This window comes from Mesoplodon bidens (assembly GCF_964165515.1).
Source record: "Mesoplodon bidens genome assembly, contig: HAP1_SCAFFOLD_183, whole genome shotgun sequence".
NCBI lineage: Eukaryota > Metazoa > Chordata > Mammalia > Artiodactyla > Ziphiidae > Mesoplodon > Mesoplodon bidens.
Window position 1 is genome coordinate 144,566 of NW_027672278.1, and position 144,179 is coordinate 288,744.

General features: G+C 44.3%; 2 protein-coding genes across 2 annotated transcripts; one reads left to right on the forward strand and one right to left on the reverse strand.

Moving 5' to 3' along the window:
- Positions 1-27,564: 27,564 nt before the first annotated feature.
- On the forward strand, positions 27,565-95,402 carry LOC308610394 (E3 ubiquitin ligase RNF157-like; the record flags this gene model as incomplete). Its single annotated transcript, XM_081259545.1, is given in 23 exon segments — positions 27,565-27,574; positions 37,606-37,675; positions 37,677-37,710; positions 68,935-69,023; positions 71,648-71,765; positions 72,222-72,288; positions 72,591-72,634; positions 73,250-73,297; positions 75,200-75,271; positions 75,767-75,919; positions 75,923-75,926; positions 76,060-76,172; positions 78,434-78,672; positions 79,384-79,492; positions 81,650-81,761; positions 82,237-82,409; positions 82,696-82,767; positions 83,658-83,706; positions 85,813-86,031; positions 90,302-90,385; positions 91,660-91,750; positions 93,769-93,824; positions 95,269-95,402. Coding segments are annotated over 23 exon segments (2,160 nt in total).
- Positions 95,403-108,260: 12,858 nt separating this feature from the next.
- LOC308610395 (leucine-rich repeat-containing protein 37A3-like) lies at positions 108,261-110,163 on the reverse strand (the record flags this gene model as incomplete). Its single annotated transcript, XM_081259546.1, has 3 exons — positions 108,261-108,451; positions 108,871-109,466; positions 110,094-110,163. The coding sequence occupies 3 exons, from the start codon at positions 110,161-110,163 to the stop codon at positions 108,305-108,307; spliced, it is 813 nt and encodes a 270-aa protein (XP_081115672.1). The 3' UTR covers positions 108,261-108,304.
- Between the last annotated feature and the right edge of the window lie 34,016 nt (positions 110,164-144,179).

Genomic DNA, 144,179 nt, shown 5'->3' on the forward strand with positions numbered 1-144,179 from the left:
ATAAAATATAAATAAAAATAAATACATTTAAAAGGAAAACCTATACATTTCCCTTTCTGCAAATGTAGGTTTTCGAGGCAAGAGTAGAGCCTCAGAAAGAATGTCTGCAAACAGAACAATCACTAGTTCACTAAGTACAAAATGTAGGATCCTTTTGGAGAATCCCATCACAGCTAGATAATTGGTCCAGGACCAAAAGTAAATACTGGAAGAAAAATGAAATCAACAGTGTACCACAGAGGTGGTAGGCACACTGGCCTGGACTAAGACATGTTCAGTCATAGATAATAAGGGTGGTGATTTTTAAGCATCATTCTCGTCCCACTGTGGACTTCCTTCTGCAGCAGTATAAGGATACCACCAGCTCATCTTGAAATCAAGTCATGAAATGTACTTTTATATTTTTAAAAATCAATTCTTGTCCTTAAATTAACTTTTCTTATTAATTTAGTCATGGTGCTCTTTTACTTCTAAAACATTAAATCTTATTTGATTAGAGACAGACTTCAAAAAATAAAAATAAACTCTGATCAAATAGCAGGAACAAACAGTAGTAACTAAAATTTCTTCAATCTAAACTGGAGATGATTTCTGTATCTCTGTCTTTTACATTTGTCTCCATTAGGGGAAAAAATATGTACCTCATAATTAACTTGGCTGGAATGAATCAGACTGCATTTGTAAAAGTTTCAGAAGACCAATGAGCTGTGCTAAACAGTACCACTATGCACCTGAGCAGAAATTACTATCCTTAAGTTTCCATACATAACTAACAAAACAAAAATTTAAACAAAAGAAGAACTACTAGAAACAAATTAGAGATTCATGTTTTTAAGTCAGTAATTTGCCTTTAGTCAGTAATTTGCCTCATACATTATGATTTTCCCTGTGGAAACCCAATTATTATCCTGAAAACAAGACCACTTTAGAAAGCAAATGCATTGTGACAAAAGAAAGAAAAGGCAGATTGATGCATTATTAAAATAACTCACACGCCATACCCTGAGGAGTAAGGAAGCCATGGCAGAGCAGGCCCCCTTCTCCTCAATGGACAGCACAGCTGTGGGGAAGACACTGCAGCTAGCAGAAGCGTGTCACACTTCCTCAGGGAGGAAGCAAGTTACAGACAACTCTACAGAGGGCACCCATAAACTGACGGCCACGCTCATTACCCAACGTCCAGGCCACCCACAGGCTGACTGCAGCCCAACTTTCCCACCATTCCCACACAGGCCCCAGGAACCGTCAGGCCTCTGAGGCTCTGCCAATGCCCTTCCCTCCACCCAAATATCCTTTCCCTCCTCTCTCTGGACCTCAATCCTGCCCAGCTCTAAATGAGCACTGCAAGGCCTATTTCCCTAAGAATGCCTCTCTCAAAACCAAAATTACTTCCTCGAGAATGATCTGCCTCTTACTCATCCATCATTATCTTGGATTAAATACATCATGTAAGATGACTTATCTAACCAACACAACTATTGTAGAAATAAGAGTCATGTTTTAGACCATCTATGACATGACATGACAACCATTCAGCTCACGAAAACCATTCAATAAATACTCTAATTGAATTGCCCAAAGAGTTGACCTAACATAACCTAAATGCCAAGCATTCCAAGAACCGTCCTGAACCAAATTCACTTCTCATTCGAATGCCAATGTCACAGACAGGGATGCTGTACTGTCCTTAAATGTACTTGCCTTTATCCAAAACTAGAATCTCTGATGAATCTATGGGACACATATGTAAAATATTCTGCAAAGTAAAAAGGCTTTATTTAGTGTACTGTGCTTAATGTTCAGCCAGACCTGCATTTTTCTCTAAACCTTATACAATTACTGAGTATACAAGAAGCATTAGAAGAGAGACTAAGTCTATTGAGAAGAATACTGGAAGCGAAGGTCATCAATCATTTTCTACTTTCAATAATCTCTTTCATAAAGAGGTAAATGCTCCTAAATTCCAGAATGAATGGAATTCAATACAGCAAAGTAAAATGCTTTAAATACATAAAATAAATATCTTGGTGGACCTTCCACCATCTGTTTTAGTAACTTAAATTATAAAAAACACCCTAAATTTAAGAAAAGTTATATCAACAGCTAAAATTGAGATTTTTTTCCATCTATTACTTTGATTTTCCTGACCCATTTTTGAGAATTGTCAGCATTCTGGATCAATAATGCCAAACTATTTGTTGAAGACAGTGAGATTCCTCCCAAGTCATCTAACATGCTCACTAATCCATAAAGATAAGAACAAACAAGAAAGCCATATTTATGAAGCAAGCAAATTATATTAAAAGACTGACTTTGAGAAAAGGTTGCTGCTTGCCAAGAAAATTTTATTATTATAAAACTTTTTCTGTCATTTGTATTACTTCATTTTCCCTTCCAGATTATCTGTGTAGCCTTGTAAACACATCATAATCCAAAGCAGTTGAGATTTACCAATAAAATGTAAATCAACACAATAGAGCCAACTGCATAATTAAAACAAAAGTGTACCGCGCTTCCCTGGTGGAGCAGTGGTTGAGAGCCTGCCTGCCAATGCAGGGGACACGGGTTCGTGACTCGGTCCGGGAAGATCCCACATGCCGCGGAGCGGCTAGGCCCGTGAGCCATGGCCACTGAGCATGCGGGTTGGGAGCCTGTGCTCCGTAACGGGAGACTCCACAACAGGGAGCGGCCCACGTACTGAAAAAAAAAAACAAACATTCCACCATCAACCCAAGCAGATTACAAAATAGCAAGCAGATTTTAAAATAATAGTCTACAAGCCTGCTTTTTTAAATATATAACTAAATGCATTGAATACCTTATATAAAAAGCCAAGAGATAGAGTTGAAACCGAATATTAAAAGTAAACATCTCTTCCCCAAAACCCTAACTCCACTCCAGTCATGAGGAGAACATCACACAAAGCCAAGTTGAAGGACAGTCTATGAAATATGTGAACCAGGACTCTTCAAAATTGTCATTAAGAAAAGGAAAGTCTGGGACTTTCCTGGTGGTGCACTAGTTAAGAATCCGTCTGCCAATGCAGGGGACACGGGTTCCAGCCCTGGTCCGGGAAGATCCCACGTGCCGCAGAGCAAGTAAGCCCGTACATCACAACTACTGAGCCTGCGCTCTAGAGCCCGCCAGCCACAACAACTGAGGCCACACGCTGCGCTGCAACTAATGAAGCCCGTGCACTCTAGGGCCTGTGTGCCGCAAATACTGAGCCCAGGTGCTGCAATTACTGAAGCCCGCACTCTTAGAGCCCACGCTCCGCAACAAGAGAAGCCACCACAATGAGAAGTCCGCGCACCACAACAAAGAGTAGCCCCCACTTGCCACAACTAGAGAAAGCCTGCGCGCAGCAACAAAGACTCAACTCAGCCAAATATAAACAGTAATAAAAAATAAATAAAGGCATCATCACATAAACACAAATGAGAAAATATTTTTTTTTAAAAAAAGAGTAACGGGCGGGGCAGTGGTTAAGAATCCGCCTGCCAGTGCAGGGGACACGGATTTGAGCCCTGGTCCGGGAAGATCCCACATGCTGCAGTGCAACTAAGCCCGTGAGCCACAACTACTGAGCCTGTGCTTCTGGAGCCTGTGCTCCGCAACAAGAGGCGCCACGGCAGTGAGAGGCCCACGAACCACGATGAGGAGTGGCCCCTGCTCGCCGCAACTAGAGAAGGCCCTCGCACAGACACGAAGACCCAACAGAGCCAAAAATAAATAAAATATAAATAAAAATAAATACATTTAAAAGGAAAACCTATACATTTCCCTTTCTGCAAATGTAGGTTTTCGAGGCAAGAGTAGAGCCTCAGAAAGAATGTCTGCAAACAGAACAATCACTAGTTCACTAAGTACAAAATGTAGGATACTTTTGGAGAATCCCATCACAGCTAGATAATTGGTCCAGGACCAAAAGTAAATACTGGAAGAAAAATGAAATCAACAGTGTACCACAGAGGTGGTAGGCACACTGGCCTGGACTAAGACATGTTCAGTCATAGGTAATAAGGGTGGTGATTTTTAAGCATCATTCTCGTCCCACTGTGGACTTCCTTCTGCAGCAGTATAAGGATACCACCAGATCATCTTGAAATCAAGTCATGAAATGTACTTTTATATTTTTAAAAATCAATTCTTGTCCTTAAATTAACTTTTCTTATTAATTTAGTCATGGTGCTCTTTTACTTCTAAAACATTAAATCTTATTTGATTAGAGACAGACTTCAAAAAATAAAAATAAACTCTGATCAAATAGCAGGAACAAACAGTAGTAACTAAAATTTCTTCAATCTAAACGGGAGATGATTTCTGTATCTCTGTCTTTTACATTTGTCTCCATTAGGGGAAAAAATATGTACCTCATAATAACTTGGCTGGAATGAATCAGACTGCATTTGTAAAAGTTTCAGAAGACCAATGAGCTGTGCTAAACAGTACCACTATCCACCTGAGCAGAAATTACTATCCTTAAGTTTCCATACATAACTAACAAAACAAAAATTTAAACAAAAGAAGAACTACTAGAAACAAATTAGAGATTCATGTTTTTAAGTCAGTAATTTGCCTTTAGTCAGTAATTTGCCTCATACATTATGATTTTCCCTGTGGAAACCCAATTATTATCCTGAAAACAAGACCACTTTAGAAAGCAAATGCATTGTGACAAAAGAAAGAAAAGGCAGATTGATACATTATTAAAATAACTCACACGCCATACCCTGAAGAGTAAGGAATCCATGGCAGAGCAGGCCCCCTTCTCCTCAATGGACAGCACAGCTGTGGGGAAGACACTGCAGCTAGCAGAAGCGTGTCACACTTCCTCAGGGAGGAAGCAAGTTACAGACAACTCTACAGAGGGCACCCATAAACTGACGGCCACGCTCATTACCCAACGTCCAGGCCACCCACAGGCTGACTGCAGCCCAACTTTCCCACCATTCCCACACAGGCCCCAGGAACCGTCAGGCCTCTGAGGCTCTGCCAATGCCCTTCCCTCCACCCAAATATCCTTTCCCTCCTCTCTCTGGACCTCAATCCTGCCCAGCTCTAAATGAGCACTGCAAGGCCTATTTCCCTAAGAATGCCTCTCTCAAAACCAAAATTACTTCCTCGAGAATGATCTGCCTCTTACTCATCCATCATTATCTTGGATTAAATACATCATGTAAGATGACTTATCTGACCAACACAACTATTGTAGAAATAAGAGTCATGTTTTAGACCATCTATGACATGACATGACAACCATTCAGCTCACGAAAACCATTCAATAAATACTCTAATTGAATTGCCCAAAGAGTTGACCTAAAATAACCTAAATGCCAAGCATTCCAAGAACCGTCCTGAATCAAATTCACTTCTCATTCGAATGCCAATGTCATAGACAGGGATGTTGTATTGTCCTTAAATGTACTTGCCTTTATCCAAAACTAGAATCTCTGATGAATCTATGGGACACACATGTAAAATATTCTGCAAAGTAAAAAAGCTTTATTTAGTGTACGGTGCTTAATGTTCAGCCAGACCTGCATTTTTCTCTAAACCTTATACAATTATTGAGTATACAAGAAGCATTAGAAGAGAGACTAAGTCTATTGAGAAGAATACTGGAAGCGAAGGTCATCAATCATTTTCTACTTTCAATAATCTCTTTCATAAAGAGGTAAATGCTCCTAAATTCCAGAATGAATGGAATTCAATACAGCAAAGTAAAATGCTTTAAAAACATAAAATAAATATCTTGGTGGACCTTCCACCATCTGTTTTGGTAACTTCAATTTTAAAATACACCCTAAATTTAAGAAAAGTTGTATCAACAGCTAAAATTGAGATTTTTTTCCATCTATTACTTTGATTTTCCTGACCCATTTTTGAGAATTGTCAGCATTCTGGATCAATAATGCCAAATTATTTGTTGAAGACAGTGAGATTCCTCCCAAGTCATCTAACATGCTCACTAATCCATAAAGATAAGAACAAACAAGAAAGCCATATTTATGAAGCAAGCAAATTATATTAAAAGACTGACTTTGAGAAAAGGTTGCTGCTTGCCAAGAAAATTTTATTATTATAAAACTTTTTCTGTCATTTGTATTACTTCATTTTCCCTTCCAGATTATCTGTGTAGCCTTGTAAACACATCATAATCCAAAGCAGTTGAGATTTACCAATAAAATGTAAATCAACACAATAGAGCCAACTGCATAATTAAAACAAAAGTGTACCGGGCTTCCCTGGTGGAACAGTGGTTGAGAGCCTGCCTGCCAATGCAGGGGACACGGGTTCGTGACTCGGTCCGGGAAGATCCCACATGCCGCGGAGCGGCTAGGCCCGTGAGCCATGGCCACTGAGCATGCGGGTTGGGAGCCTGTGCTCCGTAACGGGAGACTCCACAACAGGGAGCGGCCCACGTACTGAAAAAAAAAAAAAAACATTCCACCATCAACCCAAGCAGATTACAAAATAGCAAGCAGATTTTAAAATAATAGTCTACAAGCCTGCTTTTTTAAATATATAACTAAATGCATTGAATACCTTATATAAAAAGCCAAGAGATAGAGTTGAAACCGAATATTAAAAGTAAACATCTCCTTCCCCAAAACCCTAACTCCACTCCAGTCATGAGGAGAACATCACACAAAGCCAAGTTGAAGGACAGTCTATGAAATATGTGAACCAGGACTCTTCAAAATTGTCATTAAGAAAAGGAAAGTCTGGGACTTTCCTGGTGGTGCACTAGTTAAGAATCCGTCTGCCAATGCAGGGGACACGGGTTCCAGCCCTGGTCCGGGAAGATCCCACGTGCCGCAGAGCAAGTAAGCCCGTACATCACAACTACTGAGCCTGCGCTCTAGAGCCCGCCAGCCACAACAACTGAGGCCACACACTGCAACTAATGAAGCCTGCGCACTCTAGGGCCTGTGTGCCGCAAATACTGAGCCCAGGTGCTGCAATTACTGAAGCCCGCACTCTTAGAGCCCACGCTCCGCAACAAGAGAAGCCACCACAATGAGAAGTCCGCGCACCACAACAAAGAGTAGCCCCCACTTGCCACAACTAGAGAAAGCCTGCGCGCAGCAACAAAGACTCAACTCAGCCAAATATAAACAGTAATAAAAAATAAATAAAGGCATCATCACATAAACACAAATGAGGAAATATTTTTTTAAAAAAAGAATAACGGGCGGGGCAGCGGTTAAGAATCCGCCTGCCAGTGCAGGGGACACGGATTTGAGCCCTGGTCCGGGAAGATCCCACATGCTGCAGTGCAACTAAGCCCGTGAGCCACAACTACTGAGCCTGCGCTTCTGGAGCCTGTGCTCCGCAACAAGAGGCGCCACGGCAGTGAGAGGCCCACGAACCACGATGAGGAGTGGCCCCTGCTCGCCGCAACTAGAGAAGGCCCTCGCACAGACACGAAGACCCAACACAGCCAAAAATAAATAAAATGTAAATAAAAATAAATACATTTAAAAGGAAAACCTATACATTTCCCTTTCTGCAAATGTAGGTTTTCGAGGCAAGAGTAGAGCCTCAGAAAGAATGTCTGCAAACAGAACAATCACTAGTTCACTAAGTACAAAATGTAGGATACTTTTGGAGAATCCCATCACAGCTTGATAATTGGTCCAGGACCAAAAGTAAATACTGGAAGAAAAATGAAATCAACAGTGTACCACAGAGGTGGTAGGCACACTGGCCTGGACTAAGACATGTTCAGTCATAGATAATAAGGGTGGTGATTTTTAAGCATCATTCTCGTCCCACTGTGGACTTCCTTCTGCAGCAGTATAAGGATACCACCAGATCATCTTGAAATCAAGTCATGAAATGTACTTTTATATTTTTAAAAATCAATTCTTGTCCTTAAATTAACTTTTCTTATTAATTTAGTCATGGTGCTCTTTTACTTCTAAAACATTAAATCTTATTTGATTAGAGACAGACTTCAAAAAATAAAAATAAACTCTGATCAAATAGCAGGAACAAACAGTAGTAACTAAAATTTCTTCAATCTAAACTGGAGATGATTTCTGTATCTCTGTCTTTTACATTTGTCTCCATTAGGGGAAAAAAATATGTACCTCATAATTAACTTGGCTGGAATGAATCAGACTGCATTTGTAAAAGTTTCAGAAGACCAATGAGCTGTGCTAAACAGTACCACTATCCACCTGAGCAGAAATTACTATCCTTAAGTTTCCATACATAACTAACAAAACAAAAATTTAAACAAAAGAAGAACTACTAGAAACAAATTAGAGATTCATGTTTTTAAGTCAGTAATTTGCCTTTAGTCAGTAATTTGCCTCATACATTATGATTTTCCCTGTGGAAACCCAATTATTATCCTGAAAACAAGACCACTTTAGAAAGCAAATGCATTGTGACAAAAGAAAGAAAAGGCAGATTGATACATTATTAAAATAACTCACACGCCATACCCTGAAGAGTAAGGAATCCATGGCAGAGCAGGCCCCCTTCTCCTCAATGGACAGCACAGCTGTGGGGAAGACACTGCAGCTAGCAGAAGCGTGTCACACTTCCTCAGGGAGGAAGCAAGTTACAGACAACTCTACAGAGGCCACCCATAAATTGACGGCCACGCTCATTACCCAACGTCCAGGCCACCCACAGGCTGACTGCAGCCCAACTTTCCCACCATTCCCACACAGGCCCCAGGAACCATCAGGCCTCTGAGGTTCTGCCAATGCCCTTCACTCCACCCAAATATCCTTTCCCTCCTCTCTCTGGACCTCAATCCTGCCCAGCTCTAAATGAGCACTGCAAGGCCTATTTCCCTAAGAATGCCTCTCTCAAAACCAAAATTACTTCCTCGAGAATGATCTGCCTCTTACTCATCCATCATTATCTTGGATTAAATACATCATGTAAGATGCCTTATCTGACCAACACAACTATTGTAGAAATAAGAGTCATGTTTTAGACCATCTATGACATGACATGACAACCATTCAGCTCACGAAAACCATTCAATAAATACTCTAATTGAATTGCCCAAAGAGTTGACCTAAAATAACCTAAATGCCAAGCATTCCAAGAACCGTCCTGAACCAAATTCACTTCTCATTCGAAAGCCAATGTCACAGACAGGGATGTTGTATTGTCCTTAAATGTACTTGCCTTTATCCAAAACTAGAATCTCTGATGAATCTATGGGACACACATGTAAAATATTCTGCAAAGTAAAAAAGCTTTATTTAGTGTACTGTGCTTAATATTCAGCCAGACCTGCATTTTTCTCTAAACCTTATACAATTACTGAGTATGCAAGAAGCATTAGAAGAGAGACTAAGTCTATTGAGAAGAATACTGGAAGCGAAGGTCATCAATCATTTTCTACTTTCAATAATCTCTTTCATAAAGAGGTAAATTCTCCTAAATTCCAGAATGAATGGAATTCAATACAGCAAAGTAAAATGCTTTAAATACATAAAATAAATATCTTGGTGGACCATCCACCATCTGTTTTAGTAACTTAAATTATAAAAAAACACCCTAAATTTAAGAAAAGTTATATCAACAGCTAAAACTGAGATTTTTTTCCATCTATTACTTTGATTTTCCTGACCCATTTTTCAGAATTGTCAGCATTCTGGATCAATATTTCCAAATTATTTCTTGAAGACAGTGAGATTCCTCCCAATTCATCTAACATGCTCACTAATCAATAAAGATAAGAACAAACAAGAAAGCCATATTTATGAAGCAAGCAAATTATATTAAAAGACTGACTTTGAGAAAAGGTTGCTGCTTGCCAAGAAAATTTTATTATTATAAAATATTTTCTGTCATTTGTATTACTTCATTTTCCCTTCCAGATTATCTGTGTAGCCTTGTAAACACATCATAATCCAAAGCAGTTGAGCTTTACCAATAAAATGTAAATCAACACAGTAGAGCCAACTGCATAATTAAAACAAAAGTGTACCGGACTTCCCTGGTGGCACAGTGGTTGAGAGTCTGCCTGCCGATGCAGGGGCCCTGGGTTCGTGCCTCGGTCCGGGAAGATCCCACATGCCGCGGAGCGGCTAGGCCCGTGAGCCATGGCCACTGAGCCTGCGGGTCGGGAGCCTGTGCTCCGTAACGGGAGAGGCCACAACAGTGAGAGGACCACGTACTGAAAAAAAAAAAAAAAACATACCACCTTCAACCCAAGCAGATTACAAAATAGCAAGCAGATTTTAAAATAATAGTCTACAAGCCTGCTTTTTTAAATATATAACTAAATGCATTGAATATCTTATATAAAAAGCCAAAAGATAGAGTTGAAACCGAATATTAAAAGTAAACATCTCCTTCCCCAAAACCCTAACTCCCTTCCAGTCACGAGGAGAACATCACACAAACCCAAGGTGAGGGACAGTCTATGAAATACGTGAACCAGGACTCTTCAAAATTGTCATTAAGAAAAGGAAAGTCTGGGACTTTCCTGGTGGTGCACTAGTTAAGAATCCGTCTGCCAATGCAGGGGACACCGGTTCCAGCCCTGGTCTGGGAAGATCCCACATGCCGCAGAGCAAGTAAGCCCGTACATCACAACTACTGAGCCTACGCTGTAGAGCCCGCGAGCCACAACAACTGAGGCCACATGCCGCAACTACTGAAGCCCGTGCACTCTAGGGCCTGTGTGCTGCAACTACTGAGCACAGGTGCTGCAATTACTGAAGCTCGCACCCTTAGAGCCCGTGCTCTGCAACAAGAGAAGCCACCACAATGAGATGTCTGCGCACCACAATAAAGAGTAGCCCCCAGTGCTTCCCTGGTGGCGCACTGGTTGAGAGTCCGCCTGCCGATGCAGGGGACGCCGGTTCGTGCCCCGGTCCGGGGGGGTCCCACATGCCACGGAGCGGCTGGGCCCGTGTGCCATGGCCGCTGAGCCTGCGTGTTCGGAGCCTGTGCTCCGCAACGGGAAGGCCACAACAGTGAGAGGCCCGCGTACAGCAAAAAAAAAAAAAAAAAAAAAAAAAGAGTAGCCCCCACTTGCCACAACTCGTGAAAGCCCACGCGCAGCATCAAAGACCGAACACAGCCAAACATAAACAATAATAAGAATAAATAAATAAAGGCATCATCACATAAAAACAAATGAGGAAATAATTTTTTTTAAAAAAATAATCACTGTTGCAGCAGTGTTTAAGAATCTGCCTGCCAGTTCAGGGGAAACGGGTTTGAGCCCTGGTCCGGGAAGATCCCATATGCTGCAGAGCAACTAAGCCTGTGCGCCACAACAGCTGAAGCCCGCATGCCTAGAGCCCGTGCTCCACAACAAGGGAAGCCACCACAGTGAGAAGCACATGTACCGCAATGAAGAGTAGCTCCTGCTCGCCGCAACTAGAAAAAGCCCGCATACAGCAACGAAGACCCAATGCATCCAAAAATAAATAAATTAAATTAATTAATTTAAAAACAAAGAAACTAAAGAGTCAAAAACAAACTAATGAAATAAAATACATTTTGGGAAGAAAGAGGAAAAATTATACATGTACTTGATATCTGATAGTATAACTATTAGTATTACTAAATTATTTTCTTAGGTGTGATAATGGTATTATGTTTATGAAGAACTATGTGCACATTCTTAGGAGACACAAGATGAAGTATGAACGAAATGCCATCTAAGATGTCTGGCACTTACTTTTAGCTGGCTCAGGAAAAAACTTTCTATCTATTTGACAGAGAAAGAGAGACAAGGCAAATTATGACATAACGCTAACAATTGGGTATTGATTATACTATTCTTACAACTTTGCTGTAGGCGTATAGGTTTTCATAATATAAATTAAACTAACAGTTTTCTTTAACTTAAAAAAGATTCAAAACCCAAACTAATCCAGAAGTTATAATCTTCTCGTAAATATAAAATATATTTTATTTTTTGCTGCTTAACTCATCTCCTCCAAATTAAAAAAAATTGAAAAGGGATGACTTATTTTACAGAGTAAGGAATTATAGCTAACATCCAGGAGTAATATTTAGGTTTCCTTCAAATTGATATTCAATACAGTCTTTTTAATCATCTGAGCAGTTTATACTGATCTTGGGCTCATTAATTGCTAACTTACCTACTTTTTTTAAAAATAAGAATGTTTATTTGAATACAATTACCTTATCCCTTAAAGAAGCTGGAAAGAATATTAAATAACCCAGAAGACACAGTTGGAAACTGTAAAGAAGTATAAGAAAGAGAGTCACTGGCAGAAGAGAAGAGCAGATCTCTTGCAAAGCTGCATTCCATGTACCCTGCCTGGGTCAGACATAGTTCATCTTGAGCCGAAGATCCAGTAGAGACCCGTCTGCCCAAAATGCCTTTCTCCAAATGAGAAAGAAGTGAAAATGCTAAGACATATGAGAACATTCGCTGCTGTCTACAGCTAATTGAATCAGAAATCTTTAATACCATTTCAGGTCCTGAAATTCTATTATTCTACATAAAACACCTTTAAAAACAAGTATATATTATCATTTCACACCCATTAGGATGGCTACTATCAAAAAAATAAAAAATAACTGTTTGCGAGGGTGTGGAGAAATTGGAACCCTTTTACATTTCTGGTGGACATAAAATGGTGCTACTGCTATGGAATACAATATGGGGATTCCTCAAAAAATTAAACACGGAATTACCATATGATCTAACAATTCCACTTCTGGGTATTTCCCGAAAGAACTGAAAGTAGGGACCTGAACAGATATGTATACACCCAAGTTCACAGCAACATTATTCACAACAGCCAAAAGGTGGAAGCAACCTGAGTGTCTATCAAAAACTGGATGGATTTTAAAAAATGTGGTATTTATGTACAATGGCATAGCATTTAGCCTTAAAAAGGAAGAAAATGCTGCCACATGCTACAATATGGATGAACCTTGAAGACATGCTAAGTGAAATTAGCCAGTCACAAAAAGACAAATATTGTATCAGTGCACTTATATGAGGTACCTATGGTATGAATGGACCCTATTCAAATTCTTAGAAACAGAAAGTAGAATGATGTTTGCCAGGTGCTTGAGGGAGAGGGGGATGGAGGGTTAGTGTTTAATGAGTACAGACTTCAATTTGGGAAGATGATGAAGTTCTGGAGATGGATGGTGGTGATGGTTGTACAACAATGTGAATGCACTTAATGACACTGAACATTGTATGCTAAAATGATTAAAATGGTAAATTTTATGTTATGTATATTTTAACAATATTCAAAAAAAACCCCACAGGTATGCAAGCCATAATACCCTCCTAACCCTCCTTAAAAGGAATGAGGCCCTTGTCCTAATCCTGATGCAAACTTAAGGAATGCTCACTGCCCATTTCCCCATCTTCCCTGCCCAGGAAGGAGAACCACGAGCTGGCAGGGCAGAGCCAGAGCCAGGGGCGGGAAATTGGTCCTGACGTTAGTCCCACTGAAGAAACTCAGAAGAGCCACAACAAACGGTAAGGCCCAAGAAGAAGGACAGAGGCAGGCTAGGGAAGAGAAGGCAAAGGCAGAAGGAAGGAAATCCCTGAGAACATGGGCAGCTGATGACACTGGGAAGGGACACCACAGCTGTGAGGAAAAGGAGGATCAGACAACAGGGGAAATCAGAGAAGGGAAGTGCCCCAAGGTAAGGAAAGAGAGGAGTAGGAGAAAAAAGAAGAATTGTAAGCAAGAAGGAGATTCATCCAAGAAGAGACTCTTCCCAAGTACCAGCAGGAAAATGACTTCGTTCCACTGAGGTGGCCATTTGTATCTAAAGAAACCAAGAAAGTTGGTGAAGCCTATAAAATGTAGGAAGAAAAATTCTTTTCTGTGTAAGAATACTAATATATGCCCATCCACAGAGAACTGTGTACTGCCATTGTTTTCCTTTGTTTTTGTCTTTTTTTCTCCCACAAGAAGAGAACACTTACTTGTTTAGGAATAATTTCAATCAGGGCCTACCTTTTTTATTTGTACCAAACACTAGTACGCCATGAATGAGCTAAAGCGTTTTAATGGCACAGGGGTAAGAGTATAGGCTTGAAGCCAGCTCTGCCTGAAACTGAATCCTGGCATTGTGACCTGAGGCAATCTGCTTAAAAATCTGCTTTGATTTCCAAATTTGCAAAATGGGAATAATAACAGTGCTACACTTCAAGGCATTACTGCAAGAATTAAATAGGCTAAAATATGAAAGCCCTCAGAACAGTGTCTAGCCCACACTAATCACTATTAAGGTATTAACTTCCTATTATACTCCAGACCTAGAACATGAGTTCCAGGAGAGCTGAGATTTTGTCTGTTTTGTTCCCTGTTATTCTTTGTTGAGTAATAACAATGTATTGAATGCCAGCAACACAGAAGCCCAAAGGAATAGCACTACCTTTCTGTTATTACCAACAACTAAAATCTGCATAACACTCTTCAGGCTCACAGTTCACAGAGCGTTTTCTACACATCTCAGGTGATTCTGTGACGCTGCCATTATTACTTCCATCTCACAGACAAACGAAGGCTCAGAAGACGTAAGTGATTTGCCCAGGAATCCTGGCAATTAATGCTACTTCTGTTCACTCTAGACCCCCACCCAGAAAGCTCAGAACATACCCTACTGAACTCTTCAATTCTCCTTAACTACAGATACACAGAGTTCAAGTTCACCAAAACAGTTTATCTGATTTGCTTCAGTAGAATTGATGGAGAGGGAGGAAACAGATGAAACAACATTACTAACTATTAAAGTTGAACAATGGGTACAGTGGGATTGATTATACCCTTTCCACTTCTATACATCTGAAATTTTCCATAATAAAAATGTAATTGAAAAATAAGCTCTTCACTCCCAACATAAGCTCTGCCACTTCCAACTTCCTTTCTTTTTTTTTTTTTTTCTATCAAAATAAAATGTTTTATTTTGACTTAAGTTCAGACAGAAAAATTACAAGAACAGTACAAAGAGCTCCTGAATATCTTTCACTCAGATTCACCAGTTGTTAGCACATTACTAAATTTGCTCCCTCCCCCCCATGTGTGTGTGTGTCTATAGTATGTAATTTTTTTCTGAACCATTTAAGAATAAGTTACATTATGACATTTTTACCTCTAAATACCTCGGTGTAGTGGTTTTCCTAAAATCAAAGAAATTGACATTATTATGATACTATTATCTAATCTACAGACATTCAGATTTCACCATTTGTCCTAAAAATGTCCTTTAAATCAGAGGAAAATCCAAGATGAATTTGCGCATTCAATCGTCATGGCTCTTTATCATCCTTTAGTCTGGCACAGACTGTTCCACAGTCTGGGAACAGATGTATATGTATGACTGATTCACTTTGTTATAAAGCAGAAACTAATTTAAAAAATTAAAAAAAAAATGTCAATGTCATTTACTGCAAATAAGGACTGAGAAACTGTGCCAACTTCCTATTGAGCACACCTAGGTGCGAGGAAAACACCACAGCAGAGAAGTTTCTCAGTCTGAGGCACTGAAGAAAGTGCTGCACTGGGAATCAGGAAGATTCAGTCTTCACTCTGCTTTATCTAACTGTGAGACCTCACTGGTCCCTCAAGCTCCTCTGGGCCCCGAACTTCCTCATCTGTTCCTTCCAGGGTTAAGATTCTGATTTCACCTTTCTACTAGTTCCTTAAACTCAACACACAAAACCAAAATCATCTTTTCTCTATTCTAAACCCCTAAGACCTGCTCTTCCTCCTGACTTCTGTATTCCTGCTGTCCCATTCTGCCAGCCATCCAACCACAAATACCTCAGCATCATCTCTGACTTAAGACACAGAACTGACTGTTCCTTACCCTCCTACCTAATCAGTCACCACATCTCTGTTCAACCTCCAAAGTATCTCTTGACTCCACCACCTCCTTTCATTCCCAAGCACACTAACTCAGGCACTCATCATCCCTCACCTGGAGTAGTGCCATGAACTCGACTGAAAACCCTGTCTCTAGTTTCTCCTCACTCACAATCCATCATATTCATTCTCCAAAACCCAGTCATGACCTCTCAACAGCCTCACTGTCCACTATGTTCCTTCATGTAACCCAGGGTCTGGGTAATTTGGATACTCAGTTTCCGGACATCCACCTCATTTCCAACAGCACCCCTCAGCCTTTGCTCAAGCTACCCTTCCCTCCAGAATGCCCTCTTCTTGCCCTGGCGCCTCAATTTCACAGTGGTGCAATTTAAATGCCACCTCCTCAGTTGAAGTGTTCCCTTACATCCCCAAGGGGGCAGTATCACTCCTTCCACTGAACCCCTAAGCACCTTGTCTGAACCCCTCTTACAGCGCCCTTCAAATTCCTATTAGTCCTTTCTTGTTTTGGTGCCCCTACTCTCTCTACTAGATGATTCGCTCCTTGTCAGAGGAAATGATGCTTTATTCATCTTTGTATCCTTCAGAACAGAGCTTCTCAAAGACTGTGCCGTGGCACTGTGGTATGCCATGAATGAGCTAAAGAGGTTCTAGTCAGTCATCCCCTCAGCCCTCCACAAAGAGACTTCAGCAGCCAAAGTCCCACAAGTCAAGCCTCAAGCAGCCTCAGGCAGCCTCCTCCTTCAGCCAAGTATACGCCACGATGACTTGAAGAGCACTAAGAGGACGCAACACGTGGTACACAATGGATGCGCACTAAACATGTGCTGAGCTGAACCTTGGAATAACTCACCCGTTCCCCTTCAACCACTATGTTCTCAAGAAAACTTACCATCCAGACTAGACTCTCTCTGAACATTCTCCCCGAACATGTTCTGATCATCATTTTAATAATCACCTGTTTATTAGCTGGTTATACTTGTCGTACCATCCAAAGCCCACATCGATAGTTTACTGATTAAAATAGCAAAGGATATGAACAAACAATTCACCATGAAGAGACTCAAAGAGAAAAATTCAACATTATAGAACAAAGAAGTACAAATGCCACTTTACACTATTAAATAAGCAAAAACTTTTAAGGAAACAATGTATTTATATCCAGTTATGGCGAAACAGGTACATCTGTATATCTGTTAGTAGTACAAACTGGTATAACATTCTTGAAAAACAGTATGGCGATATATATCAAAAGCCATAAAAACATTGATACCATTTAACACAATAATGCATTCAAAAATTTATCCTAGAGATATAATTAGCCAGAAAAAAATACAATAATATCTACAATAACGTAGATTAAATATTAACTGAAAACCAGCCAGCAACATAAATATCTAATATAAAAAGATTTAAGTAAATTATTGACGGCATGACTTGATGACATATTTTGCAGCCTCTCAAAGTGTAATCATGTCAATTAAAATTGTGACATCTATAACATGGAAATGTTTCATAATCTAATAAGTAGAAAAAATTCAAATTATATGCATTATAATTAAAAATGAGTACAATAATATATGTGTGTGTATGTGTATATATATATATGTATATATATATGTGTATATATATATATGTGTGTGTATATATATATATATATATATATATATATATATATATATATATATATATTTAACAGAATGCCAAAAAGAAAATCAACTGTTTTTTGGGTAGTAACCCAAATATTTAACAATTTACTTAATAGCAATGCTTAAATTATTTTATAATTTAAGAAAGAAAGTTCTACCATACTGAGGAAACTTAGGGGTCCCAGGATGCAAACTCAATATAGTCTCAGGAAGAGGTCCACACCTCTCTTTTACTGCTCACTTTGGCCTTAACTGAGAACGCTCATGTACTTCTTATCACAATGACCTATGACAACCCAGATCCCAGTTTTCCAAGGACTAAGAAACCAGCTCAACTAGCCTTCTGATCATCCCCAAGAACCTGTGGGGGATGAATCGTGCAAACTTCCCTAACTCAAGAAACAAAGAACCCCTACAACCATGTTTTACTTTAGCAATCAATAAGTAGCCAAGCATAAGTTTAATTATAAACCCTAAAAGTATATAGCATTGTCTCATTATAGTCTCCGGGACTAGCATTAAAAATACATCAAAAAATAATTTTAGCACTGATGCCCCACAAGGACAATATTAAAACTCTCTTCTAATTGTTTTCTCTGTAGTACTACAATTTTCTTAGTTTAATACTGAATGGCCAAGATACTATAATGGACCAAGAAGATTAATTACTGTGAAATAATAAATACTCAAGACTAAAATGTCATTCTTAGGGCATTTCAGCAATATACAAATAATCTAAAGGACTAATACAACCATTAGGAAAAACGTTTAACCTTCTGTTTCCATTGATATGTTCCTGGTATCCAGATCCTCAAAAATATGGATATATAGTCATTCATGACAATACACACATAGTACATAACAGGAAAACAAACAATTTAATACTTAACCTGTTCATCAGAGCACTGGGTGATCAACACTCAAGAATGTTGACACAGAAACTGAAGGACCTCTGAAGATCCAATCATATGCAGATAGGTTGAATCCCTGTGCAGTTACTCATTCAAAACAGAAGTGGAAGATTAACCTACCCTCACTTCTCTTCAAACAAACTGACAAAGCATCAGGCAGTCTGTTTGGAGTAGCTTCACCATCATCCAGTCGGCTCCAGAAGTAACCAATTCAGCCAGGTCACCACTGCTGCACCAGGGCCCTACTTCCTCCACCTTGTCCCACCTCATCTTGCTGACCAGACACCCTCCTCTAGGTTAAGTCCCTTTTGTCTTTTCCTCAGGCATTACCAAGTCCTTGCTTTGTAAAGAAGGCTCTCCCAGACCTTACTCACCTGCAGTTCACTGCACTGGCTATCACCCAAAGAGCCCATCAGAGCTCTTTATAATTTCTGAAAGAGAGAGAAGGAACCTTTTAATACATACTAGAAAACACCACTGCTGATGTATCAGTTCTGAAGCATTTGTATCCAGTGGTCACAGCATATGGTCCTTTGGTCCACAGTACTGCAGTAAAATGTAGCATAACCAGCCAGGACCAAGAGTCCTGAGATAAGGGTCCAGAGATAAAAGATTGCTTTAATGTTGCTACTAATCAGCTGTGTGACCTTGGGAAAGTCACTTGACTTCTCCAGGCCTCAACTTCCTCATCTGGAAAATAAGACAGACTAGATAGAAGCTATAGTAAGTATACTGTGTATCTCATCATAAAATTCCACAGATGATAATTACCAACATTACTCCCAGCCCTAAGGTTACGTGAATTCAATTTCCAAATATTTATTTCCTTACAAGATCAACAAATCAAAACTTTACCAACCTGACAATGCAATTAACTGTTTGAGTGGTTCACTAACAATTCAATTACAGTTATCTTAAACTAATGGAAGTTTAAGATTATCAATATTAATTAACATCACAGGAAATAAGGGTGGAATACCTGCCTAACATCTAAACGGGTTCAGTGGCCATGCCTTCCATGACTTCTCCCTCTGCTTTCACTAGTGCCCGCGCACCTAGGCAACAGAGGTCTTCTAAACACCAAGTAACACCAACTGCTTTCTACGGTCAGATTAGGGGGACATGGCTAACGATGGAGGAAGGAGAGCAGAGGCTTTTTATCTTTTTTCCTATATACACTTAGCACTGCTTGGATTTGTTTTCCATAGCATGCATCAGTTTTACATAAAAATAAATAGTTTTTTAAACTATATTAGTTACACATATTGCCTACTGAAAGGAAGCTCGCCTCAAAGGAATATTTTCACCACTAGGAGAATATCGACAGAAGAAAGTAAAAAGGCAAATTCAGATGTTCTGAGAACACCTAAAATATGGCACAGAAATAACAAAAATCACAAACATTCACACGTCACAATGGTTTACTCAAAAAAATGTGCCTGCATTCTTTGAAGAACCTAATGATGAATCAGGGTTTCTGGGGGTCAAAACAAGTTGAACACACAAATTCTGGCTTTACCAGACAACCTCCTGCCCTTGGAGAAACTGACCCCGTACAATTTACACCAGTAAACAAGTTGGTATGACTCCCTAGTAGTATGCTGAGAAACGTTCAATTTGCTTTAGACAATTGGTAGCTTTTAAAATAAAGATAGATGCGTATATAAATATATATGCACACACACACATATAGACATATAAATTAAAAATCTCCATGTTATGTCTACTATTTCTTCTTGAACGAGGAATATGAACCTTATTGAATTCAGGAAGGCTCAGAAGCATAATCCCAGCCACCGGTGAAGTGACAGACCACTACGCTTTACGCGGCTCCGAGCCAGGGCCACCGACGTCACCCTGACTCCAGCCAGCAATCCGAATGGACTACAAGCTGCTGCGGCCACACCCTCCACACACATCATACTTCTCTCCTAGAAAACAACTCAAACTATTATTTAGAAATCAAATTATATTGGCACGTATACTTATCTAAGTTGATGGAAATAAACGGCCATAACACTTCGTTTATAATTTTTAAGTAGCTCCTCCCCATCTCTCGTTTATCGACAAGTTGATAAACTTGGCCCCAAATCTACTATGCATTTAAAACTGTTAAGCATTTAAAACAACAGGCAAAGGACCTTACTTCTTGTGCTGGGCCTGTATTTAGAATCTTAGGGCTTCCCTGGTGGCACAGTGGTTGAGAGTCTCCATGCCGATGCAGGGGACACAGATTCGTGCCTCGGTCCGGAAAGACCCCACATGCCGCGGAGCGGCTGGGCCCGTGAGCCATGGCCGCTGAGCTTGTGCGGTCGGAGCCTGTGCTCCGCAACGGGAGGGGCCACAACAGTGAGAGGCCCGTGTACCGCAAAAAAAAAAAAAAATAGAAACTTAAATTTAGTCTGACAGATAATTATAGACTAATTTGCATTTAATATCAATACCATGCCTACTTCTTAAACAGAGGACAAAATTGCATGTGTAACATCTCGTCTACTTATTTGTAGGTCCCGCTGCAATATTCTTAGCCTTTCACGAATATGCTCTATATTTTTAAACTACACAAGGTGCTTTGCAACCAGGAATGATTTCCCCTGTTATTTTGGCATCACTCCCTTCTCCAGTAAAATTCTGGACTGTGCATAAATGTATACAGACTTTAAAACAATGTAGATTGAATACTTATGGTATTAGAAATGAAACTTCTTGCTAACAACTGCAAAAATCAAGCACACCAGCTGATAGAGAGACACTTACTGACTCCCCAAAACTCCCACCTTACCTAAAAATAGTGTCCCAGCTTCCCAGCTGAAAGGACAGACTAAAAAAGCTATGTCTTCAAAGACACAGACCCTCGCTTCACCACAAACTTCAGTACTATGGCATTTCCCATTTTAGAATGCTTCGTGTGACAACCTGTTCGGTGGCCAACCACCAACTTCACTTTGAAGTCAATACTAACACTTCACATGGTCTACACGTGTGAAAATTGTGGAAAATGTCTTGACACAGCTCAGGCCAAACAACACTAGCCACACAAGATGACCTATTTCTAAATATTCCCTTTTGGATTATAAACAAACATCTCCATAGGCCCTAAAGTAGATCATTGGTTCTTTCCACAAAGTAATATGTATTTAAAAAAAAAGATAAAAGGTACAGATTGGGAGGCCTAAGGCATGAATATGCCTCCATCTGTAAGCTGAAAATAAATAAATTTTACAATCCATATTTGCTCTGCTAAGAATAAAAATAAAAATATATGTAATACACACAAGCACTTCTGAGTTTCAAACACAAGCAAATGTGGTGTGTGCACTTACAAAAAGATCTTGGTTTATGTCCACCTTCCTCTCCCAAGTTTTTTTTTAAGGCAAAAATGTCAATTGTATGCCTCAATCTGGAATAAAATAAAGCACAGCTTACTCTTCTTAAACAGATGTGTGATAGAGATGAAAACTTTGTGAGTGAATTTCAAAATTCAAAGGCTACTCAGATGTGTTAAAGGAAAAATAAACAAAACCCTGCAGTAACCAATCTACCATAACAACTTACATTTTCTCAATAAACCATAGTAAAATATTTTACAGACACACACACTCACACACACTGTAGTATAGTACATCTACAATGACTAAAATAAAAAAAAATTAAAAGATATATTTTTAAAGTTGAGAAAATTGCTTGTGAAGAATGTAAAATTAGCAACACTGTCCTTCTCACCAGTACAGAATACTGACTGTTCGTTGACCCTGTATTCATAATGTTCTATAAATCCAAAGCCTTATGAGTTAGATTAAATAAAGCAACACTCTGAATTCACACACTACATGTGACCAGAAGATAATGACAAGCCAGTCTTATCCCTAATAACCTAACCAAAATGCAACACTATCATTTTTATTTCCAAATAATTATGAGAGAGCCAAGCACTGTTCCATTTTTCAGAAAATAAAAGCAGGATTTGCCTGAAATCATTCTTTCCAATGCAAAGGGTGTACTTTACACGAGTCCCACAAACTGTAGACACACAAAATCCGCATACACAATCACTAACACTCAATGCAGACTAAGTGATGGACACCAAAGCACAGATAAAATTAAGACATTCAATTAAAGTTACACAAGGGAATTTAAATAGGCAAACTATAATTACCCCTGGTGAAGATACTAATCAAGGATGGCTGCAAATAACATTTGGCTCTGGATAAGCTCCAGTAGCTGAAAAGTTTGGTGTACTTGACACAGTTGTCCTTTCCAAATCTAGCCCTGCCTCTACTCCCATTTGACTGAGTGAGTGATTTGGAAATAAAGATGGCCCCATCAAGTTACTTAGTTGCAGTCTCACCCTCATGACTTGATTAAAATAAAGAAGGAAAAAAGGTAAATCATTTTTAACTGCAGTCTCACCTTACACATCTCACCAGCACTGTAGTTCTTTAGTCATCAATGACTTCATCCAATTCCTGAGATAAACAGAAAAGCAAAATGTGTCTAGACAACACCAGTAAGAGACATGTAGCAAACATTCTATCAGCCTGAAGTGAAAGGGCATATAAATTTCAAATGGAAAAAGTTACCAAAATGGTACAGTATGCAGCTTTGTAAATGAGTCTGTTTGCTTTACTTTAAAACAAAAACATTTCCTCTCTGTGTGAGAAAAGAATAATTATAAAGTGTTCTTAAAATCCAAACATAAAAATGTCATATCTGACTGAGCTTACTTTCAAAAAATCAAATGAAAAAGAAGGAGAAAAAAGAAGAGATGATGGAGAAGAAATCCATTCATACGAGTTTAAGAGAGGGCAGAATTAAGAACAAACTAGCCAAGACGACGCCTTTCTCCCCCCTCCCCCCGCCCAACTCTAGGCATCCACTGTCTCTGGAGTTACACATCTATAAACAATTTGCCTGAAAAGCGTTAAGTGGTGAGGGTGAAGGAACAACAATTTTGAGTTTCAAACACAACCTGAGGGTCTCAATTCAAGAAGAATCCTAAGACCCTGATTCCCAACCCTGGCTGGACGATCCTCAGCAATGGGGAAGGTGTAGGAGGCTCAAATAATTTGGGGGGAGAGCAATCAAAGTTCCTTAGATAAAGCTGCGGTCCCTTAGCTCAAGAAAAGAGAAGTCTTGAAGGAATCTCCAGGAAAGGATCCTCTGTTTTTGTTTTTGTTGATGTGCTTGTGGCCCAATGAGAATTTCCGTGGAGGGGGCGGAGAAAGGGGGTAAAGAAAGTGAAGCTCAGGCAACAGCCCTCGGCGGGGGAGGGAGGGGTGCACCCCTGACATACTTTTCCCCGCGCTCACCCTCCGGCCCCGCCCCACCCCTCGTGGAAGTCCGAGCCCAGAGCGGGCAATCGAGCGGGGCGTGGGAGGCCTGCACGCTCCCCACACCCAGCCGCGACCCAGAGGAGGGGAGCGTGCAAGGCGGCTTGACTTCCCCTCCCGGCGTGCTGTGGGCTGGACAAACCTCCCGCACGCTCGCGGCTGGGGTCTGCGAGGCCCCCTCCACGGCCTGGGCCGAGGGCTCCGCGGCCCCCAGCGGAGGGGAAGGGGGCCAGGGAGGGAAAGAAGCTGTAAACAGCCCCAGCGTCTGGGCCTCGCCTCGAAGAGCCCCGCTTCCCAGGCCCCGCCGCGGGCCGTCTGGGCCTCAGGCCGGCCCCGGGGCCGACCCTCTTGGGACTTGGAGGACCGGAGGGGAGTCCGGTTCTCTCTCCGGAGCTCTCCAGCAGCTCGCGGAGCGATCCCAGCAGCAGAGAAGGGGGAATTCAGAACTTACCTCTCATTACTTTCTACGCCATCTTGGATCCACTATGGCAACGCCCCCACAAAGCATTATGGGTAAGAAAGAGCATTTAAAGTGACCGCCCCCCCTCCCTCAGCCTCGGACTCCCGCCTCCTGCCGCCGGCGCCGCCCCTCGGGCCGCACCTCCCACCTGGAAATTTGCCCCGGGTGGCTTGGAGGCCAAGAGGCCCGCAGCCCTGTCCCCACCTCCCCCGTACTGTTTTCCTTTAAAACCGCCCCCCATGTTTAAAAACGTGGCTTTGGGTCTTTCCCGTCGCTCCTGCCCCGGCCTCCCTTCCCCCCACCCTTCGCCTCCACGCCGGTTCCCTGTACCCCACCGCCCTCCTGTCCTGGCAGACACCCCGCGTCTGCATTTAATCAGCCCGAGGTTTCTCTGCTGCTGGCAGCAAAGAGCCGCTCATTGATTGATTTATCCGTCTGTTATTGCTCTAGATCTTCGTTGCCCGGAGGCGGGCTTCGTTGCCCGGAGAGGGGTCGCCCTCGGGGCCCTGGAGCCTGGCAGCCCTGCAGGCCAACCGGCGCTCTGACTGCAGCATCCGCGTATGGAAAGATGCTTGTGTCCTGCCAAACCGTTCCGGGGCCGACGGGCTCCGGAACCTGGGCGGACACCGTGTCCCCGAGCCTACAGGCATCGCAGCGCTTTAGGGAGGGGGAGGGGGAGTAGTAAGCGAAAAGCAAATTTTACCCCTGTTGACTCTCCCTTCCGCTGTCTCCTCCCCTCGGCCGGTAATGCGATCTGCGACCCTCTAGATGGGGACCCCACCCCTCCTCTAGGAATGTGGTTTTGGGCTCTGCCGAATCCACCCTTTTACAGTGCGGGCTGCCTGCGAACTGGGACTTCCCGAGGCAGGTAACACGGGGGCGCAGATAGCGAGCTCTGGCCGGCGAGCAGAGGCACGCAAGGGCTCGAGGGAGGGTCTGGGACAGGGGCCGGGGCTGGAAGGAGGGTGCACATGCCACAGTCCACCTGCCGGGTCCCAGCCGGGCGGCGAGCGCCGGCGCCCAGGCGAGCGGAGGACTGCGGGCAGAACTCTGGCCCAAGGCTGGTTGGGGGCCGCTCAGGTCGCCTGGCTGCGATGGGGCGCGCTGGAAGTAGGGGCGCCTAGATGCCAGCTGGGGAACCCGGCGAGCGACCCCGCAGCCCACGCCCGCCGCCTGGGCCTCTGCTCCTGCCCGAGGGCTCGCTGCAGGGGAGCTGAGCGCTCTCGCGATACTCGCCGCCCGCTTTCGGTTGCGCAGGCGAGTAGAGCTTCGGCCCGCGCCCTCGCGCGGTGGTCCCCTTGCCTCAGGGCCCGTTGGTCAGTCTGCCGCACTCTCGCCTCCCATTGCCACTGGTCTCTGCTTTGCAGACTTTGGGGGCCTACTCTGGTTGCTTTTTGGTTTCCCCCAAGCAAATTTTGACCAAGAGGTGTCCAAGGGAAAATTCCTCCAGGACACCAAGACTTGCGAAATTGTATTCGGTATAAAATGCTATTGAAAGGCTCTGAAATTAGAAGACTGCACAGGCATTAAAGCCCTCCTTCGGTGCACGGGGAGGGCCTGGGGCCTTCGGGTCCACCCAAGGGTTTTACGATCCACCAGACCCTAGGAGAAGCCTCTCTCGAGGAACCTGGACGGTTGCTGACAGAAGCCCTGCCCCCGGGGAGCTAAAAACTCCACCAGGCAATTGTCCCGGCCAAGTGAGAAGAGTGGGGTGTAGACTCCTTAAGGGATTGGCCCGGGGTCAGCGGTGAGGGAGGGAGCGAAGTGGTGAATCACTGCAGGCCGGCTGAGAACGCTGCGTGCTGGGAGGGCCCTCGCCTGAGTCACTGCTTCTGTGAGCTCCCGAGTGAGTTGGGAAACTGGAGCCCGGAGCCAAGTTCTTGGACAATCCAGGCCCCGCCGCCACGCGGGGCCGTGGGCTGGGGGTGGGGAGGCAGAGCTGCTCGAGACCCTCTGCCGCTGCCCGCAGGAAAATGAGCCGCCCTGCCCGTCTGGAGAAGGCTCCAAACTCTCTCCTTTACGCGGTAGCCAGTTACTGTTTCCAGTCCCCCTTCTGCACCTAGTCAACCCCTCCTATGCACTGACTTATTGGTTGCTTTGTGTTTACCCGGCACCTTAATATGTGTGGCCTGAGTTTCCTGTAATTCAGCATTCAGTAAGCTGAGGGCAAGGACTGTACCTCGACCATGTTTCTTTAGGAGGTGCTTTTCTTGGCCTTGCATGGGCCTGGACCCAGAGAAGAGCTTGATATATGTATGACTGCCTGACCCCCCCCCCCGTTCGTTCAAGACAACGTGCATCCTGGCCCATCCTAGTGCAAGATGCCACCTGTGGCCTCAGCTAGAAAACCCTCCTAACTCCTTTCGCTGCCTCCACTCTGCCCCCTACTCTCTGCTCTCCATCTGACCAACCCAGTGAGGTCTGTGAAATGTTGTCACGTGAGTCCTCTGCTTAAACCCATGGGAGGTGTCCTCGTCACACTTAGAATAAAACCAAATTCCTAACCATAGCCTACAAGGTCCCATGTGAGGGGGCTCCTCACCATGATCAGCACACTGGCCTTCAACATTCCCTTGCAGCACTACAAGCCTCCCTCCAGCCAGATCCTTGACCCCCAGATCTGATGGCCATAATCTTTTTAGCGCTCAGGTCTCAGCTCGGATGTCCCCTCCTGGAAGAGAATTTTCATGATCCCCTTCACCAAATCAGGGCATTCTCTATTCTTTTATCCTGGATTAGGAATGTTCCTGTTTGTCTATTTGTTGATTTTTTATTTTCTACCCCAGCCCCCTTATGGAGTATAAGCTCCAGAAGGGCACAGGCCTTGTCTAGCTTGTTCACTCAGGGCCTGGCACATATATAGGCATTCAGTAAAGATTTGTTGAATGAATGACCAAACCTTTATGAGAGCGAGGGGTGGTGGTGAAAGAGTGCAGAAGCATGGAATGAGCAGCTGACGGCCCTGCCCATCATCAGACCACTGGGCTTGTACACAGCTAGAAGCAGGCAGGTTGGAGTGGAGTTGGGGGGAAACAGACCCCTTGGTCACCATTAATGGTGCTCCATTCTGATTCTGATCGGATGAACCTCAGCCCCAAATAATTCCCCACTCACGCCCGCTTCCTTCCCTCACTTTTTTTCTCCCCAACCCAGCAATGGCCACATCTTATTCTGTCCAGACCTAAGGCTCAGCCCTTGGGTCTCTCTTTTTCAACTACACTGCCTGCCCTTCTCTTTCGGTCTCAAGGCTTTGAGTAGCGCCTTTACCCTGAGAAAGGACTCTAAACCTGTAGCTCAAGCCCAGGGCTTTCTCCTGAGCTTCAGACCCTAGTCCAGCAGCTTTTTAGCGTCTCCACATGAAACTCGCATGGACGTAGCAAGCTCAACATGTCCAGAGGTGAGTTCTTGAGTTCCCCCCACAAACGTGCTCCACCATGGTCTTCCCTAGCTCCATGTCTTAATTGCTCAGGCCACAGTCACTCCTGTCTTTCTCTCAAACTCCGTCTTCAATCCATCTACAAATCCTGCTTTGCCTTCAAATTGTATCTAGCAATCTACATCTCTCATCACCTCCATTGTTGCCACTCTGGTCCCATGCACTTTTATCTCCTTCCCTTTGCCCCCAATCAGTGTATTCCCAATGTAGCCACCACACTGGTCTCAATAAAGTGCAGATCGAATCCTAGCTCTCCTCTGCTCACACCCATCTGATTTCTTCTCATCTCATTCAGAGGATAAATCTAGAGTCCCACACGATTTGCCTCTGATTTGTTTGAGCTCATCTCCTGCCTCTCTCCGCTGGCTCTGTTTCAGCCATAATGGGCTCCTTTTTGAGTGTTCCCTCTTCCAGTCACACCGTCTCCCCTATATTCACATGGCTCACACCTCTGCTTCCTTCAAGTTTTGCTCAGCCCCGTGAGTCCATCTCTCGCCAGTCTATTTAAATTTTCAATACTCCCCCCTCCCAGACACTCTATTTCTTTCCTGCATTTTTCCCATAGCATTTATCACCTCCTAAAGTAATAAAAAATTTCTTATTCAGCTTCTGGTCTGTATCTTTCCATGTGAAGAATCAAAGTCTTTGGTCACCAAAGACTTGTGTTTGTTACTGGGAACTACATTTCCCAGCCATGCCCTTGCCTTTGGGGCCATGTGACTAGTTCTTGCCAATAGACGTGAAGCAGAAGTGTGACTCTGAATGAGCAGGGCAGATCTGCATGACCAAAAATACATGTAAGGACTCTCAGCTGAGCAGACAACAGACCTTTATTATGTTAACCTGCTGAGAAGTTGTGATCTATTTGTTACAGCATTTAGCACCTCAATCACTCTACCTTGGGTACAGTGGCCCACTAGAACAGAAGCTCAGTAAGGGCAAGGGCTTGTGTAGGTTTTGTTCATTTGTTTCTCCTCAGTGCCCAGAACAGAGCTTGGCATATAGTGGGTACCTAATAAATATTTGTTGAGTGAATGAATTAGTTTCCTTTTTCCACGACCAGTCATGAAAATAAGTGAATGGTTGGCAAGGAAAGGACAAAGTGAAAGGAATTTTTTGTTTGTTTGATTGTTAAACAAGTAGTAACTCTGGATTTCTACAGAAGCACTGGCTACATGTCTTGGTCAAACTAAATGGAGCTTCCTTTAATTCTGTTTTCCCCGCTTCATCTTTCTCTTTTCTTCTTCCCACTTTTCTGCCTTCTCCATCTCTATCCCTCTAGGTCCTCCTTCTCTCTCCCTTTCTTCTTCCACTCCTTTTTCTTCCATGGATTTTCTTCTCTTTTTATTCCCACTTAATCTAAAAAAAAATCACTGCCTGTTAATGTGAGCTACTGCGAGTACTCAGCCAGGATATCTACTCCAGGTTACTTAAAATAGAGACTTGGGAAATAACGTTGTTTAAAAAATAAATAAATATTAAATCCATGGACTCCTACTCTCCTTCTACCTTTAAGGCCCACTTCATTTCTTTTTGAAATACAGAAAAGAAGTGATGGTGGTCCAGATAATTCGGACTAACCCTCGCACTAAGGACTACTAAAACAAAATAGACAATGTATTCCTCAAAACATCTGCTTGGAAACATCTGGTGGGTTAATAAGAGTGAAAACTATCAGGGGTAGACAGAACAGGGAGGTGATTCTAAGGTTTGGGGTCCTTGTGCCCTAAGTTCCTTTGCTTTTGACAGCAACTTAAGTCCAGAGTAAGTATCACCTCGCACACATTAAGACAACTGTTATCAAAACAAAAACAAAAAACAGAAAATAACAAGTGTTGGCAAAGATGTAGTGAAATTAAAATACTTGTGCATTGCTGGTAGGAATGTAAAATGGTGCGACCACCATGGAAAACATTATGGCAGTTTCTCAAAAAATTAAACAATGACCATATGACCCAGCACTTCCACTTCTGGGTATATAACCAAAAGAATTGAAAGCAAGGACTCAAAACAGATATTAAACACTCATGTTCATAGCAGCATTATTCACAATCACAAAAAGGTGGGAGCAACCCAAGCGTCCATCAAGAGATGAACAGATTTTTTTTAATGTGGCATATACACACCATGGAATATTACTCAGCCTTAAAAAGGGAGGAAATGCTACACATGCTACAACATGGATGAACCTTGACAACATTGTGCTATGTGGAATAAACCAGCAGCAAGAAACAAACAACTGTCTGATTGTATTTGTACGAGGGCATCTAGCGTAGACAAATTCTTAGAGAGTAGGAAGGGTGATTACCAAGCAGGGGGTGGGGAGGAAGGATGGGGAATTGTTACCTGGATACACATATAGCGTCTTCAGTGTGGTAAGATGAAAAGACTTCTGGAGATTAATTGCAGAACAATGTAAATGTACTTTACTGTACACTTTAAAATGACTAAAATGGTAAACTTCATGTTAACAGAGTTTTTACCACAATTTTTAAAACTTTTAATGGTTAAGACAGTAAATTGTGCATTGCACCACAATTTTTGAAAGAAGAACAAAAATTTAAAAAGACAAACCATGCAAAAACTACCAAAAGAAAGTAGGCATTATGGCAAAAAAGCATGACTGGAAGTAAAGAGGGATGCTTCATAATGATGGTATGCTTCATTCACCAAGAAGACATAACAGTTCTGAATTTGTGTGTGCCTAATACACATAGCCTCAAAATATAGAAAGCAAAACCATGGACAGAATTGCAAGAAGGTAGAGACAAATCTACAAATACAGTGGAAGATGCATATATCAGTAACTGTTAAAACAAGCAGATGGAGAGCTAGTAAGAAAGAGATCTGAACAACTGGATAAGCAGACCTTACCTAATAGATATATAGAGAATACTGCACCCACAACTGCAGATCACAAATTCTTCTCCAGTCTACATGGAATGTTTATGAAAATGCTGGGCCATATAACAAGTCTCAACAAATTCAAATGCTCTAAATCATACAGAGTACATTCTCAGACAGTGATGCAATTAAGATAGAAAACAAGAAAAAAAGTAAGAAAATATCTACATATTTCAAAATTCCTTTTTTTTTTTTTTTTTTTTTTTGCGGTATGCCGGCCTCTCACTGTTGGGGTCTCTCCCGTGGTGGAGCACAGGCTCCGGACGCGCAGGCTCAGCGGCCATGACTCACGGGCCCAGCCACTCCGCAGCATGTGGGATCTTCCCGGACCGGGGCACAAAGCCGTGTCCCCTGCATCGGCAGGCGGACATTCAACCACTGCGCCATCAGGGAAGCCCAAGAGGTGGTTATTATGTAGTCATTAAGAACAATGAGTTTGGGAAGTCCCTGGCGGTCCAGTGGTTAGAACTCTGGCGCTTTCACTGCTGAGGCCCGGGTTCAGCCCCTGGTTGGTGAAATAAGATCCTGCAAGCTGCTCACAGCGGGCCAAAAAAAAAAAAAACAATGAGGCAATGAGGTCAATCCATTAAGTACAGACATGGAAAGATGCCTACAGTACATTAGGGAAAAAAGCAACATGCAGATCAAGAAGAGTAATATCCCAGTTAGGTAAAATATCAAAATAAAGCAAATCAGAAACCCTGAATGTGTTTATATATGTATAGGAAAATCTGGAAGGCTGCAAACTGATTGTTAATAATGGAGTTACCTTTCATAGTGTTGGACTATCACTTTTTTTTTCTCGTGGTACGCGGTCCTCTCACTGTTGTGGCCTCTCCCGTTGCAGAGCACAGTCTCCAGATGTGCAGGCTCAGCGGCCATGACTCACGGGCCCAGCCGCTCTGTGGCACGTGGGATCTTCCCAGACCGGGGCACGAACCCATGTCCCCTGCATTGGCAAGCAGACTCTCAACCACTGCGCCACCAGAGAAGCCCAGATTATCACTTTTCAAATTACGTACTTCTTTGTATTTTTTTTTGGCAAAGACATGTATTACTTATATAATTTTTAAATTTTGTTTATTTATTTATTTTTTGCTGTGTTGGGTCTTCACTGCTGGGCGCGGGCTTTCTCTAGTTGCAGCAAGCGGGAGCTACTCTTTGTTGTGGTGCGTGAACTTCTCATGGCGGTGGCTTCTCTTGTTGTGGAGCACGGGCTCTAGGCACGTAGGCTTCAGTCGTTGTGGCACGTGGGCTCAGTAGTTGTGGCACACGGGCTTAGTTGCTCTGCAGCATGCGGGATCTTCCCGGACTAGAGCTCGAACACGTGTCCCCTGAATTGGCAGGTGGATTCTTGACCATTGCACCACCAGGGAAGTCCGTATAATATTTTTAAATAGGTAAAAACATGAATAACAAAAGCAGCACTGTAGCATTAGAATTGACTTGAGCAGTTAGAGGTGCTTAAATACAATTTTGTTACTTTCCTTTTATTTTTGTGACCTTAAGCTTAAAGTATGTTATTGAAATGCCATGTAGATGAAGATTTTTCAAATATATGAAAACGTAATAGGATTTCCATAGCCAGTTTTTCCATATTTTAATTTTTTCTTTTTATTTCCTTTTCTTTTTATTTATTTTTAAATTTTTCCCCATATTTTAATTTTCTATGAAGTTATTTTTAAGTACAATTCCATTTTCTACAATAATCAAGGATATAACTCCATTGGTCCAAAAGTAGATAGGTGAAGATTAGTATTTTTCACTTATAGGCAGGATATCTAATTTATTTTACCATGACCTCAATTTTTAAAAAAAATACAAAAAGGAGGGAAGATTGATTAGAGATCTTGCAATAAAAGCTCCCAATTAGGGCTTCCCTGGTGGCACAGTGGTTGAGAGTCCGCCTGCCGATGGAGGGGACACGGGTTCATGCCCCAGTCCAGGAAGATCCCACATGCCGTGGAGTGGCTGGGCCCGTGAGCCATGGCCTCTGAGCCTGTGCGTCCAGAGCCTGTGGTCCGCAACGGGAGAGGTCACAACAGTGAGAGGCCCGCGTACCGCAAAACAGAACAAAACAAAAACAACCTCCCAATTAGCATGAGATAGTGACTCAAATCCAAAATATATTTTGCTTCATCTTTTACTCTATACAAATTATCACAATTTTATTGCTTACTCAGCGTCTTTGAATTTTGTTAGTTTTATAAAATATAAAGTTTCAAAAACCTTAAAACCTTTTATTTGGAATCATGCCATGACAATAAATAAATTGCTATTACCTAGAGGCCTAAACAGTTGAGTTTTTCCCCCTAACCCTTTTTCTGTAGACCAACATATTTCAGTAATATCATAGATTTGGAAAGAAAAGTTATTTTAAATTAGAGTAAAATTAGAGTTTCTGTTTGTTAACATTTAGGGTACCCTTTAAATACAGAATTGTAGAAAGACAGGAAGGATGTTTAACTGCCCTTTATTGCGTGATGTGATAATACATAGTGGTTTGGTGGCAAATGTCAGAATATCTCACTGGGACAGACATAAATTCTGGAATTCACTCAGCAACAGTGAATTTCATTGTGATGTTAGGAATATGCCCTAATATCTTAATTCACTGGGTAAATTATTTAAGTTAGTGAATTCTAAGATTTTTCTCTTTGTTCTCTTGCTGAGTAGCAAATAGTTGTATTTTTCTTCATGGATAGTTGAAAAAAGAATGTGAATAGCTCCTTAAAAGTTTTTATATTGATTACCTATTGAAATAATATTTTGGATATATTGGGATATTGGGATATCCAACATTGGGATAAATAAAATATATTCAAATTAATTTTGCTTATTTTTACTTTTAAAAAATGTGGCTATTAGATAATTTAAAATTACATATGTGGCTTGCATTTACGGCTCATGGTATACATATATATTTTTTTGCCCACGCCACGTGGCATATGGGATCTTAGTTCCGGGACCAGGGATTGAACCCATTCCCCCTACAGTGGAAGCATGGAGTCTTAACTACTGGACCTCCAGGGAAGTCCCGTGTTAGCGTATTTTTGTTCAGTGCTGATCTGGAAGAACAGTACTAGTGTAATTTTCTTCCCTTGTAAGTAATTTGATTTTTGTTTGTCTGGATACCTTTTTTTTCTTTAATACTTTTTTTAAAAAACACTGAAAAATATGGTATTAGCACTGGTCATTCTGGGCCACACCTTATGGTTGTTTTTTTTTTCTTGATATTTATTTTTATTGTGGTAAAAATACATAACATTAAACTTACCATCTTAACCATTTTCAAATGTACAGTTCATTAGTGTTAAAATCTCTAGAACTTTTTCTTCTTGCAAAACAAACTCTGTACCCATTAAACACGAATTCCCCTTTTCCCCTCCCACTCATACCTTATGTTTTAAATATAATTTGGTTAAGAAATTATAGCCAACTAATAACGGAAAGCTTGCAGGTTATCTACTAGTCATATGTTTTTTCCTGTTAGCAAACAGGCAAATAAGTGTTTTAGTGCAGTTCTTTTTTCCCTGCCATTTCTGATTTTAGAGCGCAGTTCACACTAAGAAGCAAAAAATGTGTGCAAATTGTCCAGAAGGCATTTTTTTCAAGGATTGTTACTGTGTTTGGTGTTCCCATCTGCTGATGTGGCTGCTCTAGGTCAGTGTGCCCTGATCCACACCTCTGGGCAGCCTGGGCACACAGGCAGGATGCTTTAGCTAGGCTGCAGATAGCAAGTTTGCTCTCCCTCTAGTCTAACTGGGGTTATTAGTGAGGTGCATTTCAAAGAGAGGAAAAAACAAAATTTCAGTTGTCTTAAGTTTAATTTTCCTTTTACCTGATGAGGCATTTCTATTTTAAGTGCACCAAGGAAGATCAGCTTTTCCCAGGAACGTGGCATTGATGCCTCTCCTGAAATGAAAACTCCCCTTCTCATTTGCGGATTATTGACCTTAAGTTTAGGTCTTTGTATATGTGTGCTCTTGATTTCTAATGCTACAGTTAGCTCTGCACTGCTTTCCGGATGATTCCTTTTAATGTCACAGCTCCCCCCAGAATGGCATTTCCAATAGAACACTGTCATCTTTAACACTTTAACCCTGAGGCCATTAGTGCTCTTCTCTTGCTAGGATCAAATCTCCGTGGATTTCATTGTCCCCACATCCCCCACCTGACTGCTCCCAGGTACCGGAAACTCAGCGTGTCCCACATTGAGCTCAACCTGTACCACTCCAGACACCAAACCTGCTTCTCCTGGTTCTTTATTCATGATTTGGGCAAGCCATCCATCCATCAATGTGAACATCTTTCCCTTTTCTAATTTCACCTAATGTATAATAAATGTATAATGTCTAGTGTATAAAAAATATATTTTACTAAGGTTCAACAGTAAATGACAAATTCTTTGAGATGGCTGCATCTGCTTATGGCAACTAGGCACCTCCCCTCTCTATAAATTATGCACGTGGAAAATAGGGCTAGTAAGTGCTAGACATAAATAATTGATAATTAAGCTTTCCTAAATGATGAATCGCACTGTTGTATCACTGCAGATGGCTGCCGTGTGTGTTTTCGTTTTGATGGGTAACTTTCAAGGGGTCCTCAGTGATTGCTTTGGTTTTGGCTGCTGTTACTCTCAAATAATGTTTTCCTGCTTGTTATTTAATTAAAGAATTGCCTCACTTTGTGGCGAGTGATTTTATCCACGTTGTTTTGTTTAATACATGTTTCTAGACTAAAGCAGCTCCATGTGTAGAAAATCCAAAAAATGAACATTTGGTTCCATTTTTCTGTTAGAACTTTCTTCTCTGTCTTCCTTGCTGTGGCTTCTTCACAGGCTGAAATTGCTGAATCTCATTTTTTTAAGAGTTTGCTGTATACCTTAAACATTGAAACATTTACCTGAGCCGATAACACATAAAGAAGACTTTTGCCGATTCATAAGTTCTTTGTATTAATCTAAGAACTTGGGTATATGAGAGCATCAATAAAGTATGTTATGGTAGGAGTCGTTCACTTTGAACAGCTTGCCTTTGTGGGAGAATTAGATTATAGAAATGTGGCTTAAGAAGCATTTTTTTTTTTTTTGCTGGAAGGGGTGTGGTGAAAAGGGAACCCTCCTGCACTGTTGGTAGGAATGTAAATTGGTACAGCCACTATGGAGAACAGTATGGAGGTTCCTTATAAAACTAAAAATAGAACTACCATATGACCCATCAACCCCACTACTGGGCATATACCCAGAGAAGACCGTAATTCAGAAAGAGACATGTACCGCAATGTTCATTGCAGCACTATTTACAATAGCCAGGACATGGAACCAAACTAAATGTCCATCAACAGATGAATGGATAAAGAAGATGTGGCACATATATACAATGGAATATTACTCAGCCATAAAAATAAATGAAATTGAGTGATTTGTAGTGACGTGGATAGACCTAGGGTATGTCATACAGAGTGAAGTAAGTCAGAAAGAAAAAAAAATACTGTATGCTAACGCATATATATGGAATCTAAAATAAATGGTACTGATGAACCTAGTTGCAGGGCAGGAATAAAGAGATAGGCATAGAGAATGGACTTGCGGACTTGGGGTGAGAGTAGCATTGACGTATATACACTACTGAATGTAAAATAGTTGGCTGGTGGGAAGCAGCAGCATAGCACAGGGAGATCAGCTCGGTGCCTTGTGATGACCTAGAGGGGTGGGATAGGGAGGGTGGGAGGGAGGCTCAAGAGGGAGGGGATATGGGGAAATGTATGCGTATGTCTGATTCGCATTGTTGTGCAACAGAAACTAACAGTATTGTGAAGCAATTATACTCCAATAAAGATCTATTTTTTTTAAAAAAGCATTTTTTTAATTGAAGTATAGTTCATTTACAAAGTGTTCATTTCTGCTGTACAGCAAAGTGACTCAGTTATACATATACATACATTCTTTTTTCTATTCTTTTCCACTATGGTTTATCACAGGATATTGAATATAGTCCCCTTTGCTATGCAGTAGGCCCTTGTTGTTTATCCATTCTATGAGAAGCGTTCGTTTAATCATCAGATTTGGAAAGTGTTCCCACATGGAATGTGCAGTGTTACCCAAGCCTCCCTTGGTGACTTAGTGCCATCACGTCCTGGCACGGTTCTTCCTTCTATCTGGATAAGGCAGATGGGGATTCTGACCCTGACTGCTGATTGCATCTGGTTAGTGTAGAGTTGAAAATATCCCTGCCTCCTGGCTGGTCAAGGTGGGGCAAAGAGAGCCTGTGTGACTGATGTCCCTGTAACCTTGGCCATTAGCACTGCTAATGAATTTGAGACTAGGGTTTGTGTATGTGTCTATATCTTTCATAGCACTAAACCTGTCCAATTAAACTACATAATCTATGTGGTAGTTGGTAGGTAAAGCCTGGGGCAGTATTATTTAAATTTGTATTTTCCTATTAAACAATCATTTTGAAACAAATATGAAAAACAAAGAGCCTTCATTGTAGAGGGTTATGGAGGTATACACATAGGTAGGTAGGTGCTGAGACTTCTGTGTATAGGTATGAGCTGGCTTATGAAAAATCTAGGTAAAGAAACATATGTGTGTATGCATGCTGATACCTGCATATAAGATTCCTGAATAGGTGGAGAACAAAGAATAACAGCTTCCAGTGTAAGGAAAAAAATCAGGAACAAAACACATATATATATATGTTCATTAACATCTATCTATCTATCTATCTATCTATCTATATATATATAACATAGATATGTTCATACATTATATGTTCAGGTGCATTGTTGGGCCTTCTGGTCTTTTGCTTCATGGTATCATAGGCAGATCATGGTAAAGATTCAATTAAGAATGTCACAAGGAATATGGTGATCTATTTTATATTTGGTATCTTGGGTTCTCGCTGCTATGATTTTGCTTATTTTGTGCCATTATCCCCAATCAAGAGAAGAAAATTTTCCTAGGGTTAGAAATTGCTCTAATTGTTTGTTGAAGGGTTAACTTTTTTTTTTTCCGCATCAGCTTTTTCACTTGGCTTAGTTTGACTGGTTTCTGTTTGATTTTTCTGTCTCTCGCCCTCTAGGAAGCTATTTTGCCAGCCACTTCATTATGGGAGGAGAGAAGTTTGATTCAATTCATCCTGAAGGCTACCTGCGATCTGAAATTTCTGGGAAACAGACGAGTTGCAGTATGATTGTAATCCATTTACATCCACGCGGGGCTAAGTGGCCCAAGTCAAATGGTCTTGTCAAAATAAGTTTGTAATTGCTGGTTCAGCAGTGTTTGTAGTTTGGTCTGAGTTGAGAGGGGCCTTGGGAGCCAGACTGCAGCCTCTTTGATGGATCAGGGTCTCCTGGCACTAGAGGCCGCCCCGTGGAAAAGTACAGAGTCTGCCTGAGGGCGAGGACAGCTCACAAAACCCAGCTCTCCTAGGGATCTGAAGCTCTGCCTAAATGCCACCTCTGCAGACTGCCCTTGCCCAGCCCCTATCTGGCCCTCACCTCGCTTTTCGTTCCTCTTCATGGCACTTCATACCATATAAGCGTTTATTTCTCTGTCTCCTCCTGTTTATTATCTGCCTTCCCCATCAGAAGGTACATTTCACAGGGCAAGGGCTGTCCTACTGCTGCATCCCAGCACCCAGGACAAAACCTGGGACATTATGATAAGCCCTTAATAAAGATCTGTTGAATGAATGACTCAAAAAGTTCCCCTTGATATCTGATCTGCTATCAGACTGTCTCTCTCTCCATTCATTCAACTCATTCCATAAATGTTTATGGAGCATTTTCTCTGCACCCAGCCTGAGGCTTTGTAATAATAGCTTGCATATGGCAATTGAGTGGCTGCTGTGTGCTAAGGAAGGCCCTAGAGACTTCTCAGGCATTATTCCTAATCTTCACAAAGACCCACCTGACAGAGGATTTATTATCAATCCCATTTTGTAAGTGAGAGAAGTGAGGTTGCAAGAAAACTGAGTTTCCGAGAGGTGAACAGCGGTAATAGCCTTATATGAAGTGCATACTATGTTCTGGGCCCTGTTCGAAGTGCTTTACAGAAAGTTTTCCCAAAGTCACATAACTAGATCTGCCTAGCCAGAGATCCATAATCTTTCCACTGCTTCTCATGCTTCAAAATATCCTGCCTTTCTCCAGAAACTCCTAGTTTAGTGGGGCAGACAAAACATAGGAACAGGAAATGTTTCAGTAGCACACAAGGCCCGAAGGGATGGGATTCTGTAGGAATAGGGAGTGTGGGAGGGGAGTGGCAAGGGCAGATGCTTCGGTGCTGGTGTGGAGAACAAGGCCTTGGAGGATGGCTGGGTGTTCACGAGGCGGGTGGGAAAGGGGCTTCCTGGGAGTGAGGTGCAGAGCACAGGCCTGAAAGCATTCACGTTTCTGTTGAATCAGCTACCATTTACTGAGAAACTACCGTGGACCAGGTACCGTGATAGGCACTGGGGATACAAAGCTGAAATGAGCATGGTTTGTTCCTCCCCTGGAACAAATGAGGAAGCCAGTCTGGCGGGAGTGGACCTTTCCTGATGTCGAAACAAGATTGGAAAGGTAGGTGGGGACTCCATTACCTCGAGATGTTTTCCACTCTCTCCTGTAGGCTCTGGGGAATACTGAAAGTTTTTAGACAGATATGTGCCCTGGAGAAATTATCTGTTTGTTTGTTTGTTTGTTTTTTAGGAAGGTTAATCTGGTGACTCTTCCATCTGGAGTTTTAATTAAAAAACGTTGTTGTTGTTGTTGTTGGTTTTCATTGTTTTCTTCCTTTCTATCTGGGGTGACAATCCTCCCCTTCAACACCTTCTAATTCTGAGTCCAATAGTACTTTAGAAAATACCAAGTCCTTTCTGCTTCAGATTCACTTATGACAGCTCACCCTTATCAAATGTCTGTTCTCTGATTTTGCTGCTACTACCATAGCCATTAGAGTGGAAAGATTTTTTTTTTCTGATTGAGCCTGATAAGTACTCTTCCTCATTCACCGAGAGTCAGCTTATGCCTGGAAAATGCCCTTTCTTCTCACATGGACTTGCTGTTTGCGTCCATTTCTTCCTCCCTTTTTTCTTTCCTCTGGTGTCAGAATAGATTATGTACTTTAAAAAAGTGTAGTTGTTTTTTATTTTACCTTTTCAGGCCATAAAGATTATTTTATTTATTTATTTTTGGCTGCTTTGGGTCTTTGTTGCTGTGCGTGGCTTTCTCTAGTTGCGGTGAGCAGGGGCTGCTCTTCGTTGTGGTGCGTGGGCTTCTCATTGCGGTGGCTTCTCTTGTTGCAGAGCACGGGCTCTAGGCACGTGGGCTTCAGTAGTTGTGGCTCGTGGGCTCTAGAGTGCAGGCTCAGTAGTTGTGGTGCACAGGCTTAGCTGCTCTGCAGCATGTGGGATCTTCCCGGACCAGGGCTCGAACCCGTGTCCCCTGCATTGGCAGGCGGATTCTTAACCACTGCGCCACCAGAGACGTCCCAAAGATGATTTTAAAACAATGGAACACTCATTTAGGTTCATTTTGAGGTTTATGCCAGCTAACAAACCTTCGCAAAGTTTAACCGCCTTGTTTACACTTCTCTGTGAGCCTGTGAATGACTGAGCTCTTCCAGGAGCACCGGAGAGCAGACTTGACCTTCACTTGCAGGCTGTCTCCCAAAGGAGCATCAACACTGGCCATTTTGTTGTTGTTTTTATGAAGTAGTCATTAACTGTGCTTCATGTTGTACAGAGCAAATGTTTTCAAAGAGCATCATGATTTCATGTTAAGAAAGCAAATCAGGGTCACTTCAAAGAGGGAGGTAGAAGCAGAGAAAACAGAAGAAATGTAGCACATTTCCCTTTGCTTTCCCCCTTTCTTAGTTAATAATAATAATAGCTAACATTTATTGAACACTTACTGTTTGCCAGGCCTGGTTGTTCTAAGCTCTCCGTACATGTTCTCTCTCTGTGTTCTCACCCTAACGAGTAGGGTCCTGATTTGACAGATGAAGAACAAAGAGACACAAAGAATTAAAACAAAGATCGCAAAGCCTGGAAGTGACTAAATCGGGATTTGATCCCAGCAGTCCAGCTCCAGAGCCTGGGGTCCTCTGCCCTTTCCTGCTGGTCAGGTCAGGTGCACTCAGGACCCCTGCGCATGTCCTGTCTGTGAAGCTGTCTAAGTAGATCATCAAGTGAGGTTTGTGAGATATGGAGAGACAACCATCCCAAAGTAGCCAGCATGGCCATGACATGTTCTCCTGAGTGTCTCTTGACAGAGTCCATATCTGGTGTGTAATTCCACCTGCCGACCTGACCTGGGGAGTCCGCCGTTACCACACGTCAGCTTGTTTAGGGGAAGGCCCATCGATTGAAGGTTGACTGGTCGCTTGAGTTCTGCAGAGCTGACCTCTACTCTCTAGTAACGTATCTCGGTGTTGGTAAATGGGCGTCAGGTTGCAGAGGAAAGTGAACAGCCTTATAAAGCCATCCAGCAGCTTCAGGCAGGAACAGCACCTCTTTCCAGAGAGATGGGGACAAAATATGTTGAAATAAATTATTAGATTAAATTATAAATGCCATAGACTTCCTGGCTTCTGGGTCTTGTTTTTCCTGTCATTTCTGAATGATCAGACCAAGATGAGTACCATTCAGTTCTCGCTCAGCCTGTAGTTTTTACTGGAGTTGATCTCCCACTTAGGAAAATCCATCAAAGTCAAATGTATTATCAAGTCTTCAGGTCAGATTTAAAGAACCAGATATATATAGAAGGATGTACATATAGAAGGATGGTTGAAGAGAGGTTGGAATCAAGATTGGAAGTTTTATATACCTTAAACTCTTTGCAACCTTGGCAAGTCTATCACTCAGGCTCTCAAATTACCCACTTGTAAAGTGGAGGCAGTTCTGACTTTATAGGAATGTCATGCTTGAAAAATGCATTTCAACTGCTGGATGCAATGAAGTATGGAGCAAGGTTAGCTGCACTCACTAGGCTTTCAGGTTGGTTATTTCTGCAGTTACTGATGGTTCTGGGTGGAGAGAATACCCACTGTTTTTTAAGCAACTGTCTTAAGTAGTGAACAGGGCTTCTGAAGGGCTTTCTGCCCTGGTCCCTATATAGAGGAGATAAGATGGTTGTGTTTGTACATCACAGTTGAGTAAAGGCCATTCGTCCTCTTCTTAGGTGGCAGAAGAGCTGGTGCTGATTTTTTTGGTTCTTTATTGCATTAGATCTTATTTTGTTGAGGTAAATTACTGCTAAAACTCTAAATTATTTGGAGGCTTAGTGACCTTAGGATTGTCAGATATCAAGTGTTCTCTTGACTCTCCCAGAGTTCAGATCTCTCCTGTCATCTGAGAGGAAGCAGCTGAGTTTTCGTTGGGCCCCTAATACTCCACATCCTCTTGGGTGTTTTGTCGCTTCTTCCTCACGCTCCCTACAGCCAGGCTGCACAGCTAGTGTTGAGAACCAAGGCACACACAGGTGGGCTTTCCTTCTTCCTCTCATAGAGATGTACCCCCAAGTTGTGCTTAAATCCAGTTGCCATAAACTGAACGCTTTTATTCACATATGGGCAGGGAGAGCAAGTTAGTTAAAGGAACTTGGCAATATATCCATTTATGAAGCATGATTTTACACATATAGAGCTTTGTGTAAGCCATGGTGCCGTTTATTCATTCAGTAAATACCTGTGAGTCATATATTGTGCTCGCAACTGGGAATGCAAAGGTGAGAAGGATTTGGCTCCTTCCCCGAGGAGCTCTGACAGAGTGGGGTGGGCAGATTGCCCCTGACTGTGAGGGATCGTGGTAAGTTCTCCGAGAGAGACAGGGCCAGAGTAACCTGAAAGCGCAGGGGAGTGGGGATGCCCTCCTCCCAGGGAACTGGCTCTGAGAGGAGTCCTGGAACCTGGAGGGATGAGCAGGACTTCCCAGGTGGAGACTGGGAAGGTCATTAAGGCAGAATTCACAAGCACTGCGAGAAAGCACAAAGATGCAGAAGGGCACATCGGGCTTCCAGAATGGCAAGAAGTCTGTAAGGACTGGATCGTGAGGGATGTTGGTGGGAGATGAGGTTGGAAATACAAACTGGGCCCGTGTTCGAAGGGCTGTGAATATTGTACTGAGAAGCTTATACTCTTCTATGGCAGTAGAGAAGGTCATAGTCATGAGTGGCTTTGCCATTGACTAGCTTTGTGGTGTAGGTTAAGGTATTGGCCATCACTGAGCTTCTGTTTCCCCATCTATAAAAATACCCATCTTGGGGCTTCCCTGGTGGTGCAGTGGTTGAGAGTCCGCCTGCCAATGCAGGGGACACGGGTTCATGCCCCAGTCCAGGAAGATCCCACATGCCGTGGAGCAGCTAGGCCCGTGAGCCATGGCCGCTGAGCCTGTGTGTCCGGAGCCTGTGCTCCACAATGGGAGAGGCCACAACAGTGAGAGGCCCATATACCGAAAAAAAAAAAAAGAAATGTTGGGAATTCCCCGGTGGTGCTGTTGTTAGGACTCCATGCTCTCACTGCTGCAGGCCTGGGTTCAATCCCTGGTCAGGGAACTAAGATCCCATAAGCCACACGGTGCAGCCAAAAAATTTAAAATTTAAAAAAAAAGAATGTTAAAAAATATCCATCTTGCTGGAATATTTTCAGAATTCAAATAATGACAACTATTGTGATTTGATTTCCATTTTAGAAAGTTAGCTCTTTAAATCAACTCACAGTGTAGAGTGAATCAGAAAGGAAGGAGATTAAGGAGACCAGTTAAGAGGTCGTAGTTTTAGTTAAGAATGAAAACTACCTGAACTAGGATAGCAGCATTAAAAAATAAGGATGGTGCAGATTCAAAAGTTGTGGGCAGTGTGAGTTGAGGGAAGGGGAGAAGTTAGGGCAGAGGACACGGAGGAGCAGCCCCTAGGGTCAGCTACCACTTAAATGGGATCCTCTGCACGGGTTTTGTCTGCAGGTTGGTTTGTGCCCAGGCCCCAGTGTAACCAGACCGGTTGGTCACAAGTACCCCAGTATCTACTGCCTTGGAGCCTGTATTCATCTGCCCAGGCTGCCGTAACAAAATACCACAGGCTGGGTGGCTTAAACAACACATACTCACTTCTCACAATTCCGGAGGCTAAGAACTCCAAGATCAAGGTGCCGGCAGACTGGGTTGCTGGTGAAGGCCCTCTTCCTGGCTTGCAATGACTGCCTTCTTACTGTGTCCTCACATGGCAGAAAGAGACTGGGAGTTCCCTGGTTGCCTAGTGGTTAGGATTCCCGGATTTCACTACCATGGCCCGGGTTCAGCCCCTGGTTGGGGAACTGAAATCCTGCAAGCCTCACTGTGTGGCCAAAAAGAAAAAAAAAGAGAGAGACTGATATCTCTACTTCTGTTCTTATAAAGCCACTAATCCCATCTGGAGGGGCCCACCCTTATGACCTTATCTAACCCTAATTATCTCTCAAAAGCCCCATCTCCAAATATAGTCACATTGGAAGTTGGGCTTCAACGTATGAATGGGGGAGGGGGACATGAGTCCATAGCACAATGTAAAGTCCATGGAAGGAGTGGGCCTCTTTTCCGAGTGAGTGTGTGTGTGTGTGTGTATGTATTAGATTGGATTTTTTGCCTTTTGTCTGCTATCTTCTTTCCTTCTTCCTTCCTTTATAATTGTACTACACCTGATTTTGTTTTGGGCATTCAGTTTGGCAATATTTAGTAAATTTTCAGCTGTGGCCCAGCTATTTCACTTCTCTGAGTGTCCATGTAAAGGAAAAACATACTCCTGTGTGTTTCCTCTGCTCTCAGTATTCTACTACAATGCTGATTCAATTTTTAAAAATTAATTAATTAATTAATTAATTTTTATTTATTTTAGTTTTGGCTGCGTTGGGTCTTTGTTAGCTCTGTGCCGGCTTTCTCTAGTTGTGGCGAGCAGGGGTTACTCTTCATTGTGGTGCACAGACTTCTCCTTGCAGTGGCTTCTCTTGTTGTGGAGCATGGGCTCTAGGTGTGCAGGCTTCAGTCATTGTGGCATGTGGGCTCAGTAGTTGTGGTGCACTGGCTTAGTTGCTCCATGGCATGTGGGATCTTCCCAAACCAGGGCTCAAACCCGTGTCCCCTACATTGGCAGGTAGTTTTTTATTTTTTAAAATTTATATTTATTTATTTATTTATTTATTTACTTTCTGCGGTACGCAGGCTTCTCACTGTTGTGGCCTCTCCCATCACGGAGCACAGGCTCTGGACACGCAGGCTCAGCGGCCATGGCTCACGGGCCCAGCCACTCCGCGGCATGGGGGATCTTCCCGGACCTGGGCAGGAACCCGTGTCCCCTGCATTGGCAGGTGGACTCCCAACCACTGCACCACCAGGGAAGCCCTTGCAGGCAGTTTTTAACCACTGTGCCACCAGGGAAGTCCCCTGATTCACTTTTTTTTTCCCAATTTACTTTTAATTTATTTATTTATTTATTTATTTATTTTTGGCTGCATTGGGTCTTTGTTGCTGCATGCAGTTCTCTCTAGTTTTGGTGAGCAGGGGCTACTCTTCATTGCAGTGCACAGGCTTCTCACTGTGGTCGCTTCTCTTGTTGCAGAGCACAGGCTCTAGGCACACGGGCTTCAGTAGTTGTGGCACACTGGCTCAGTAGTTGTGGCTTACTGGCTCTAGAGCACAGGCTCAGTATTTGTGGCACAAGGGCTTAGTTGCTCCACGGCATGTGGGATCTTCCCAGACCAGGTTTCAAACTCATGTCCCCTGCATTGGCAGGCAGATTCTCAACCACTGGGCCACCAGGGAAGTCCCTCCTGATTCACTTTTGACACTGGATGTGTGTGGGTTTTCCTCACATCAGGCAGGAATTGTTAAATAAATTATAGTGTATCTATACTATGAACTGGTATTCAGCCAAAAATAAAGTACAGCTGTATCCACTGAGGTGCAAATATATCTATGACCACATCGTTTACCAAAAATAAAAGCAAGTTCCTATATATAATGTAGAGTCTGGATTCATTTCTTTATTTTATTTTTTTAATATTTCTTTATTTATTTGGTTGCACTGGGTCTTAGTTTCTGCCGGCAGGCTCCTTAGTTATGGCTCACTGGCTCCTTAGCTGTGGCATGTGAACTCTTAGTTGCGGCATGCACGTGGGAGATAATTCCATGACCAGGGATCGAACCCGGGCCCCTTGCATTGGGAGCTCAAAATCTTAACCACCGCACCACCAGGGAAGTCCCTGGTTTCATTTCTGATAAAAATAACAGTGTATAAAAATATATGTATACATTTATGTTGATATTTACAGGTGCATAAAAATACATGAGCACAATGCATTTTAACCTGTGATGGGGTAACTCTTGGGGGTGCATCTGTGAGGGGAGGTACTTCCTTCATATTCTTCTATGTTGTTTGAATTTTCCCCATTGAACATGTTTTCACTTTTCAATTAAAAGCATTTAATTTTTTTCTAAAAATAGAGAAGGGATTACTGCTGAGCACAGGAAGGAAATAAAATATATAGAGGAGAATATATAGAGGTAGGAAAAGTAAGGAAATTCATAGAATAATGGTTTTATTTTTTTTTAATGAACTGCAAGAAGGGTGTGTTCTGCTGAGTGGTTACAGGCTTGTGGAAAATGAGAAAAACATCAGAATAAACATGGAGAGGGATGGAGTGTCAGGCTTTGGGTGTCAGGCTGTGATGGTTCAGCTTTAGAAAAGTCAGATTAGGTGTGGATGTGACCTGCTTTTAACAAGCTGAGAGTAAAAGAAAACACAGATTATAAAAGAACTAAACTAGGGAATAAATATTCATACTTTTAATTTTTTTATTTTATTTATTTATTTATTTTTGGCTGTGTTGGGTCTTCGTTGCTGTGTGCAGGCTTTCTGTAGTTGATACGAGCGGGGGCTATTCTTCATTGCAGTGCAGGTTCTTCTCCTTGCGGTGGCTTCTCTTGTTGAGGAGCATGAGCTCTAGGCACACGGGCTTCAATAGTTGTGGCACTCGAGGTCCAGAATACAGGCTCAGTAGTTGTGGTGCACAGGCTTAGTTGCTCTGCCGCATGTGGGATCTCCCTGGACCAGGGCTCAAACCCGTGTTCCCTGCATTGGCAGGCAGATTCTTAACCACTGTGCCACCAGGGAAACCCGAATATGCATACTGTTTAAATGCTTTAAGGTTTTACAGACAGCTTTACGTAAGGATTTTTTAAAACAGCATTTTTATAATACATGTCTTCCTACTTCTGGGCTCTCCCCAGAGGTGACCACGCTGCTCATTTCAATAAGTGATCTTCTCGATCTTTTACTTTCAGTTTTTTAAAAAAATTGTGACAAAATACACATAACATAAATGGTATCATCTTAACCGTTTTAAGTATGTAGTTCAGTACATTGACATTGTTTTACACGCAGTCTCCAGAACTCTTTTCATCTTGCAAAACTGAAACTCTGTCCCCATTAAATACTAACTCCTCCTTTTCCTCTCCCCCTAGCCCCTGGCAACCACCATTCTACTTTCTGTCTCTAGGAATTTGACTACTCCAGTACCTCATCTAAGTGGGTTCTTACAGTATTTGTCTTTTTGTGACTGGTTTATTTCACTGAGCATAATGACTTCAGGGTTCATCCATGTTGTAGCCTGTGTCAGAATTTCCTTCCTTTTGAAGGCTGAATAATATTCTATTGTATGGCTAGAGCACATTTTGTTTTTCCATTTATCTGTCCGTGGACACTTGGGTTGCTTCCACTTCTTGGCTGTTATGAATAATGCTGCTACGAACATGAGTATTACATTCAGTTTTTAAGGCACACGTGCACACCAGTATTGGCCTAGGGAAGAAATGACCATTCAGTTTTAGGAACTTATTTTAATGAAGTTATTGTAGGTCTTCAATTTTGTAATTTAACTTGTTTTTATATACTCCCCCCCCCAAGAAAATATCCTTCTATCTATGTTAACTTTTAGTTCTTAATAAAGATGAAGAAATCATTTCAAATACCTTCTTCTAGGGAAAGTTGCTTCCTGACACTTAGTGAATAAATATCAAATACATAAACCAAGACTATTTTGCAGTGTACAGATAACGTCCTAGTCATTTTCCCAAATACCGAGAGAATATAACCAAATTGTAGATTTTATTCAAGAGTTAGTTTCAACTGTCTCTTGACTCCAGAGATAACATGAGAAACAGGAGAAAGCTGGTTACTTTTACATGCAGAGTAGGATAGATTATTTTTTAGGTAAATGAAAGCATAAAATATGAGACTTAACAGTATGTGTAACGTTAGCGCCACCTTTGGATAGTAAGTTATAACATAAAAGAGACAACTTTGGAAGCTAGTTGGTTGGGCCCAAGCGTTTGCTACTTGGCACTAAGAAAAGGATTTTTAGTGGCTTCTGTCTTAGTTTTCCACCCTGAAAATTCTGTTTTATGGAGATGGGTTTCTGTAGTAGATGGATCATGGGATGGACAGGGGTCCCATTGGTATGACAGAGACCAGCGAGTCACACTATCCAGGGCAGCTACACTTCATGCTGAGGTCCCAGTGATGAGAGGGTGTGCCCCCAAAGAAGTCAAATCAGCTGATAGGACTGCTCCTGCCATATGTTCCTTTTTTTTTTTTTTGCGGTACGCGGGCCTCTCACTGTCGTGGCCTCTCCCATTGCGGAGCACAGGCTCCGGATGCGCAGGCTCAGCGGCCATGGCTCACGGGCCCAGCCGCTCCACATGTGGGATCCTCCTGGACCGGGGCACGAACCCGCCTCCCCTGCATTGGCAGGCGGACTCTCAACCACTGCGCCACCAGGGAAGACCCCCCCCTTTTTTTTAAATTACCTTTTCTGGAAACAAAACCCAACTGCTTTTAATTTACTTTCTATCGTTGTTTTTTTTTTCTTTTCACTTTTGTCTTGTAAATTGTGAAATATTTATATGGAAGTATAGAAAGCACATATCTACAGGTAAAGAAACTGCAAACAAACACCCTTGGACTCGCCACCCAGATCAAGAAATGGAATATCGCCAGCACCTTAGAAGTTCACCCTATGCCTGACCCTGGTCACATCTGCATTGCTTTGTTAAATAAAAGCTTTATTGAGATATAATTCACCATTTGTTTCTCCATGGTAGAGTTACCATCTTTCCCTTTGTAGTTGATAAGTACCTTTGGGAGGATAGTTTGAAACTGCTGCCTAGATTTCTTTTTTTTTTAAATGCTCACTGTATTCTTTTTTTGTTTGTTTTAATATTTATTTATTTTATTTATTTATTTGGCTGTGCTGCGTCTTAGTTGTGACATGCGAACTCTTAGCTGTGGCATGCATGTGGGATCTAGTTCCTGGACCAGGGATCGAACCTGGGCCCCCTACATTGGGAGCATGGAGTCTTAACCACTGTGCCACCAGGGAAGTCCCAGATTTCTTTTTTTTTTAATTGCTCCTTTCTTAACTAACAGGATGCTGCATATTAGATCTACTGCATTGCTTAGGGATATAAGACAGGGATCATGGTTCTGTCTGTCTGGTGTGTAGGCTTCAGGGTATAGTTTTATGGATTAGAGCTATAGAAAGGGGTTGTAATGTAGCCTGAAATTATGAGAGTAAGCAAAAAAAATTATCTGGAGAAGAAACTTTGCTGGAGATGATGAGGAATAAGAACAGTGTTTAGTAGTTGTTGACCTAGTGGGTTACCTTCCCTATATAAGAATTTCAAAATCAATTTGGATTATAAAATTATGCACTGGGAGAAGAAAGGAGAGGAGGAGAAGGAAACAGTTTCTTCTCCGTTCTTATCATAATTTGGTTTCTGTCCTAGTTGAGAAGATAGTTTTCTTCGGTAATCATGAGGCCATGCCCACGTTGATCTCCCCCCCATTACACAAATCGTTGATTGATTGACTCATTCAGTCATTCTTCATATGGGTTCATTTGACTGAACCCCTATCATCCTCCAGGCTCATGTTCAACACTAGAGATACAAAGATAAAATGAAACCCCTGCCTGAAGGAACATACTTTATAACCAGGACATACGCACGAGTTGGAGGAGGGTCCGAAGAGCAAAGGCACAGAAGCATCTAACCAAGTTCACAGCTCTGAACTACAGATGATTCAATAAAATTAAAGTGTAGGGTCCAGAGGGTGCAGGGGAGACACAGCAAGAGATAAGGCTGTGGATCCCGGCCTAGACCAAGGGGCCTTGTGTGCCTTCCTGCAAACTTTGGACGTTTATCCTATAGGCATGGGGAACCATTCATGTGGTATAAACTGGGAGTCATTTAATATACATTTTGAAAGATCACTCCGATGACAATGTAGAAAATCAATTAAGAGATGATTATTTTTACTGTGGGAACATAAAGCAGAGCCCGTTGTCCAGATGAGATCTGATGAGATGTGATCTCAGGTTGCAGTCAGAATAAAGAAGTGGGCCCTGATCCGTGAGGCAGAATCAGTGTTTGTGACCAACATTGGAGGCAGAGTCTAGGCTTTGGTACTCAGAGTGTATCTCCCGGGCCCTCCCAAAGGATACAGCCAGCTCATGGGTTTCCCTGCTTTATGTGGCAGACCCATTCTAGTGTGCCGGCTCCTCTAAACCTTTTGGTCTTTGCTTCTAAAGACTTCTGTGCCAGTTCTGGAATCGCTTAGTGTGGGCCATTGCTCGTCCAAGCTCCTAAGAGGCCCCCTCCCCCAGCAGCTGTGAGACCCAGGCCTTCGCCAGCGTGTTAATTTTGAGTCATGAGAGGATGTCCTCGTATCAGCAGCTCCTCCTCATTCTGCTTTATAGGCCACACCCATGACCAGCACCCTCAGGACCCACACATCCTTCCAGCTCCTGCCAACACGTGTGTCAGCCCGGTCCCCTGGGATGTTTGCAATAATACCCCCTCCTCTCTTAGCCGGCCCAGCTGGCCCCAAGTGAGTGATGCAGCCAGGAGGAAGATGGGGGCAGTCCATTGTAGGGCAAGCGGTGTCCTGTAAGAGGCTTGTCTTGTTCGAGACTGCTGCCATGGTCTTCAAGCAAGGGGGATTCCTCTGTTTTCCAAGGAGAGGGAGTTGGCCACTTTGAGGGCCCAGAGAATCTGGGGTTCACAGTTCTCAAGTAAATAGATACAGACATCCCATCTCAGGCCTTAGAGTTCACCCTTTCCATCAGGGCCCTGACTTTGACATAGGAGACTTGCCTGGACTGAGTTCAGCCTTCTTAGAGCTGCCACCCCTAAACATCAGGTCCTGAGCCTGAGGGAGGTAAGTGTCTTTAGGCTGGCTGACTGTCATACTCAGCTTCAAGTTGCTGGTTGTTGTATCCGAGGCTGTCTTTTTCTGTTTTCACTGGGCAGACGGCTCTTAACAACAGCCACCCAGTTCCACAGTCCTTCTCGTGACCATTTCTTCTGCACCTCCTGTACCAGAGAAGTTAAACCAGTCAGCACATCCCCAGCCACAGGTCGCACTACTACAACACTCCAGGGGCCGTCACCCCACTGATGAGTCCATGTTGCCATCTGGCTGGTAAGCGACCCACCCTCAGAATTCCACTTGCTGAGTCCACTTCCATAGGCAACTTCTGATGCCACCTGGTCTAAGGCAGACTCTGGAAGCAAACCTGTGCTAGAGACTTTTGTGAAAACTCTTTACTGAAGAAGTGCTCTTTGGAGAAGGGGCATAACGGAAGCCAGATGGGGCAGGGGAGCAAAACTAGGCAGCAGTGTGGTCTTGGCACAGACTTGTTCCAGCCTGGTCCTTTGGGAAAGCTCTGGAGTACAGCTTGCACCACAGAATCCCCCCATCTCGAGGACAGGGGGCTGGCCTTTTGTACTCCTCACTGTGCTGTCGTGAATATTCCATTGGGTTGGCCAAAAAGCTCGTTCGGTTTTAAGTGAAACGAGACAGTTTTCATTTCACGAAGGACTTTATTGATCAACGAACGTACTCACTACCCAAGCAAACGCAGCATTCTGTGTATTTTGTTCAGCATGTGTATGCATATTCCTAGGAGTACGCCCGCAGCTGGCATTGCTGGGCACACAGTATACTGGACAAGATACTGCCAAATGGTTTTCCAAAGCAACTATACCAATTTTACTCCTGTCAGGAGTGTTTGGAGTCCCCAGCACCTAGTATTTTCCATCTTTTTCATCATAGCCATTCTGGTGGGAGTGCAGAATTAACTTCCATTTTCCTGATGACCCATGAGGTTGATCACCTTGACATATATTTACTGGCGATTTGGATCCCTCCTTTGCGAAGTGTCACTTCAAATCTCTTCTCTTAGCTGAGCTGCTTTTCCTTTATTAGTAAGGAAATAATAAGAAAAACATGAGCCCTTTCTCAGATAAATATATTGCAAATATCTTCTCCTAGTCTCTGCTTGCTTTTCACTCTCTCTTTTTATTTTGTTTTTATTTTTGTATTCAGTATGTCGGTTTGCTTGTTTTTGCTTAAAACAAACTTTTGGTAAATCTTGGCCAGAGGTAAAAATGTGAGAAGTTCTATTTAACAACCGTAATTTATTAGTTTTCAAATGCTGCTCTAACAAATTGTTATAAACTTAGTAGCTTAAAAGAACATGAATTTATTTTCTTATAGTTCTAGAGGTCTAAAATTAAGGTGTTGGCAGGACCTTCTGGAGGCTTTAGAAGAGAATCCATTTCCTTTAATTTTCCTTTCCTAGAGATTTCCTGCATTCCTTGACACATGGTCCCTTCCTCTGTCTTCAAAGTACATCACTCTAGCCTCAGGTACCATCTTCACAACTCCTTTTTACTCTCTCTTTTTAAAAATAATTTATTTATGGAGTTCCCTGACGGATCAGTGGTTAGGACTCAGTGCTTTCACTGCCGTGGCCAAGGTTCAATCCCTGGTTGGGGAGCTGAGATCCCACAAGCCACACAGTGTAGCCAAAAATAAAAAATAAATAAGAATTAATTTATTTTTATTGAGATATAATTGACATAGAACATTGTGTTAGTGTGAGGTGTACAATGTGTTGATTTGATAGATTTATATATTGCAATATGATTACCACCAATGTGTTAGCTAACACCAGCATCAGGGCCCGTAATTATTATTTCTTTTTGTGGTGAGAACATTTAAGATCTAGTCTCTTAGCAACTTTGAAGCTTATGCCTTTTCACTCTCTTCCCAGTATCTTTAGTTGAACAGAAGTTCTAAATGTAATATAGTCCAATTTATCTGTTTTTTGCTTATATGGTAGCACTTTTTGTATCCTATTTAAGAAATCTTTCAAATACCCAAATCATGAAGATGCTCTGGTTTTCCTCTAATAGCTTTGTTTAACCTTTCACACTTAGGCTTGTCCTCCATCTGGAATTGATTTTGGGGTGTGCTGTGAAGTAGGGGCCAAGGTTCTTTTCCTCCTTTTCCTTTTGTTTAAATTGACCCAGCACCGACCGTGGAAAAGACCATCCATCCTTTCTCATGGCACTGCAGGATCGCCTTTGTCATAAATCAAGTGACAGTAACTAGTTTCTCCAGTGAAGAATCCACTCATGTCCAACCTGGGGGTGGGGGACAGAGGGGAAAGGGTTGAAAGTCTGACGGCCAGGTTCCAGGAGATGAGCGGGGAAGGGGCTGTGTGGTCTCAGCAAGCCTCCGTGTGGAGACCTTGAGTTAGCCCTGTGTTTTCAAAGAGCTCCCTTGCCCTTGGCTGTGCCCTGTGTCCCTGGGATTGTCAAATCCTCTGATTGGTAAACGTCTTCTCTTAGAGAGAGGACAGGTGGCCTCCTGGCCACGTGGCATCTGGGAAAAGATCTCAGAGTCGAAATGCTCTTCATTCAGACCTTCCCAGTCTCCTCTTTCAAACCTCAGTGTACCCCACTTTTAGGACGACCTGTTGCCTCCAATTCCTAAGCCTTTCTGGGACTCTGGGCATAAATATGTTTCTGCCATTTCGAATTTCAGCCTTTTTCTGTTCTCCTAAATCAGTTTCTACTTGTCTGTGTGTGATACAGCTTCCAATTGTTTATTTCCTCTCCTATTCTCTCTGTTCTTGTGGTTTTACACTTTTTTTCTTCTTTTTCAAGCCCTTTGCTGTCATTTCAGTGGGAATTCAGAAGGGAACAGAAGTCAGTACAAGTACTGAATCTGTTGTGGGCACTGGGAGGCCTATCCTAAACTTTTGCCTTCATTTCTTCAAATTTTCAAATCTGTGCTGATGGGAGCTGGGAAGCACTGTTTGACTTTAAATTCCCTAACATTTCTTCAAACTACATCTCAAAATTTTTTATAAATTTATTTATTTTTTATTTTTGTTTTTGGCTGCATTGGATCTTTATTGCTGCATGCGGGCTTTCTCTAATTACAGCGAGAGGGAGCTACTCTTTGTTGCAGTGTGTAGGCTTCTCATGGCGATGGCTTCTCTTGTTGCAGAGCAAGGGCTCTAGGCGCACGGGCTTCAGTTGTTGTGGCATGCGGGCTCAGTAGTTGTGGCGCTCGAGCTCTAGAGCACAGGCTCAGTAGTTGTGGCGCACGGGCTTAGTTGCTCCACGGCATGTTGTATCTTCCCGGGCCAGGGCTTGAACCTGCGTCCCCTGCATTGGCAGGTGATTCTTAACCACTGCGCCACGAGGGAAGCCCCATACATCTCAAAATTTGATAGATAACCCCTTATATATCTAATATGAAATATAAGATATAATATAAAATTATTTATTACATAGAGTAGAAAGGGAATGTGTAAACAATATAATTGGGGCTTTGAAATTACAGGGCAAGGATTTTCTATGTAAAAATTTTAAATTAAAAAAAAGCTGTAATGTGACCTTGTGTTGTGCTAGAAGGTAATTTGCAATTTCCCTCAGTCTCGATTTGCCAGGGAGCTCGTCATTGTCCCTTGTTTTGCATTTATACGTTCTTTGTACTCTGCTTCATGTTAGCCTGAAGTTGCGTAGGAAGCTCTTGAGTGATTCTTAAAGAATTCAGTAAAAGTTCAGTATTTTGCTAGGCACAAAATAACTCACTGTGTGGTCAAGCCAAATCTGATAGGCTGGAAGAACATTCTACTGGAACTCAAGCTTTTTAGCTTAACAGAATTTTCTTATTAATGTATATTCTATTTCAGCTACAGTAATTTTTGTTTTCTTTTAATACCAAAAGCTCAACCAAACCAGAAGGAAATCTGGTTGTGTCTTGTACCATATGACCATGGAAGAAGGAACCCGGATATTTCATAGAGAGGCACTTTAAAATAAGAGGTCTTTGTCTTTGGATGGAGAAGAGCTGCTTCCCAGCTCACGAGGACACGTCCTGCTCCCTGTAGAGCTTGTGATGTCATCCATGCCACAGTGAATGGTGCTGCCCTTCGCACACACCAGCCCCTGTGTTCTCCCCTCCAGATGTACACGAGAGGCTCCTAGGGCAGCTGAACATATGGTGATCTGTGCAGAGTTCAGTGAGGCCTTTGGCTATTTTATTTAAGCATGTAAAGAATGTGTCTTGTCATTCTGGAAAGGACAAAACTGTGGGGATGGGAAACAGATGAATGGTTGCTAAGCACTGGGGGTGCAGGGCAGGGTTGGCTGCAGAAGGGAATGAAGGAACACTGTGGGGGAATGGAGTGTGCTGTACCTTGATTACAATGGTGGTTACAGAGCTGTATGCATTTGTCAAAATTCATAGAACTGTACACTAAAATGGGTGAATTTTGCTGGATGTAAAATACACCTCGATAAACCTGACTTAAAAAAAAAGGAATGTCTTGGAAAGAAGGAGTGGTTCACAGACATGCCAGTGCTCTCTGTGGCCTGGTGTCCATGTGGCCCAGGGAGCCCCTGCTTATGGCCATGTACCAACAAGAGGCAGTGGACGTGTGCCCAAGATGCCATGTGTGCACGTAGCAGTGGGGTGGGGCAGGGGGCGGGTCAGCATTGCTTCTGCATCAGCAGCCCTCAGCCAGAGGGGTTAATCCTAGTACCCCAGCAGCAGGGAAAAACTATAATGGAAAAGAATATTAAAAAATGATTGTCTATTTGCGTAAAACGGAGTCACTTTGCTGTACAGAGATTGGCACAGCATTGTAAATCAACTACACTTCAATAAAAAGGTAAGAAAATAAAAACCAAAAAACACATGGCGATCTGTTTTTTAGTTATTTTGTGAGAATTAATTGTGCCAACCTGCCATTTAGGGCAAATATCCACAATCCAGATGGTCACCATGGGCACATGCTGTGCTCTTCTGAAGACCTTATTCATATATTCATTCTACACATACCTATTTTTATCTTTTATGTGTGCTGGTCTAATCACTCTGGGTGATACAAAGATATCTCTAACCTAGACTTTGCCCTCAAGTTTATAATCTCGCAGGAAGCTCAGACACTATATACACACAAGGAGGGAAGTGATAAATGAAGTGTAGACAGAACTTCCAGAAGCTCTGACAAAGGAACCTTGCTTTGTGACATAAGTTTTGCTGACTTGGAAAGTGCCACTAAATGCTTGAACTTTTGGTTTGTTGTTTAAGGCTGTGTTTCTTAACAAACCAGAGCACAAGAATTGCTGCAGTTTTCAACAGTGAAACGAAAACATCTGTGTTGTAGGAAGTCCCTCGACATTTCTTTGAAACCTACTGAAACTAAGTGTGCACACTCTCACCTCTGTTTCCTGTTGTCAAGGTCCACCCCAGCTTATGGGAAACTATATGTATTGGAGTTGCATTTCAAAGAAAAATTTGGTTAACTTTTTTCAGCTTTTAAAGAGATGCATAATGGCCTTAAATTGTAATGAAAGTGTTTTTACAAAAGTCTATAAAAGTCAAAGACGTCTGGGTCAAATAGCCTGGTTACATGTAAATAGCATCCCTGAGCAACACACATATTCCACTCAACTAAAATAGTAGCCCTGACTATTACAGAAATGAATCAGACATATGCTTTATCTTTAGAAGACAGCTCTGACAAAGCAAGCTTTGTGGTAAAGCTTGCTATAATTATAGAATAGAATGTAGTCCCATATTTTCCATTTATTAAAATTTTAAATGCTTTTAACACCAAAGGTGCATATCCTCTGTTAATCCATACTGTTAGATATTTTTAAAAGAAAGAAGGGGAGAGGACTTCCCTGGGGGTCCAGTGGGTAAGACTCCGTGCCTCCACTGCAGAGGTCATGGGTTCGACCCCCTGGTCCGGGAACTAAGATCCCCGCAAGATGCGTGGCGTGGCAAAAAAAAAAAGAGGGAGAGTTATCTCAGGCACTTAATGGAAGTAATGAAATTAATAAGTACTAGTGGGTAACATTTACAGTCTACAAAGCTGCTTCATAGTTCACAGTTCAGCTGTTGTCTCCCAGCCCCAAACCACCCTCTAACCTGGGCTGGGTAATTCTGGGGCAGGGACTCTTCGGCCAGGTTTCTCCACTTCCAGGCTCTGCCGATGGAGGGCGCCAGAGGGTCTGCAGGGCTGGAGGAAGAGAAAGGGTGGTACCCAGAGACCAGAGTCCCACCCCCAGGGGCCTCTAGGCTGATAGCCCCCACCTCTCCCCTTGATTCCCTCAGCCCCAGGGGTTGTAGCCCCTTCCTGAGGTGACACTGTGTCAGCTCAGTGTCCCCTTTTTGTGTTTTGGTTCTCTGGTGCCTGTTTAACCAGTTCGATTAAATTCTCTGTTAAAATACCTGGGGTGGTTTGTTTTCCTGACTGGACTAATACAACCTTTATTTTTATTTATTTATTGTCTTCATTGGGTCTTCGTTGCAGTGCGGGCTTTCTCTAGTTGTGGCGAGCAGGGGCTACTCTTCATTGTGGTGTGCGGGCTTCTCACTGCGGTGGCTTCTCTTTGTTGCGGAGCATGGGCTCTAGGCCTCCGGGCTTCAGTAGTTGTGCCGGGAGGGCTCAGAGGTTGTGGCTTGAGGGCTTAGTTGCTCCGTGGCATGTGGGATCTTCCCGGACCAGGGCTTGAACCCGTTTCCCCTTGCAGGCAGATTCTTAACCACTTTGCCACCAGGGAAGTCCCTAATACAACCTTTAATCTCACAAATTATAAGGTAGCTATTATCAAGCACATTTTACTGGTGAGGAAATAGAGACTTAGTAGGGTACAGCAATTTGTGTAAAATTGCACAACCACTAATACAAGGGCCAAGACCTACACCTTCCACTTTGGGATCCTTTGCTCTTCATTTCCTCTCAGCACTTCTCTTGCTGAACTTTTTTTTTAATACTTTACAGAAGAATTGCAAAGGTAGTAGGGAATTCCCGTATGCCCTCCACCCAGCTATCTCTGATGTTAACGTCTTACACAACCATGGAGCATTTATCCAAACTAAAAGTTAGCATAGGTACATTACTATTTTTCAAAACTACAGATTTTATTAGTACTACACCGGTGTTTCCACTAATGTCTTTTTTTCATCCCGGTTACCTTTGGTTGTCATGTCTCCTTCATTTCTTCCAATCTTTAACAGTTTCTCAGTTTTTCCTTGTTTTTCATGACCGTGACAGTTTTGAGATGTACTAGTTAGATATTTTGTAGAACTCTCATCAATTTGGGTTTTCTGATGTTTTCTTGTGATTAGACTAAGGTTATGGATTTGCAGAAAGAATACCACAGAGGTTAAGTGCACTTATTACATCATATCAGAGGCATATAACAGTTCATGACATACTCCCAGTGATGGCAACCTTGATCACTTAGTGAAGGTGGTGTCTGTCAGGTTTACCCACTACGAATCTTTCCTTTTCCATAATTTATTTGTTTAGAAGCCAGTCACTAAATCCTCTTGCTGAACTTTTGACTTCCCACTTAATCCTGGGGCTGTGCTTTCTTGGTGGGTTATTAAGTAGTGCTTAAAGAATCTTTGAATTGGCCAGACTGAGCATTATAAACCCAGGAGCAAGACTGTGTTAGGAGATATGACCATGTATTGCTCCTTGGGAAATTATTATCTGTTGTGCCATCTTTGTTTTGCACTACGTTTAAACTTGGAACTTGGCTCTTTTTAGTCTCAGAAAGCTTATGGTTAAGGCTAGGACACCTGCTTTTTTCTTGATGAACTGGAATCACTTCTGACAAGCCTGGAAAGATGATCAGAAGCCCAGGGTCTTAATAGCATGCAGGAAATCAGTAAAAAGAGGAAGAGCCATAAAGAAGTGTTTGCTGAGAATAGGAAAATTGGAGGTGTTGAAGGATGTGGTTAAAGGAGTGAAGATTTATGAGGATGGACTGAGAGGTGATAGGTGATTGGTGGAGGGACACAGAGATGTCAGGTAGGAGGTCAAGAAAGGGATGAGGATGGAACACAGGATGCGAGAGAAGCCAGTGACGTGAATCAGCCTTGGGATTGGACTCTGTGCATGATATATTGTAAATAATTATATTTTGTCTCTGAGATTCACCATCTAGAACATCAGAGTTATACTTCTAGCTCTAGATTTCATTACAGACAGACTTTAAGTGAGCTTAGACTTTAATATATTTAATATATATTTAATATGTGAGCCTAAGAAATTAGTTCAGTTGGTTTATATAACCTTGGCTACTCACTGCTGTTTTTTAAATTTATTTTGGCTGCGTTGGGTCTTTGTTGCTGCACGTGGGCTTCCTCTAGTTGCGGCGAGCGGGGCCTACTCTTCATTGCGGTGCACAGGCTTCTCATTGCTGTGGCTTCTATTGTTGCAGAGCACAGGCTCTAGGCATGCAGGCTTCAGCAGTTGTGGCGTGCGGGCTCAGTAGTTGTGGCTCACGGGTTCTAGAGTGCAGGCTCAGTAGTTGTGGCACAGAGGCTTAGCTCTTCCCTGACATGTGGGATCTTCCCAGACCAGGGCTCAAACCTGTGTGCCCCGTACAGGCAGGCGGATTCTTGACCAGTCCTACGCACTGCTATTAAGGAGTGAGTGAAAAATAATCAGAGCTCTCAAGACTTTTGGAAGCTTAGCAGGGCAAAGTGAAACAGATTGTTACCTTGTTAAATTAGCTGCAAATTACAGATTTTTTTAAATTAAATATTTATTTATTTATTTTTGGCTGTGTTGGGTCTTAGTTGTGGCATGCAGAATCTTTCATTGAGGCATGTGGGCTTCTCTCTAGTTGTGGCGCATTGGCTCTGGAGTTGTGGTGTGCTGGCTTAGTTGCCCTGCAGCATGTGGAATCCTAGTTCCCTGACCAGGGATCGAACACCCGTCCCCTGAAATGGAAGGCAGGCTCTTAACCACTGGACCACCAGGGAAGACCCTACAGAGCTTAATATTAACAATTTAGAAATTAAAACTATCATACATATGCTGTAGGGTTTTTTTTGGTTTATAAACAGGAGTAATTTTTTTATTTTTATTTTCTTTTTATATATTTATTTTTTGACTGTGTTGAGTCTTTTTTTTTACATCTTTATTGGAGTATAATTGCTTAACAATGGTGTGTTAGGGCTTCCCTGGTGGCACAGTGGTTGAGAGTCCGCCTGCCGATGCAGGGGACACGGGTTCGTGCCCCAGTCTGGGAAGATCCCACATGCGGCGGAGCGGCTGGACCTGTGAGCCATGGCCGCTGAGCCTGCGTATCCGGAGCCTGTGCTCCACAAAGGGAGTGGCCACAACAGTGAGAGGCCTGCATACCGCAAAAAAAAATACAATGGTGTGTTAGTTTCTGCTGTATAACTTATAGGTTTTTATTTTACGCTATTTTGTTCCAATTATATGGGGTTTCCATATCTCATGATGAGCTAAGCAAAATAAAATCTCATTAGGGTGTTTGAATTACTAATGGCCTTCTTTCTGGGCCTAGGGCTGTATCTGAAAATAGGTAGCTTAGCCAAAGAAACTGACCTTACCTGGGCTTAGAATTCTGTATTTGATTGGCTTATAAACTTAACTGTTTCTGTATTTCATACTATTCTTTTTCTGAAGCTGAGGTTCCTAACATAGCAGACTTCAGAGCATATTTTTTAAGATTTATTAATTATTTATTTATTTTATTTATTTTTGGCTGCATTGAGTCTCAGCTGCGGCACACGGGATCTTCGTTGAGGCGTGTGGGCTCTTCATTCTGGCACGTGGGCTTCTCTCTATTTGTGGTGTGCGGGTTTTCCCCTTCATTAGTTGTGGTGCATGGGTTCCAGAGCACGTGGGCTCTGTAGTTTGCGGCACGTGGGCTCTAGTTGAGGCACGTGAGCTCAGTAGTTGTGACGCATGGGCTTAATTGCCCCGTGGCATGTGGGATCTTAGTTCCCTGACCAGGGATCGAACACCCGTCCCCTGCATTGTAATGTGGATTCTTTACCGCTGGACCACCAGGGAAGTCCCTCAGAGCATATTTCCTTCCAGAAATATGAGACATGGAGACTTGAAACTCTTGTAATTGATCTTGGCTCTTACAGAGATCGTTTTAGGGTCAGTATATTTCAGGAGGGGCACAGGTGGGCAGCTTGGAGGTTTTCAACTTGAAGACCAGCTTACAGTTTTTAGTTTTTAAAATACAGACTGGGGAAGACTTCGGTCCACTTGCTCTTCTTAATAACTGGCCTACTAAAAACACCTCTGTTAAATAAAATGACTGGAAAACTAATACTTGGTGGCATTAGAACATTCATATGCTTCTTTGGAAAAAATGTATATGTTGTGTATTTTATTTTTTTAATTATTTTTTAATTTTTTAACATGTTTATTGGAGTATAATTGCTTTACAATGGTGTGTTAGTTTCTGCTTTATTTCTGTGTATTTTAAAATACCTGTTTTGGCTGATACTGGTGCTTTGGGCATATTCTTTACCTACAGTATTAAGCATCTCAAAATCTCTTACTTAAAACTGGATTCTTATTTGTGAGCTGGGTTACCAGTCTCCTGACCAGATGAAATCTGGAAGTCAGGCGTCTAGAATGGGGTGCTGGTCTGAAAGGAGTCGTTTCTCTGACCCTTAGTCATTATTTACCAACTTGCTGGAGGGAAAAGGTGACAGTGTCTGCTTTACTAAAAGCACTTTTTTCCCTTTTAACTCTCCTTAAAATTAGCTGGTGTTAGGCAGAACCCTCTGTATCTAAAAGCAGCTCATCTTCAGAAAGATACTTTTATTGTAGAAGCACAGGATGATTGGGTAGTGTTTTATCCCGATGGGAGGGGCTTTCAATCAGGGGAACCGGAAGTTGAGTAGGTTTCACTTGTCATCAAATCCGCACACACAGCCCTGGAGGTACATTTGATGTCAGAGTGTGAGCAACCTGTTGCCCGGTCTGAGTACTCCTGAACAATATGAGTCAAGACCCAAACCATAAGTAGAGGGAGAAAATGGGTCTGTGATGGTTGTCAACAAAGACCAGGGCGATTTTGTGATGGGTGCTTTTCTCTGCAGTGGATCTTTCATGCTCTTGTTATCAAAGAGAACTGGTTAAGTGGGCACACTCGTAGTAGGGTTTAAATATTTTGGAAAGATCAACCTTAGAGGTGATGTCATATAGCCAGGACATTGGTCCCATGTGCACCCTGCCAGGGGACCCAGCGGAGGAGTTAACAGACTATAAATAGACTGCCATCTTGGATGGATTCCTTTGGTAACCAAACCTGGACACAGAGCATCTTTGAGTTAAGGTCATCATGTGACGCCCTCGTGGTATCTCCCTCACGTCTTTGATTTGAGTGAAAAAAATGTCTTTTCACATCTTGTCAGCTTTGTGGTCACCAGTCTTTCTACATGGGTGATTGACTCCCCATGAGGATTGGATGGAAAATTAGTGAAAAGGAGTTTGACTGCTGTAAATATAGCTCATTGATGTTTTGGTGGACAGCAGGCACAATACAGTCTGTCCCAGGGCTACAGCTGGTTAAATAGGCAAATTTGTATTCATTTCACATCATTCAACCAGGGTAAACTGTTCTCCCTGATGTGGATCTAAGAAAAGGTTATAAAGTATCACAAGTCTAAATATATCCACTGGTAAGTCTTGGACACACTACATAGCTGAGAAGAGGAGAAGTAGAGAAAGCTGAGAAAATAACCAGGCATCAAATAAAAAAGGAACTGAATTTTAAATATAAAACCCCTAAAATCTATAAAAGCAAGAGCTTATGTAAATGAGTGCTGTAAATGAGCTCTTCATATGATCCCAGATGTTGATTTCCATATTAACTATTATTTATTTCTCTGACACAAATATTACATGTCTATGTGTAAAATTAGTACTTTTCTCTTTTAGTCATAAATTGCCTAGAAATAATTTCCTTTCTCTTCAGAGGCAGATTTTTGGCATTTGGGGCTTTTTTCTTCTTAAGTAAAGACTGCATTAGGTCATATTCATTTGTTTTTCTTTTACATCACCCCCCCTCCTTTTTCCTATTAAGTTTCCTTTCAGGGAATGTTTATTGCATCATTGTTTGTAATATTGAAAACTGGAAGCAGAACAAGTGTTCATTGGTAAAAGATTAGTGAATACATGATGGTCTGAGGTAGACGTCTCTAAAAAGGAACCAGGGATCCTTGGAGACATGATCAGTTTCAGGGAGGGGACAGAAAAACACAGCATGAACTTGGAATATCTTGTGGTGCCAGAAAGTAAGGAGGAAGTGCTCAGAAAAGTGATGGGGCAAATCAAAAGGACACAGGAGCCAACTGAGGGAGTTCCCAGTGGCCAAATCCAGGATGCGATGTGTGTATATGATCAGGCCTGAATTTAATAGCAAATGTTAGCAAATTATGTACCTTAAAAAAACTTTTTGTTGAAATTAATTATTTATTTTTATGAATGGATTATAGTCCCTTTTACAGACTACTGGGAATTACCCAATAATTTACAATTGAAGTAAGATCCTTTAATCTCGTATGCACTGGGACCATATTTTCTACAGCAAAAATGTGAGTGCAGACATGGGGGTAGTTTAACAAAATACTTAAAATTAGAATGGTTAGAAAATCTAGGATACATAGTTGATATATACATACATATATGTGTGTATATGAATATATACGTATGTGTACCCCTACACACACACACACACACACACACACACACACACACCCATACCCATATCCGGTCTATCTAAACCGGCAGTTCCACATTTGGCCGCCAAGTGGCGCTTTGCTTGTGTAAGGAAAACGAACAAGGAACCTGATGAGCACCAGGATAAATGGTCAAAGAGGCACTTGCTCTGTATTCATATGAGCCTTGATCGCCAACCCCCTGGGGCCCATTGAGAGAGTTTCTCTGGCCGAGTGGGTACTATACTCCCATCCTGGGCTTGAGGTGTTTGGGATTTAAATTATTCTGAGATTTAGGCTTATTTTGGCGTGGACACAAGCAGGCCGGTCCTGGGCGGGGGCGCGGCGGTGGGGGGGGGGTAGTGCGCTGCTGGTACCTGAGTGCAGGGCGCCAGATGCACGCTCTGTTGTGGGCCCCTTACAGGTGGAACTAAGAGAGGCGTGCCTGGTCCATCCCCGAATCCAGGCTAGCATAGCGCTCAGGGCATAGTGAACGTGTTGAATGAATTGGTAGATGTCTTTGTTCTTTGAAAATAATTTAGAGGAGAAACCACCGTGCTTTAGGAATATCTATCAGTAACACATATTGGAGCATCTTGGGCAGAAGGTAAACAGCGATGAACATCTCCCCTGCTTCTGCTGGCAGTGTTCTCTGATGTCACACCCTGAATATACCTTTGTGTCTTCTACAGGTGCTGTTAGCTCTTACAGACAAAAGGAATTTGTCATGCAGTGCTCCAAGAAAGCTTTCTTCTGAGAAGACCTTAGATACTCCTGTTAAAATTTAAAAGGAGTGTGGCATTAGGTATGCTTTTGTATGTACTGCTGCCTAAGCATAAGGGTGTAATCCAGAGAGTTTCGACCAGCCTCTAGAACCTGAACAGGATTCGGTACCTTTTGCAGTGATCATTTAACGTTCAGACTCTCTCCACACTCAACTCAGGTACCTGGAACACTCCTGGCATCAGAACATGTAGCCTTGCCCTGCTGTAGCCAAGGCAGCTGCAGGACAAACAGTGTGGCTTTTGGATTCAGATCCTGGTTCTGCTACTCATTAGCCCTGAGACCTTGAATAATTACATGAATCTTTTGAGTCTCAGTTTCTTTATCTGCAAAGTGGGGGTGTTAAAACTGATATTCTTCATTTATCCAGTCAACCAACATATTTCTCTTCAGACTCTCCTCCAAGAGCTTACAGTCTGGTGGGCATGGCCCACATGTCTATTAGTGTCTAGAATATTAAGTAAGAATGTATCTACACCAGAACTCCACGGGAGTCATGACAGCACAGGACATGTGAATGCATTTGCTGCCGCTGGACTGTGTGCTTAAAACTGGTGAAGGTGATACATTTCATGTTATGTATATTTTATAAATTAAATAAAGTAAAATGAAAAAAAATCTAAAGAACCCAGCATGATGCCCGGCCCATAGTACGTACTCAGTAAACGTTTCCCTATGTTCTCTTTTTTCATGGATGGGCGTTGGCAAGCTGTCGTTGCAACAGTTACCCAAATTTTACCCCATTAAGAGGGCTTTCTTCTGGCAGCATTTCTACTTAGATGAATAGAGTAGAGGGACCTGAGCCTTAATTCTCTGTCAACACATTACTGACCCGGCAGGTTTGGGCCACAAGTCCCTGAGCAGACCCGATTTCATTCTTTGCACACTAGTCTTTATAAGCCTGTCTTCATTATGAAAAGTGAAAGAGAATCCTGGAAGCTGTTTTTAAGGTCCTTCATAAGGTGCTGAGAGTTTATTTACTCCAGGATGTTGTCTGAGAAACAGGAAGACGTCTCCTAAGCCCATACTGAGCTTGAGGCAAGAAGTGAGGATACGGCTTGCAGAAGGCCTGTGGGTCCCCCTCCATCTGTGCGCCTGGTGGCATGTTGTGTGCAAGACAGAAAAGGCCACTTCTTCCCGTTTACTGACCTAGTTGTGCCAGGGCGCTTGCATCTGAGAAAAATAAATTCTGTCTGATCTTTCTTTTCATCACTCACTCCCTAATGAGGTACAACTGGGGCTGAGAAAATTACAGTTCCAAGGTCATAAGAATGCAAGTGGAAACTGGATGTGAACTGAGAAATGGTTATTGATGCTGTTCTGAGCACAGTGAATGACCGGTGAGCGGCTCCTTCAGGGCAGTGCGTGGACCGGAGTCCATCCTGACCTTCATCTCCTTCGGTCCCAAGAAGATGTTACTTTGCTTTCATGTCACACATATCTGTTAGCATAGGAGTGAAATCTCTGGCCTTGAATTGAACTAAGATACTTTTTTTTTGCTCTAAATATAATACAGTAATGGTGCGTGTGTTAAAGAGGTACTGTAGGCAAACAAAAAAGTTCATCAGTGCCTTGCTAAGAAAAAAGAATGAACAAAGACATAGGTTAGTGTTTTCAGAGCTTTTAATAACTAGTACTTCAATCCCTTCGTCATCTCTAGGTTAAGCAGCTGTATCCAGGAGCATCTTAGAGAAAGATGGAGGTGGAATGTGTTCAAACTCCAACTCTTCTCCTTAAAACTTGTGGAACTTTGGAAGGTGTTACTGAACCTGTTGCTATGTCAATGTCCTTATCTGCAAAAAGGGAACAACCATCTCTCCCTCCCAGGATTGTTCCAAGGATCACTAAGATAATGTATGTAAAGAGCTTAGCATAGTGCCTGGCACCTAGTAAGTGCTCAATAAATGATCGTTTTAAAAGCGAAGATCACAAAGACGCTTAGAGTCACGGTGGGCTAACCTGGCCTAGAGAGTTAGGGGAGCCGACTCTAAGAGCAGAATATTTTCTTTAGTTTGCCTCTGTTCCTGCTGTTTCCTCTGTCTTCCCTGTCATCTCTGAATTTACAAATTACCTTTATCCTTCAAGATCCCAGATCAAATACCACCTCCTCCATGAAGCCTTCCAGATTACCTCAGCCAGAAGTGATCACTCCCTGTATCGTTACCCTTTCTGTGGCATTTCTGTTTAGTGTCACAGTTATTTGTGTAACTGTATCATCTTCCTTATAATGCTGCTTCTGAAAGAGCAGGACCTTATCTTTTCCACTTTAAGTCTCTCTTTACACCCAGCACTGAGTGTTGCCGGTAGACTCTGGTTGGGTACATGAACGGCCACTAAGGCTGAAGCTTTGGTAGGTAAGAGCCTACAAACAGGATTAGTTTCTCCTAAACAGATTTTCAATGGTTTTCTTTTGGCGAGGCAGAGGGTAAAGAGCTAAAAATGTAAGTGTGGATTTATTATACTATAAGGATAGTTTATATATGTAAACAATTGATCCCACGATGCCTTTCCCTGAGCAGTGAATAACTTGTGTTCCATTCCAGTTATCATCAAATGTAATATTCTAAATGGAAGGTGAAGAACACTAACTCCCCCCACCTTCCTTTTGTTTTTCTTTTCCTTTTTGCGGGGGTGGGGAGGATCTAGAGGGGAAAGGGCAAAGAGTGAAGGGAAAGCCTCTATTTTTTTTTTGGACTCAGGCAGGAGTTAAGGATAACTCCCAAGTACCTGTGCAAATGAATATGATTAAATTCGCTACTCCAGAAAAAAATTTTAATCCCAAAGTCATTTATTTTGGCTTTAGAATAGACAAGCATTTGTGTTGGGTTTTCCTGCCTAATTACTTTTTGATTAAGCTTATTTAAAAATTGTTTAAAATTCCTTTAGTGTGACAGCCCAGCAAAGGGGGTGGGGGGTGTGTGGAGAAATGGGCCACAGATGGGATCTGAACTAGGATTTCAGCTTTCCTGTATAAAAGCCTCCTGATACACTGCAAGCAGGAGAGCAAAGTTGGAATCAGCTTTCCGGAGAACAATTTGGCAAAATAGTTTTAAAAGTCTTAAAAATATGCTTACTCTTTGATCCAGTAATTCCACTTCTAGGAATGTCTTAAGGAAATAATCAAAGAGGCACGCAGAAATGTAGGGACAAAGCATTCACCACGACATTTATATCAGGAAAAAAAAGTAAAACCAACTGAAAACACTGAATAATGTGGAATTGATTAAAGTAGGCCCCAGTCTCTAATGTGTGTAGTTATATTGTCAAATTATAGGCTTTAAAACATTTGCCACATCTTTCTAAGTGAAAGAGAGACAATAAAATAGAAGGTACAGTTTGAAACAGTGCAGAGAAATAGAGGGGGGGGAGGGAGGGAGGAGGTGGGTGGGTGGGTGGGTGGATGGATGCCTATCCAAAAAGACACATTCTGCAAATGTTAACTTTGGTATCACTGAGTGGTGAAATTATGGCTGACTTTGTACTTTTTTGTGTTTTTCAAGTTTTCTGCTTGAACGTGTATTGCTTTGTAATCAGAAAAACCACCTATCATATATTTTAAAAGAATATATGTTTAAGGTGAGAATTCCCTGGCAGTCCAGTGGTTAGGACTCCACACTTCCACTGCAGAGGGCCCGGGTTCGATCCCTGGTCGGGGAACTAAGATCCTGCAAGATGCTCCACATGGCCAAAAAAAAAAAAAAAAAGAAGAATATATGTTTAAGGTATCAATGAAAAAATAAAATATTGCTAGACAATACCCACAAAGCGATCATCTGAATGCACAGCTGATAGTTTGGATTAAATGTATTTTCTTAAGGGTCACATTCATACACATGAAGTATCAGGGATCACACTGAATACACAAAATCAAACATACCATAGGTTCAATTATGTTTCCCAAGTAAAACAGCAAAAATCTGTGAAGACACAGTTTCATGTGGACGTCCTGTTTTCTGAGACCAGCATGAGGAGGTAGACTCTTCAGAGCTAGGAGGACCATGGTTTTGCAAAGCTCCAAATACTAGTGGGTCTTCTGGGAATCACATGTAAAAAATATTTACTGCCCAAATGACATTAGAAGAATAGTGGGAACATTTTAAATCACTCTTAATCTTCTCAAAGCAGTTCCCAATGAAATGTTTTACTGTGTCCCCTTTCTTATCTCCTCGTTGTCATCAACTCACTACTCCAAACCCACATGTTTAAACAGGGAAAGAGAGTGAAAGCATAAGGTAAATGATGGACAACCACAAACCTTTGACGACCCCAAAAGAGCTCTTTGGCTCACTTTTTTTTTTAACTCTGCTTTATATGATCAACTGCAGAGGAAATTTGTTCTTCACTGTTTGCAGGCCTCCACCTGTACACATGATGGGGTTCTCTTGTGTTTGCAGTTCCTAAATTCTTCAGACACCATGTGGCTTCACTGAAGGAAAATCCTTGCAGGTCCGACTCCCCATTGTGTAAGGTCAGGTGGAAAAGCCTTTTGTGATTAACTCGGCCACTGTGTGTCCCTTGGTATTTGGAACTTCAGTGGGAGTTTTTATTAGGTGTCCGCATTTTGAATGCTGACTCACATAAGCTTCATCTACTGGGAAAAGCAGATAAATGTAGCGCTTTGGACACCAAGTCGAATCCCAGCTCTCCCACTAGCTGGGACCTCGAGCAGGTCCACTTACTATGGTTATCCGTCTTTCTAAACACAGTCTTCTCCCACTTTGTTTCCGACACAGTTTCCTTACGCTGCCCCTCCTCCCCAAGAACCAGTGAAGACTCTGAGAAGCCTGATCAACATCCGAAAGGATACACTAAGACTCGTCAAGTAAGTTCAAGTTCCCAGCCAGCAGGGGCCATGTTCCAGGGGCCCTTCTTCGTGAAGGGACAGCCAACTCCCCAGGGGACCCACAGAACAGTTTCTGCCAGACCCAGAGCCCAGCATCTAGGCCTCCGGGCCGTGGGCTGCTTGCATGAAGGGTCTCCGCACCTAGATTCTTCAGAACTTTCTCTGAGAGTCAGTGTTTGGGAAGAACTTTCACTCTCCTGGAAGCTGTCATGATTACCCCGGTATGGTGAACCTTCCAGAAAAAGAACAGTTGGAGGAGAAAGTGAATTCTGCAGATACCTCGACAAGCCTGTGTGAAGATGGGATGTTTGAACTTGGTGCAGGAAATCCTTATTTTATTGCCTATATTTCCTTTTTAATTTATTCTTAATCTCATGTTCCCTTCCTCTGGTGCACTGGGTTTGTTGTTTAATCACCACTGTCAGTACTAATTATCATCAACGTTTGCCTTCTTTGTGCTGTCCCTGAGATAGCACGATTTTTTTTTTTTTGACTGCCTGGCGAGGCTTGTGAGATCTTAGTTTCCTGACTGGGGATTGAACCCGGGCCCCCTGCAGTGGAAGCACAGAGTTCTAACCCTGGATCACCAGGGAAGTCCCAGAGATAATGTGATTTTTAAACAGATGCTGCTCTCCAGAGAGCAAGTCTGTCTACTAAGACTCACTGGTTCCCTGGGGAGACAGATTTGGTTAGGGCAAACCAGAGGTCCCACATTTTTCTCAATTGACAAAGGAAGATGACTCAGAGACCATTTTATGCTTGTATAGATCAGGGAGTTTATTTCTCTCTGATCATCTTTTTAAAATATAACCACTTCAGGGACTTCCCTGGCGGTCCAGTGATTAAGACTTCACCTTCCAATGCAGGGGGTGTGGGTTCGATCTCTGCTCGGGGAGCTAAGATCCCACGTGCCTCGAGGCCAAAAAACCAAAACATAAAACAGAAGCAATATGGTAACAAATTCAATAAAGACTTTAAAAATGGTCCACATCAAAAAAATCTTAAAAAATAAATTTTTAGGAATAAAATATAACCACTTCATTGAGATATAGTTCATATACCATACAGTTCATTCATTTAAAGTGTACAATTCAGTGATTTTTTTAAGTATTTATTTTTTATTTGGTTGCACTGGGTCTTAGTTGCGGCAGGCAGGCTCCTTAGTTGTGGCATGCAAACTCTTAATTGCAGCATGTGAAGTCTTAGTTGCGACATGCATGTGGAATCTACTTCCCTGAGTGGGGATCAAACCCGGGTCCCCTACATTGGGATCGCGGACTCTTATACGCTGTGCCACCAGGGAGGTCCCCCGATTCAGTGATTTTTAGTTATTCACAGAGTTGTGCAACCATCACTACTATCTAATTTTAGAACATTTTCATCACCTCGAAAAGAAACCCGATACTTATTATTACCCGATACTCATTATTAATCATCCCCCATTTCCCCCGGAAACCCCTCTTCCTGGCCTAAGCAGCCACTAATCTGTTTTGTCTCAGTTTTTTAAGATTTTATTTGTCCCTGAGGTTTTCAACTGCCTCCCCAGCCACTCGCACCCCCGGGGTCAACCCTGGGGATGGCACAGCCAAGGGGAAACTCTTAGCTGCAGAAGAGTCTGCAGCCGGGAGTCACCTCTCCACCGGGGAGTTCCTGATGCAGCAGGATAGATGGAGGCTACTGAGGCCTCGGGAGCCTGCCAGCTGTCAGCTGCTCCGGCCACTTGTTTCTCTCATCACATATGGTCTGCTCGCGTATTTGATGGAGATGGATTCAAGGGTCTGAGGCCCCTTGAGGTCCTGGCCTCGGACGTGGCAGCCTGGCTGCAGCTCTAGAATAAAATGAGGCAACTGCTCTGAGCTTCTGGTTCTCACCTGTAAAATAGTGAACCAACCTTACCTTTCATGGCTGTTGTCAAAATTAAAGGGGATAATGAAAGGGAAAGCACCTGGTGATCAATACATGTTAAGGGCTTCCCTGGTGGTGCAGTGGTTGAGAGTCCGCCCACCGACGCAGGAGACATGGGTTCGTGCCCCAGTCCGGGAGGATCCCATGTGCCGTGGAGCGGCTGGGCCCGTGAGCCATGGCCGCTGAGCCTGCGTGTCCGGAACCTGTGCTCCAAAACGGGAGAGGCCACAACAGTGAGAGGCCTGCATACCACACACACAAAAGAATAAAATAAAAGTTATCTATTCAGCCCACATATCCACAGAAAGGTAGCTTAATAGATTTTTTTTTTTTTGCGTTACGCGGGCCTCTCACTGTTGTGGCCTCTCCCGTTGAGGAGCTCAGGCTCCGGATGCACAGGCTCAGCAGCCATGGCTCACGGGCCCAGCCGCTCCATGGCATGTGGGATCCTCCCGGACCAGGGCAAGAACCCGTGTCCCCTGCATCAGCGGGCGGACTCTCAACCACTGCGCCACCAGGGAAGCCCTGAAGAGATAACTTTAATAGCATTACCAAGCAAGGGCAAAGGAAAGAGATTATAAAGATCTTTTCTTCTCTTTTCTCTTCCAGTCTATACTGAGAACCTGTTGAGAACAGGCATGAGACAGAGGAAACTGTCAGATAGTAACCTTTGCTTTGCTTCCCACTTTGGCCAACAGCTACATCCCCAAGGACAACAGCCTGCAGTCAGAGACGGTGCACTACAAGCGTGGGGTGTGCCAGCAGTTCTGCCTGCCCTCCCACACCGTGGATCCCTCCGAGTGGGCTGAAGAGGAGGTGAGCTGCCGGCTGGCGGAGGGGACCGGCCGCTGGGAGGAAGTGCAGGGCAGGTTCTGCCCACAGACCCGCAGGGCGTGGGAGCTACTCAGGACCCTGGCCAGCAGCAAAGGATAGGCCCGGGTACTCGAAGGCCATGCTCCCCTTCAGCCTTGTAACGTCTTCATGCCCTGGGAAGGGTACATCTAACTTTTCTGTCCCAAAGTAGCCCATTAACCCAGGATATTTTGAGAAAGCCATGCCCAAAGGCAAGACCTGCAGGTTAGAAGCCTTTACATCTATGAGATTTTTTACAAAGAGGCTGGTGGCCTTCAATTCCACGGACTTAGGTAGTTAACCAGGTTGATGGATGAAGAGCAGAGATGAGGTTCAGGCTTCCTGATGAGACCTCCCTTTCTGACAGATTACTGTGCCCTTTAAATGTGTTAAGCCCTTTTTTTTTCCCTTTTCTTTCAGCTTGGCTTTGACCTGGATAGAGAGGTTTACCCGTTAGTGGTCCATGCTGTGGTGGATGAAGGAGATGGTACGGGTGCTTCCTGTCTTCTTTGGCTGCACACGTGCCCGTATGTATCGTGCAGGCCTGGCAGCGCCTGCAGCCTCAGAAAAACACGCCTCCCCCGTGGGTATCAGGCAGTTCCCACATCCCCACACACTCTTGCTCCCACGCTCCTCGGGGGAGAGTCCTATTGGGTGACGTAACCTGCCCCTTCCTGTGACAGCCAGAGGGTTCATTTTGCCAGACTGTGGGACCCGGAGAAGGTGAGTGGAATCGACGTGTGTTGTTGGCTTTCTTCTTCTTCATCCTTGTGCCTTTATTTGTTTCAGAGTATTTTGGCCATTGCCACGTCCTGCTGGGCACTTTTGAAAAGGTCAGTGGGTAATGTTATAGGGCCTCACTTTGGTACATGTTGCTCTGTCTTTCCTGTGAGGACACGTGGAGCCCTGTTCGCTGGCTGCCTGGGCTCAGCAGAGTGGGTCCGGCTCGCAGGCTGCGCAGGGAGCTGGGGGAAGCACCACACCGGGGGCTACGCCACCAACTTGCTGCATGACCTTCAACTCCTTAGGCCCCGTTTCCTCTTCTTCTTTTTTTAAAATATTTATTTATTTATGTATTGGCTGCGTCAGGTCTTATTTATGGCACTCAGGATCTTCTTTGTGCTGCCAGGGCTTCTCTCTAGTTGTAGTGCATGGGCTCAGTAGTTGCGGTGCTCGGGCTTAGTTGTCCCACAGCATGTGGGATCTTAGTTCTCTGACCGATTCTTAGCCACTAAACCACCAGGGAAGTCCATCATTTCCTCTTCTTAAAGCAGAAGGGCTAGATTATGTGCTTGAAAACCCTTCCTGTATTAGGAGTCTGTCATTCCACACTGGCAGGGTGTGGGGCCTTGGGTGGGGTGCCTCCAGGAGGTGTGTAATTGAGAGAAGTAACAAAAGATCAGCTGATCCTCATTGCCTTCCTTCATAACTGTGTATTTTCGCTCCAGCACACAGATGGGACTTTCTGTGTCAAGCCCCTCAAGCAGAAACAAGTAGTAAGTATTAGAGGGCCAGGGATGGGTGGTGTACCCCCTTCTCTCTCTCCACTCCTTTGCTAAAGCACTCTTCTTTCCCTTCCACCCCCCCCCCTTTTTTTAAATCAAAGAACAAAAGCAAGCAGGGAATGCTTTTCTGTGTTGGAAACTACTTGGGTGTCCTGAAAGGAATACTGATTTTTGGTATCTCTGTTGTTCCAGAATTGTTGGTGGTGAGGCAGCCATTATCTGAGCAGAGGACTTTAGAAAATGAAAGGGCAAGATTTATCTCCTGACTTTAGTTTTAAGAAGAATGTTGTTATTTAAAATGCCAGGGTGAGAAACATTTCCAGCTAAAGGATCAAAGTATTGGGGTCCAGTTCAAGGCCAATTGGAGCTCTTGGATTAATTTATCCCAACACTCCTTTTCTCACATTCCAAGTTTGCTGGCTATCTGCCCCCTTCCAGAATGATCAGACAAGTTAAGCATATGTGTGCTGGAAGTCCTAAGCCCCACTGTGTGCCAACACTTTCCTTCCACACTTGCAGAGGCAGGAGCAGGGTCATGGAAGACAAGGAGGTGTGTCATTGCCAAGGGAAGGTGTGTCATCACACGGAGGGTGTGGAGCAGTCGGGTGGGGGGCAGGGTAGGCCTCGGGTTGAGATGAAAAGAAAGGCGCCCCCCGCAGATGGATGACAGATATCTTAAATTCTACATCATTCATTCTTTCAGTTATCAAGTGCCATCCACCCTTAATGAGGTCAATAGTAGTCAGTAATACTTTAGTATAAATTTGTTGATAATGTCCTTTCCAACATAATCACTGTGTTAAAGCAAGTTTTAAGAGAGGCAGAGGAGATAACAGATCCTGAGCCCAGGGTACAGCCTGGAAAGGCCTGGCCTCCGTGAGTTGCCTCTTGGGAAGGCCTGGTTCCCCAGGACTCCTGGATGGGATGGAAAGGCTAGGGTAGCTCAAGGGAAATGGTTTATCTCTTCTTCTGTTGCTAGATTGGCATCAGCAACAGCCTTTGTCAGACTGGAGAGTGGGATGTGAAATCGGTGACAGGGTGGGCCTTAGGGACGGGGATCACTGGGACAGGGTGGGGGGCAGGGGAGAGGAGTGGGCAGGCATAAAGAAACAAGGGAGGGGCCAGCTTTGGCACCAACATGGCCCAAGCTAGTGGGAGTCAAACTGGGCATTGAAGTTGAGGTTCTAATGTTTTTTGGGTTTTTTGGTGGGGGGTGTTGTCTCTGCCTTGGGGCTTGCGGGATCTTAGTTCCCTGACCAGGTATTGAACCCAGGCCCCCTGGTGGTGAGAACGCTGAGTCCTAACCACTGGACCTCCAGGCAGTTCCCAAGTTGAGGTTTTAAGGAGCAGGGCCAAGAGAGTTCACATTTTCCGCGTGTTGGAGACGGGGTGGCTCCGTGGCCAGGGAGGGGGCGCAATCGGACCCCCCTTCAAGGTCCTGCTCTCTCTTTGCTTCTGCATTTTCCCTTCCCCTCTTTTCCTTGCCCATTTCTTCTCTTTCTTTCCCATTTCCATTGCTTCCCGTTTATAATGTCTAAACTTAGCTTTTATTACATAGCCAATGCTTCTGACACATGGTCTTCCATCCTTTTCCTAGTTTCTGCCTTCCTTGACTGTCGTTATAGCAACCTGCAGTAGGAGTGTTACTGTTGTATTTGCGCACGTTCCCTGTTGGGGATAAGGGCGGGTGAATTAAGCATTTGATTTTCGTTCCCCTCCCAAAGAGAACACATAAGTAAATAAGAGCCTCCTTTACTCTCCTAGGCCTTTGATTTTTTTTCATTGTGAATCAGTAGTCCTTGGTTACCGAAGGAGGTAGGGGGGTGGGGGGTGAGTTCCCACTCATCTCTCGGAGAACCAGCCTGCCCTTGAACTTTTCCATTTGCTCTTCAGGTGGATGGGGTCAGCTACCTCCTTCAGGAGATCTATGGAATTGAAAACAAGTACAACACGCAAGAGTCTAAGGCAATTTCCATCCACCGTTCTGAATGCACTCTTCCCAGGAGGCAGAGTGAGAACTTCTCTGATCCAGCCAGGATCTAGGAACTTAGCATGCCAGACTCTGGAATCCATTTGGTCCTAGAAGGGTATTTCTTCTTCCTCGTTTCAGATGACTATACTTATATAACTTTGGAAATGAGAACATAGGCTGGTTTGGATCGGTTCTTTGGCAGGGCTCTGCTCACTCAGTTCATTGCTCCCCACTTCCCTGGGTGGCCTCCTGGGCCTCTTCAGCTCTGACTTTCAGACAGGACCAGATCTCAACCTCAGAGGATGGGCTTGAGACAAACAGTTGCCCGAAGAAGTGAAACTCAGTGTGCCAATGCACTTGGTAAACTTCCAAGTTCAATGTAGTTTACCAAGTGCATTGTCTCAGCTCTGAAGGCAGGCCGCCTTCTAAAGAAAGTATGTGACGTGAGGGTCTTTGTGACACTGGCTAAATTTCTGTCCCCCGGCCAGGTGGCTGAGGATGAAGTGAGTGATAACAGTGCCAAATGTGTGGTGTGTCTCTCAGACGTGCGGGACACCTTGATTCTGCCATGTCATCACCTCTGCCTGTGTAACACGTGCGCCGACACCCTGCGCTACCAGGCCAACACCTGCCCCATCTGCTGACTGCATAAGCCCCGGAGGCCCTGCTGGGTCGCCGAGGTCAGCCCTCGGGGGAGAAGGGGTCGTGGCTTCTGTGCGTGCCCTTGTCCATCTTGACTCCTGCATCACCGTGTCCTGATGGCCTGTTTTCTTCTTCACAGCTTTCCGGGCACAGCTTCAGATAAGAGCCATGAGGAAGAAACTGGGCCCTCTGTCCCCAACCAGCTTTAACCCCATCCTCTCATCCCAGACATCCGACTCAGAAGAGCATTCAGTAAGTTGGGCTTTTTTCACCTTTTGTCCTTCTTCACGTGACTTTGTGGCAAGTAATAAAACCTTGGCATTCTCAAGTACTGAGTAAGCTGGCAGAGATCATGTTGTGTTAAACACCAGCCAATAGTACAGTGGAAAATGAGGTTCTGATCATTAAAACCTCCACTTTCCACCTTGGGGGCTCAGCGTCCAGTTAACATTTACCATCCCTAGAGCTGTCAGCTTGCTGTTTCACTCCAGTGTCTGAGCAGATGGGGGTGGGGATGGGGTCCTGCTCTGGAACGTCCCCAAGCAGAAACAAGGGGATGATTGTTTGGGATTTAGATACAATTTACCATTTTTTAATCTGAATCCTCTGAGAAGGTAACTGTTTTTCTTTGTCTTATTTTGTGGCTTCAGGGACTGGGAGCCACGTAGATGATATAATTCACCTCTGTCTCGTGGTGTAAGTGATGGTGTCAAGACTCCACGCTTTGTAGTTGTAGACCAGAAGGTCTTGTCTTTAGGTTAACATGCTAGTGGAAGAGATTAATTATCAATTATTCAGTAAATGGTATTGGAACGATGAGGTAGTGCTTTAGGGAGGAACAATCAGTTTAGCACTTCACTCCTTACCAGATAACAAATTCCAGGCAGGGTAACTAGTTAACTGCACTAAAAACAGAGCAAGCCAAACATTAAAAACCTAGAATAAATTATAGATGATTCTTTAGTTGACTATGGATGGGAGAGGGCTCTCTAAGCTTGAAAACAATGGAATGCTACCAAAAAAAGAAACTGTAGATTTTTTTTTTTTGGCCACGCCGCATGGCATGTGGGATCTTAGTTCCCCAACCAGAAATCAAACGCTCACCCGCTGCAGTGGAAGTGCGGAGTCTTAACCGCTGGACTGCCAGTGAAGTCCCGAACATGTAGATTTTTTTTAATGTTTTTTTTTGTTTGTGTGTTTGTTTGTTTTTTTTGCAATACGCGGGCCTCTCACTGTTGTGTCCTCTTCCATTGCAGAACACAGGCTCCGGACACACAGGCTCAGTGGCCATGGCTCATGGGCCCAGCCGCTCCGTGGCATGTGGGATCCTCCCGGACCGGGGGGGTCACGAACCCGTGTCCCCTACATCAGCAGGCGGACTCTCAACCACTGTGCCACCAGGGAAGCACCCCGAACATGTAGATTTTATCGCATAAAAATGTTTAAACTTTAGATGTGTAAAAGATTACCAAAGTTAAAAACAAACAGCAAATCATCTAAAGAAAAAAAAATGTACTCACAACGTTTGCATCAGAGGAAAGGCTAGTATCTTTATCATAACCCACTTGAATGAAATAGTAGATAAATGGGGCAAAGGATATAAAAAATTTCTCAGAAGAGGAAACATAGCTGGTCAACTGTCATTTTTTAAAAAGTCAACCACGTGAAAAATCAACAACATGCAAATTAAGGTGAGAGACCATTTTTCACCTTTCACATTTAAAAACTTCCTTTTTTAAAATACTCCATGCTGGCCAAGAAGCAATTAAAACAGGTAATCTGTACTGCTTGTAAGGGTGTAACTAGAAAGATCACTGAAAATAAACAAAACAAAACAGCTGTATATATTAAGAGCCTTAAAAACATTTGTACTTGGTAATCTAAGGTCTTAGAATTTAATACCCAGAAAATGATCTGAAAAAAAGAGATTTATGCCCAATAGATGAACAGATGTTCATCAAAGTGTTGTTTACAGTAGGAAATGGACACAACTAAATAGCCAGCACCAATGGAAGAGTAAGGAAATGTATGGTATCTATGAAAAGGGATGCATGTGAAGGAAAATATTTATGTTCTGTGAGGTAAGCGGGGTATAAAATTATCATTAACACATTGATCACAACTGTGTAAACAGTACAGAGGAAAAAACATTGGAAGAAAATAACACTAGAATGCTAACAACAGTTATCACTTTGGGTGATTTGATGGTTAATGACTTTTTTCCTTCTTTACACCTTTATGTATTTTCCAAATTTCCTGTAATGAACATATATTTCTACTATAATCGGAAAAAATCAACAGTATTAAGAAGAAGTCCATCGGTAAGCAGAGTCAAGGAACATGTGGTTCTCTGTTATTTTATCTTTCTTCCGCTTCTGATACAGCTTTCCTTTCCCAGAGTCCCAGACTAGATATAAAAGACAGTGTTTTTCCAACGTAGAGGAAGAAACACGCTCGTACCATAAAACGAAGAGTATTTAATTAATTTCCCAACCTGTCTCTGATTCCCCTAGTCCTCGGAGAACATTCCACCGGGTTATGAAGTGGTGTCTCTTCTGGAGGCCCTCAACGGGCCCCTTACCCCATCCCCGGCAGTCCCCGCACTCCACGTGCTTGGAGACAGACACCTGTTGGGAATGCTGCCTTCCTACAGCAGTGACGGCCACCTGCCTCCTGTCCGGATGCTCTCCCCCCTCGACCGCCTGTCCGACTGCAGCAGCCCAGGACTCAAGCTCAGAAATAGTCTCTCCAAGTGAGTAGTCTGCATGCAATAGCGTTGGCCCTGGGGTCCTTGATGAGATGCTCTCAATCCATCTTTCACCTCCTCGGTGCTGGCTTGAGTCCCAAGTCCCAGGGCAGTGTAGACCCTCTGGGCTGCTCCCAGAGCTGCTCATTCCACTTATGACCTGGGCTAGCACCCATCCCTTGGGAGAGGAAAATAAGATGGTACATGGGTACTTAGGAGGATCCAGACGGACGAACCTCTCACGTATTCTGTTGTGGGAGGAGAGTATGGGGTATAGGGATGATGACATCATTAGGGTCATTCAGGCCCCTGGGAGCATCACTTAGTCTGAGGACCGAAGGAACCTTGTGATCTGTGTTTCTTAGGCGTTTACATCCAACTAGGAGCAAGTCATAATAAGTTTCCACGGCAGAGGAAAGGAGGATAATTTTACAGATGAAAATATTGAAACCCTCAAAATGTCAGTGGATTTCCCCCAGTTCAGACACAATTGTTTGAAAGAGCTAAAGGTAAAACTCCGATTTTCCCATGCCCAGAAGAGGCCTCAGACCCTCTGGTGCCCTTTCTCACGTCCCCACTCCTTCCTAAGATTTAGGTTCCCTCCGGTTCCCCTCAGGGCCCTCTTCTCCCTGTGACATCTGGTTAATGGGAGTGCAGGCGAGTTCTGTTCTTTAAGGGGCATTGGCTGCAGCTGCTTCTCCCTCCGGGCTTATGCAGGTCCATCTCCCAGAATTCTTCTGTGCTGCACGAAGAGGAAGATGAGCGTTCATGCAGCGAATCTGAGACGCCCCTGTCTCAGAGACCGTCAGCCCAACATCTCAGAGAGGTAATGTGCATTGTCCTTCCTTGTTTGGTTTTGGACTCCAGGTGCTCTCTTTCCTGCCTGCTGGCCTCTGCCGGCCCGTCTGGTCTCATTCATTCATCAAATGCCTTTTGAGCACTCTCTGAGACAGCAGCAAGGGCGTCACCAGACTCAGTCTTTTCTCAGTGTACGGGGCCTGCGTTACTGACCAGGCATGATCTTTTATGCTGAGAACAGCAGCAGTGGGGAGACACAAAAGTCCTGCCCTCCTGGCGCTTACAGTCTTCGTGATTGGGGTGGGGGTGTACACAAAAGACAGTCAGTACAAAACAATTGTGTCAGGTGTTACCGGGGATCCGTGTGTCACGTAAGGGTGGGGAGGCTTGCTTTAAAAAGTGGTCCATGGACAAGGGGACTCCCCTGGCTGTCCAGTGGTTAGGACTCCGTGCTTCCACTGCAAGGGCTGTGGGTTCAATCCCTGGTTGGGGAACTAAGATCCCACATGCCACACAGTTGCAGGCAAAAAAAAAAAGTGGTCCATGGACAGAGGAGGTGAGACGAACTGGGCAGATGTCTGAGGAGGGCAAGTTCTGGATGCAGGCTCAGCTGGTGGAAAAGCCGGGCAGCTGAGTGGAAGATGGGATCCTCTACCCTGTGCACCCTCACAGGCTTTATGTAACAGAGGTCAGCGGGCTGTCGAGCCCACCCCTGGCAAGGCGGTGGGCAGGGTGCAGTGGAGCATAGGAAGGTGTAAAGTGGTTCCTGTCCTGAGGAGCTCATGGTCCAGTAGGAGACAGGACATGTACATGAATAACAACACCACATCTGGCACATAGGTGTTAGTAAGTGTTTGTTGAATGAGTAAATAAATTTTAACCAGAGAAAGGAAGGGCTCCCAAAACAGAGACACTGACGTGCTGTGGAGGATCACGTCAAGTGAAGGGAACCAGAAGCAGTGATGGCGGACCAGCGTTTGAGCTGAATATCAAAATTTCTTAGACACGAAGAGATAGGTGAGAGAAACATTCCTGGTGGCAGGGACAGTACACGTGAAGCACGGAGCAGAAGTGGGGGCCCTGAGCAGGCCAGTGGTACGGTGGGAACGTGGCTTCACGAGGGCCCACATGGCGGAGGTGTGCAGACTGGATTACGCAGGAGACAGACCAAGCCAGGCAGGAGGGTTGCCTGAACCAAGGTTTTTTTTTTAAATTTATTTATTTTATTTATTTATTTTTTTGGCTGCGCTGGGTCTCCGTTGCTGCGCACAGGCTTTCTCTAGTTGTGGCGGGTGGGGGCTACTCTTCATCGTGGAGCGTGGGCTTCTCATTGCGGCGGCTTCCCTTGTGGCAGAGCACGGGCTCTGGGCACGCGGGCTTCAGTAGTTGTGGCATGCGGGCTCAGTAGTTGTGGCACACGGGCTCAGTAGTTGTGGCTCATGGGCCTAGTTTCTCTGTGGCATGTGGGATTTTCCCAGACCAGAGCTTGAACCCGTATCCGCTGCATTGGTAGGCGGATCCTTAACGACTGCTGCACCAGGGAAGCCCATGATCCAAGGTTTTAAGAAAAGAAGACCTGGAAGAGAGAACACAGGCTGTAGAAAGAGAATCAGTAGGCCTTTGCATCTGCCCTGGGGTGCACCGAGGTTGCGAGCCCAGGTGACTGATGGGGGTGCCGGGCGTGGGCTGAGGGACAGGCGGTGTTTGTATTAGATCCATCAAGCTGGAACTAACCCTCCATCCCAGAGGAGAAGCCCAGCAGGTACCGGGGCCTCCGCTGGTTCTGTGTTCTCTCCCTTCAGAAGAAGAGCTGTTTGTCCACGTACCACAAAAAAACAAAAAAACAAAACAAAACAAAAAAAAGGAGAGCTGTTAGTAATCCTGGGGAAACCTGGGGTGTTCCCGTGTCACAGCTGCTGGGTGACCAGTGTCACCTGAGCTGCGGTCTTTGTGTGGCTCCAGCAGCTGCTGGGCCTCGGGCAGGATGTGCTGGCACCTCCCCTCGGGAGACAGCCAGTCCGGGTCAGGGGTGCACAGGAGTGATGAGAGGAGAGACCAGCCCTCCCTCTGCATGTCGCCTCCTGCCGCCCTTCCCAGATCCCCTTTCCTCCTCCTCGCACGGGTGCCCTGCCCTGTCTCCTCCCCTCTAACATGTTTGACTGGCGCTTACTTCTTTCCCACCCAGGAATGTGGCATCACCCCAGAAAGTGAGAACCTGACCTTGTCACCGAAAGGAGCTATTGACCAGTCGTCCTGCACAGGGACGCCTCTCTCCTCCACAATTTCCTCCCCAGAAGGTACATGATGGTGGATGGGAACAACTGCAGGTCCTTCCCCGTCAGCCGAGTCCATAGTGCTGCTAATATTTCCTCCCGGATGGACTAGGGAGCAGCAAACTAATACCTAAGTGGCAGACAAAATAGGCCCCAGCTTGAGAGGAAGTGAGACTCGCTCCCTTGCAATGAGAGGGTGGTCTAGCGGCTGAGCTGGGGGAGAAGCTGGTATCTCACTCCCAGTCCTGCTGTCATAAGGGTTTCTTTAACATTATGACAGGGAAAAGCAAATCCCTCATCCTTGAGGTTGAGTTTGGAGCTCTAAAACATAAAGGAGCCAAACCTTGGAAAACCTTCCATCTAAACCCTATTTGGTGAGGGCAAGGCTAGGCCGCTGGTGTCCTCACTGCCCGGGTGCAGCGAGAGAGCTCTGCTCCCAGTGCACTCACAGCAGCCGGGCCTGACCTCCATGTCCTTCCTCCAACTCCTGTCTCCAAAGACCCTGCCAGCAGCAGTCTGGCCCAGTCGGTCATGTCCATGGTGTCCTCCCAGATCAGCACCGACACCGCCTACTACATGTCCGGTTCCTACATTGCCCCTGGCACGGAAGAGGACGGGGAGGCTCTCCCCTGGCCCCGGGCTGCCAGCAGGATACCCTCAGAAGAAGCAGAGGTAAGAGAGGAGCATGGGATCGCCCTCGCTGCTCTGCTATGCTCTGTACTCGAGTCCCAAGGAGCTCACTCCAGGGCCTGCAAGGGAGATTGGCAAAGCCCCCCAGTGCTCGACAGGGGAGCCCTGAAAAACAGGGTAACTTGTCTTTGAATCCAAGAATCCCTCAGATGTGATCTTTCGTGTGGCACCACTTCGGGCCTGAGGACTTGGTTTGGGTTTGCTGCCAGGCGAGCTGGGTAGGAGAGCCAGTGGCATCTGCACCTTGACTTTTGTTGCTCCTTTGCAGGTGACACCAGTGGCGTCTCCGGACTGCAACTTTGCAGGCCTCGCCACCGCCGCCAAAGAGCAGGATGCAGAGGTAAGAGCAAGATGGACGCTGGTGCCCCCTCCGCGGTCAGAGGGACTGCTGGCGCTGGCAGAGGATGCAAATAGGATGGGGGTTGTTCTGGAAGAAGCCTTCCAAGGTGGTGCACTTGGATCTGTTAGAGGAAGGGTGCAGAGCAGAGGGACTGTCCGATTAGCAGAGGGCGCTGGTCTCAGCGTAATAGGCGTGGAGTGAGTTCGAGAGGGAAGTCTTCCAGGCCAGAACCTTGAGAGGATGTTTGTCCTCCAATTCACTGAGTATTTACCTGGCACAGGCATCTCACATCTTCCTGGCACTGGGGGACACAAAGACAGAGTGACATGGCTTTTGTCTGCCCACGCCCCCAATCCACCCATCCCACCCATCCCGGAGCTCCATCTGATGGAGGAATCAGAGTTATAACTCAGCGTGAGAAGTGCTCTGACGGAGATGTGACCGAAGTATATGGAATGCCCAGCTCCCAGTGGGGACTCTACAACTTCCTTTTGAGCCAGATATTCTCAAAGGAGTATCTGGATGGGGGTGGGGATCGTAAAGGGTTTCTGAAAGTTTTATGATCTCACGGTTTGCTTTCTCATTTGACAACTTTTATTTCCACCTGAGAGAAACAGTGTGAGCTAAACTATTACCAAGGCTATTCCTGACAGTCCCACGGTCCCTCTGTAAGGTGCCTCAGACCTGGTCCCTCTGTAACGTGCATCAGACCTGGTCCCTACGGGCCGATCCTGCCTCGCCAAGCAAAATCTGCCTCTGCTGGGCCTCCCAGCCATCTCACACGGACTGGAAACGTATGGTTACCATGAGGGTGATTAGTTCTGTCTTCTGACAATCAGTAGACTCATTTCACTGCATTATGGACTGACAGTGCCTTCCTTCTGTCCTAGGGAAATGATGTTCTAGAAGAAGAGGACGGATCACCCACACAAGAAGATCGTAAAAGACCTGGTCTTTTGCTCCCTTTTATTATATTTCTTTCACGGGTATTCTCTAAAGGGTACAGAAAGGGGCACTGGTGTGACTTGGTGGCACTGCTCAAGGGTGTGGCTTTGGGGAAAGGTTGTCTTCTTGATGGAATATCAAAGCAAGCAGGGTATCTGAGGACCTCAGCAGCCTTCCTGGCTCTTTCTGGGCCTCTGAGCCAAGGCTGCAGAAGATACATGGAGTTCTCCGTCTACGTTGAGTAGATCCTGAAGCTTCTTGGGCAACTGCCATCACCTTCCTTCCTGCTTCAGCTTCTCAGCTGAGTCTCACAGAACTGCTCTAGCAGCCCCAAAGTTCATCTGCAGCAGGAGAACAGCTTCCTCCCCTTGGGGGAACCGACTGTTAGGCAGTAGGTTTTCCTGCTTTAGTGAAGAAAACGGCTGATGTTACAGTAGCAGAAGGATCACAGCCCTGGCGGCACAGCAAAGGTGAGGTGAAGAGACGTTAGCAGCTCAGCGTGCACTAGTGTTTGTAGGCTATTGGAACGAGTCTCTTTACCATCGTTCAGGCCTCAAGTAGATTTTTTTTTTAATTGGAAGAGTTGGTTTACAATGTTGTGTTAGTTTCTGCTGTACAGCCACGTGAATCAATTATACATATACATATATCCACTCTTTTTTTAGATTCTTTTCCCATATAGGCCATTACAGGGTACTGAGTAGAGTCCCCTGTGCTCTACAGCAGGTCCTTATTAGTTATCTATTTTAGATATAGTAGTGTGTATATGTCAATCCCAATCTCCCAATTTATCCCTCCCCTCCCATCCCCCACGCCGTAACCATAAGTTGGTTTTCTACATCTGTGACTCTACTCCTATTTTGTAAATAAGGTCAATTATATCTTCAGTCGGAAGAGTTTTGTTTCTAGTAAGCCAAGAAGCAAAGGAACGACCTACATATAGAGCAAGGAAGCAGGTGGGGGGGAAGGCGAGCTTGGAATCCCACCTGGGAGTGTAGGACCAGGCATCCCAGGAACCGGTGTCTCTTCCCTCTGCTCCTCTGAGGTGCCTCCACAGAAGGGCAACCTTCAGATCAAACCTGGATCCCAGCCTGGATGCAGATGTCATGCTAGTCACTTCTGCTTTGGCCATGGCAGTTGCTTGGGGGGCGGTGTGGTGTGCAGGGGGTGCGCATGTGCACTTGACCACTCTCTCCTGGCCAAGTAGTGCCGGAGGATGGGTGGTCGCCCAGGCTGTGCCTCTGCCGCACGCACACACCAACCAAGCTGGGGTTGGGCGCTACCTCCCTTCGGTTGATGTCTTCAGGGCGCAAGACTCCGAGTTCTCCATTGTGATTGTCGTCCCCAGTAGAATATTTGCTTCTAAAAGGCACAGGGCCATACGTGGTTTCCGCCTGACATTCCATATGTGGTTTCCACCTGACATGCTGTACACAGTAGATGTATGTTTCTTCCTCTCCCTTTCACCAAGGAAAAAACAACCGGGTGGGGGGCTTGAAAAAATAACATCTAAAACTGTGCCCTTCCCATCTTACACGACTGTAGGTTTCTGGTCAGCCCCTTAAAACATACTCAGAATAGCAAATTAACTCTCAAAGAAAATAAATCATAATTTTGTGAATGAAGCGATTCTTTGATTTGAGGTTCAAAATTACGGGACTGAAGAGCTTTAATTGCCATTTTATATATTAGACATTTCGTAGAGCCTTGTGGTCATAAACACATACCACGTGCACTGACAGACAAAGGCCGCAGCCCGGGGTCACTTCCCCCGTGGCTCTCCTAGCTCTTCCAGCCTGGCTTAGCTCTGCTCTGGGCCCAGGTCTGCGTGTCCAAATCCCACAGACCTCCCCAGTTTCTGATTTCCCAGGAACAAAGGCTGGAAAGGGGCCAGTTAAGGAAACAGAGCAGAACAGAGCGAGAACACAAACGTACCCACACAGTTTCCTTTATTGTCCACTCTCCCCACTTAATTATTGTCTTTTTTTTAACATATGATTTGATGTTTTTTGTCTCCATCCTTAACATTTTTATTTTAAGGACAGCAAAGCAGAGAAAAACACAGCCAGGTCCTCTCTAACTGCCTTAACTCCATTACAGGCCAGAGGACATTCGCATTTCTAGGTATGGAGTGTGACAATAACAATGACTTTGACATCGCCAGCATGAAAGCACTGGACAATAAGCTGTGCTCTGCGGTCTGCTTACCCGGTGAGTGGCAGTCTGCTGAACATGATCTTGGTGGGAGACGCTCCCGTGCTCACACCCCTGCTCTCACCCTGGGACACCCATCTCCTGCCCTGCAGTTCCTGCAAGAAGGCATGGGCTTTGCTAAGGTGCTGGGAGCCAGTTGCTGAAAGGAAGTGAGGCGGCCTCGGGAGAGTCCTTCGGCAAAGAGCGACTCTGCTCTAAGCGAAACTATTTGGGCATGGAGAAAGGCGCAAAAATACCTCCAAAGCCTTTCGATTTGGCCTGACCTTTCCGCCTCCATCATGATCTTGCAGATCCCATGGCAGGGGGCCTGGTCTTGTTTCCATCAACAGGCAGTTTAAGGCAGACACGGCCTCTGTGATAAGGTCTTGGAAAGAGAGCCTGAGCCCTTGAAAAGGGAACCTGTAGCCCCTCAGAGGAGAGTGGTTAGTTAGGATCAGAGAGGAATTTCAAAGCCAGCATTTTATAGACTAGCTCTGTGACCCAGTGAGCCCTGGGCTACCACCAGTTGCCTTGTGCTCCCTAGATTTGGATCCCAAAGGAACGATCAGGGGTCGAGGGTGACTCTTCTCCCTGGAGCCCTAACTCTATAAATTCAATCAGGGCCATCAACATGCCCCTTATTCCTTCTCATGACACTAAACTGAATCCGGGATGAGTTCTCAGGAGGAACCCACCTGTCAGTCACACTCTGGGCACTGATGTCCCTCTGCTCCGTGCTCACCAAGGGCTTCACCAACCATGGCTCTAAAGCCACGTCTTGCCCGGTGGACTAGGTCGATATTGCCCCTCCTGGGTTCACGGCAGAGACTGCCTTCATGTTGCATGGTTTGTAAACTCTTAAACATGCCCTGGATATGTTTAAGCTTCAGGACAGCCACGTCCCGTCATAGGTCCAGTGCTTTACTCTCTTGGTGATGTGGCTACCGGTGCTGCAGAGACACAAACTCCTGTGGTTGCCACTCTCCATCAGATTGCAAAAGACCCGGGTCCTAACCCCTCTGGCCCCATGCAGGCTTGTGGTGGAAGAAGCCATAATCCCCAGAGACTACTACCACGGCCTTCCCAGGGGCTCTCCGGTCCCTTCCCACTTAGCATTGACCCAGCCAGGCCTGGGCCAGAGCAGCTGAGGTCCAGGGTACACTTCACTTCCTGCCTTCCCACTCTTTACCTGGCTTCTGTCTGTCCATTTGTTTCTCATGTCTTTTTGCCAAATGTACGTCTGTCTGTCCAGTTTGTTTATTTTGAAACTCATTTAGGTTATCCAGACTTCGTGTGAAAGTTCATGTTCACCCACACCCAACCCCAAGCTTGCTGGGCACTCGCACATCCGAGGGGCCCTCGCTGAGGCTTCCATTCCTAACTGGCAAGAGCCTGTATTAAATATGCTGAGATTTTCCAGGAAAAAACATATTTGTGAGACTAGATTAATCCCTGTTCACAAAAGCGGGGATGCTTCTGTGGCAAAGGTTACAGGCAGGATTTGTTTTGGTCACTAGTTGGGGAAGATAACATCTCTGCCCTCACTCCGCCCTGAGTCTGTGGCAGCTGTGCCGGCCAGCCGCTCACTGGGTTTCAAGAGAGGAATCTAGGCTCCTGCCTCCCCACAGTGGCTCCCCAGCAACCCCCGTGTTTGGCAGAGAGAGCTCCTGGGAATTGTTTCAGCCACCCATGCTGGTGGAAACTGACCCCAGGCTTTCTGCTTCCTCCTCTCCCTAACTCCTTCGGGCCAACCTGCTGGTGGATGTTTATTCCACTCTGGGATTGCGGCAGGGGAGCGAGACCTGGAAGGAAAACAATGCCTGGGCTTCTTTACGGTGATCTCGGGAGCCAGCCATTCTCAGATTAAACTGGCTTCACGGTTCAGGCCAGACATGAAACCGAATGACAGTGGCGGCTGCCGGAGGAGGGAGTTGAGGGTCGCATCGTAGCCTCACCCCGAGGTCTCAAGGGCTCTTACAGGAGAAGGAAAGTGCATCTGCTCTCTTGGTAAAATGTTTCTCAGGTTCTGCTGTTAGCGTCACACTGGTAGTAAAGAGCTGGGGAACTCTCCGGAAGCATCTGTCGGGTTAATGTCAGGTTAATGACAGGAGCATCCACTGTGGTAGGTCCCGTGGAATCAACAGGCCTCAGCACGCTCAGCTGTAAGTTCAAAGTTCCATCCTATGACTGAGGTGCCTCAGGCTGGCTTGGCCATCAGGACAGCTACTCAGGCACTTGGTCCCCCTCTCCACGCTGTTTCCCTCCCCACACGGATGCCACTCCCCTCATGGTGCACCCACAAAGAGGGAGCCCGGGGAGCATCCCATGGTCCACCCTCCCCAGGCCCACAGGTGCTCTGCCAGGAGCCCCAGCTGCTGGCAAGGATGGCTCAGGTTCCCATCCTCGCTGCTCTCATCACCCTTGTGGGAGTGATGCTGAGAAAGTACCTGTGTCATTCCAGCACCTCTTCCCTTAAGAAGCCTCTGGGTCTTCTTTGGCCCCAAGACCAAGGGGTGGGGGAGGTGGTATGTTCTGAGATTGTTCTGCAAGGTTCTCAAAGGGAGGAAATCTGAGTTGACCATTGTAGGTGATGAGCCTATTAGAATCGCGAGGCCGTGCTAGGTGAAGGGGCTCCAAGGAATCTGATGGAGTATCACACAGGTGGCAGGATAGTGGTCAGGGGACCAGTGACAATTCTGTGAAAAGGCTCTGGGGAGTGTGATGGGAAAGAGCAAAGGAAATTTGAGTTTATTAGTGGAAATACAATTTTTTTTTTTTTGTGGTACGCGGGCCTCTCACTGTTGTGGCCTCTCCCGTTGCGGAGCACAGGCTCCGGACACGCAGGCTCAGCGGCCATGGCTCACGGGCCCAGCTGCTCCGTGGCATTTGGGATTTTCCCAGACCGGGGCATGAACCCGTGTCCCCTGCATCGTCAGACAGACTCTCAACCACTGTGCCATCAGGCAAGCCCAATACAGATGTTTTTAAATGATGACATTGGACAGGAGTGGGCATACTGATGAAATCTAAAAGTACTTATGGAGGGAATTCCCTGGCAGTCCAGTGGTTAGGACTCAGCACTTTCACTGCAGTGGCCTGGTTCAATCCCTGGTCGGAGAACTAAGATCCTCCAAGCCACTGCACAGCCAAAAACAAAAGTACCTATGGAGATCTGAAATAACCCAAGACGTAGACGCCACTAGGAAGGGCTATGCTTCTCAGATACTAAGCAAAAATCTGATTTAATTTTCTCTTTTCCTGGAGAGAAACTCTAGAAGATGGTGGAACTGTTACAGACCTTAAATTTAATTAGTGGCTGGGTAGAGGCAGGAAGGAGGTGTCTGGAATCCCCCTAGATGTGCTCCCCAAATCTGCCTCTAGAGGTCTCTTCACTCCCCCGTTTCTGAGCCTGAGGATGGAATTAAGTGGAAACCACCTTCTCTACCTCCTGTGAAGGATTTTGAATCTCCAGGCTCCCTTTTCTGGCTGAGGGCTGGACAGAATGGTAGCACTCGCTCAGGAAGTCCTCCTGCGCCTTCCAGGCTTACCTTCTGCATCCAGGATGCACGGAGCAGCAGGGTTTCACCGAGGGTCTGGCAGAGCATTTTTAGAGAAAAGAGCACCACCGACTGTACCAAGAAGCCGGGGAGAACAGAGACTTCAGGTCTGAGTCTTGAGGCTGTTTCAGAAGGAGCCAGTTTTCAGCCATGTCTCAGAATCTGGACCAGTGGTGTTTGTAGCAAGGGCTCAAGAATTTAGAGCCTGGCAGCCTGGCAGCCAGTGGTGGTGGCAGCGAGGCTGCGGCAGTGTTTTGATTTGACTTTGTGTGTGTGTGTGCATGCGTGTGTGTGTGTGTGTGTGTGTCTCTTCTCTCCCGTTTACCAGTTGCTTTTGGTCTTTCCTACCAAACAGCCGCAGTTCCGGAGTCCTGCCCCATAAACACAGAGGAATAAGTATGAGATCTACCAAATTATATAAAATGAAGGAACAACTTATTTCATCTGGGGGTTCCTAACTTAAAAGGGCAATCTTGCCTGCTCTTCATCCTGTCACCCTTAGAGGGGAAAAGCACTGTGGACCCATGTGCCAGATTCCAGTTACCCCAGGGAGTACAGATCCCCGCATTCCGTCTGGCTGTGAGAGATACCTAAACATTTCCTGTCCCACTCACTCCCCTTCCTCTGGGGTCCACCTCCACAAGATTATTATTAGAGCCTTAGGGCGGATTAACACACCAGGACATATATGGGTATACACAGTTTATACCTGCTTAATCCTAGTGTTTCTGCAATTAAAGGGTTTCGTGTCTTTGTTGGCCTAACCTGAAGCTGACCCCAGACATTTGTGAGTGGCCTCCCTCAAACGTGACACAGTGAGCCTCATGCCCACCCTCCAGGGTCAGCCGGCTCCATCCACGAACTGAGCACTCTGATGGGCATGGCTCTCAGCTCTGCCCTGAAGGAGATCACCGTGTGCTGGAGTATCCAGCAATTTCCACACAGCACGAGAAATGGGGAGGTGGTACGGGCCAGTGGGGGAGCACTTCGGAGCACGCTGGACCCCATCTGGCTTCAGGGGGTCCTTCTGGGGGCAGGTGCTGGAAGAGGCAGCTCAGCAGTCCACGGCCAGAGAATGGAAGGCTTTCCCCAAACTCAGGGGGTTAGGGCTTCATCCTCTCCCTTCAGAAGGGGCATCTCGCTTCACTGGGGGGAATGAATCAGATGGAGCCAGTCTGTGGGATGGGAGGACGACTTGGGGGAGATGAGTGTAGCCCAAACAAGGCCTGGGGGGCGGCTGGTTGTCGCACACATTCTGTGAGTCAGGCGCCCTGCTCACCACTCTCCCATGTCGCCTCGCTTAGCCTCACAGCATCCCTGGGGGGTAAGTAATCGTCTCCCATTTGATGGATGGGAAAACCAGGGCTCCAAGTACAGTGACCTGCCCAAGGTCACACAGTCAGTACGTTAGAAGCTGGGGCTGTACCCCGGTTTTCTGACTACACATTTAGACCTTACTAGAGCTTGAACAAGCAGGAGGTCATGATGGATTGGATACAGAGCACAAAGGAGAGAGAAGCACCAAGAGTGGGTTTCCAGCATGGGCAGCGGGTGCTTCTTGTGCAGGAACTGCAGTACAAGGGGGAAGTTGATGAGTTTCGTGGATGGTACCCGGGGAACCCCAAGGCTCTGGAGTAATGTCTCCTGGGGTTGGTGGCACCAGCTGATAGCAAATCTCGGTGGGCTGCTCGGGCGCCTAAGGAGAGGAAGAGCCGTCACTCTGTTCTCTGCCATGCCATTTAGTCCCTGGCACCCTGCTGGGCAGCCAGTCCCTTCCTGCCCCACCCTGGCCCCCACAGCAAACACTAACTCTGAGCCCTAATTAACACACTCTTCTCCCTCCCCTTCACCTCCTCCTGCTCTCATGAAAGTCTCAGCCAGACTCAGTTTCTTTTCCTGGTCCACTGTAACACTTAGGCAAACTTCAAGACCAAATAAAGATACAAAGGTGGAGCCTACGGCAAGCTCACAAAACAAGGACCATCCTGCATGTCCCTCCATCAGTGGGCCACAGTGGCCAAGACTGTCCCTATCCCAGTGGGTGCCACTGCTCCCAAGTTTCACGTGCTGTGGTTTGTACCCTGTGGGAGTTCCAGGTAATGCACATCTTGCCAGTTTTCATGCGAAACTCCCGGACTGTCCTGCCAGAGACACCATCTGCACCAAACCAAAGGTCCGGTAACCTTCTTCTTCTCAGGTGCCTGGCAGCCTGACGACAACGTGGTCAGTCGTCGGAACACGCAGCGCCGACGCTTATCTTCTGGCAGCCTGGAGGACCCCGAGAACAGGCACTGCGTGTGGGGTCCCTTGGTCATCTGAGAGCCTTAGCCCCTGTACGAGGGCTCTCCTCCCTTTCTCACATCCCATCCTGGCCTCATGGCACCACTGACCTCCTGGGCATCCTCAGCAAGACAAACGGAGACTTTTTAGACCCACGTGAAAGCTGGATGCTGAGGGCACCTGACCCTTATCCCAGATTCATCTTCTTCTGCAACCGTGATCCTTCCCCTCTCAGAAGGGACTGGAAACCTCTTTCTCCTTGTGGGCTAAAGCCACTCGAACTGCAGCTCGTGAGACCCTTTGCAGAGTCTCTGGAATGTTTCCACTCTATCTTGATCTTCAGGTGGAGCTGTGGTCTACAGATTGGTTATTTCTTGTGCATCTTTTCTTTTCTCCTTAGGAGGTAGACCAAGAAGACTCAAGAGTTTGGGTGACTTCATTACAAACACCCATGTGGCATTTTCTAGTCTCTGGGACATCATAACCAATCTGAAACCTGCAGTTTGGGGTGGCGTTGGGGGATGACCCCTGTGAGAAGGGAAAGCCATATTGCACTGCAAGTGGGGTTTCCCTCAAAATGCATTAGGAGCTCCTTTCTCAAGGACAAGAAGCAGCAGCAACCACCAGAAGGTTGGTTGGGAAAACAGTTCTTGCTTCTGGTAGCAGAGGCTATGCCTCGTGTGTCTGCTTAGGAAGGAGGCCTTGAATCTTGAGAACCCCTCAGTTAAATGATGACGTACCGGGGAGTTATTTATGATCAGGTGCACTCAGGAAGGCCTGGGGCTACAACCTAAGGTGACACTGCAAAGGCATTTTTGACCCCCTCTATGTACCAGGCACTTGTTAGGGACTGTCATATATTATCACGTTTCATCACTACCGCCCTGTCAGGTGGCATTCTTATCCCTGCTGCCCCCGTCTCCACCCCGCTTTTCTGAAATAGTTCAATAGGCTGAGAGAGGGGTGGACCGGTGGTTCTCATTTGGTGCCCAGGAACCCCAAAGGAGGTTGGGGGAAGGGCTGAGCTGGTGTCAGTGGTGGTCTGGGAGGCTCCCCACCCCACCGGTTTTCCTCCCCTGTCCTCCAGATCAGCTGAGCCTGATGGGGGGAGGGGGAGGTACTGCCTTCCATAGGCTCATCAGAGATTTAGAGATATTGTTCAAATCACATGTCCACCCCACGTCAGTCCAGTGTAGGTCATATAAATAACAGCCAGAAACAGCAAGACCGTAAGCTGTTGGCTGTTCGTCTCTCAACACTAGTGTTATCAATGGATTCCTCATAGCTCTCTGTTAGATGCATTGTCTGCTGGCTTTTGGAAGAGGTGGTTGTTTAGTGGAGCATGAGATTGAGAAGCAAAGTGGGATCCAACAGTTTGTGAGGCTGAGATGTGACTGAGCCCTAGGCTATGCCCACCATGATGGCCTGAATTAGTAGTTGGAATTGTTGCCCTAGAAGAGCTTTTCAGGGTCCTTCCCAAGGCCTCAAAGAGAGCCCAGTGCCAGGGGATCATTTACACCTCCTGTGTGGCTTCTTTGCGCCACCAGGTGCGTGGTGACCCTCACTGCCTGGTGGTTGTGGTTCACATCCTGTCCTGGGGGTGGGCAGGGGGAGGCCTGTGGTCCTGACAGACACTACATGAGCCAAGCCTGAATCTCAGCTTCTGCCTTGAGTTCCCGTGTCCACCCGCTCTGAAATCCTGCAGTGGGCTCTGCTGTTTCAGGCCCCATTTAATGTCCTTCCTTTCCCCAAAACATTCTTACAGCCCCTTTCATATTGAAGATTCGAGCAATAACCACACTTCCTGATTTCCTTGAAGTCTGAGCCTGAGAAGCACTAGGGAAGAGGGCACTCCCTTAGCCTGGGGTGGTGGCATACAGATCCACCTACTCTCCCAGCAGATAGTATTCACAGTGTGGTGTTACCTGAGATGAAGGAGATGCAGGTAAACATTCGCCACAGTGGCCAGGAACCCTAAGAAGAAGCCATTGTCTTCACCCTTTCTGGAGGGTTTGTCTTCTCTCAGGAAGAGGCTCAGAGAGATTCCTCAAGGCTTTGATTCCATAACCAAGACATACCCGGGTGAGAAGTGGCCCTTCACTCCTGTTTCTCAGACAGTTCCTGCTCTCTCCCCCATCCCCTCACCTCTTTGCCCTCATTTAGCTCTTTGGTGAGCAGAAATATCCCATCCAAAAGGGCTGGGATCAGGGAACAGGGCACAGAGCCTGGTCGGGGGACAGGGCAGCTGCCCGAGTCATCATCTGGAGATGGTCATGTTGTTAGCAGTTGACCCAGAGAATATGACGGGGCCTGGTTTCTCACACAAGGACACAGACTAACCGGAGGCCTGGGGCTCCTTCCTGCCACACTCAGGTCGGACCTCACCTATGAGCTCACTTCCGGGTTGTGTGGTGATCCCAGCCTTCTCACAGAGCCCTTTTTCCTTCTCCTCCCCAGTCCCATCCCACCAGAGGTCATGCCCACGCTGGGGCATCTCCTGGGCACGGATCCACACACGTTAAGCCATCTCACCTGGGGAGAGTGTGTGTCCTGTTCACCTGACCTTGGCATGCTGGTTGCTCACTTTGCTTCAGGATCTTCACCCCTAGTGTGTGTATGTGTGTACTGTTGTGCCATCTGTGTACCCCTCACTCCCTCGCGTACACTCATGGGCACACTACAGTGGGGACATCAAGGATGCAAAATTTGTGGATTGCTGCATGATTCTTAGAAATGAATAAAACTGTTCACAAAGGAAGGAGAGCTGTTAACTGCGCAGTTGGCTTATTTGTGAAAGTTTTTGTCCAACTTTCCCCAGCACGCTTTTAATAATTTGACTCAAGACAAGCTGGACATGGAGGAATGAGAGAGGGCAAGGGGTAGAGGGAAAGACGTTTCTGGGTGGGAGCTGGTGTACCATCCCCCGGGCACAGCTCCTGCGCAGAGGCCTGATAAGGAGCCCTCACCTCCACCCACCCCCTTCAACCAGAGAACTTCCAACTGCAGCTCCTCAATAACTGAAGAGCAGGAAAGCTGGTGACTGGAGGGAGGCTGGGGGAAGGGAGGAGGAAGGACCACAGTCCACCGTTAGTCCCTCACTTAAATGTTGGTGAAATTAATGACCCCAGTAGAAGAATTTGGCAAGTCCACGGCTTTCCTGGGTTTCACCCACCGGCTCTGTTTCCTCGGCTATCTGGAAAGGATGGAGAGCCCTTCCGAAGAAGCCTCTGGAATGTCAGCTTCTGGGAATCTTGCTGAGGACGCAGCGGGGAGGGAGCGCTTACTGGGAAACACTGGATTACCCTAGCTACCTTGGGGTGTCTGCAACCAGGGCTGCGGTTTCTGCGGACCTGAGCGGCAGGTGGCATCGGAGAGTCAGACCTGCTTGCGGGCACCAAGATGACACTCGGTCGGGAGACAGGGACAGGCCACAGAAACGTGAGGAAGTGCCACTCGCAGCCCAGAGGAGAGGAAATCCCCAAGCATGCACCCAGCCCTGGCCTCCGCGCCACGGGCTGCGTCCCAGGAACCATCGACACCTCTGAGCAGGCCAGATGGGAAGGGGGTGGGGCGGAGTACGGTTCCCATGGCGAACTGCTCGCTGAGGGCCCCAGGGCCTCTGCGGGCGCGCCGAGCCGCGCGCCTCTCCTCTGCGGGTAGGGGGCTGGGTCGCACTGGAGAGAGCGGCAGGAGGGTGTCTGAAGAGAGTTACCGCGTGAGAGAGCGGTTAAGAGCCCGCGGTCTCTTTGGAGATGCCCTGGCCAATGGCAGAAGCGGAAGCTGTTTATATGGGCGGGGCGTCGCCATGGCAGCAGGAGACGCCTTGCGAGCGACTACTGAGTGCGGGTCCCCGGGCCGCTGGCTTTCAGAGAGGCTCCATCAGGCGTGAGTGGCGACGAGGATTGCTGGCTGGGCCCTCGAGCTGGGAGCAGACAGCCGCGGTGAGGGTGGGCGGTGGGAGGAATTTCTTTGAAAACCTTCCTTTGGCCCGGGCTGCGCTCTGAGCCAGGTAAGGGATGGGGAGGGCTGCAGGCCGTGGGAAGGGAGGGCGTCGGTACCAGCCCGCTCTCCCATCGGTCCCTGACGGAAGTGGTGGGCCCGGGGACTGACATCAGAGGCGTCTGGGGGACACTCACTTCCCGCCCCCTTATAACTCTCTGTTTTGTTACCTTCCTTCCCCTTGATCCCCATCCTAATATCCCCTTTCAAAATCAGACGACCTCCCCCGCCCCCCAACCCGTCGTACTGCCCTCCTGGACTCTCGCCCCATTTCCATTCGTTGTGGAGGGAGAGAGGGGAGTTAATTTCCCGCTTTGAGGGAGAAAGGGGTGGCCTCGCATGCCCCTACACTATTCCCTCGTTTGGCTAATTGTCTCCTCTGCAAGATCAAAGAGGAAAAGAGCGAGGCAAACCCCGTGTGGGTCAGACACCCGGGCACAGCTTCCGTTTCCCAGACCTCGGCAGTAAAAGATCCTCCCCAGCTGCAGGACTCATTTTAGTAACAGCCTCCCCCCTCGCACACACTCTCCCCTCGGGGGTGGGGAAAGAGGGCTCAGTTCCCGCTCTGGTCCCCGCAGGCACCACATTCCGTTTGGAGGAGGATACCCCCGGATCGCGGGATGGGAGCACGCTTCCGGGAGGCTGCGTAACTAAATCCACAGGAGTCAGCGGGCCGAAGAGCTCGGCGGCCACCCTCGGCTCGGCTCGTGGATATTGACAGCCCCCTCGGAGAGTCCCCGCAGATATGGCGGAGCGCTGGCTACGCGTCTCGGGAGCAGGGGCAGTGGAGGAGGCCGGACCAGAAGGCGGCCTGGAGGAGTCCAACGCCCTGAATGACAGCCTGACCAGCCTGCAGTGGCTGCAGGAATTCTCCATTCTCAACGCCGAGGTCCCCGCCCTGCCTTCGGGGGACACCGACCCCCACGGCTACCACGAGCTCTCAGGCTCGGCCGAGCTGGGGTCTCCCCTGGCGGCGGACCCCGCCTGCCTGGGGCAGCCACACACACCCGGCAAGCCCACGTCCTCATGCACGCCGCGGAGCGCCCCCTCGCGGCTGCAGGCCTCGCCTCCCGACGACGTGGACTATGCCACCAACCCGCACGTGAAGCCACCCTACTCGTATGCCACGCTCATCTGCATGGCCATGCAGGCCAGCAAGGCCACCAAGATCACCCTGTCGGCCATCTACAAGTGGATCACGGACAACTTCTGTTACTTCCGCCACGCTGATCCCACCTGGCAGGTAGGGAGGCACTCCCTCCCACCCTCCGCATGCCCGCGCGGACTCGACTCACATCCCAGATCCGCAGGCCAAGTAGGCGCGGTACGGCCAGGGGCCCGAGAGAGGAAGGCCGTCCAGGAAGGACCTCAAAGGAGCCCAGTGCTTGGAGTGCTGCCCCTTTGACTTCAGAGACGGAGGAGGGAGGATGTTCAGAGGGCTGTAGGGGTGCCGACATAGAGGTTCAAGTGGAAAGAACTTGTCACTCATCCGGCAGGCTCAGCCAAAGACCAGGGCTGAACTATGCGTGGACACAGCCCCCCAGGGTCGGCTGATGGACTGAGGGACACATTTTTGTCCCAAGTCCTGGAATTCCTTGACACTACCATCCTCAAGGTCAGTTTGTCAGGGCCTGACTGGAAGCAGAGCATCGTTGCTGCCAGGCTCTGCATCCTGCCTGCTTTCAGTTGGCTGGAGGGGCTCTGGGAGGGGAGAGGGGCGTGCTGCGGGGTGTGAAGGCCATCTGTGTCCCAGTGGAAGGGCTCCGGGGCCTTCCGAAAGCTGCTGTGCCAGCCCCCACCCAAAGCCCTCCCTAGTTTCCTGCCTACACTCCTCCCCATCTTCTCATCAACCTCCCTGGGGGGACAAATACCTCAGCCACGTGCTTTCCACAGGGGCTCTTTCCTCCCACACTGGCTTCATGTTCCAAGTCTCCCGAACCTGGCACAGAGCAGCCAAGGGGCCCAGACCACCATGTAAACATCCCAGTCTTGCCAGGGGGCACTACTCACCTGCCGGCCCCACCCACCAGGCCCCAGACACCTGTGCCCCAGCGTGGTTTGGACTGTGCACCCAGGCATGAACATAGCAGCATGGTTGTTCAGGCTGGGCACACACTGCCCTGAGCATCTTTGACCATCAGGATCAGGGGCTACTTGGGGACAGAGACCCTGAGGACGCACAGATCCTTCCCTGTGGCACAGGTCACAGGATCAGAGTTCCTGTGATCACAGCTATTCCACGTTTGCTTGGGCCCTGACCCTGGGGCAGGTACCATTTGTAACCTTGGTGAGAAAGCAGAGACCCTCCACCACCCCCCACCCTACCCCAAGCCTGAGAGCCCCCAGGAATGAGCGCTATGCTCTTGGCTGGGTAATAATCAACTGAGGCCTCAGAGCCTGGGGTGGGAGGAGGGGCACATGGTGGGTGAGCGCCCAGGCCAGCAGCCAGCTCTACAAACAAGGAAAGTCATCAGATGCTCCCACACTTCATCCGCACCCACAAACCCCCTCACACCCACTCACTCATTTCACAGAGAAGGCCAGCCAGGCCCAGGCAGAGGGAGATGGCCGTCTAGGCCCTAGGGGAGCCAAGGCCTTTGGTCAGAGGCTGCAAGCGGTGGGGTAAGGGAGGGAGGGCAGGACAGGGTGGCACTGAGAGCCACCCTGCGTCTCAGGGCTCGGATGACTGAGCAGGCAGATATTCTGGCAAAAGGGAACAAAAGACCCCAACAGCACTCCCAGCTCCTGGTGCCCCGTGGCTGGTGTCCCAGAGCCTCCCGGTTGGAGCAGCGCCTCTGTCTCCCTGCCCCCATCAGAGAGAAGGTGGTGGTGGTGCTAGGAACCCCGCATCACTGACTCCACCCACTCACCCAGCTGTCTTCCTTCTCTCCTATCTCCCTGTGTCCAGAACTCCATCCGCCACAACTTGTCCCTGAACAAGGGCTTCATCAAGGTGCCTCAGGAGAAGGACGAGCCAGGCAAGGGGGGCTTCCGGCACATCGAACCCCAGTACGCCAAGCGGCATCTGAGTGGGGCCTTCAAGAAGCGGCGGCTGCCCCCAGTTCACATCCACCCGGCCTTTGCCCACCAGGCCGCGCCGGAGCCCAGCGCCGCCCCATGGGCCGGGCCACTGACCGTGAACACCGAGGCCCAGCAGCTGCTGCGGGAGTTCAAGGAGGCCACTGGGGAGCCGGGCTGGGTTGCAGGCGAGGGCAGGCTGGGGCGTAAGCGTAAACAGTCTCTGCCCAAGCAGGTGGCCAAGGTCCCGTGGCCCTCCAGCCCCCTGCTGTGGACCCAGGAGGAGCAGGGTGAGCTAGAACCCCTCAAGGGCAAGTTTGACTGGGAGGCCATCTTGGACGCTGGCACGCTGGACGGGGAGCTGGGCACGCTGGAGACCTCGGAGCTGAGCCCACCGCTGAGCACTGCCTCACACGGGGACGTGGACCTCACCATCCATGGCCACCACATCGAGTGCCCTGTTACCTGGGGGCCTCCAGTGGAGCAGGCTACCAACAGCGTGGACTTTGATGAGACCTTCCTGGCCACAGCCTTCCTGCAGCACCCCTGGGACGAGAGCACCCATAGCTCCCTGCCCCCCAAGCCCCTCTTTGAGGCCGGGGATGCCACACTGGCCTCTGACCTGCATGACTGGGCCAGCCTGTGTGCCTTCTTGTAAGAATCCAGGCCCTGCCCCACCTCCAGACAGCACCAAAGTCTGGGCCCAGAGTGGCCCCCTCCCTGCCAGTGCAGGCCCATGGACACCCTACCGCCCAGGCAGGGGCTGGGCCAGGTCACCCCACCAGGCCACACGGCCCCCAGCCCAGGCCATCCTCAGATTCTAGTCCAGGAGGCTGAGAATTGGGGCCCAGGACAAAAATTGCTGCCTCTGCTCCCCAGCCCCCCATACACACAGTGTTTCATTGATCCACTTCTTCCCTGCCCCAGAGACACGCTAAGGGCCCTGCACTATGAGAGATGTGGCTTGGAGGTGTCCTGGCCAAGCTGGAAACATCAGTACAGGGCACGCACCAGAACATCTTAGCTTCGAAGCTTCTCTCTCTCCCGCTCTCCTCCCCAGGTTTCTATCCAGAGAAAGTTCCCAGGTACAACAAATGCTGATTAGGTGACTGCAAATTAACACCCTAGAGGCCTCTCCCGGCAGAGCTTCCCTGGGGCTGGGGCCGGCAGTCTGTGAGGAGGAGCTAGGCGGAGGGGCGAAGAGAGAGGAGACAGAAAGGAGGCCGGGGTGCCGGGTGGAGCCAGGAGATTTTCTAAGGCCTCTGGGATCTTCTGGCTTCATCCCTAGAGGTGGGGCAGAGGGTATGTGTCCCTAATCTTTGAGCCCATCTTGAGGCTGAGAGTAGCGGGGAGTTGGGGATCTGGGGGTTAGGGGTTGGGGCAGCCAAGCTGCAGAAGGAAAGGGGACAGACAGACTAATGTAGTGAGTGTAGCTACAGCTGAGGCTTAACTGGGAGGGACGCAGTGCTTGCTAGAACCACTGGGACCAGGAAGGGGGGATGGCCCCTTGCCCTTGCTTGCACTCCTGCGGGGGAGTGTCTTGCTCCACCTGAGGCTTCCTCCTGGGTTGCAGAAGTTTCAGCTTCTCCAAAAGACTGAAAGCTGAGCTGGGGTCTCCTGCTGGCTTGTGGCAGGTATAACTTCTTCTCCAGGATGCTCTGGATACTGAGCTGGGGTCTCCTCTTGTACTGAAGGTTTATTATGTGTACCGACTGCTGGAGATTGGGCTGAATCCTCCTGTTGAACTGGCAAAGGTTCAACCTCCTCAGATGGCTGTGAAGGCAGCGTGAGGGCCTCAAGCTGGGTTGTAGAAAATTCTGCATTAGTAAGGGGCACTGAGGGCTGAGCTGTAGGCTTGTGCTGATTTGGACAAGGTCCCACCTCTGGAGTGGGTTCTTCTGTGATGGTAAGCTCCACATCTGCAGGTTTGACAGCGACACTGGATAACTTTGAATGCTGAGCATGAGGGTGACTAGGAGGTGAAACTGTCATTTCCTGATGCTCTGGAGCTTGAGCTGGCTGTTCCTGTTGAGTTGGAGAAGGTTCCACCTCCCCTGAAGAAGGCTCTGGAGGCTGAGCTGGTTGCTCCTGCAGGGTTGCAGAAGGTCCTATCTCCGGAGGAGACAGAGCTGGGATCTCCTGCTGGGTTGGAGAAGATTCTGCCTCATTAGGAGGCTCTAGAGACGGAGCTGAGGCTTCCTCCTGGGTTGCAGAAGTGTCAGCTTCTCCAAAAGACTCTGAAAGCTGAGCTGGGGTCTCCTGCTGGGTTGCTGCTTTCACCTCCTCAGGAGGCTCTGTAGGTTCCGAAGGCTGAGTCGGTTGTTCCTGTTCCCTTGGAGAAGGCTCAGCTTCCACAAGAGGCTCTGGAGGCTGACCTGTGGGCTCCTGCTGGGTTGGAGAAGGTTCAACTTCCCCAGGAGGCTCAGAAGGCTGAGCTGGCTGCTACTGCTCCCTTGACGTCTCATCCTCTCCAGGAGGCTCTGGAGGCCTAGCTGTGGTCTCTTGTTGGGGCCCAAGGGGCCCAAAAAGACCAAAAGAATCAACTGAAATTTTATTGGAAGTAACATGAGTAAGATGGCTCCATACAAAATCAAGAGATCAACATATTAGCCTCAATAGCTTTCCCATATAACACAACTAACTAACTAAAAAACAGAAGAAACCTCCCATTTACTATATCAATAAAAATGCATAAAGCACCTAGGAATAAATTTAGCCACAAATTTGTAAGACCTATGTGATGAAAATATTAAAACTTTTTTGAAGGACATTAAGAATCTTCTAATTCTGTCTCCTCAGGATGCTCAGGAGGTGGAGCCAGGGCCTCCTGCTGAGCTGTAGGAAACTCAGCTTCCGTAGTGGCCTCTGGATTCATGGTAAATTCCAAATCCAGAGGTTGCAGTGGAACACGGGGCAAGTTTGAAGGAGCGTGACGCTGAACGCCAGGTAGAGACGCTACCTCATCAGTCACTGGAATTTGAAGTACATACTCAGTAGGGAAAGCTGGAGCCGCACTTGGGGCCTCTTGATGGAGTAGAGAAGGATCAATCTCCTCAGGGTGCTCTGGAGGCTGAGATGGGGTCTCCTCCTGGACTGGAGAAGGTTCAACCTCTTTAGTGACCTGTGGATTTATGGGAAGTGCCAGATCCAGAGACTTAACAGTGCCATTGTACAAGTGTGACTGCTGAGCTTCATTTACCCCGTGATGTGCTTCTAGTCGAACTACAACCTCCTTAAGTGTCTCCAAAGGCCGGGCGAGGGCCTCCTGAGGACTTGAAGTTTCTAGTTCCTCAGGGGCCTCTGAAGGCTGAGATGGAGCCTCCTGCGGAAGTGGAGGTGGTTCTACCTCTTGAGTGGGCTCTGCATGCTGAGCCTGGGCCTCTGCCTGGGGTGAAAAAGATTCAACGTCCTCAGGGGTCTGTGGATGCTGAGCAGGGGCCTCTTGATGAGGTAAAGATTCAGCCTCCTCAGTGAGCTCTGGATGAGGAGTTTGGGCCTCCTGCTGGGATGCAGAAATATCTCATCCTCATCAGAAGACTCCCTGTCGTGTAGCTTTTGGGCCATGTTTTCCTTGCATGTGGCGCTGAGAGGCCTATACATATCCCTAAGCCAAAGTGGCCACCTTCTCCCGAAAAAGCCCTCCTAGAACACAGAAAGGGAAATATTAATTCTGCATCTCCTCTGCTTTCTCTGGCCACACTACTTTATCCTCCTCACATCTACCTGACTCTCACTTTCCCCTGAGCTTCTCTTATGCAGCAGAAATCAAAAAAAGGCCCTTGGAGGAAAACACACACAGTTAGTGTTACATGTCACTTTTCATCTCTCTCAAAATGTGCTATCTCTGCTTTCATTAGGACTAAATGGGGACCTCAGTCCATAATCACAATGAGCAAAATCACCACAGACCCGGGATCATGAAAATCATTGCATGCATGCTGGCCTTCCAGAAGTTCTCTGTGTCTGTCCAAAATGGACCCCAAGTGTCTCTGGGGAGACGTTTGTATGTGGCTTAGCATGGAGCATAGGCAGGATTTTCAGCCCCGTTCACCTTTCTTTGCCCTTGGCCAACTGCCCTCGTGCAGTGAAAACACTGCACAACGGCACTGGGCAGAAACTTGTTACTCCCTTAGAAGCGCTTCACACCAGTTTGCTTCGGACTTAGTCGCACATGCAGCATTTGCTGGGGGTGTGGGTGTGGGGAGAAGGTGATTTTATTTTCCTGGCTGCTCTATCCTATAAGTTGAATCTCACCAAGTAAACACCTGAACCCAACGAGCAAAGTCATCTATAGTTCTCTGACTTTCACTCTGCAGGCTGTCATTCAGGTGTCAGTGAATTGTGGAATCCGTTTAAAGGCCATGACCAGCAGGGAAGCACAAAATACTCTTTTCGAATACAAATAGAAGAGAAAAAAATCACAGTGCACAATAAGTTTGTTTCAGAAACTACTTATGTCCATATAGTATGTGTCTACTCAACTGTGACATAAAACGTAGCTCACAGCCCAAGCACAGTGTGTGATCAGTGGAGAAGTCCTCAGTGGAAAGGGACCATCTTCTTCTTGGTAATCACTAGCAGTATGACCATGGGGCAAGATAGTTTCCCTTTCTCTTTCTCCAGTTCCTTATTACAAAAGGAAGAGACAAACTAGTGTCTAAAGTTTCTCCCGGTTAAAATTCTATGAGGTTTGGATAAAGGGAATAGAGACTAGGGGCCTGAAAAACAGTAGGATGAGAAGGGAAGTTTTCTTGCCACTTTCCAGGAGGGACTCATATGTTCTACCTTTCGTCAGCTTTGAGTGAGGCCAGCCCCTAAATCCCCAACCATGTGGCCCTCCCTACCCCAGAGCCTCCTAGAAGGCCTCTGTCCTGGCCTGATGCCTGGGAGCCAGGCATCAGCCCAGCAGGAACAGGTACAACCAAAACCTCTCCCCGTCCACCCTCTTTCCTTAAAGGACTAGTGAGAGCAGATGAATGTGTGCCAGTCCTGTTCTAACTCAGCCTGGGCTGGGGAGCTAATTCTGCTGATAAATAAACTAGGGTAAACCATTAGGGTAATTAAGCATTCTTCCTGCCTTTGGTGAGGAAACTGAAATAGATGAGTTCTAAGTTCTCCTCTAGTTGTAAAATTCTGCTTTCAAAGACCAATATTTACCTCCTGCTTCTTTTTCTATCTTCCTCTTCTGCAATTCTATGAGAAGAAATCTGTTTTGAAAGAAAACAGGATCATGATTATCCATTACAACTATTTCCAAATCCTTATTCATTCCTTTTTACTTTAAATCTTATCTATCCAGTAAGATGATAACTCTTTCAAGGAAAGGAATTCTACCCTGTTTAAGAATCCTTTGACTCTTCCACAGTACCTAACAGGGTCTTCAATGCAGCTGGCGATATATTTTATTGACTCTTTTAGATAATGTTCAACAGATAATTCCTAATAAAAACTCTTAGAAGTAGGAAAAGAAAATAAAAGTATCTGGCAGAAACCTAAGCATTGTTTTAAAGTCAAGAACAAGAGTAGGATGCCCAATCATTACTGCTACTATTGAGCATTGTGGAGGAGGTCTTAATCAGCACGATAAGAAAAACAAAGTATTGGAAAGAAGAGACAAACATATCTGAATATGAAACAAGGGGCCCAAAAAGACCAAAAGAATCAACTGAAATTTTATTGGAAGTAACATGAGTAAGATGGCTCCATACAAAATCAAGAGATCAACATATTAGCCTCAATAGCTTTCCCATATAACACAACTAACTAACTAAAAAACAGAAGAAACCTCCCATTTACTATATCAATAAAAATGCATAAAGCACCTAGGAATAAATTTAGCCACAAATTTGTAAGACCTATGTGATGAAAATATTAAAACTTTTTTGAAGGACATTAAGAAGTACTTACATGGCATGAGATACCATCCTCCTAGAATGTTGTAAAGAGGTCAATTCTCTTCAAATGAAACTAAAAATTCAATGCAATCCATTTTATAGCCAAAATAATTTTTAAATAAAACCTGGCCAGCTGACATTTGGTAGAGAATATATGTAAGAATAGTTATGAAATGTATGCAAAAGAAGGTCAAAGAGCAGGACCTTGCCCTACCAGATATAAAATATGTTATAGAGCAACTGGAATTAAGCAGTGTGATGTTAGTACTGGTACAGGACAAGATAACTGGATCACAGAACAGCATCCAGATGAAGATAGCATATTAGACCAGGGAAGAAAGAATAAACCATTCAGTGAAAGATTTGAAAAGAATCAGATCTTCATGTAGGGGGAAAAAGTTAGACCCCCTACCTCAACCACACGAACAAACAAATACAACAAATTCTGGACAGATTATAAAAGTACTTGAAGAAAATATTAGAGATGATTTTTACGTCACGAGGTGACAAAGGCCTGGCTAACAAAACCCACCCCACATGAGCCATGAGGAGACGACAGGCAGATATGGTGGCAGACTGTCAACACACCTCCTACTCTTCACAGACCTTGCCCCCTTTTCCCCTGGACTGTTTGTCTTCTTCTTGTTGACTTATAAAACTCTTGGGAGTTCCCTGGTGGTCCAGTGGTTAGGGCGTGGCTCTTTCACTGCTGTGGCCCGAGGTTCAATCCCTTGTCAAGGGACTAAGATCCTGCAAGCTGCACAGCATGGCCAAACCCCACCACTTCGAAACAAACAAACAAAAACTCTTTATGGTAAAGAAATACTGGCTTTCATTGAATTTCAGTGTTTCGAATATTTCCAGTGTTTTTGTCTCTAAGGAGACAAGACAAAAGAGTGGAGTAGGGAGCACCAGCTTTGCAGTCGGGTGAAACTGCCTTCTGCTTTTGGTTTGGCCGCTGGGGCCTTACACTGATCTCCTTCATCTATGAGGGAGGGATAGTAATATCATCCTCACAGGACTGTGGGCTTTAAATCAGACAATATATGGAAAACTCTTCATCTTATGCTTGGCATGAATCAGTGCTAAGCTGGTGTCACAGACAAGATGGTGGAATATATCAAAGGCTCTGCTTGTGGCATCAGCCTCTGCAGGCTCTTTCCCACCAGAAGATTATAGAAATATTGCTTTTATTTTCTTCTAATACCTTTATGTGGTCTTTTTTCACATTTATGGATATATGTTTATTTAACATGAAACATGGGGATCTGCTATTTACCCCCCCCAAATAGTTAGGCAGCTATTCTATCACCATTTATTCATTTTCTTCCCCTGATTGCAATATTAAAACATGACATTTCAAAAGTCTTAAGAACACAGGGGTCTATTGCTGGACTCTATCCTACTTCAAATAAATATTCGGTTGCATTATTCCTCACTGTGGAATTGACATAACGCCTCATCTCTCTTCCGTTGAACACCATTATTGTCTACCAAAGGAAGAACACTGCATGGCCCCTGTCCTCCAAAAGCTTATCGTATATGTGGGGAGAGGAAATAACGGTTAGGACTCCTCACTTTCACTGCTGAGGGAACAGGTCCAATCCCTGCTTGGGGAACTAAGATCACACAGGCCCAAACAAAACAAAACAAAACAGATGCAAGAAGTTAAAAACAATAAAAAGGGGACTTTACAGAAATTCTAAAAATGCCAAAGGCCATATGCCACCTGAGATGTAGAGGGTACAGTCTGGGCAATGGCCAATGACTAGCAAGCTAGTCCCCAGCCTCCTAGGCTCAGAAATCACACTCTTCCTCACCAAGCGAGAACTGACGTCTTCCTGTTGTGGCAGTCTCACTTTAGCAATATCACAGGATGGATCAAACATCAGAATGCCAAATTATTACTTGACAATGAGAAATACATCTGTTCTACACACAGGGCATCTGTGTCTACACAATCAGAGAATTACCTTCTGTGGGGACAGGCCTCCGTGGCACACTAAAGCACAATCACAGAATCGAAGGCCACTTGGTGACAACAGAATTAGAAAAGGAATCAGCTGAATCCAGAATTTAATGGGAAGGCCTGAGGTAACTGGATCCATCCATCTCCTCAACAGGCAGCCTGGCTAGTGGGCCTGACTCTTCAGTTATGCTGCCTAAGGTGCCATCTCTACTCTTGGGCAATGTGAGGATGGGCACTGCCCATGTTGGTCTCTCCTCACCTTTTCTATGCTTTCACTAGTGACCAACCCTCCTGCAGATAGACACATTTCTCTTTAGAAGTTAGTACATCATGTAAGGTTTGATTCAAGTGTGAGAGGCCAGGAAGCCATTGGTGCTTACACGTGTCTCTGCTCAGCTCCATGATGTGCTAACCTTGGTGGCTCTCTCCTGGGGGGCTGCCTTTCAAAAAACTGCTTACCACTTTTGTGAGTTCTGAGGGGAGGGGACTGCTTTGCTATGGCCCCTAAGAAATGGTGACAAACCTCACAGGACTAGGATCAGGAGGGCTGGAGTATTCAGGGAAGGCTTTACAGAGAAAGATATCTGAACTTGAGTTGGCTTTTCAGAGATTCATAGGAGTTCCACAGGCAAAGCAAAATAAAGGAATTTTCGATGGACAAAGGCACAGACAAAAGTAGGAATGGGTATGGTGTAACTAGCGTATAGTGAGGAGCTGCTTTGGCTGGAATGGAGGGCTGCCATTACAGGAGAAAAGATAACTAAAGTAATGTGGAGTGGTAGGGTAGAATCAAGACTGTCAGCCTATTAAAATCACTCTTTTAATGTTAGCAACCGCCTGCTGGGAAAAGTAATCAACCACTATGTAACTGAACAAAAGGTAAACAGGCTAGCTCCAGGAATGGGCTACTATAAATATTTGAGGGTAGCCTGCTGCAAGATTTTACTTGCAGTGTTTTAATGGAACCTATCTACACAATTCCTAATACACCGGAGAAGAAAGCTGCTAAGTAAACCTGAGGAATTGACGAGATCACACTTGTGTCTTTCAGGCATGTCCTTTTAGCCCTCCCAGGGTGACTGATAGCTCCTTGAGTATGGAGATCCTATATCTCTCATCACTTCAGCCAAGAAGGAAAGGAATCAACGGTAGAATGAGAGTGACTGGTGAGGACCTCAAATCAGCATACTTTGTTGAGTTGAAGAAAATTTATTATCATGTCAACTCTGGCCTTCTTATAAACTTCACTTGTCAAAAGAGTCCAATAGCTTGTTATCAGGGATCCAATTCCATAGGGATCTCCTGGGAGTGAAGTTCCTTTTAAAAGAGTCCTGTGGGGACTTCCCTGGTGGTGCAATGGTTAAGGATCCGCCTGCCAGCACAGGGCACACAGGTTCGATCCCTGGTCTGGGGAGGTCCCACATGCCGCAGAGCAACTAAATCAGTGTGCCACAACTCCTGAGCCCGCGCGTCTAGAGCCCGTACTCCACAACAAGAGATTCCACCTCAATAAGAAGCCCGTGAAACGCAATGAAGACCCAACACAGCCAAACAAACAAACAAAAAAACCACAAAAAAACATCCTGGGAATATACTTTTCAGTAAAAGAACAAAGTGTATGTCAGTCCTCATGGCTAAAGGGAAGAATGAAGTAGTAGTAGGTGGAAAGGTGGATTTGATTCTCAGTTTCTGGGTTCTGAATCTGAATTAATTATTGTCCTTACCTCAATGAGACAGAGAATTGTAACACAAATCATCACTACTACAGGTACAGATACTGCCACGATGAGTTTGTTGTTATAGCCATACCCTGGAACTTCTTTTGTGAGCTAAAAAAATATATAACAATTTTTAAAAACAAGGAGATAGAAGGGATGAAAACTTACGATTCTTAATCCTATTCTACACGATAGCTAACTATTCTTAAACTACTATGAAACCCAATCCTTTCAGGCGAGTAGCTTCTATAAGAACAAGCCAAATTTAATGTTATTAGTCTTATGATTAGCATTTTCTTCTACAATTTATCTACAATTTATTTATCTTGTGTTATGTCCTTTTTGCGTCTACCCTAGGAATAGTGACACACGCTCTCAATGAGCAAAGTTGGAGATCACTGTCTTAGCCCGTTTCATGGCTGAAGATAAGATACTGACTAGGAGCCCGTGGTATTCCCGCTTGGGCACGTTAATGGCATGTCCTAAACTGAGTAAAAGTCCAAGTCCCATGTGTCAGGGGTTATCCTCACCTCACTTGACTCCTGCTCTTTCTGCTCACTCTGGGCTTCTGTGCTCTCACTGATATAGCTGTCAGCCTTCCACTGGTCCATATCCCATTCCGCTTTGGACACATTTACTTCTTGCTGCTTGCTGAGAAGCTTCATCAGGAGGCCTGTTCTAGAGATGAGGTTGGCACAGGCCAGCTGCACGTGGGTGTCCGAGCAGTCTATTTTCAAAGTCTGGATAACATGAGAAATGAGCCTTTGCACGTCATTGTTGGGGATGAGGGACCAGAGCTGCTGGTTTAGCTGAGTTTCAACTGGATCACCCGGGGATGCGAGCCCTGGCAAAGTGAAGCCTGTGGGCTTAGAGGATAATTCAGTGACCATGTTGTGGTGCTCCCATTGTGTTTTGTTGGTGTGTTGAACAGCTGGCATACTGTTGTCTGCAGCAACAGTAGAATGTGCAGTGGAGACGTTCCTATGGCTAGTGTTTCCAGGGCCGGTTCCTCCTGGCAGAGTAGCGTTTCCTGTAGAAATAATTGCTTCAGAAACATTTTGTGCAGTATTGTTTACTGAAGTAGTGTTTTCTGCAGAAGGGTCTGAAAGAGAAGAAGTCACTTCTCCTGAAGACGAAACAGCCTCTCGTGGAGGGGAATTTATGAGACTCCTCACGACAGGGAATGGAGGGCTTGCAAGCATCATTCTATCAAGTGAACTTTTCTTTCTGAACTTTCGACTCCCTTTTTTTTTCTTTTTGCGGTACACAGCCCTCTCACCGTTGTGGCCTCTTCCGTTGCGGAGCACAGGCTCCGGACGCGCAGGCTCAGCAGCCATGGCTCACGGGCCCAGCCGCTCCACGGCATGTGGGATCTTCCTGGACCAGGACACGAACCTGTGTCTCCTGCATCGGCAGGCGGACTCCCAACCACTGTGCCACCAGGGAAGCCCCTCAACTCCTTTTAACTTTGGGTTTTCTGTGGACCCAAGGAGACCTAATTTTATGGAAGATGTATTTTTTTTCCAGAATGTGAGATTAATGCGAAGTCCTTAATATTTCTAACAATTGCCTTTGCATCTTCGAAAACATGAAGAGCGTTGGATAAGTCTTTTGATTTGCTTTTAACCTCAGATGGGGATTTTGGCGGGATGGAGGCACAAGGCCTGCCCTTGAAGTACGGTTTCAGGGAAGAGGAGCCTGCGGCCTTGTGTTCCTTTATGAATGAAGACTCTGCATTGGAGGTCTTTCCTACCAGCTTCCTGGGCCTCTACACCACGAGAAGCTGTTTCAGCTTTCTTGGGGATGGCCTCCTGAGCTTTCATTCTTTGGCAGTGTTCGCCACAGATGGTTGGGCATTCTGTTTCCTCCTGACGCTCTCATCTCCCACTGCTTTGAGGTGCATTTTATGTATGCCCCTTGAGGACCTTGTTCACTCTCAGCAGCTTTTCCTCTGTACTCTCCATCTTTGCTAGGCTGTCTTTCTGTGGTTGGGCAGTTTCTAATTTCTTTTGAAAGATGTAGCGTGTAAACATGGCAGTTAAAAGGTTGGAACGCGTACACGTGGCAGGTGTTTCTTCCTTTTTTACCTCATGAATTTTTTCTTGAGTTTCTGCATCTAACAAATTTTCCACAAAATGGAGTTCCCTCAGTTTGTTTTCATTAGTTGAATTGTTGGGGACAGGTTTAACAGAAGGGCTCCTTGTATTGTTTATCAAAAGGCCCAGCGGCATATCTCCATCTTGTGTATTTGAAAAAAGAAGTTGAATGAATGGTAATAATGTTGATTCCACATCTCCTAGAGTTCCCTCTGAGATATAAGGCAGTATGTAACTTAGTGCACTGATAATATCACTTTTATTATTAGAGTCCAGCTGCTCATTCATGAAGCCTGACAGGCTGACAGCACTGTTAGGTGAGGACATCCTCTCTGACTCAATAGTCCGCTCAGTGCTGTTGTTCTTCTTCTGGGCTTGTAACACCTTCATCAACGATCCTCCTGCATTCTCTATAGATGTTTCTTCATCTGTCAAAAGAGAAGGGAGTGTTTTTGATCATTGAAGACTGATGGGACAGCCTTTTGTCAGTCCACAGCCAAAGAAATTAGGAATCAGTCAAAGTTTGAGTGCCACTTAGGAGAAAAAGAAACCCACACTTAAGCCTATGACTGGCAACAACAAAATGTGAGAAAGGTCTCTCTTGAAAAAGGGGCTATCTACTCAGAAAATTCTGTAGCATGAAATATAGGAACTATATTCAGGATTACTCCACTGGTTCCCAGGGGCCAGTACTCAAGAAAAGCCAAGGCTGGAAGACAAATATTCTCCTAATCAGCTGGACTCTCTGCAGATCTACTGTGACTCCTCACATTCATATACCCCATCCTGTCCTGCCTCAGAGGCACAGGAATGTGAGGCTTCCTCTCTCCACCTCTTCAGTGTGCTTGTGTTCTTGCTGCTATCACAGATCTCCACGACAACCACCACCGCTAACAGGTCGTCATCTGGACATGTCCTTCTCCAACTACCCACTGAGTCCATTGCTTAGTCCCTGCTTCTATATATCCCAGTCCCCATAACAGAAGGCTCTATACAGAAAAAAACACTATGTCCGCCCTGGCTCTTTGCTAAAATTTGGGCAGGAATCTCGGGTATAAGTTTAGAGATTTGCCAGATTGTATGCCCATGTGGAATGTTCAACAAATCAATGGAATAATACTTGAGGCCCTAAAATGTAGACGGGAAAAAGCAACTTCTGTCAGATGGCTACTTTGCTTTCAATTCATTTTACTTCTAATGTTTCCAGCTCTACTTGGGGAACCATCCAAATCTTCTGACTGTGTGAAGGTAATGTGTACCATTGTGTAGCTGGGCTTGTCTTCCAAAAGGATTAAAAGTATTTTTGGTGAGGGTCAAAGGAGGATGGAAGGGTCATGAGAAAGGAGGAGCAGAGGCTAGCAGAGAGCCCCAAACTGGGGACAGGAGATCGGGGCACTAGGGTCATAGCACTTAACACCTCTGATCTTGTTTTTTCTCACCTGTAAAAGGAGAGTAAAAATGCCTTTTCTGCCCACTTCTGGGGGAGAAGGGAGTAATATAATTAGTAAAAAAAATGTTTGGGGGAGTTCCCAGGTGGTCTAGTGGTTAGGACCCGGCACTTTCCCTGCTGTGGCCCGGGTTCAATCTCTGGTGGGGGAACTAAGATCCCACCAGCTTTGTGGCCAAAGGAAAAAAAAACTGTGTTGAAAAATCAGCAATATTGTCTTTATATAAGTGGCAAAGTGTTATTATTTATGATGTGCTCTAGATCACTGAAAGAGACCTGTATTCAAGCTACCTGGGCATGAAAGCACATTTTGGAAGGCATCAAGTTAGTGCCCATAAATCTAATATATAGAATAATAGTTGAAAGCCCCTGAGTGTTTTGTGGATAGAAAAACTTGAGATTCAGAGCAAGTTCAGAGCTGGACAGTCAAAGAAATAACTAGCTCTCCCATGCATTAGAAGGGCTTGGTAGCAGCTTCTGGTTATGGAACCAGAAACTCTCAGGCTCCAGATAGGACATAAAACAGCATCACTTGTACTCTTTATAAAATTGCAGAAACAAACCAAATAAACAAAAATATATTTACACCTGTCTTATAAGACAAACGGTACTTGAGACCTAATGTATATAAAATCAGTTTACAAACTGTGATGTACTATGTGAATAAGTTCTCATTTGCAGAGAGCACAGCATAGGATATATGGCCATTAATGTGAATTCCCTTCCCCCTTCCATTCCTTTCTCTTGTTCCTTTATATATGCAGATCAGTTACATTATGAAGCTAATAATGTAACTGAGCTATTCTTAGATTAATAATGTAACCAAGAATCTGATTTTTAGCAAGGGGGTAATTCTTAGAAATTTAGGGAGCTGGAACTCTGAATGAATGTATTAAAATAATGTAGGGCTTCCCTGATGGTGCAGTGATTGAGCGTTCGCCTGCCGATGCAGGGGACACGGGTTCGTGCCCCGGTCCGGGAAGATCCCACATGCTGTGGAGCGGCTGGGCCCGTGAGCCATGGCCGCTGAGCCTGTGCGTCTGGAGCCTGTGCTCTGCAACGGGAGAGGCCACAACAGTGAGAGGCCCGTGTACCGCAAAAAAATAAAAAAATAAAAAAATAAAATAATGTAATTACATCATTAGTTTTAAAATGTATCATCCTTGATTAAAAATAAAAAATTAAATTAAAAATTAAAAATGTATTATCCCGCAATTGAGACTCACCACAACATGTGACGTCCCTCAGGCGTTCACTGTCACAACGCAGCTTGACTGTCTCACAGACAACCTCAATAGTATTTTTTTTTTTTTTTTTTTTTGCGGTACGCGGGCCTCTCACCGTTGTGGCCTCTCCCGTTGCGGAGCACAGGCTCCGGACACGCAGGCTCAGCGGCCATGGCTCACGGGCCCAGCCGCTCTGCGGCATGTGGGATCTTCCCGGATCGGGGCACGAACCCGTGTCCCCTGCATCGGCAGGTGAACTGTCAACCACTGCGCCACCAGGGAAGCCCATCAATAGTATTTTTAAATTAGCAGAGGCAGCAGGCCCTACGGCTGGGTAAGATCCTATAAATGGAAACACAGGTAATTAAATTCGTGGTAGAAGAGTTACCTGAGTAGGTAGAAGAGGTAGGCCAAGGTCACCACAGACCAGTGCAAAAAGGAGTTCTTGGGGCATATGGACTATAGAACTGGATAGGGGGCGGTTGGCCAATTGCTGCCCTTGACTGTTGTAAATAAATATAGAGGAGGAGAGAGGTGCCCAACAGAAGGATTAGGATGGCAGTAGGTATGATATGCCTAGAAAAATGGGAATAGGGATTAGAATTGGGTGACATTGATCTGTAGTTTAATTCAGAAGTATCTCCTTCCAACCTGAAAGCCTCACTTTGGGTTGAGAGTACACAGGAAGAAGGCAGACTTCTAAGAAGAGTGTGAATAAGACTGCACATTCTGGAGTCACTTTCTCAGTTCCTATTTGTGAGGAGTAATATATTAGAAATTATTCTAGTAATAAAAAAGAATCATGTGCCTAAACAATAACAGAGATCGCATTGACCAAATCTGAACAAAAGGAACATTCCAAAGAATAACATTATCATTATAATAAGGTATAACATAGTTAATTGAAAAAAAAGCATGTGAGTTCATAATGATACTCCAAATGAAAAGTGGGGGAGCTCTTCTTTATAGAATAATGTCAGCTAATAAATGCAAAAGGAAGGATAGAATTAGGAAAGTGTTATTTTGCAACTATCAATGTAATAATCGATTCAGACAAGGATTATCATTGATGCACAGTTGGGTGAAGAGTTGTTTGAAAGTAGGATCTTCACTGATCCCAAGGATCACCCCACATAGTTTTTATCAATTGCCAAGGGGAAAAATAACTTTACAATGGAGAGATATGGAATAGACCACCTTAATCAAGTGATCAAACTTAGCACTGGGCCACCTGAAGTGATGATGTATGAAGAATACATCACCTATATAGTATTCTTCCCCAAAATGTTTACTTTGAATCTAATGAGGAAACAGACAAATACAGATTGTGGGGCAATTTACAAGACAACTGGCTTAGACTCTTCAAAAAAGCCAATGTCATAAAAGACCAAAAAATATAGTAGGGAAAAATTCTAGATTAATGGAAACACAGACATGACATGCAATGCCTAATCTTTAATTGGATCCTGTATCAAAACAAAACAGACTTAAAGAATGTTATTGGCTTCTGGCCAAGATGAAGTACAAGGGCCAACTTAACCTCCCACCTGAAACAAGGAAAAAATCAGATGGAACATATGAAACAACAGTTTTCAAGAAACTGAACCTCACGCAATAAATTTCAGTGATTCCCGAGGAGATGGGAAATAAATGAAGTGATCCCTATAATTGCCCTTACTTCTCTGAGAGAGTATCCACGCAATGGTACAGGGAAGAGAAGTCCAGACAGAGACTAGTGGGCTCCCTGACAGACGAAATGGAGATAAGAGTCTGGGAGAACCAAGGTAACTAGAGTTCACAAAGCAGAGTATCAGAGAGAAAAGAAGTGCACAGACAAAGAACTCTGGAGATATGCAGAGGGATCTCTTGAGAATTCAACAAAGTATTGGTCAGTACATCTGTGTGAGGAATAACTTGATGCCAGGAAAAGAACCACATGAAAGGATTAATAAGAAGAATAACTGGATATCACAGGGTTGTAGCAATAGTACCTGTTCCTACAAGTCAGACTGAAAAACCTCATGATACTCAGAAAGGACTTGTCTCAGTAGATGCAAATAATGAGCTCCAGACTAAAGGCTACTTGGACTCCTACCCAACGAAACTTAAAAGCTATACCTAAAAGAATAAAATTGTTTTGAGTAACCTAATTTCACCCAAAACAAAGCCCAGGCATTTTACAGGAATATAAATATACATAGCACACAATAAACTAAAACTCACAATATCTGGGATCATATGAAAAATTGCATGCAAGCATGCAAAGAAGTAGGAAAATATGACCCATACGGAGGAGAAAAGGCAATCAATCAACAATAACCCATAATCTATACAGATGTTAGAATTGGCAGAAAAGAACTTTTAAAAAGTTATTATACATGAAGAAAAGTTATTATAACTGTATTTCATATGTTGAAAAACCCAGACTAAACACTGAAAATGTTAAGTACAGGCATGGAAAATGTAAAACAGACCTAAATTGAGCTTCTAGAGATTAAAAACAATGTCTAAATGAAAAAAAATATTGCAGGAGGTTAAAGGCTAATTAGACACGGCAGAAGGTCAGTGAACATTAAGGCATAGCAACAGAAACTATCCAAAATGAAACAAAAGGAGTAACAAAACAACAACAAAATGAATAGAGCCTCAGTGACTTGTGCAACAACTTCAAGTGGCCTAATACATGTGTACTTAGAGTCCATGAAGGAGAGGAGAAATATAAAAATTTGAAGAAATAATAGCCAAAAGTTTTCCAAATTGGTAAACACTATAAACCCACAAAGTCAAGAAGATCAATGAACTTTAAGCAGAAGAAACATGGACAAAACTACACCAAGGCACAAAAAATAATCGAATTGCTCAAAACCAGCAATAAAGAGAAGAACTTAAAAGGAACCAGAGGAAAAAATTATACACTACATACAGAGGAACAAAGATAACAATGACAGCAGAATTCTTGCTTGAACAATCGTAAACGAGAACTCAGTGGAATAACATCTTTAAAGTAGGGAATTGAATTCTATCAAGCTAGAATTTTATACCCAGATCTGTCAAAACAAAAGCAAAATAAAGACTATCTCAGACATACAGAAGCTGAAAGAATTCATTGCTAGTAGACTTTCACAATAAGAAATGTTAAAAGAAGTATTTTTAAGCAGAAGGAAAAGGACACCGGATTAGGAATATGGATGTATATAAAAGATTAAGAATACTGGATACATACAACAATGAAGACCCAATTCAACCAAAAATAAATAAACAAATTAAGAAAAGAAGGGAAAAAGCATATAATCATTGCAATAGATGCAGGAAAAGAATGAAAACATCTAACATACATTCCTGATTAAAGAAAAAAAACCAGCCCTCAGTAGACTAGGAATGGAAGGAGACTTCCTCAACTTGATAAATGACTTCTACAAAAAACCTAACATCATACTTAATGGTGAAGGACAAAGTACTTTCTCACCAGGATCAGGAACAAGGCAAGGATATCTGCTCTCATTGTTTCTATTTGACATTGCACTGAAGGTTCTAGCCAGTGCAATAGGGCAACAAAAAGAAAAGACATATTCAGAATGGAAAGGAAGAAGTAAAACTATCTTTATTTGCAGATAACATGATTATGTAGAAAACCTGATAGAATCTACGAAAATGCTACTGCAACTAATAAATGAGTTTATCAAGTTTGCAGGGTACAAGATCAACATACAAAAAGATGAATTTGTCTCAACAAACAATCAGAGATCCAAGTTTTAAAATGCTACTTATAAAAGAATCCAACATATAAAATACTTAGAATAAATCTGACAAAAGACTTGCACACTGAAAACTGTAAAATATTGTCAGGGGAAATTAAGAAAGACCTAAATAAATGGAGAGATATAAAGTATTCATGGATCAGAAGATTCAATATTGTTGAGACATCAATTCTCCCCAAATCGATTTATACATCAAAACCCCAGTAGGCTTTTCTATAGGCATTGACAAGCTAATTCTAAAATTCATATGGAAATAAAATTTAGAATAACTAAAACAACTTTGAGAAAGAACAAAGTTGAAGAACTAACAGTAACTGATTTCAAGGATTATGAAGCTACACCTTCAAGACATTGTGATAGTAGTGTAAAGATAGACAAAAAGACCAAAGGAACAGAATACAAAGTTCTGAAGTAGAGAGATGTGGAGAACTGACTTTCAGGTTCAAAGGCATTTCAGTGGAGAAATGATAGTCTTTTCAACAAATGATGCTGGAACAACTGAATATCCAGGTGCAAAAAGAAAAAAAAAAGAACTTCCATCTAAACCATATACAGAAATGAAATCAAATTGGTTCAAAGATCTAAATGTAAAACATAAAACTATAAAACGTCTAGAACAAAACAGGTGAAAAATTTTATGATCTTGAGTTCGGCAAGATTTCTTAGATACAACACCAAAAGCATAATGCATAAAAGAAAAAAATAGATAAATTAGACACTATCGAAATTAAGAATTTCTGCCCTGCAAAAGACACTCCTGAGAGAACGAAAAGATGAGTCACAGAATGGGAGAAAATACTTAGCAACTTACATATTAGATAAAGGACTAATTTCCAGAATATATAAAGAACTCTCAAAACTCCAGAAAAATATAGATAAACGATTCAAAGATATACAGATGGAAAATAAGCATATGAAAAGATGTTTGACATGATTAATCATTAGGGATGCTACAGTGAGATACAACTACACACCTATTAAACTATCTAAAATTAAAAATACTGAGCATAGCAAATGTTGGCCGCAACGTGAAGAAAATTCAGCTCTCATACACTGCTGGTAGAGATGTAAAATGATCAAACCACTAGGGAAAATAGGTATTTCTTAAAAACCTAAACATACACTTACCAATGATGCAGCCATTCTACAGGCAGGCATTTACCCAGGAGAAATGGAAGTATACATCCATACAAGACTTGTACACAAATATTCATAGCAACTTTATCTGTAATAGACAAAGACTCAAACAACTCAAATGTCCATCAATGGTCAATACATAAATGGTGGTACATCCATATAAAGGAATGCTATTCAGCAATAAACAGAAATGAATTACTGATATATACAACAATATGGATGAAGATTAAAATAATCATGCTGAGTTAGAAGCCAGTTAGAAAAAAGTATACACTGTATGATTCCATTTACATAAAATTCTAGAAAATGCAAACAGAGAGCAGATCAATGGTTGCATGGCGATTGGGAAGTGCAAGGAACGATGGGAAGGAAGAATTACAAAGAGACATTAAGAAACTTTCTGAGGTGATGGACATTTTGATTTTCTTGATGTCTTCATGGTGTGAATGTATGTGTGTGTGTGAACACAGATTATTGCATGTCAATTATACCTCAAAATGCTGTTAAAAGAAATGATATTAATAAGAGAGACAATTGGGGAAATTTGAATAGCAACACTTTATTAGGTAATATTATTGTGTAGGAATTTAATTTCTTCAATACTGTGTATTAACAGTAGCATCGTTACACAGGGAAATAATTTTTAATATCCAGAGAGGAGGGCATGTAGCTGACAAGAGAGGGATCGCAATTGTGGCAGATGCTGTGGGACGCTGAGGAAGATGAGGCTAGAGCAGTGACCAATGCGTGACGGCACGGTGAAGACAGTCATTTGTCAGGTGACCTGACAAAGACGGTTGGAACAGACTGCTAAATGCAGGGCCGTTTCCGCATACTAATCTCATGCAATCCCCTCAACTAGCCTTGGCGTAACAGAAAGTTTCTATTAGCTTGCCATATTGGAGGGGGGATGGCACAATTTAAGGTGCAGTAAGTTAATAAACTGTGTAATAAACTGTCACAATAGGGTCCTACAGAAATCGTTTTTTAAACTGCAAAATATAAAGCTTGACCCTTCCCTCACAACATACATGAAAATTAACTCAAAATGAATCATAGACCTAAATGTAGATATACAACTTCTGGAAGAAAACGTAGGAGAAAATCTTTGTGATTTTGGGTTAGACAGTGGGGTCTCAGAGAAAGATTTCTTAGATTAAGACACAAAAAAGCAGAAACCATCTAAGAAAAATTGCTAAGGGACTCCCCTGGTGGTTAAGACTCCGAGTTCCCAATGCTGGGGGCCTGGGTTCGATCCCTGGTCAGGGAACTAGGTCCCACATGCACGCCTCAACTATGAGTTCGCATGCCACATCTAAGAAGCCCATGAGCCGCAACTAAGGGGCCCATCTGCCACAACTAAGACCCAGCACAACCAAATAAATAAATTAAATAAATATGAAAAATTAAGAAAAATTGCTAAATTAGAGTTCATCAAAAATTTAACACTTCTAGTTTTCAGAGACACTTTAATATAATGAAGGTAAGTCACAATCTGGGAGAAGATATTTACTAAACACATATCTGAGAGCAAGGACTTTTTCCATTGCTTTTTATATAAAGCACTCTTAAATCTCAATATAAATATCCAACTAAAAATGGATTTGAACAGACACTTCATTTAAAAAGATATTTGCACATGAATAGACACTCAACATCATCAGCTATTACAGAAATGCAAAATGTGGCAAAACCCACGAGATTCAACTATACACCTACCAGAAAGGCTAAAATGTTTTTTAAAAAACAAATATAAGGATCAGGTGAAGATGTAGAGCATCCGCAACTCTCATAGACTGCTTGTGGGAAAGCAACATGGCACAGGCACTTTAGAAAACAGTTCAGCAGTTTCTTAAAAAGTTCAATAGGCACTTAGCATATGATGAAGCAATCCCACCCTGAGGTATTTTACCCCAAAGAAATGAAAACATATGCTCACACAAGACATATGTTCACACACACATGTGAGGGTTTTCAGAGGCTTTGTTCATAACAGCCAAAAAAACTAGAAGAAACTCAAATGTTCATCAAACGATGAATGCGTAAACAAACTGTGTATCCACACAACTAGAATACTGCTCAGCGCTCAAAAGGAATGAGCTACTACTGACAGGTGCAACAAAACAGATGAATCTCCAAAGAGACTGGCTAAGTGAAAGAAGCCAAAAACAAAAAGCTACATACCACATGATTTCATTTATCAAATATTCTGGAAAAGGCAACATTATACGGACAAAAATCAGATTGGTGGTTGCCAGGGGCTGGTAGTGACAGGAGGATGGATTGACTACAGAGGGACATGAGGGGTCTTTTGGGAGTGCAGAAGATTTCTTTACCTCAAATGTGGTGGTGGCTATAGAACTATACGTTTGTCAAAACACATCACACTGTATATTTGAAAAGAGTGAATTTTGTTAAATGAAAATTATACATAAATAAACCTGACTTAAGAAAATAATCAAACAAACCTAAAAATACATTTGAGTGAAAATCAATGTAAGAAAATCAACTTACAGTGTTTCCAATTCAAGGGTCATCATGAGGATGCTTTCAATTGCTGTGACACTTGTGCTGTTCCCATGTCTCTGAAGGAGAAGCCCAAACATGCATGATATAAAACCCAAAGACAAAATTTCTAAACTGAAAAAGATACTTAACATGTGATTACTTCCACTTTGGCTTCTTACTTGCCATAGATGATAATTCCAAAGAGCTCTTTTTGAAGAAATTTAAATTTGCATCATCAAATTAATGACCTTGGTGCTGAACAGTACAATCATTTTCTATTATCCTCACTTCTCATTTTCAATTGCATCTACCTCTTTTGATCACTCTTTTTTAAAAAAATAATGTACCCCTTATTCCTTTTTGCTTTCTTGGATAAATACTATTCCTATATGCATCTTCATGTTCCCTATCTATATGTGTTCTTCAACACTGTTCTCATCCTCTGCTGGCTCTCTTACCCATATATATTCTTTCTTAATCCTTTTCTTTGCCAATAACTCTTATTTTCAATAACCCAGTTAAAATCTAAATTATGACTGTTTAGCAAAAGTACTCAATTTTTGACGAAAGTAAAAAGGAGCAGAAATTATCTCATGAGCCATGAAACTGTTACAATACTTACAAATATTTTAATGCTGGCACTTTAAAAAGACAAGAATCTTCAAATGTCGGCAAAGGATTACGATTGAGAATTCTGAAAAATGGAATGGAATTAAAATTATCTGCATTTTCAATTACTTCCATGAAAGTTTATAGTCATTTTTTTGGTATGGAACTTGAAGGTTAAAAAAAATCATTTTCTGTCTTTACCTACAAATCACCCTTAGAATCTGTAAAACACTCTTTCACTGGGAACTACCCAGGTCTCTAGATGATAAAGTGGAGAAGAGAAACAAACAAACAAACAATAAAATAGAAAAAAAAGTGGCTAGCAAAGAAAAAATATGCCAAAGTACTTTTCACGTTAAAAACCCTCGAAGTGACTATGCTGGTAGGAAGCCCTTGCTCTGTAAAAAAGTACTATTTCTAGTGTCCTCCATAATTCAAGGTGTTTTTCTTTCATCTCTACAAATTTTGAAAAATTTCATGATTTAAACTACCCAGCTAAAGACAAAAATAAGGCTAATTCCTTGGTTCTGGAGCCAAAGAAGAGATAAATCCAAGAGGAACTGGTGAAAGCCATACTCCCATCACATAGTCCCGTGTGTATTCTTGTGCCATAGCCTTTGTTACTGTGTACGTAATCAACTGTTTACTTGTCACTCTCCTAGACTGTCAGCAACTTGAGAGCAGGGACCACACTTTATTGTCATTATTATTCCTGTGCCTGACATAGTGCCTAATATTTACTAGGCATTTAATAAATGTTTGCTGAATAAATAAATAACATTTTGTTTATATATCAATAAAATAAACAAATTAATTTTGGGGAACAAAATTTTATTCCAAAATGTTGGAAGAGATTTTCTTCATAGTTCTTTCTTTCTTTCTTTTTTTTCCCCTTAGTTCTTTAAAACAAATAAGGGGGAAAAGCCTGAAAAGAAACAGGAAGAAAGAAAAGAATATCTGACTTTAGGTTAACTCTACTCAAGAATTATTAGTGTACTTTTGCAGAATATTATAAAGATAATTATCAAAACTAATATCTTTTGAGTTGCCATGCATATGTGATCAGCATTTAACATTTCATCTTCACAGTAACCTTATGTGACATATATATTACAGAATTGTACAAATGAGGAAACTGTGGCACAGAGAAGTTACATAACTTGTCTTAAGTCATCAAGCTCGTAAGAAGCAGAGCTGGAATTTGAACTCAGTTCTGACTCTAAAGCCTGTGTTTAACCTGAATGAAAAAAAGGGGGAGGGGTTTAAAACATCTGTTACTATAATTTTAAAAATTTATTTATTTATTTATTTATTTATTTATGGCTGTGTTGACTCTTCATTTCTGTGCGAGGGCTTTCTCCAGTTGCGGCAAGTGGGGGCCCCTCCTCATCGCGGTGCGCAGGCCTCTATCGCTGCCTTTCTTGTTGCGGAGCACAGGCTCCAGACGCGCAGGCTCAGTAATTGTGGCTCACGGGGCTAGTTGCTCCGCGGCATGTGGGATCTTCCCAGACCAGGGCTCGAACCCGTGTCCCCTGCATTGGCAGGCAGATTCTCAACCACTGCCCCACCAGGGAAGCACCTAACCTTAATTTTGACAGCACTAAATATAGAAATACCTTTTCAAACTTCATCTACCCATCTGGGAAAGCCTCTATGTGAATTATATTTTCTTTCTTTCTTTCTTTATTTCTCTTTTTATTTATTTTTTCCTTAATCATCTCTCGTGATAAATATTTAATTAGCCTATGGCCATTGAGACTTTATAGACTTTTTTAAAAAATTGCAGGAAAATCAGTAAAAATGATGGAGGAAGGATATCTGAAAATTCATCCCTGCACAGAAGCAACAATAACAACAACAACAAAACTGGCAAAAATGGTCAGAATCAACTTCTTCTGAACTCTGGAAATTTAACCAACATGCTGGCAGTCAATGGGGGAGCTATTTATTCAAGGAAAACAAATTAATTTCTGTAAGAACAATGAAATCTGTGTTGCTTTAACTTGCCCTTGACCTTTGGTCTCCATGCCAGCGGTAGCCTTGAAAAACAGCCCACATCCCTGGTACCAGAATGAGCAGCATGGACTGGGAGGTCCTTCAAAGCCTCATTCCCAAAGAACTGTCATTGTTTTACATGTCTGGTGGTCCCCTCGAAGACCTCACACTTGAAAGTCTTGCCTTTGACCTGACTGAGGGCTGTCTAGTGAGAAAAGCCTCTGCTCAGGTGGCATTTCTGGAAAACATTTTCAAGCAAATATTTTAACATGGCGGTGGCATGAGGCAATGGATAACAGTTTGGGGCAAAAAACAACCCAACCGCAAAGCTTTAAAAGAAAAGCTGAGGAATGAGATGTCCACAGAGACTTTGAAATGTTCCAATGTATTCCTGGGAAACTGGAAGACCATAAGACATATTCCTGGGCATCTAGGAAAATAACTGTTAGCATTAATATATGAGTTCAGCAAGGTTGTAGGATATAAGATCAATATTATTTCTACACACCAGCAATGAGTAATCGAAAAATGGAATTTAGAAAACAATTCCATGTGTAACAGCATCAAAACAAATATAATACTTGGGGGAATATTTTACCAAGTAAGTGCAAGATTCACACTGAAAAGTACAAAACTGTTGAAAGAAATTGAAGAAGATCTAAATAAATATAAAGACATGCTGGATTCATGGACTGGAAGATAATCTTATTAAAATTTCACTACTTCCCAAATCGACCTATGGTTCCATTGCAATTCCTATCAGAATCCCAGCTGACTTCTTTCCAGAAATTGCCGAGCTGTTTCTAAAATTCATATGGCAATTCAAGGAAACAGAATAACCAAAACAATATTGGTAAAGAACAAAGTGGGAGGACTCACACATCCTGGTTTCAAAACTCAGTTCAAAGCTACTGCAATCACAGTGTGGTACTGGAATAAGAACAGACATGTAAATCAATGGAACAGAAATGACAATGTAGAAATAAACCCTCATATTTATGGTCTATTGATTTTCAACAAGGGTGCCAAAACAATTCACTGTGGAAAGAACAGTCTTTTCAAATGATGCTGGGACAACTGTACATCCACACACAAAATAATGAAGCTGAACTCCTACACTTCACACCGTATATGAAAATTAACTCCAAATGGATCAAATATCCAAATGTAAGAGCTGAGGCTATAAAACTCTTAGAAGAAAACACAGGAGTAAATCTTTATGACCTTGCTTTAGACAACAGTTTCTTAGATATGATACCAGAAGCACAAACAACCAAAGGAAAAATAGATGAATTGGATTTTATAAAAACTAAAAAGTTTGTGCTTCAAAGGACACTATCAAGAAAGTGAATAAACATATGGAATGGGAGAAAATACTACAGGTGGGAAGAATAAGATGCAGTTGGGAGAAGAAAAGTATAGTAGTTGCTAGGTGTGACAATCTCAAAATTTTGAACTATTACAAATGAAACAGCCACCCTGAATCACCCCAAAGGGCAGACCCAAGTTATTTTTGCTTTTAGTGTTTATGCCTTTCTAAATCTGAGAAGCTGCCAGGATTCTAGTACATAGCAAAAAGGGAGGACAACACCCTCAAGTGTGTAAGCTTTTGTGTGTACATAGCTATGTAAAGGAAACCAATGCTAGCTGACTGGGGGAGCATTAGGGCGGCTCTGTGACTGCAGCTCAATTTGCCTTCATAGTGTGGCCACACCTCCCGCAATGATATTCTCAACAATGGGGTAAATAATTCAATAGGGATAAGGCTTTGATTTTCCTCTTATTCTCTCTTCGTGCTTATGTTCTTGGTACAATATTGATATACTACGGACAAGCCAGCATGTGAATGTGCTCTGTCTGGTTAAGTTATATAGCCTTTCTACATTGTAGAGTCCTTCAGTTTCTAAAATCATGGAGCTTGTATTGTTAGATCCAATGAAGTGACTAAAAGAATTTTTAAAAATAAGCCATCAGTCTGGACCTGCATAGGTGAATGAAGGGGAAACACTTTACAGTCAGAAAAAAAAAGCATACTTAACATTTAGGATTATCAACCACTGCCGGTTTTCCATAGTATATTTCATTCCTGATTTTATCTGAAAGAGATATGATTACTACCACCATTCAAAAAGTGGTACTTTATTAATTAATAAGCTCTTGGCTCATCTTTGAGGTAGATTTCGGATTTAAAATAGACTACCACACTGCTAACTACTTCACCTGATATTTCTCAATAACACAGAGGCTTCATTCAAGAAACCTACTGACTTATAATTACCTGACACCTGGATGTGAATCAAGGTTTTGTGGGGCCTGAACCTCATCTACTTTGGGAAATCCTATCTAATAAAAACATGCAAAGTTATAAATAGAAAAATCGCTAGGACCCCTCTCAAGACCTTGGAAGGGACCTATGCAAGTGAGGAGCCCTGAAGCCTAAGGTTCATTGAATTCATGATAAATCCACCTCAGCTGGGGCCCTTTTCCAAACTTATTTAATGCAGGCAACTTATAAACACCCCAGTAATATGTCATTATAGGTAGTAAAATGATTTAACTCCAGGGTGGCATCTTCCCTTGGTGGCTTGCCTTTGGTAAGAGATGCAATAAAGTTTAGATCTCACCATGGCAAATGTTTCCTGAAGCAAATTAGCTTTGTCTATTAGAAAGACTTAGTCCAAAACAAAGACTTACTATACTGTGACAATCTTTTGAAAGTAACTGTGAATGAGTTTTCGGAGTACAGTACTAATTTATTTACAACACCAGGTAGTTCTGATTCTTTCACTACCTTTTTCTGTCATTTAAGAGGAGCACAAATTCCAAAGGAACAACTTGGTGCCTCTTCCATTACAAATCTTTTCTAACCTACCACCCATTTTCTACTTCATCACCCCCTCCCTCACCTTGTTACCCTGCTGCATAGATGCTAGAATGGCTCTCATATATGTTTTCCCATCGACATCCATATTTCTCCTTCCAGTATGAAAGCTTCTTGGGGACAAAGTCCCTGCCCTATGAGTCTTTGTATCCCCAGCACTTAGTACAGTGCTGACAGACAGTGGGCATGGCACTCAGTGAATGTTTTGGAATGAATTCATTAATTTTTAAACTGTGATTTATTTATTTCCACAATGTATTTTCCTGTGTTGCCTACATAACTATAGTGAAACTCTAATTCTTATAAGGAACTCTTAGTGTTACAGGATGTTTAGGAAAGGTGGTGAGTTTAAGACGTTGTACTGACGCTACTAAAACCTCCTGGTGAAGGGACCTCACGAGCCTGCTCTCCGGTGTGCTAACAAAAGAAAAACCGACCCTTGGTGCTCTCTCCCCAAGGTATGCATCAGCAAACTAACAAGGGAAAGGAAGGAGGCCGCTAAAGATAGGCATCTGCAGGAATTGTTAATCCAGCTCCAGACACAGCCTCAATGCCTCCATTAACCCAAAATGTATGAACTGTGTGAAACTGGATTTCTGAACCACAAGACAGGTAAGAGAGTCTTTTCCAAAGCCAGGTGTAGAAGAGCTCTTTACCTTGAGTCTAAAATCGCCTTCAGGCCGTTGAACGTACCCACTATCATTTCCTTGTGTCATGAGAAAGCAGAGAAGTTTTGAGTTGAAGAGGTGTAAAACCCACACTTCTTATTGAAGAGTAGTCAGCAAAGAAAATATATTGAATTAGGCCACAGCAAAGTATTTTCTTTATATTTTTTACACTACAGCTGAACACAAACAACATCTTTTTCCATACCTCAAAGGTTCCTACTGGCCACAGATAATTCACTTCAGCAATATATGCTTTTTTGAAAAATAATATTCTGGGTGGCTGGGGAGAGCCCTGTGGTGGGTGTTCAGGAATTCTTTCTGCTTTACCATTTAAAAGAGCTAATAATGGTTGGGGAAGCACCCACACTTTTGCTCCCTGAAGCATACCCTGCTAAACTTAGTTCTCTGCACCTCTGTGTTGCATACATTTTAAGCAGTTAGGAACTTTGCACATGAGCAGGAATCAAAGTGAAATTCAAAAGTGGAACTTCCTGGACCATTCGCATATTGGAGAGGCATCAGTGGGATTCCATGACAATGCTAATCTTGAGTGTTTTTGTTTGGTGCCTTTTATTGACCGTGCCAAAGATCAGTACTATGGAAAGCAGAGCCTTTCAAATGTATGAGTTAAACAAGTCTCTTGGCCTCTTTGTACCTTAGTTTCCTCATTTGAAAAAAAATAAATGGCTCTCAAGACATACTTTCCAGAATTCATACTCGGCTTACTTACACCCAGCTAACCAATAACTGCATGATTGTTTTTACACACAGTTGTTTACATGTATTCATCTTCTATTTCACTTACAACTTGTGTAAAAACTGCATTCCATGCCAGGCCTGAAACATTCCAAAGCTCAGTTCTGGGAGTAAATTGCAACCAAGATTTCTACAAAAAGACACGAGCAAAAGAATTAGAAAGATAGATATTCTTTCAGAACATTTATCCTTTGGCAATAATTCTAATTTATATATGATGAAACATAACATCACTACTCCCTCCATACACTAAAGAAATCTCACTGTGGGAGATATTATGATTTATACTTTCATGATTATATATGTGGTGCATTAGATACCAAATACTAAATGCTCATTAAATACTTGTGTTAAGTGATCTTTATTTCTCTAGCTAGGCAGCACTATTGACACTTTGGGCTGGATAATTCTTTGCTGTGGGAGGCTCTCCTGTACACTGTTGGATGTTTAGTAGCATCTCTGGTCTCTGTCCACTAGATGCCAGTAGCATATACAGTTCTGACAAGCAAAACTGTCTCCAGACACTACCAAATGTCACCTGGGTGCACAATCACCCTGGGTGAGAACCACTGCTCTTGATACTGGCTGATGTTGGGTGCTCAGCATGGTCCTGCTCTGTGCTGGATCTGTCACCTCGGGATACAATGGAGACTGAGCTACAACTTCCGTAAGGAGCTCTGGAGGCCGAGATGGGGGCTTCTGCTGGACTGGAGAAGGTTCAACCTCTTTAGTGACCTGTGGATTTATGGGAAGTGCCAGAGCCAGAGATTTAACAGTGACATTGTACAAGTGTGACTGCTGAGCTTCATTTACCCCATGATGAACACGTGGTCAAACTACAACCTCCTTAAGTGTCTCCAAAGGCCGGGCGAGGGCCTCCTGAGGACTGGAAGTTTCTAGTTCCTCAGGGGCCTCTGAAGGCTGAGATGGAGCCCCCTGCGGAAGTGGAGGTGGTTCTACCTCTTCAGTGGGCTCTGCATGCTGAGCCTGGGCCTCTGCCTGGGGTGAAAAAGATTCAACGTCCTCAGGGGTCTGTGGATGCTGAGCAGGGGCCTCTTGATGAGGTAAAGATTCAGCCTCCTCAGTGAACTCTGGATGACGAGTTTGGGCCTCCTGCTGGGATGCAGACATTTCAGCTTCCTCAGGGGACTCTGGAGGTTCATCTGGGCTCCCCAGAAAATCCCTAGGTATGCTCTCCTCAGGATAAAAGGCATCCATACTGGGATGTAAATAATCACCCTGCAACTGTTGTTCTAGATCCTGAGTGTTTTTTTTCAAATTGGCCTATAGTTCCAACAACAACTTTGGCAAGCCGTCGATGCTGAACTAGATCTTTCTTCAGGTTTGGGGGTGAAACAATAAAGCTCATTGGTTTTGAGCTCTTACTACCTAGAGGTGGAACAAGTATTTCAAATGATTAGTGACCTTCAGCCTGATCTAGACCTATATGTTTAGTCTTACTTTTGTGTCGAGGAGGCAGAACCAAGGGCTGATTCTGATCCCACTCTAGCACTGGAACCGCCTCTGGGAGCTTTTGATGTTGGATTTGCTCGTTATTCAGATACTGATGTGGAACAGCAAACTGATCTGGCCCTGTAGGGAGCTCTCCAATGGAACCCATGTCCGGGTATGGAGCCTCAGTCTCAGTCAACTCCTGATGAGGTGGGGCCAACATCTGGACTGGAGACGAGGACGTCAAGTAATTAAACCCCCGGCTTCTGCCAGGGGTGTAAGGGCATGGGGCAATTTGGGAGGGCTGTCTGAGGTGTATGAAGACCAAGTCTCGGTGAGCCGCGGGGGGTAGGGGGTCACCTGGACGGGGCCCAGGGCCCACTCCAGAGGCTGAACTGCCTGGACTAGAAGCCACAGTCGTTGCCATGTGAGGAGGAGCCGTGGGGCGCAGCAGGGACACAGAGGCACAGCCAGGACATAACATGCGGCCGCTCCCAGGCACAGCGACCCAGGCCAGTGAGGAGCCAGAGCCACATCCTCCTTCAGAGCCGAACTGAACCGTTATGTCAGTGCTGCAACGCGAGGGCTCACTGTTAGCAACCGTTAGCAACCGCGTGTCCCTCCCCCACCTAATGTCCCACCCGTTATTTATGACATCTGTAGTTACTCCACCTTTATTAGGCTCCTGCGGAGATCCAATGCACGCCACCAGAGTGAGCCTTTTTCCCAGAGTCCCCAGGGCACAAGCCACCCTTCCCCTTGCAAAGGTGACAATTACCTCCTTCCGGGCCCCCTTCCCAACCCCGCCCTGCCCTCCCAGGCCCCAAACAATGAGGCGGGATTTGGGCTGCAGACCCCAGTGGCCACAACCTCCAGCAGCCCAGGGGTGGAGGGGAGTTGGGAAGGATGCAGAGCTTCCCGAGGAAACCACAGGATGTGGCATTCTGGGAAATTCAAAAGTGCTAGTCCAGTTCTGGCAATCTGAACTCTTCCTCCTCGAAGCTGAAGTCTGAGAGACATTCTTCCTCCCTTTGGCTACAGGGCTGACAAGAAAAGTAGCTGACCTGCAAAATGAGCACCAGTCAGGGTGGCGGGAGGGGAACACACCTTACAATTATTCTAAAATGTTGCCATTTCCTCCAAACTCTCAGTATTCACGTCTCATTATCAATTCACCACTCTGTTATCAGAGGTTACCACTGAATCAGTGATGACTCCAGAACATCTATAGGGGGGGTTTGGGGCAGGTGAGCAATTCATCCTGGGAAAGAGTGTCTAAAACCAAGTGAATGGCCCTTTATATTAGCATGGGAAGACTTCCCTCATCCCACGTTGTCTCAACAGAGCCATTAATCTAGAAAAAACTACTGTGTCACTTTTCAGAGGTCTACCCTGTGTGCAGACATGGAGAAGACACTTCGAATTAAAGTCAGCATGTTAAGTAATTTTCTTCAAATACTATAACTAGCACCCAGTTTACTTTCTTCACAGTCCTTTTCATAATCTATTTAATTTTAGTCCTTTTTAATTGTCTGGTACACCTGTAACACCTAAACTCCAAGAGAGAAGGAGCTTCATCTTTTTTCCAGTGCCTAGCACATAATGGTTTCTCAATGGAACTGATTCCAAGATTGGCCTCATTTAGGAATGGATCTGTTGGTATAATCAGGTTTCCGAAATCTTTACTATCAATACGGAGTCCTTTCCTCTCACATTTCACAGGAAGCTAGACTTCTTAAAGTCCAAAACATGGATACGTTTGAAGTTTCCTTGACTGATTTAAATTGAATTAAAATAATTATTTCGTACAGGAAAAACTTTCAAAATTTTTACATTTTTCAGAACATAACCACCTTTCCTTTCTCTACTTTCTTCCCTTCAAAACAAATTTTGCAACGTTGGGGTGAGTTAAATAATCAGAAAACTAGCCCCAAAATAAGCTCTCAATGACATGAAACACATTTTTTTGCTCCTTTTAAATAAAAATCCTATATACAGTACATTAATGTTTTCTTTTAGAAATTAAGTTGACAACTTAATCCCTAATTCGAGGCATCCATATAACTGGTTTACAGAAAGGTTCTTCAGCAAAATATTTAACACAAGATATGTATGAGATGCTGAGATCTGGGTAATATACCTTACTTGAAAGGCATGAATAGTTTTAAAACACTGTAGCATAATCACACTTAAGGCCATAGTTACTTTGTTCCCAAATCCCTGCAATTCTATTTGAGGGGAGTTCTAAAAGGCCTGTGTCTTCTCCTGTGTCCACAACTGTAGACGTACACTGATGGCCCTCAATCCTGCTCTCCATACTTCAAATAATGGGCCAGAGGCAAGGCTCGGGACTTGGAAAAGTCCTAGAAATTCCCTGCCTCAAAAGCAGTTTCAGAGTTTCACATTTTCCTAAGGAAGACAGAGCTGAGTAGACATGCCAAAGTCTTCCAAATCCTGCTGCTTGTTTTGAATTATGGCTACACTGGCTGTGTACCCCTTGAGTTCGTATCTCCATATACTTGAATTAAATCCTGTAGTTCCTCTTCGGTTCTAGCATCTGTGACCTCTTCACAGGGTCTATAGGCCACAGCTATTTTACCAATTTCTGAAATAAAGTTAACAAGGATCAATTCAGAAGTTTTCTTGTTCTAAAACTTCCTGTATACAATGGTAGCACCCAATAATTAGACATTCTTTTGATTTCTAAAAGCAGAAAATAAGAGCATTTTCCTAGAAGTTCCCTCATCTGACACTCCAGTTTTTATCATAATTATTTGTGAAAAAATATATAAGAAGTATCAACTTTGGTTCAAAAACCTTTATGATCTTAGAAATAAGAACTAAGGAATAATGACATAGAAATTAAAAGCTGTGGAAACAAAAATGTTCAATCACAATACAATGAAATAGGAAGGCATTAGGTGGGGGTCAAAATGAGTTCAAACCTGGAGAGATACCACTGGACTATAATAGATACTTCATATTAGAAGCAAGGCAAGGGCCTACTCCTTGGGACCAAACTTCTACCAGATACAGTGAACAAAGCTTTGGAGACAGAGACAGAGAGAGACAGCATTTGAACACTCTACTGGCAGAAACTGGCCCATGTACCTTTTGGACAATACAGCTTTCCTCAAGGCAAGCTAGAGCCACCAGGCTTTTTGTCTAAGGAGTTTGGAGTACATATAAGGAATACCTTGGCATTATTAGGGACAAACAACCCAGACATTTAGTTTGGTTCTTAAAGGTTGTTACCCAGAGTTGACAGCTGATGGAGATTCTGCCTGATGACCAGGGAAGTCAAACTTCACTGGAAGGACTGCCCAGGCTGGAAGGCCAAGGCCAATCCAGGGTCAACTCTTACAAGCAAATAAGGTCTCTGACAACTTAGCTCGGATTTTCTCTAAGCCTGAAGGGCTGTGAAGCAGGGGAGCAATTCTGTTCCGGGAATCTACTCATCATGAAGTTTCCTTTGGGCACAGGCTGTGACATTCTCACCGCTGTATAACTCGATAGGGAACACAATCAACACTATTCAATAGCATGAACACTTTCAAGGCCCACAAAAACGTAGCCAGTTATTATATAAGAATCATATTCACCCAATATATCAGAAATGAAAACTGAAATTAAACTGATTTCAAAAACATAATCTAGGGCTTCCCTGGTGGCGCAGTGGTTGAGAGTCCGCCTGCCGATGCAGGGGACACGGGTTCGTGCCCCTATCCCGGAAGATCCCACATGCCGCGAAGCGGCTGGGCCCGCGAGCCATGGCCGCGGAGCCTGTGTGTCCGGAGCCTGTGCTCCGCAACGGGAGAGGCCACAGCAGTGAGAGGCCCGCGTACAGCAAAAAAAAAAAAAAAAAAAAAAAAAACATAATCTAATAAACTCTTCAACAAGAAAAAAACGATAATAATAATAGTCAGTATATTTTCTCTGCTTACTATGTTTCAGGCATAGTTCTAAGCTTTTTACATTCATCATCTCATTTACTCTTACAATATCCTCCATGAGGTGATAAGCTGTATTACTAGTCCTATTTGCAGATAAAGAAATTACAGCTTAGAGATATTAAATACCTTCAAATGTCTCTGGCTAGAAAAACCTAAAATTGCAACAACAACAACAACAACAAAATCTAAGAGACAAAGTTAGGACTCAAACACAGGTGTCCAAGGCTTATAATCACTACACTATTCTGTATGATAAGCAAGCAATTGGGGAAGAACTGGATCAAACACTTTCTGTATGAACTGAGGCAAGTCACTCTACATCTAAACACTGGGGACAATAATATTTGCTGTCATTTTTCTCATAAATGCCACAGAGAACACATTTAAGACTGCTGCTGTGAAAGCATCTGGTGAGCGAAAGAATATGTAATGTTTTAGACAACCATTATTTTCATCCAATTAACTTTTCAAGTAACGTTATTTGCTCACTGAAACTGAAGTACTTCAAGGACAATCAAAAAGGTCTTACCTAAGGCCACAATCAGCAGTTTCTGGAATGCGTCTGTCATAGCCTTCTGAATAGCAAGCTTCTGGGTTACCTTCCTTTCCATAAGGAATGATAATGACCCGAAATCCAACCAAAACAGATGAGTTTAAAATGCCTGTCTGCATAACTGATTTCTAGGTTATGTGTGTAAAACTAAAAATGCATCTGTGATTCTTAGATCATTATCTTAGTGATTAAGGGCAGGCACAACACTGGGGTACGGGTGAATGTCTCTGTTGCAGGTATACCCTGGCATGGCACACTTTTACTGCTCAGATCTATTCTGGAAGTTCCTAAAATACTCGATGGGAAATGCAAACCAAGAACGTGGCACAAATCTCATACTACTCACAGATTTCAAATGGACAAGCTGAGGCTGCACTGCTACAGACCCTGCTCTCCTGTGCGTAAAGGGCTGGATTCATACAGTGAGATAGATTTGGTGGTAGTGCAGATGATCTGGCCTCTCCTCAACCATCACCCACTCAGGTGGATGGTGGAGCCTCCTCCACTCCATTCGCTAACAGCCCTGCCTCTGAGTTAAAACCCTAAGCCCAAGTGCCATGGATTCTAGGAAAAAACTCAGTACCAATCGGAATCCCCTTTCCAGGGATCTACATTTACTTTTTCTGCTCAGGCCCTTCTATAGGAGGCAAAGGACTGAATATTTACACAAGAGTTTATTTCAATCTTTAGACAATGATTTTCTTGGGATAACTGAAGGCCAGAAGACATCTGTATTTGAAGGAATATTTTAGCACATAACAAATCATTAACAACAACAACAAAAAAAACTAACTCATTTTCCCTCCTCCTAAGCTTCTTGGCAGGCGGTCAGTTCTAAAATTCTAAAGTTTAAGGTGCTGTCAGGTATTGCCTAAGATAAAAACCTATATTGTCAGGCAGAAAAAAATCTGCCCAGGGCTTTAGTGGCTTAGAAAAGTGATGATGTATCTGAAAAGGTGAGTTTCAGAAAGAAAGGAAAAAAGAGAAATCCCACTCCCTCACCTCCCCACACACAAACATACTGGAAAACAGACCTTCCTCCAACTTATCCAAAGGTTCCTCAGCCATGACAACTCTGGGACTCCTGCACTCGTGGGAGGGCAACACCACCTCTAAAGCACAGAAGAACTTCAGGCTTTGCTTCTGAAGTGGTGTCACAATATCTTCATTTTCCCTTTCTTCAAGGTTAGAAAGATCCTGAAGCTGTTAGGATTATGAATTAAAGGCTAGACTTCAAAGTATCCTCTTGTTAGAAATAAAAACTAAACTCCAGCAATCCCAGGTAAAAGTTTAGGTATGCAATAGCTTCAAAATCAAGTGAGACTTGCAAATGAATGACTAGATATGGACAAATATTTTTTATTATATACCATACAAATACTGGAGAAAATTATGGACACCGCCATCCAAGTCATTGAGATTATCACTAATTCTAGGTGGCAGGCCAATGCTCAGATACTTCCATGTGGAAGGCTCTCACACCTCCTCCCCATAGCCCTGTTCTATTCTTCTCTCTAAAGTCTAGGAGTTCAATGTTGAAAGGAGTCTGGTTAGTCAAAGAAAATCTACAGAGTTTACCTTGATGATCCTTTTTGACCACCCACTGAAACCAAAGTAGTGATTTGCCAATTCTTGGCATCTGGAGCTGTTTAGGGCCAGCGTATTATGTTGAACCGCCTTATGTCTGGTGCCGAGACGAACCTAAAGACATAAAAGACCGAAAAACATCACAATCCTACATAAGAGACTTATTTTGGATATACCTGAGATTTATCAATACCAATTTCATAGAGTGGTTGTGAAGATTAAGTAGGACATTTTAAGCAATGAGCTCACAGTCAGCCCTAAATAAATGTTATTTATTATTTTTAAGTCAGGACTATTCTGCATCATTTCCAGGTCCCCTGATTAACTGGAAGGTTCCCTTACCTATGGTGGTGAAAGTGATGATGAAAGCAACCAAGGAAGCCCAGCAGAAGCCTATCATGGGGCTGGGGGTAAGCAAAGGAAGTGAACTGTTTTACTCGTCTCATCCTGTAGCTCCTGCTTGAGAATATGACCTGAAGAGGAGGTAAGATGGACCTGCCACTGAATCAGGACCTTACTCTGTAGCACCCCCTCCCCAAGTTACTAACCCCTGTTAGAAGAGGGAATACCTATACCTCTATAAATGTAAATAAAGCAACCAAAAGAATTAGGGGTTCATCTGCATTAACAAGCTTCTTTGAGAGTGCAAATATTTCCAGTCTTAACTCTCTAAATAACTTACATATTACTGTGGATTTTTTACATCACTAGTTCTTTCTTAAATATCTATTTCCACTTTGAACAGGGTGTAGTATATAAATATAGTCATAAAAATTCAAATAATACAAATAAAGTCAAAGTATTGTTAATTCTTTATTGATTGGTTTGTGCACCTTCCTCTGTCACTAGTTTATGAGCCCCTTAAGTGCTTGAAGGAACCATATGTTATTCTTTCCTTGTTACCAGACGCAAGCATAGATCTTGGCATATAAGAGACGAGTGATGGTCTGCTGACTGAGTTAGTGAATGAGTACATAAGAAAATGAAATTACTTTCTCCAACTGAAGCTGCCTGCTGGGAAGGAGAAATGAAGACTAATTTTTAAATGTTGAGTGTCGCATGAGAGGCTAGGCCCTGTACGGTGAGTCATAATGGAGTTGTCCCGGACAATTAGGAAGCTTCAGAAGGGCTCTGAGCCCCTGCTACGAGACAGTTGACATCTGGGATAACCTTGCCACAGTTCTTGCTGGCAAACATTTCCCTTCGTGCTACTGAGAAAAACTCAGATACATTAGGCCTTTCCTTCATTTTATTTTAAGTTGTTATTCTCTTTTCTGTATTTATAAAAAATACACGGGAAAAAAGATAAGAAGTATGTATACCTGCCAATGAATAAAATAACACATAATTGGAACGTCCCTGCTGGTGCAGTGGTTAAGACTCCATTCTCCCAATGCAGGGGGCCCAGGTTCAATCCCTGATCAGGGAACTAGGTCTCACATGCATGCTGCAACTAAGAGTTCTCACGCCACAGTTAAGGAACCTGAGAGCCACAACTAAAGGAGCCTGCCTGCTGCAACTGGGGAGCCCACATGCCGCAACTGGGGAGCCCATGAGCCGCACCAAAGCGGCCCGCCTGCTGCAACTAAGACCCGGTGCAACAAATTTAAAATTTAAAAAGAACATATGGGGGCTTCCCTGGTGGCGCAGTGGTTGGGAGTCCGCCTGCCGACGCAGGGGACGCGGGTTTGTGCCCCGGTCCGGGAGGATCCCACGTGCCGCGGAGCGGCTGGGCCCGTGAGCCATGGCCGCTGAGCCTGCGCGTCCGGAGCCTGTGCTCCGCAACGGGAGAGGCCACAACAGTGAGAGGCCCAAGTACCGCAAAAAAAAAAAAAAAAAAAAAAAGAACATATAATTAAAGTAGGTAACAATTTCGGGGGTGTGGGTAGTAAACTAAGGCTCGAAAATTAAATAAAGAAATCTAGGTCTTCCCTGGTGGCGCAGTGCCTGAGAGTCTGCCTGCCAATGCAGGGGACACGGGTTCGTGCCCTGGTTCAGGAAGATCCCACATGCCACGGAGCAGCTGGGCCCGTGAGACATGGCTGCTGTGCCTGCGCATCCGGAGTCTGTGCTCCGCAACAGGAGAGGCCACAACAGTGAGAGGCCCGCGTACCGCAAAAAAAAAAAAAAAAAAAAAAACCCAGAAGGTGCAAAGCTGTTTCCTATCCCAGCCTCCTATCTTCCATCTTACAATCCTATAACTGACACTGCAGAGAATCAAAGTCCACACCGTGTAGGATTTTTCCCACCAGTACAAAACACTGGCTCAAGGGCAAGTTCGAACTGGCTATTAATTCAGTTCAGCAAACATTTCCTGAGGCCAGGCCCTGTGTTAGAAGCACTAAACTCAAAGAGGAAGCATGCCATCACTGCTTTCAAGAAACTCAGATTCTAGCAAGACAGGCAAAGCACTAGTGAAAAATAACAAGAAATACCTTCCATCTGCCAAAAGGCATGAGCTGCCCTCAACAGAAGAACACAAGTTCACTGTGCAGAGATGATAGGGAGAGCACAGGGGAGTTTTTCAGAGAGAATGCACAAGAAGTCACCAAGACAAGAGAAAGCACGTGATACACTCCAGGTGTGTCAGAGAAGGAGGGAAAGGAGCTAAGAATGCCCTCCAATGCCAAAAGAAGTGAGGAATTTATTCCATAGCAATGGAGCATGATGGGAGGTGTTTAAATAAAGAAGGGACCTATCGGGCAGTCCAGTGGTTGGGACTCCGCGCTTCCTCCATGGCGGAAAGGGGTGGGGGGAGGGTTTGATCCCTGGTCGGGGAACTAAGATCCCGCAGGCAACAGGGTGTGGTCAAAAAAAAAAGAAGGAACCTATCATGTAGAAGTCCTGTGAACAACTGGTGATAAGCAGGCATTGCTATTAATAACAGACCACTAAGCAGTCCAAGTAATAGAGACTGAAAATTCAAGCGCAGCCTCTCCTGAGCTATACCACTCATAATGCAGGGATCAGGAAACCTGGGCAAAGAAGACCTAAGATCCTCTGACCTGACAGTCACAACACTGCTCCGGCGGACCACGCTTGCAGACCTCCCACCACCATCTCTGTCGGTTCCGAGACTGCTCTTCTTGCCTCTTCCCACCCTCGCTCACTCTCCCCACTTTCTACTTCACCAAACGGCCCCAAGGTACAGGTCTCCTCCATCCTTCCAAAGCTCAATTTATGCCACTTCGCTTTTAAGAATGACCCACATTAGCGCCTGTTTTCCTAACCAAAAGAAATCCAAAGAGGTATCTATTTACACAAAAAAGGGGGGAAAATGAGGACAGTGTCTGGCATGTGTTGTGCAGCAGCCCATACAGAGGCAACTCGCACTGTGCGCTGCAAAAGCGGGTGCAAGGGGCACCACCCAGCTCCTTCCCGGGAACCACACTCAGTACCTCAGCGTCAAGCCACCATAGCTTTGAACTGTCACTGAGCTTCTGTACTTTAGCTCAATTTATTTTGTGCATCCGTTAGCAAGATGTGTCCTATGGTCACTGCTTCTTCACTTTACACCACTTCGGCTTATGAAAGGTTTCATGGGAACGCTCTGCTTCCAGTCATTGGGGGAAACCCATACTTATTGTCCTCCCGCCTCCCTCCAGCCTACGCATCCACTCTCGGCCTGGCCTTTCCAGCTTTGAAAAGACAACATGGCTCCGCCCTCTACCGCCTATATACTGCAGTGAAAGATGAGGGGAGAAGCTGACAGGCAGACAAAAGGCAGCAGCAGTGAGTGAGGCCTGGTGACAGACATTGGAAGAGTTCCAGGCCCCTTCAACTTTTGAGATGTTTGGTATAACAAAAAATGTCGAAACACCTAAGGGATGGCATGAGAAAGAGCTCAAAATGGACTTCAGTATTTGTTAGCATTTGTTAAATATGGGTGGTACATACACGGGGTACAATGTAATATTCTCCACTTTTCTCAGTATGAAATTTTTAATTAAAAATATACCAAAACACGGTTTTGAAAATTACAGGATATTTAAAATGTTTATACATTTGACAAGTTAACACAACACAAAAAATGAAATCTAATTGTGTAATTCACAAGGTAATCCAACAAATATTTAGAGTATTGTATCCTCAGGCATTACATGGCCTCCCTTTAAACTTCCTCAGCTCTCCCTCAGTGGGCTATAATTCCCAGTTTACTTTAAGGGAACTTCAATATTTAAGTTATGGTTGGTGTTTATGTCCCTTATACAAACATGCATTAATTTGGGGAAATCAATTATCAAACAAACATCAAAAGTAATCATTTCTACATTACTAATGTGACTTTGCCCATTAGAGATCAGAATGGCATTACAAGATCATCAGTGACTTATTCTATAGGCCAGAGTTGATGCTATTGACACTTTGGGCTGAACAGTTCTTTGTTGCGGAAGGCTGTCCTGTGCCTCATAAATCTTTCAGCAGCATCCCGGCCTCCGACCACTAGGTGCCAGAAGCACGTCTCCTGACTTACGACAACTAAAGATGTCTGTCTCCAGACATCAGCAAATGTCCCCTGGGGGGCAAAATCATTCCTGGTTGACACCTACTGATATAAACAAGCATATAGTGTTTGCTTGCCAAATAACAGCAACAGAAGATGGATAAATCCATGGATTCCAAAGGTCCTAGAATTAGCAAATCTTCTCTATACAACTCCTAGCCCACATCTAGAAAATATTACAAAAGGAAGCAAAATGAAAAGAAAAACTAACAACACATGAGCTAAAATCTTTACTAGGGACAGAACACAGCACAGTGATCCAAAGCACAGACTTGGAGCCAGAGGACTTACATTCAGAACTCACCAGCTGTCACTCACCAACTGTGTCACTCACCAGCTGTGTGACCTGGAGCAAATGACTTAGCCTCAAGTATCTCAACTTGCTCACCTCTAAAGTGGCAAGGAGACAACTAATACCTACCTCCTATGGTTATTTATTTTCACTTAAGAATTAAGCGAAATAATATGTGTAAAGTGCTTAAAGGAATGCCTGGCATACAGTAAGTGCTCAGTAAGTGTTAGCTATTGTTATTTCACTAAAATTCCATATTTTCAATTTATACAAAGTGGAAATCACTTTATAGATTTCAACATACAACACCCTATTTTTAGAAAATAAAATATCATGCTATGTAACTACTTTATCTACTTGACAGAGGAATTATTTTCACCCATTTTCACCATCTCGGTAAAATAATAATGGTTATGATTATGCAATCATAATAATGATTATGCTCTCCAATAGCCACTGGAGAAACAAGTGTACTTGTACGTCGCTGACAAAGACAAGGTAACCCCGAAAACTGGCTCTGAGGGGAGATCACAAAGCCTACCATCAGCATTAATCACCAAACATATTAGCCAGGGACATCTCAATAAAAGTAACACAGAAGTAGAGATTAGGGACAGAATTACTAACTCCAGGAGCTATGGGGGGAAGTGACTTAATTTCAAGAGTTAATGTCTCTGATATGTAGGCTCAGGTGCCCACCTCAGCACTGGATATGAAGATGCCTACCACAATTAATCAGGTCCCAACAGTTCATTTCTAACTGCGGTCTCCCTGAACCTCACTGCGGGTACTTCTGTAGCGTAGCTCTCCATACAAGGCAGGTCTCTGGTAACTGTCTTCCCTGGTTCTTCAGAAAACAGCATGACCTGGCTACACATACTCCTGAAGAATTTCAAGCGTCTTCTGGAAAAACATAAAATAAAAACTGCCAGCCGAAGTCAAAGTGAGACAATGTCTCAAGCCACGCTAAAATGGACTATAAAAAACACAGAGATCTAGAAACTACCTCTACACGACACCAGCTCCCAGACACACCTCACCATGTAGCCGACACTCTTGGCCAGGATACACGGGTACACCCGTGTCTACAGCACGCAACCCTGCCACGTGGCGGACAGACACTGACCAAGCTGGGTCTTGTACAGCCTCTGCCATGGGGACAGAAAGGCCCGGAGAAGGGCGCTGAGTCGCTTAAACCCACCAGTGTGGGAAGAAGCACCACGTCCACCCATTGAGAACGCCACCCCTATTTGCCTTGACTCTTTCTCTTCCTGTTAAAAATTATCCAACTTTCACCAAAAGAATACACAACACTAACTTTCTGCAAACTCCTGCCCCTGTGGGGAACGGCATTACTGGAGGATGTAACTTCACACACAAAAAAGCTGGAATCAGTAACCAAGGTTCTAATTCAAATCCGGTCTAATTCAAATCCATTAACCCCTGTGATCCGTTGCCGATCTACATAAAGAGCCTAACAGCACATTAGTCGTTTGACCAGCCAGCATCCATCCCTTTTTCTGGTAATAAAAGCCCACACATTTCCTCAGAGTAGGCACCTCTCCCCACCTCTCAGTCAGCGTGGCTACGGTAGGATCCACTCCGCCAAAGAGCCACGGGTGCCACGTGACCAGAACTGGCCAATCCCAGTCTCACAGCCTCAAACAGCGATTGGCTCCAGGTCAGACATGTGACACCATAAGAGCCAATGAGACATCATGAGACCTTTCCTGAGGCTTCTGCAAAAGAGACAGGCGCTCTTTCCGGCTGAATCTAAACGCTGACAGGCTACAGGGGGTGAATATGCTACAGCCAATTTTCTAACATACAGTTCCTACAACTGAAGTCCATACAGGAAAAGGCAGAGTTGACTCGTGGGGAGAACCTGAGTCCTGATGACTTTACTTGAGCCCTGAATCCAGCTAGCTGTGCCTGACTTTGCAGTTAGGTGAGCCTAACTCAAATTTCTTTCCAGCTTAAGCCAATTTAGGTTGATATTTCAGGCAGCTGAAGCAAACTGATGTATATGTGTATATCTGGTTAGTACATCACAGGATGTGAAAAATGCAATGAACTGATAGCTGTCTTGTAAAACACTGTATATATACATGATTATTAAAAACACTGGTCACAGGTATTGATTAATAATAACAAGTGCAAAGAGAAAAAAGTGGGCATGGGAGAGAAATGACTTAGTGTGATATGTGGTTATTCTGACTCTTTAAAATATTCCAAAACATTTGTTTGAACAATTTTATCATAAAGCTATTTCAGCAATAATAAGAAGAATAATAACAAGAGCCATTTGCTGAATGCTTCCTGTGGGCCAGAGGCCCTTGAAATGACTATATTATGTAATCTGCTTGAGTCCTCATAATAACCTTACAAGGTGGATGTTATTATTATCATTCCCACTAACAGATAAGGAAACTGAAGCACAGACAAGTTAACTTACTCACCCAACAGTTACACTGTAAATAAAAGGCAGGATTCAAATGCAGACATTTTGATGCAGCTCGTGCTTTTAGCCATGACACTGAATCTGAACCTACACTCAGAGTTCTAATGCTGTTCCAGTGAAGCAGAAACTCAAACTCAGGCACTCCCCAAAGCATCAAATGGGAATGTAATATACCACTATTTTAACCCTGGAAGAGTCTTAAGGACTAATTCCTACATAGTTCTGCATTATGAAAGTATACATATTTAACCACATTAGTGATTATCATTTTTTTAAAAAGGGTGAAAACCCTCACAAACCTCAACCAATTGCATCCTTTGGTTAAACAAAAGTCCTAGATGTTCCCAAGACTAAGAGGTATATTAATTAGTATTACCTTTCCAGAAAATAACATTTGCACCTTCCACAAAGTCAACTTTATGAGGACATTCCCATCACTAAGTTACATTTCACCACTTTTATAGAACAGAAACTTATTTTAAAATCTACCCATCTTAGTATAATACAAAAAAAGAAAAAAATTTATGCATTGGACTTTCTCAAAATTAAACCTTTTTCCTCTTTGAAAGACATTATTATGTTAGAAGGATACGAAGCCAAGCTAAAGACTGAGAAAAAACCAACTGCAAATCACATACCTGAAAAAGGATTTGTATCCAAATACATAAAGAATTCTCAAAACTCAACAGTAGGAAAACAACCCAATTAAAAGCTGCACAAAAGATTTCAACGGCACTTCACTAAGAGGACCTAATGATGGCAAATAAGCACATGAAAAGATGTCCAATGGCATTAGTCATCAGAGAAATGCAAATTAAAACCATGATAAGATATTACCACATACCTATTAGAATGGCTAAATTAAAATCACTGATAGTGTCAGTGATGTGGAACAGGTGTAATTCTCATACATTGCTAGTGGGAGAATAAAAAATGGTACAGACACTCTGGAAAAAGGGTTGACAGTTTCTCATAAAGTTAAAAATATACTCACTATATCACCCAGCAATCCCCTCTCCCCAGAGGCAGCTACCCTAGATATAGAGAAATGAAAACTGTGTTTGCACAAAAGTCTGTACAGAAGTGTTTACAGCGTCTCTATTCCTAAATGCTAAAAATAGGAAACAACCCATATGTCCTTTAATGAGTGACAATGGAAAACTACTCAGTAATAAAAAGGAATAAACTTAAAATACATGCAATAACGTAGATGAATCTCAAAAACACAGTAAAAGAACCCAGTCTCAAAAGGTTACATGTATGATTCCATTTATAGAACATTCTCAAAAAGACAAAAATATAGGGATGGAGAAAAGGTCAGTGGTTGCAGAGGTTATAGGATGGGGACAGTTAACTATAAAAGGATAGCATCAGGGAATTCTGCGGGGTGACATTATTCTGTATTCTGACTGAAGTGATGGTTGCACAAACTACACGTGCTAAATTAACAGAAAAAAAGAAAAAAGGTAGTTTTACCGTATGATAATTTTAAGAATAAAATTTTAAAATTATTTTTAAATATGAAACTCAATGTCACAATGGACACGGTTATTAAAAACTGGAAAGAAATAAAGAAGGAAAAGTTTGTTAATAAAAGGAAAACCTGGGCTTCCCTGGTGGTGCAGTGGTTGAGAGTCTGCCTGCCGACGGGGGGAAAACGGGTTCGAGACCTGGTCTGGAAGGATACCACGGGCCACGGGGCAACAGGGGCCGGGACCACAAACATTGAGCATGCGTGTCTGGAGGCTGTGCTCTGCAACAACATGGTCCACGGCAGTGACAGGCCCACGCACCACGATGAAGAGTGGCCCACGCTCGCCGCAACTACAGAAGGCCCTCGCACAGAAACGGAGACCCAACACAGCCAAAAATAAATAAAAAATAAATAAAAATAAATACATTTAAAAGGAAAACCTATACATTTCCCTTTCTGCAAATGTAGGTTTTTGAGGCAAG